This window comes from Amborella trichopoda, chromosome 6 (genome assembly GCF_054954075.1).
Source record: "Amborella trichopoda isolate Santa Cruz 75 chromosome 6, AtrichopodaSantaCruz75HAP2 v2.0, whole genome shotgun sequence".
Lineage (NCBI taxonomy): Eukaryota > Viridiplantae > Streptophyta > Magnoliopsida > Amborellales > Amborellaceae > Amborella > Amborella trichopoda.
The window spans coordinates 29377188-29521366 of record NC_142341.1 but is presented as its reverse complement, the minus strand read 5'-3'; the positions used below and the strand labels follow the sequence as shown (position 1 = coordinate 29521366).

Genomic DNA, 144179 nt, shown 5'->3' with positions numbered 1-144179 from the left:
AACAAAAATTATGTACATACACTATTTACACCCCTTTATTACTGTGGGTCCCTCATACACAAACGGAATATAGTAAAGTAATCATTGGGTTGAGTTTGGTGAGGTAGAAGTGTATCAAATATCATTTAGCAATGATTTCATACAACCGTAATATGATGCAACAACCCTAAAAAACCATCTTATGGCTATTTGTTTGATCCAAAATTGAAATATACACTCTTTTCATTGTAATGAACAATCACAAAAAAAAAAAAAATTGAAAACACAACCTAGAAATTATTTTTTTAGCCCAATTAACATAGGCCGTTCATTTTGGTGAGATGCTTAGATCTATGTCTTAGAAGCATTTTTTATTTTCAATTTTTTTGGATGACTTTATTATCGGTAGATGAACAATGTTAAAAATGAAAAAAATGATTTTGAGTTCATAAAGGCCAAGATCTTGAAATTCACAAAATGAATGGTCTAGATTCGTTTTTGGAGGGGAATCATTTTAACCATATCTAGGGTTCAAATTGAGCTTTTTTTTTTTTTTGGGAGGATTGATTATTGAGATGAAGAGAGTGTGTGTGCAAACTTTGAGGTCATACAAATACCACAAACATGGTTTTCTAGAAGTGCCCTTTCATTATACTATGATACAACCGTTGCATTGGATCATTGCTCAATATCATTTCATGTATATTTGTACTTAACCAAAAAAAATTGGACACAATTAGGATGTGGTCGAGCCCGCCATGTAAAAATGCGGGCTTGGCAATAAATATATTTTTAAATATACAATATGATCTTAATTTTTAGAGAATATATAATCTTTAACATCGAGATCATGAACATGGAGAATGACCTAGGCCTTGGCAGTAGTATTGCCGACTCCCATGGTGAGGTCTCTGACTCTACTTTCACCAACAGGTAGGGGGCCAAATCCTCACTTACTTTACCATTTTGAGAATGGCCCGAGACCTTGTCGGTAGTGTTATATTTTTGACTGACTTGGCCCCCGACAAAAATAAGGAAGGAGCCAGTAAGATAAAGTCGTTTATTTAAAAAGAATTAGCAGAATGACCTCAAAATTTGTAGGATGATGGCTTGGGGTACATTAAGGATCATCATCAAATTTCTGCCCGATCCGACAAGTTTAAGACATGTCTGATCAAGATCCGATTCGAAAATTCAATTGCTATCGCCCTGAAAAATACCTCATAACTAGAGCCCTAATTTTTACATCTTAAATGAATAATAGACTACTACTACTATTATATTCAAAAGGTCTAAAAACCCATGTATACCAATTTTCAGTCCATTCGGACACTTCTAGACCCCTATGCCCAACTTACCCAAAAAAGGTAGGTATTACACTATTCGGGTGATGCTGCAGGGAACCTGATTTCCATTTATGGAAACTGCTACTTTTGAGCTTAGGATTGATTTTTTAATGATCATATCTCTTTCATCCTGGACCTTAAGGGCACAGTTCATCTATGCGACACACATTTTGATATAAAACTTGCCTTGAGATGATGAGCGGATGAAGAGAATTCATAGAGATAAATTTAGCTCGAAATTGAATGGTTTGAAAAGAGAAAATAGTATTTGATCAAGTTGGCATATTTTGAGGTCCTGAGATTGGATTGTCATGAAAATATGTGTTGTGATTGTGGAATGAAGGCAAACAATATGAGGTAAAATTCAAGCAAGATGAATCGTCAAATTGAGTACAATTTAAAGATGGAAATGACATGTTTTTTGGTCACGGGAATCCCATTTTCCTGCGACTTTCCAAATTGGGAACAAGTTCAAATGACCATCAATTTTGATGATTTTTTACACAAAATTACCGTGATACGATACTATCCAAGTTGTGATGACAAAATTTGCCGGAAACATGACGAGTCTAAACGAAGAATCAAAAGTTTCCATGTTCTTGAAAGTGGCCGGAATTTTTACTTCCTTCAAAAAGTACGATTTCGTTATCGAAATAGATATCAAAACGACCATAATAACTTGAGTGTCATTTCTACTGCAATGGATCATTCGAGTGTCCATGGCTTAAGGGGACCAATTGGTCATTTCTTGCATTGTGGAAGGGGTATTTTGGTCTTTTTTACTAATACAAAATTACATTTTAATTAAAAAAAGGTAATTTTAATAAATTTAGTCCACTTTTGAGCATCCACCCATGTTTTGGTGGACCATACCTAGATTCTTTTACTCCGAGTACGCATGAAGCGTCGAGAGTTCACGTGTTGAGAAAGGAATTTTTCAAAGAGGTGTGTGGATTACCTCCTAGTCAAGATTTTATAGGTTAGCCTCATGTTTAGCTGCAATCGGCAAGGGCTTAGATAATCCAAACGAGAAAAATAGAACCTGACTACTTATTGAGCATTCGCTCTGCATAGAATGGTCAAGACTTATGGGACATAAGTCCGTATGCCGACATGAGACCATTACATGACATGTGCATTTTCATTTCATATGGGAAGCCACTCTTCCAAATGCATTATCCGAGTTTGGAAGAGCCAGTGCACATGTGCTTTGAGAGGACCCCTATAATTGAGTTAGCTCATGTCCCACAGGGGTACACCTGTAATCCATTGAGAACCGGATGATCGAAAGTTCTAGCTCAGTGGCTTTGATATGGCCAATTATGTGTCATTACTTTAGACTGTGAAACATAGGTCTATTGGGTCGATTTGAGACTTGGCAGAACATCATTCGGGACTAGCCTAATGGAGTACTCTGATACCTACAGTTATTAGCTTGAAATCTCACTATACCTTTTTTCTGATTTTATAATGATAAGAAAAACTTAATAATTTTTCGAAAATACTTAAAATATTTATTGTGAATTTTAGAGAATTTTTAAAAAAATTTGATTTGCTAAAAAAATGAGGTTTTTCAAATTATTTGACTCAAATTCCACTTTAGTCCAGACCTGGTAGTGCCATGTGGTGTCCGAGTGGCCATAGGGCTGCCACATGGCACCCCATGCCTCAATCTAGGATCACCGCCTAGTTGGGCACTGATCCCTAGGTGGTGGGGACCATATTATCATTTGGTTGCTTGTTTTATAAGGGGTTGTATTATGGTGTCTTTTATATATTATTATATAGTGTTATAACTTAAGGCCCCCTTTTTATCACATGTATTAATTAACTCACACATGGGCTATACATGGCATGTGCGAAGTTTAATTAATTAATTTATTTGATATTAAAGAGAAAATGGATTTTTAAATTTTAGTTGAAAAATATTTTCAGACACGTGTGTGAAGGGGACATTATCTTTAAATTGATTGGTTTGAAATTTTAGATCTACAAAGTGATTGCCTTTGATAAAGTGGAATATCTTTACATGTGTGAGCTTTATCAACTACTTTTTTGCCTTTTACTCTTGGTGGTTATTTACTTTAATACATTATTAAAAAATAATGGTGTTTTTGTAAGGGCATATTGGATACAATTGGAATAAATACATGGGTCAATTACAAAATGGTAAAGTATCATAACTTAGGATTATAATGAGTGATAATAGTATAAAATCGCATTCCTTCATCTTAGTGGTTGGATGGGGATGGGTGGCTATGTACATTAGCCTCTCATGTGCCTTTGGATTAGTGCATCAAGGGTGTTGATTGAGTCCAAGATTACACCCATGTTATAAAAGCACATTATGAGATCTCAAATCCTAACTATCTCAACTCTTGAACCATTCCCCCCCCCGCCCCCCCCCCCTCCTTTTCTAGAGCTTTGTGAGAGAAAATTAAAGAGATAGAGACCCCACATTTTTTTTACAAAAGAGTTCCATTGGTGGTGATCCTTATGGTGGTCCTCCTTCTTATGCTTAAGTCCATAGTGTGCATTTATCATGGTAAACTCCATTTAATATATTTTTTTTCATAAGTTCATATTCTTAACATCTATAATTGATGGAGTTTTGAATTTATAGAAGTTTCATTGATTTTAAAATCCTCATTTGATCATCTTTTCATCTTGCTTATGCATAGTGTGGTCCTTCATGAGTTATAGCCTATATGCATGAGAATCCATGATCATGTATAGCATTCATTGATTACTTTGCTTCAAATCTAAAAAATACTTTAGTCACAATGTGGAACTAAATTTCAAGAAGTTTTCATCACATTTTTAGCTATGGGGGTTCATAATCTTTTCATACAAGACTGTTTTGGTAGTCCCAGGGACCACATTGGCTAGTTTGGCTATAACTATCTTGTTCTTTATCCGATTCGATTCAAACTTTTTGCATTGTATTGTGGATGATAATGCCAGTGTGTTGAGATCTTAAGAAGTGATTTTAAGTTGTGTAATTTCTTCCTATTTAGATTATACACTCTTATGAGATTGAACCACTTTTGTACAATCCAAATGGATAAAATTAAGTCCTTATAGGGCCCGATTGCGTGGCTCCGACACAAGGGGTTTGAAACATGGCTTTTCGATTTTAATTTGGCATTCTAATTCAATATTTTGTTGATTTTATTCCTTAGAATTTTGTTTAAATTAGTTGTATGTTGTATTTAAACTTTGAGACATAGTTTATGTAATTTGTGGTATGAAAGTGTATTTCATAAGCTAGTCTTGCTTTATATGTAATTGACCGATAAGGGGTTAGTATTTGTTTTTATTTACAGTTTTACAAGGCTAGAAACAGTTGTAACTATTATTTAAATGATTGTAACTTATTCACTTAGTTTGGTTTTAAGCAAGTGGCTTTGTTGAAAGTGTCCATTTTTTCTTGTTTTTTAGCTTGAAAATTTGCTCTAGTCTTTGTATCCACTATCAATTGGTATCATAGCTAGGCTCATTTACAACCTCTTTTAGGGTCTTTAGATGGATTATAGAGTGTCAAATAGGAACCTATGGCAGCCCATTCGATACTCACCGAATTGCTTAAGGAGGAAAAGTTCAATGGAACTAACTTCTCCGAATGAAGAAGGAAAATTGGTTATGTGTTTCATGACGACGGTCTATTGCCATTATTGACTTTTAGAGCTCCTAATCCACCCGCAATCAATGTTCCTCAAGTTGTTAAGGATGCATATGAGCTATGGCATAACAAAAACCAAAGTGCCATGAACATTATTTTTGCAACCATAAGTGATTCTTTTGTTAAGGAGTATGAGAATTTCATGTGTGTCAAAGATATTATAGAGAGCATGAAAAAGAATATGACACATCGAATGAAACTCAAAGGATCATTAAAATGAAGAATCTCATGTGTTGTAAAATGGATGATCACACCAAAGTGGGTGATCATCTAAGAGAGTTCAAGATGAGAGAGTTGGTCACTCATATGATGAGGTGACACAAAAGATCATGCTTGTGTTTTTGATCTCACCCTCATGGGAGACCTTTATGGCTAATTTGATGGCCAAAGACACGCCTACAACAGTGGAGGAGATTGCACTTTTCATGGAAGAGGAAGAGCAAAGAATGATGGCAATAGATGGACCATCTTCCATGGTCCATATGGTAAAATCTCACCAAACTTCCTCGCCTTCTACTTCCTTACTTATTACTCCTATTTTTTCTTTTCTTCCTAGCTCTTCTATAGTGAATACATATAATGTGGGAGTGCGTGAGAGTGATAATGCTAAGAATAAGAAAAGAAAGGCAAAAGGCAAATGAAAAGGGAAGGGGAAGCAAAAGGGAAAATCCTACTCCTCTTATCCATTTAGCTAGGTACATTAACCTCTCATGTGCCTTTGGATTAGTTCATCAAAGATGTTGATTGAGTCCAAGATTACACCCATGTTATAAAAATACATCATGAGATCCCAAACCCTAGCTATCTCAACTCTTGAACCATTTTGGAAATTTTGTCCCCCCCCCTTCTTTCTAGATCTTTGTGAGAGAAGATTGCAGAGAGTGGCCCCACATTTTTTTCAGAAAAGGCTTTCAGAGTTTCATTGATGGTGATCGTGATGGTGGTCCTCATTTTTTATGCTTAAGTCCATAGTGTGCATTTATCAAGGTAAACTCCACTGAAATTTTTTTTCTCATAAGTTCATATTATTGGCATTTATAGTTGCTGGAGTTATTAATTTACAAAAGCTTCATTGATCTTAAAATCCCCATTTGATCATCTTTGTCATTATGCTAATTCATAGTATGGTCCTTCATGAGTTATAGCTTATATGCATGAGAATCCATAATCATGCATAATATCTATTGATTACTTTGCTCCAAATCTATCAAATACATTAGTCTCAGTGTGTTACTGAATTTTCAGAAGTTTTTCATCACATTTTTACCTATGGGGATTCATAATATTTTCATACAAGATTGCTTTGGTGGTACGAGGGTCCACCTTGTGTAGTTTGGCCATAACTCTCTTTGTTCTTTATCTGATTCGATTCAAATCTTTTGCATTATGTTGTTTATAATAATGTTAGTGTGTTGAGATTTTAAGAAGTTAGTTTAAGGTGTGTCTCAACACACTAACATTATTATAAATGGAAAAAAATGGAATTTAATAGGGCCCAATTGTTAGTTTAAGGTGTGTAATTTAATAGGGCCCAATTGTGTGGCCCTTGCACAAGAGTTCGAAACATGACTTTTCGATTTTAATTTGGCATTCTAATTCCATGTTTAGTTGATTTTATTCATTAGAATTTTGTTTAGATTAGTTGTATGTTGTATTTAAGTTTTGGCACGTAGTTTATGTAATTTGTATTATGAAAGTGTAATTCATAAGCTAGTCTTGCTTTATATGTAATTGCCTCATAAGGGGTTTCTATTTGAGTTTATTTACAGTGGTTTTACAAGGCTAGAAACGGCTATAATTGTTATTTAAAGGATTATAACTTATTCACTTATCTTGGTTTAAGCAAGTAGCTTGTTGAAGGTGTCTATTTTGCCTTATTTGTAGGCTTGAAAATTTTCTCTACTCTTTGTATCGACTATCATTACTCTCTCTCTCGATCATCTCACTTTCCCTCTCTCTCATGAATGTTCTCTCTTACTCTCTTACTCACTCTCACGGACCCGCAGTCTAGGCTGCGGGCCCAACTACTTTCCACTTCTTCTTCTCTCTCTTACCCACTCTCTCACCCTCATGAGCCAGTGGTCTAGGCTACGGAACCAGCCACTTCTCCCCCTGTTCTTATCTCTCTTACTCTCTCTCTCACCCTCTCGGGCCTACAATCTAGGATGCGAGCCCAGCCACTTCTCTCCTTCTTCCTGTCTCGTTCTTACCCTCTTTCTCACCTCATGGATCCGCAGGTTAGGCTACGGGCCTAACTACTTTTCCCCTCTTCTTCTCTCTCTCTTACTCTCTCTCGATCATCTCACTTTCCCTCTCTCTCACGAATGTTCTCTCTTACTCTCTTTCACCCTCATGGGCCCATAGTCTAGGCTGCAGGCCCAACCACTTCTCCCCTTCTTCTTCTCTCTTTTACCCACTCTCTCACCCTCATGAGCCTGCGGTCTAGGCGGCGGGCCCAGCCACTTCTCCTCCTCTTCTTCTCTCTTGCTTACTCTCTCTCACCCTCGTAGGCCTGTAATCTAGGCTGCGGGCGCAGCCACGTCTCCTCTTCTTCTTCTCTCTTTCTTACCCTATCTCTCACCCTCATGGGCCCGCAGGCCAGGTTGTGGGCTCAACCACTTTTCTCCTCTCTTCTCTCTCGCTTACTCTCTCTCTCTCTCTCCCTCACGGGACCGCAGTCTAGGCTGCGAACCCAGCCACTTCTCTCTTTCTTCTTCTCTGTATTATCCACTCTCTCACCCTCACGAGCCGGCAGTCTAGGCTGTGGACCCAACCACTTCTCCCCCTCTTCTTCTCTCTCTTACTCTCTCTCTCACCCTCACAAGCCCGCGGTCTAGGCTGCGGGCCCAACCACTTATCCCCTCTTCTTCTCTCTCGTACTCTCTCTTGGTCAACTTTATATCTCTCTCCTCATGCAACCCATCTCTCTCTAATTCTTTCTCTCTCTCTACCTCTCTCTCTCACGAAAACTCACCCTCTCTCGTATCTATCTCTCTTCCTCTCCCTCATAAATCTCTACAACTCTCTCTCGATCATTTCTCTCTCTCTCTCTCTCTCTTTGACACAACTCTCTCTATCACTCTCTTTCTCTCTCTCCCTTCTACTTCTTTTTTCTCTTAACCTCACGATCTCGCAGCCGAGGCTACGGGCCCAACTCCCTCTCCCTCTCTTTCTCTCTCTCTCTCTCTCTCTCTCTCATTATCTCTTAATCTCATGAGCCCGCAGCATAGGCTGCGGTCCCAACTCCCCATCCCCTTGCTCCTCTCTTCTCTATTTCTCAGTCTCTCTTAATCTCACGAGCCCACAACCTCGGCTGTGGGCCCAACTCTTTCTGCCCTTATTCTTTACTCTGTTTTTTTTAACTCTCTCTTACCCTCACGGATCCGCGGTCTAGGCTGCAGGCCTAACCACTTCTCTCCCTCTTCTTTTCTCTCTCTTACTCTCTCTCTCACCCTCACCCTCATGGGTCCACACCTAACCACATCTCCCTTTCTTCTTCTCTCTTTCTTATTCTCTCTCACACCCTAATGGGCCCGCAGGCTAGGCTGCAGGCTGAGCAACTTATCCCTCTCACTCTCTCTCTTCTCCCATAAAACTCTCTTTCTCTCTCTCTCTTTCATGTATCTCACTGTCTCCCTCATTTCTCTCTCTCTCTCTCATGAATTTCACTCACTCTTACGAAAGCTCTTAAACTCTAGCTCTCTCTTTTATAAAATCTCTCTCTCTCTCTCTCTCTCTCTCTCTTCTTAAGTCTCACTCTCTCATCTCTCCCCATAGAACCTGCAATCTAGACTGCAGGCCCGACTCTCATTCTCTCTTACTCTTTCTTCCTTTCATGTCTTTATTTCCTTACCTCTCTCAACCTTCCTCTTCTCTTAAACTCTCTTTCTCTCCCACATACGATTCTCACTCTCTCTTTTCTTAAGTCTCTCTCTCGTGTCTCTATCGGGCCCACAGTCTAGACTGTAGATCCTGCTCTAATTCTCTTTATCTCTCTCCTAATTGACTTTTTTTACACTCTTATTTCTCCTTTCCTGTTCTTTTAACCCGCTCTCTCTTTTTTGTCTTTTTCTTTCTTCTCTTACTTGTTTCTTCACTCAGTCTTCTTCTTTCTTTAAGAAATTTAATTCTTCTTCATCTCTTTTAGAATAGTTCTTTACTCTAAAAGTTTACATTCTCTCATGTTCTACTTAGAATTCTTACATTATATTTCTATCGCATGATTTCATTCATTTTACTTTGATTTCTAGCATCTTTAAGGATCATGCTTATCTTCAAAAAATGCACGTTACTTATCACCATCTTTGTGTATAGCCTTCTTAGAATTCATAATTCATTATTGTTATCATGCATATAGCATGAGGGGGCACTTCAAAAATGATTTGCGATGGGTTTAACCCACGAACTCCGTTCTCTTGAATCCTCCAGGGTACGTCGATTCACAAGTCGAGTACCTTTCTCTGTTCACCGGCAATGCCTCTTGGGAGAGGTGACGCTGGAAGGCTATCTGTTTTCCATTACATTTCTAAGACCGATTCATTTATTTTGCATTCCTTTAATTTATTTTCTTTTTATTGACGTAATCCCATCAAGCCCAATTAAGAAGACACCTGAAGCAAGCGGAGCAAGGAAAGAAGAGGGAGTTGAAATCAAACCAAGCTACAGAAGCTTGGGAGGCTTTCTCCAAAGATCTAAGAGGGTAGCTTTTACCTAAAACACGTACCACGAATCCAAGCGGTATGGTAAACATCTTACACTTCACTTAGTACGTTAAAATTTCATCATCGTTGGTACCTACCCGCACGTATCATGTGTGGTTGTTTTGAGGGGGGATCTTTCCTGTCGAACTCGGGTCACCGACCTGAGACTCATTTAGACCTGCGAAAAACCCAGGTCCTCTAGGCAGTATTGCCAAGCTCCGTGGTGAGGTCTTAGATTCCATTCTCACCAAGGGGTAGGGGCCCAAATCCCCACTGACTTACCACTTCGAAAAAGAACCCGGGCTTAATTGGTTAGCGCTTGACGATTTGCAATGCTACATCCTAAGCTCAATTCCTACCAAGGTAGGTGCCCTCTCCCTATTGACTCATCCAAAAAAAAAGATCATGAACATGAAAAAATAAATAAATTTTGAAAACTAAAATAATACTTATATTTAGAAAACATTTGGACCGTTAGTTACAATTGTTTTTAGATGGACCACCTATTTGCATCCATATTTAAGTTGAATGCTTTATACCTCTCAACCTCATATTGTAGAAATGCAGTCTAGTATGCATGAAATAATTGTTTAAAAAAATTACTAACCTAAAGAATAAAAAATAAAAAATTCACATATTGCTATTGGACCGAGGAAGATGCAAAAGTGCCTCCTCATCTTTTCTTTAACTCGCATTTGCTTCTTGGACAAAACTGGTACTGCATAATAAGTAACACCTACATGTTACACTTGCATCTTCGTTTTTTTTTTTGTGAAAGTTATGTACGGACCCAATAAGAAATGCAGAATTATCCGATGGACCATGTTTTACCAAAATTTATTCTTAGGGCAACTTTATTAATAATATTTTAAAATGAAAAAGGCTACAACTCATTTCTTTACAATCCTGGAACATGGCACCTGTGACAAATCATGAAGTAGTAAGGGAAATAAAGTCCAGTGGATGAGAATGCCAAACAATGGCTTGTAAACGATATGTGGCACTAACGAGCAGGGCTAAATCGCTCTCAATCTAAAGAGGAAAACACTTTAACAGAACATTAAGAGTTAGACCTTCTTCAAGAGCAAAGAATTCTGCATAATTATTAAAAGAAATTCCAAAAGGCACCGTCACTGTCTCTAATAACACCACCCCTACTTGCTCAACCTGGGTTATGCAAAGAAGCCCTATCATTGTTTAGCTTGAAGTGATTAGGGCTAGGAAATGACCATACCACGGACTATTGCTTCGACAGATCATCTCTCATGTGGTATAGTCTAGGAATAGCTCATAAAATCCAAATAGTTGTGAAAAATAAATACGTCCAAATATTGAAAAAAACATTTGATTTGAATCTAAAAGATAAACAACTTCTCAACATAATAGGAATAGAAGAGCAATAACTAATCGTTTCCTGCAACGCCATGCAAGAGATCTCCGTATAGCTTGCGAAAAATCATAGAGGAATAGCAGATGGCAGGGCTTGTCATCACTATTTTTGCAAAAAGGACATACAGGAGGGGTCACGGCTATTCCATGCTGCTGTAGGAGAGAAATAGTAGATAAACGATAGTAACCAAAAGAACCATTTTGCTCGAGGATGACATTTCGATGACCACAAGGTTCTAAAAATCGACAAAGAGGTACCCTTATGCTAAATAAACTCCCAAGCCTCTTTGGTTGAGAATAATCTACTTGCACAATAAATCCAAACTAAAAAATCCCTATGTGGTTGTAATGGGATAGTAAATCTCTCAACCTCCTACCATATCTGAATAAAAGAACTTGATGTAGGCGGGGGTGAAATCCAAGACTGTGGAGCACCACCAATATAATTGGAGACCTTTGGCATAGCAACCTCAAGGTCAAAAGGTAAGTCAATGGGGATTTGAGACCCTACCCTTTGTTGAGAATAGAGTTATAGACTTTATCATAAGGCTAATTGGTACTACTGCCAAGGGCCCAACCTATTCTCGAACAATGTGGATTCTTAACATGTTTAAAAAGCACTATTATATATGTTTGGTAATGTCCTTCGTATTTAAATATATGGAAAGTATATAAAGAGACCATCTAGGGAAATTCACTATGTTTCCTCTCTTATCCTGTTGTCCAATTTAAGTGGACGACAGAGGTTATTTGTTTCAAAATGTTATAGATTTGTCATCTAAGAGTATTCTATTTTTAACTTTTTATAAAGGGTGCAGTTTGTGTAGAGTCGAAGCTCTAAACAATCAGAGTAAAGCACACTTTCAAATAGTGTCAAAAAATGTGGTTTCAATATTAGAAATCTTTGTGATAGCCTTAAAATCTATTTTTATCTTTAATTATAAAATTTAAAGCTTAAAAAATCTTGAAAATTGACGGTCCAAAAATATGTTATATGATGCACTATTTTTAAAACTTGAAATCCATTTTTTTTTCATGTCCATGCATCTTGATATCGAGATGATCAATTTGAGGATATTTGGGTATCAAATCAACCTCTTCTATTGAAATTTTTGAGGTGGGCTCTAATTTGATTGTTTAGAACCTCGACTCTATATAAAATTTTTCCTTTTATAAATCATATAAATATGAAAATTACCCGTCGTCATCTCAATGGGATGCATCTAAAGAAAATATTAAAAATATTTTTGAAATAATAAAATGAAAAAAGTGCCACTAAAACTTTTAGGGGTATTTTGGTATTTTATTTATCAAGAATATTTTTTTTATATTTTTTGCAGGTGCGAGTTTAAGATAGTGGACGCCCCAAATTTGATGTCAAAATATTGTCTAGAAAACATTAAAAATAAACCAATATATAGGCATGACACTGTGATTGTCATCTCAGCCATCCATTCAAATTGGATAACTAGGAGATGAGGGAAATAATAAGATGCATATGAAGGGGAAGTATAGAAAGTTTTTCTACAAATATATCTTACTCCCAAAATTCTTTTGGGAGTATCTATTTAGAGAAACAAATTAATCCATATCTCATCCCGTTCAAGCTGCAATTGGAAAAGAAAAACGGTTCTTAGACTAACTAATTGTGGGAGGAAAGGAGGGTATACGGGCACGCATTTCGCGGGAGAGGAAAAAGAAATTAGTAAACCATGTCTCCGTAATTATAAAACCATGCACATCATAGATGGGCTACGACAGAAAAATGAAATACACCAATAAAGAAAATGAATAAATCAAATAGCATACATTGCAAAGTTGTCTATTAATTTTATTTTATTTTTTTTGACATAAACCGTCCATTTTATATAAGTTTAAGTTTATATAAGGTTGCAACTTTTAAAATGTTGAATTAAGGTGCACCTCAAAAATCAGTTACAAAACGTGTTTTTGATGTTGAAAAACCCTCTAGTTGATCATCTCAACATCGAAACGTATGAATATGAAAAGAAAAACTATTTCGAGTCCCAACAATAGTATATCTTACAACACATTATTTGGACCGTCTATTTTCAAGATTTTCATGTGTTTATAGATATATTGGATTTTGACCATTTTTAAAGTTTAAAAAATTTTATAATTAGAGATTAAAATAGATTCTCGATCTATGCTAAGACATTTGGACACCAAAATTATATTTGTGATAAAATTTGGAGGAAGATACATGATTTTAAAAGTTCCTTCATTGAACATATATCAACCCATAGTAATGTATTCTAATGAAAGGTTAAAACAGGTTAATTTCCAGTTTCCCAGGTTTAATCAAACAAGAGATACGCAAATCTTAGATTACCAAACAAGGTTTCTGACATCAGGTATCCAAGTTCCAGATTTCATATTCGTAGGATCCCAATATTTCTAGATTGATACTTACTGAACATGTCAAAAAGTTGAAATGCACAGAAAGAAATAGAGCAAAGCTTAGTTTGAGCTTTCAACCAAGGAAAACGTTTACATATGGGTGAGGCCCTGAACAATCAAATTAAGGCAGATATCAAAAATTCACGGGAAGAAATTTTTTTAATGCTAAAAACCCTCAATTCGATCATCTTGACCTCAAGATGTCTAGACATGAGAAAAAAATAGATTTCAAGTTTTGAAAATAGTGCATCTTGTAATGTGTAAATTTTCAGCTACCAAAAATATTTATGATGCTAAAACAAATGTTTCGATACTATTTGAAGATGTTCCCTTGATTGTTTAGGGCCTCAGCCTCAATACAAACACCTTTTTAAAGGGAGTCTTTTTGTAGGTGTTCATTTTTAAAGGGTGTGTTTTTTAGGCCCTAAACAATCAAAGAAACACCTTCAAATAGTATCAAAACATGTTTCAGTATCATAATTCTTTGTGATAGCCGAAAATTTGTTTTTGTCTCTAATTATTAAATTTCAGAATTAAAATATTGCATAGTTCAAGCAGATCCACAAACACTTGAAAATCTTGAAAATTGATGATTAAGAAAATGCATTAGGAGATGCACTATTTCCGAGACTTGAAATCTATTATTTTTCATGTTTATAGATCTTGAGATCGAGATTGATCGATTTGAGGATTTTTGGGCATTGAAACACGTCATTTTCTAATGAATTTTCGAGGTGCACCTGAATTTGATTGTTTAGGGACTCACCCTTATATAAATTTTTTCCTTTAACCAAAGCAATCGTGGAAAGAAAGGAGACCAAAAACACCAAAGATTAGGTTTGGATGAGTAAGGCTTGTCATTAAGTCCCAATTCTATGATTTTCAAGCTACAAGTTCATAAAATATGCAAAATCTTATGTTACGATATTGAAATGGCCTTATTACCTAATGGAATGTTAGTTAATTAACAGTTACTGCAGGACCAAGGTTTGTTAGCACTAAATCTTTATAACTCACTTCTAAATAATTTTTATTCAAACTGAATACAATACTGAGATTCTAGGAAGCAAAAATAAGACGAAAACAACATCAACTAAATTTAAATAAATAAAAGAAGACTTATTGGCTTTTGCTTAGGGTTACCCCTCTAGAACTTAGCACACCCCACATCCGATCACCTGACCAATGGCGTACTGGATCATAGAGTCTGCTGAAACCATCAATCTGAACTGAGAAACGCTTTTAAGATTCCCTCTTTGATTTTAATGGGGCAAGAGAGCTAAGGCCACAATAACCATTTTTAAACCTGAGTATGCCACAAAGGCACCTCCCATGGCCTAGGGTTGGGCGTTCCCTCTTCTTGGCCTCTCTTTTTGAGATGTGCACAACATCAACACTTCTCTTTTTGAGATGTGCGCAACATCAACACTTGGGTGGCGTGCCACCTTTTGGGAGAGAAAGGAGAGAGGAGCTAGAGAGAGATGAAAGAGATCAACACTTATGGGTGGCGTGCCACCTTTTGGGAGAGAAAGGAGTGAGGAACTAGAGAGAGATGAAAGAGAGTTCAACTGATCTAGGATTATTAAAAAATTTACGAGGTGAGAGAATATTAAATCTGAGCCATCCATCTTTGAGATTAGTCATCATGATTCATAGTGGTTATTTAATAAACTTATTCCCTGAGATTTGACCCATATGCACTTCTAATCAATTTAGAACTTTGACTAGTTAAACCTTATTTTAGAACAATCCAAGATAAATTAGGATTCCTATTCTCCCATAAAGAGATAATTAGGACCTCTATTTAAATTATGATTTGGACAAATATTTTAGTTATTAAAAAAATCAGTACGATAATCTTTAAAAAAAATTAACCGAAATGTTTCCCACTAAGGAATTTAAAGCTTAACATTTTTTCTTTTAAAAAAACATTTGGCACATAAAAGTGGGCATCACACTTAATGGGACATGTGGGACTTCATGGGCTCGACGTGATGCCCCTACGTGGGCCCCACATGTGTTGGGGATGGGCCCTAACCCCCCCAAATGGTCCCACTAATAGTTGAATTCCCAAAAATTCTCTAATATTTTAAAAACTACAGAAATACCCATTTGGGTTTTTACACATTTAAACTTTGTTTTTAGATTTCTAAAAATACCCCAAAATCACAAGAACATATTTTTAATTGAAAACAGTGCTTCTGGATTTCTATAAAAAACCTAAAACTAAGAGAAATACAATCTAAAAGTGGATAGGTGCCTTATAGGTCAAATAACAAGTGAATATCAAAGGCACTCCACTCATGCCGTGGCCTATGATACCCTACTTTCTTCTTAAACTAACCAACTAAATCCATGACCCACAATCAAAAGCAGGGGTTCATGATTGATCTGTCAAAGTTAGCCAATAAACAATGGAACCAATATCCCAATTTGTGGATTACAAGTTCCCCACCAAGAGCAAGTCAAATGCAATCATAACTATTCTACAAGGAAACACTCTCTCTATGCATATGTATATGTATCTTTCTATATAAGGTTGCTTCTCAAAATACGGTTGTCATATGTATATGTTATGAGGAAGTTATGTTGAGTATTTGGCTCTTACTTTCACAAATCCTTCCTCTGCAAATAGGAGACCATACACCTCTTTTGGCCAATAAACATTATCCATGGGCAGCTCTCCGACCTCAACAAGGGATAACCCACAACAGCCGCTCAATGGTAGTACCACATGCCCAGGGGTAAGGATTTTGGATATGACCCGAGCCCTATACCACCCAATCCTAGGTCAGTCAACCGCAGTACAATTACATTGAAATGTACAAAACAATCTAAATTATTTCATTTTCGAGCTCTCTAAGCCTTTAAAATCCACAAACCCCAACATCTCTAATTTGTCCTTTGAAGGCCGTACAATCACTTCAAACCCATCTCATGTACATGCTTGGAAAACACATTTTTCACTAATCCTTTCATCAAAGGATCTGTTAACATAGCTTCTATTGGGAGATAAGCAACCTCGATCTCTTGTGCTCGAATCTCATTGCAACGTAGTAGTAGTCCGGCTTTATATGCCATGATTTCTTGTAAAATCATTGCCCTTTAGACACTAAAATCACTATCTTGTTATCATAAAAGATCTTTATGCATGGACATCTAACTAAATCGAATCTGAGCTGATTCAAAAACTTCAACCAAACTACTTCTTTCATTGCGAGACCATAAGCCACATACTTTGACTCCATAGTCAAGATTGCAACCATGTCATGTTTCTTTCAGCACCAAGAAACATCTCCACTGGCAAGTGTCAAGGCATACCTACATGTGGACTTCTTCTCATTTGGATCACCCCAATAGTCTACATCTGAATATCTCTATACCTAAATATCAGAGCTTCCTCCATATGTGAGTGCAAGATTAATAGTCCTCTTTAATTATCGCAAGACTCGTTTTATCTCTTTCCAGTTCTCCATGCCTAGATTACTTTAGAACCTGCTAATCAAACTCATAACAAAAGATAAGTCAATCCGGTCTCGTCCCAAGCATAGCATACATTAGCAACCCAACTGCACGTCTGTAATGTATTTATCTACATGGCTCTTTTCCTTTTGAACTTGTGGGACACATGGCTGAGTTTAACTAGTCTTTTTATTAATAGGGGTCAATATGGGATTACAATTATCCATCCCAAATCTTTCCAATATTTTCTTGCAATATGTCTCCTATGACAGCTGAATGGTTCTCTCTATTCTATTTTTAGTTATCTTGATATCGAGTACATACAAAACCTCTCCAAGATCCTTTAGATTCAAGTGCCGAGATATGAAAGCTTTTGTTTTCCAAAACAAGAGTCATTGAACTACTAGCAATTAGCATGTCATCAACATATAGGGAGATGAACACTACGTCACTCCCACTGACCTTGACATAGATGTAATAATCCTCCTGGTTAGTCACAAAACCAGCTTTTGACAAGATCTCTTGAAACTTTATGTACAATTGCCTAGATGCTTGTTTTAGGCCATAAAGGAATTTCTTAAGTTTGCATACTAAGCTTTCTTTACCCTTTTCTATGAAAACCTTTGGCTGGTAAATTTCTTGTTCTACCTCTCCATTTAAAAATGCCATCTTTACATCCATCTGGTGGAGCTTGCAGTGGGCTTCTTTGACTATCAGGATCCTAATAAGTGGGAACTTAGCTACTGCAAAGAAGATCTCTTCATAGTCAATCCCTTCTTTTTGAGTAAACTTCTTCGCAACTAATCTGGCTCTATACTTTTTCAACTTCCCTTCCGCATTTAGCCTTTTCCTATAAATACATAGGATTTCATTCATGAGGTAGGGTGACTAGATCCCAAACATGGTTATATTTAATGAAGTTTAGTTCATCTACCTTGGCTTCTTCCTACTGGTTCTTTTCTAGATCGAATATGCCCTCTTGGTAGGAACAGGGTTCATGCAAGGATCCCTCTTCAATCTGCTCATAGAACTCTCCTAAGAAGCTAAAGAGTTCGGGTCTCCTTCTAATTCGGTTACTTCTCCTAGGCTGGTGGCTCGGGATCCTGGGCCACACTCATGTCACTCATTATTTCATAAAAGTCAATTGGATTGCAAGTGGCACATGTGCATTACCGAGAATCTATGCACTTTAGGAAACCCAAATTTGTGTTTAATTTGTGATAAATTTGTATATATATATATATATATATATATATATATTACGTATATGTTGACCTATATCGTTAACTCCCATAGGTATACATGTGTATATATACAACATATTCATCATCATCATTTTAAGTTTTTTAAAATTAATTGGGGTCGACTACATGAATCACGGCTCTCCATTCTGCTCTATTAAATGTCATATATATGGCACTTGCCTGAAAGAATTTCACTCAATTGTGGGCTTGGATATTTTTGTCCCTCTTATCCCTCAACCTTAACATGGTATCAGAGCTGAGCTTAAAATCTTAGGATATTTTTCTTTCTTCTGGGTCTTGAAGCTGTGGTACATCAACAAGCACACATTTCCAGCACGTTTTCCCCCATTGAAAATGAGAAGCTCACGAGGAAAGGGTTATGTCGATAGAGTCTGTTCAGCCACATAAACTTGTTGAAATTCTTTAGGCTTAACCTTAGGGCACACCACAAATGCATCTTTGAGAATAGAAATAGATTCAATGGTCGAACCAATTTCCCTTATTGATTCTCCATTGAGGCCTCTATCTTTTTCTTCGTCAAATATTGGTTTAATCACGTAATCTTGATCATCATTACAGATTAGATCTCTTACAAGATCTTGATCTTCATCTAAGTATATATCGAAAATTGGCAGCAGATTCCAATCTCCATCTTGCTGATTTTCGATTCAATCAATGTAAAAATCACTCTCGTTCCCTTTCAAATATGTAGATCAACTAAATCCCATGATTAATTCTCTCGAACATGGGGCAACCGACGTGGAGAGTGCACATAGAACAGGTTCTCGAAGACAGTGTTCGACACACTACCACTATCATAGTGTGCTGCTACTGTGTTTTGCGCCAAACGCTGCGTCAATTCCTCAACTTGCCTTCTCAAGTCTTCTATCTTAGTATCTCCGAGGTCTCACTCTCATTGGATGGGCTCATTCTTGGTACTTGGCCATAGACCATGTCACGAGCCATGATGCCTATTGACGAACACCACGATCCACAAGAATCAACTAACGCTCTAATACCACCTAACACATTTGAAAATTACCGACTGCCAATAACCGGCAAATCAACCACGTTTTAGAGAGAAATAACAATCGAAAAAGATATTACAAGAGGAAGAAATAAACGTGGGGATCCGAGATCTCCGACATGCACCATCAACAAGAGAAGAAGAAAAGAAACAAGAGCCAAACGTCCCTCTAAATAATAACTATATTATCCACTCACTAAAAAAACCATCCGTTTACAATAGACTCCACCTTTATACCGATACTATTTCTCTTTCTTTGGGATAACCACGTCACCAGAAGATTAACTTATTCCTAATGAAAGCAAACTACCAAACTAACACCCCAAAAAAAAGAAAAAGTACTTATCTTATGGACCCCACCTACTCACCCAAATTTAAACAAGTTATCCTATATCATTCCAACGGACCTCACCATAAAAAAAATAATTCATATTTTAAATAAATGGACTCACTTGAAAAAATACATGGACTCTAACAAAAAAATAAATGAAAAAAGAAAATTATTATTAAAATCATCTTTTATTTCTTCTTCTTCCAATCACAATCCTAATGATAGAAAGAAAAATTTTAATAAAATCATATTTTATTTCTTCTTCCCGTCACGATCAGATCGGTCGAAAAAAATCCAGCTTGATAATCTCGTTCTAATAAAATCCAACTCGATAGTCTTGCTCTAAAAAAATCCAGCTCGATAATCTCAACTGTATTAGTAAGTTTAACCCAATCTTTTCCTTTCAAGCAAAAATCCCCTACCTTAGTAACTTTGTTTTCTTTACCCACACAAAAAACACATCAATATATTTCATATTCAAAGTAGGAAAATATATTCCATGCCTCTCTTGCCCAAACAAAGCAAAAAAAAGGGGTTTTTTGCAAGCTTTAAAATTAAGGAATTAGTATATGGCAAAAGACAAAGGGTTTTGAGTAATAGAGAGAATAGAAATGATAGAAATCAAACACGATATTTCCTTGAGTGCTTGATCATCTAGGACTGATGATCAAAACATTTAAGTTATTTGGGACAAACTATATGGAACAGTCACAATCTACCAAAATGTTCATTAGAAGTCAGAGAAAATATGGTTTAGATGATATGATGAAGGAAAAGTGAGAATCCAAACTTAATTACATGGCTTCTTTATTCAATGCAGCAAAATAACAGCAAGGGAATGCTATTTCTTAGAATTGTGTAGGATACACGATAGGTGCTAGCCAAGACATACTTGCAACGAGATGATATGGCTAGAAGTTACCAATTGCATCGTAAAATACTGAATTTGCAGCAAGGGGAAATGATTGTGGAAGAGTACTTTGGGATATTAAGGCAAAAGTGGGAAGAATTAGACTACTATTAGCATATTAATCCCAACATTGATGATAAAAACAAAAAAAACAGGTCAATCCACGGACAATATTTGATTTTTTAGCAGGCCTACATCCTAACTTTGAATTTGAGAGAGTCCACGTCCAAGGGAGGATAAATTGCCCTCCCATGAAGCAGTTTATAATTATGTGCAGGGTGCTGGGGACAACGCTCAAGCATCTACCCTGAACGATCAACCTTTGTAGTAAGTTGCAAGCAAGGAAAAGTGGGTGTGAAATGACCAAACCATGCCTCACTTTCTCTTGTCGAAAAGGAGAAACTCAAGTGCTCCCATTCAGGGAGGAGGAGACATACCCAAAGGATTGTTGGGACTTGCATCTACACTTGATACCAGCCAAGGAATGAAAGTGCCAATATAATACCAAGTGAGAGGGAGGACATTCAGCCACACACAATGTATCCGTTGCAAGAGATCACGCCATCAAAAATCTATAACACCAATTGACTACTCTCAATGCATCACTCAGCTCTAAGACACTAATAAAGCAACTAGCTACATATGCATATGGAAACCATGTGTATCCCATATCTAGATCTAGGGGCCACTGATCATATGGCTAGCAAATAAGTTGGTCTTTTGTCATTTTCTCTAGTTACTAGTGAAGTTAAACTTATTGTTAAATCCACGACCAACTACCTTTAGGAGCCTCATCCTTACTCTATGTAATATATGTGCCTTCTTTTCATTCCAATCTTCTCTCTGTTAGCAACCTAACAAAATAATTGAATTGCAGTGTAACATTGTATTATTATATTATGTTTCTTAGGATCTGAAACGAGAAAGATGATTAATGGTGGTCGTGAAGAAAATAAGATGTACCTCTTCAACATGGGATGTGCTTCTACTTCTCTCAATTCTGACTCTAGAATATATGAGCATGTACTCTTGCGACACACCCGCTTACGCCATATATCTCTAAAATCTTCAAAATTATGGTTTCCAAATAAGTTTGATGATTTGAATGTTTCTCAGTTACAATGGCAAACCTGTCAATTGTCCAAACCTATTGTAGAACCTATTTTTCTTCTAGTGAAAATACACGGTCTAAACCATTCCATTTTGTTCATTACAATGTTTGGGGGCTTCCTCCAGTTATTTTTGTATTTAGATATCAGTATTTTATCTCATTCTTCAATTAAAACTCTCATTATACTTAGTTCTATCTTATGAAAAGTAGAGACAAGGTAACCTCAATAGCTAAAATATTTCATAAAATGGTTCAGACCAAGTTCGAGACCCAAATCAAATTCTCATATTCTAATAATGCACGAGAGTATCTATACAATGGATTAAAGAATTATTTTCTTGAACAAGGTCTAGAAACTTAGACAACATGTTTCTACACACCAAAACAAACTGGTGTGACATAACTAAAAATTAGGCACTTGTTGGAAGTTGTAAGAGCCATCTTAATAAGAATAAAGGTCCATAACAAATATTGGGATGAAGTAGTTCTTAATGCTGCCTATATGATCCTAGGAACCTACATCTATTCTTGATGGAGCTTACCTTTCCAAAAATCTACACTCTTTTGTTTCTCTTCCACCAAAAGTTTTGATTGTCTGCTTTGTTCATTACCCTGGGCAAGGCTAGGAATGTATTAGCACCCCAATCTACTAGATATGTGTTCCTAGGATACTCGAATTCTCATAAGGGACATGTTGTCTCTAGTGACTAAAAAGAAAATTGCCTCAAAAGATGCTATCTTCTTTGAGAATATACTCTACCTCTGTTCCCAGAGAGATTCGATGTCACCCAAAAAGCTTATTCCTCTTATAGTGATCACAGATAGTTCTAGTAATCCAACCAAGGAAAAGTAGGAAGCTACTAAGAAACAGTTGAAAGTGTACATTCGAAAAAAGAACAAGGAAAAGTCTGATGTAAACGATCAGCCCCAACTTGTTGACTTATCATGTACTTCTTCCATTTCTACCTTTAGACCTTCTCAACTCGATTTACCTATTGCCGCAAGAAAAGAAAGAAAGGCTTGTATTTCTTATCCAATCGATAAATTTGTTTCCTCTGCTTTAATTTCACCTCCTATCATCCATATCTTTGCTCTACTTCCTTTCTTCTTGTTCCCACTAAAGTTGCAGATGTGTTGACCTATCCACAATGGAAAGTAGAAATAATCGCCTTAGAGAAGCAGCCAACTTGGTACATAATTGATCGGCCGTGAACTTGGGATGTCATTGATCAACTACAAGGAAAACATGTAGTAGGACGCAGGTGGTATACATCCTGAAATGCAAACCCAATGGTTTGATTGAGAAATACATAGCTCGCCTGGTTGTTAAGGGTTTTATGTAGATTTGATGAATGCCTTTCTTCATGGAGATCTGCAAGAGGATGCATATATGGCATTACCATTTTATTCTCAAGGGAGAAAGGAAGGGTCTGCAAGTTGAGGAACGTTATATACAGCTGAAACAATCACCTTAGGTTCGGGTCAGAAAATTAGTAGTAAAAAGTTACCCGAATCTCTCTCTGATTCAGCGATTCCAGACAAGGGAATCATCATGGAACCACTTTCCTTGAAGTCTAGAATCTCGATTCCAACACTTACTGTATCTCATTTTTAATATTGTTGATTCTCGATTCTGTAATTGGTGAATCTCGATTTTACACTTGTTAAAACCGGTTTCCACATTTATCAGAATTCCACCACTTCCCACTTTTTTTTTCCCTTTTTTTTTTCGTTTTTGTGTGAAATAATGTTTAGAAATTTTCAAGGCATCAAACTACTCGAGCAACACACCTAATCTCAAGCTATAAGGTGTAGTCATCTTTTTTATATGAAATGACCAATAGAAACCGAAGTGGTGTTCTACGTTCTCTACTCAATTATTTAAGTATGCATTGTATTGAATCAATGGAGAGATTGTAATTAAAGTGGTGTTCCTTGAAGCCTAGAATCTCGTTTCCAATATTTACTGATTCTTGATTCCGTAATTGGTGAATCTCGATTCTACACTTGTTGAAACCCCACCACCACCCTATTTCTTTTTTGCCTTTTTTGTATTTTTTGAGAAGTGATGTTTAGAAGTTTTCAAAGCATCAAAAAGCAAGACACCCCATCTCAAGCTACATGGTATAGTCATCTTTTTTGGCATGAAATGGCCAATAGAAATCAAAATCGTGTTCCACATTCTCTACTTAATTCTTTACGTGTGCATTGTATCGATCCAATGGAGCGATTGCAACTCCAAGATGTTAGAAATAACGTAATACAAATAATTTAAACATGCATGTATGACATGTCGGTCAATGAATAGCAGTCAGAGTGTATTGTTTCCCTCTCAGTTCCTTCTCAATCCCAAATATGTCAGAATTTCAATTTCATAAATGAAAGAATCTCAGTTCCATGATGGTCGATTCTAAATAAGTTAGAATCTCGATTACATAGAGCTAGGAATCTCGACTCCATCTATGTAGGGATCTAGATTGCATTTTCGGTCAAATCTCGACTCTTAAAAAAAGGAATCTCGTCTCCCACAATTCTTCTTGTACTATGAGTACTTACAACTAATATCCTAATATAGCGGAACATAAAATTAGTGGGAGCATGGTCTTTAATGGACCATATTAGGCAAATACTATTTGCCAATACTCATATTTGGCTTGACGTGCTAGGCCAGTCAAGTTGGAAAACCCATGATACCTGGACATGGAACTAAATCGATGACAGTTTTGTGGGCTATCCCTTGATGAGATCGAAGTTGCCCGGATGAGTGAGCCGAGAGACTGTGTGACCTTTATGTGTGATGATTGACCTTTTAGAGACGGGGGCCAAAACTCCATCACTTAACCACCACACAACATTTACATATGATAGCCATATCGAGAAAGCGAACCACCTTTCAGGGTGAAGCGTATATATGTGCGAGAGATTACCCCTATGCATTATAGAGTTGTGGTTGCATCAGGTCTAAATGACCTTAGTTCGTCTCTAGGGGAGAATCAGCAGTCTATAGACTGGAATTGATTCCTCTTGCCTATTGGACGACTTTGGTGGCCCAATGATGAACCCCTATGGTGGTTTGTCGGTCATGAAAACCACTGGGTCAGTTTGATAAAGCAATTATACATTATAGTTCACACTAGAAAGTAGAGTGCTCTAGCGATTTTATAATTCCTAGACCTTGTCGGATTTGATTCCCATCAAAATTATTCCGTTTCAATTATTTTGATGATATATGATTTTTAGATTGATTATTTGACTTTTTGTGAATCTCTGGATATTTTATTTTTACAAATTGGATTTATAAATCCAGAAATAATCAATTTCCAGTATTTAAATATTTAAAAAAATAAAGTTTACTTCCACATTCTAAAAATCAAAATATGAATTTTATAATTAACTAATCGCATGGGTACCCACCATGGAACATAGGCCCACTATTAATTAAACCACATGGGGAATTTGAGTAGGGCCCACACGTGGCCACCTAAAGGTGGTGCACCCTACATGAAGACCACTAAGGGTGGCACGCCCCACTCAACCACTAAGGGTGGCACGCCCCACTCAAGGAAACCTTCACTTACTAAAAGTTGGCCAAGCCAACATGGCTTCCAAATCAAGATGAAATATTTTTGTATGATTTGAAATTTAAGGAAGATTGGTTTCAATCAAAATATTGTGTAAGAAGGTTATGAAAAAATAAAGTCAGATTGAAAATATTTTTTACGCTACAATATTTGATGGGATTAGGTTTAGGAAGTTGGAGGATAAGGTTCTAAGCCCAATTGAGGTGATCTCCGGCTTCTTCCTTATATGCTTTCTTGTGATCTTTTATGCTCATGAGTATTACGTGCCTCATGATCCCAAGATCAAGTTTATGCAGTTTATTTGCGTGATAAAAGAATTGTTAAAGTGGCAGTAAGTGAAAGCCCTTGGGATTCTTTATGTTTTTACTATTTCTCATTATGTATTTGGACTTTTGTACGTAATCCGGGTGGTGAAAATAAAGAAAAGATAGAAAATTTTTAATCAATATACACTTGCTCGAGTTACATAGTTCAACTTTCATGGGCATCAAAGCTAGATCACTTGCTGCCATATCTCTTTTATTTCACGGTTTTTGTGAGTTGTGAATCGGATATTCGAAAGCCAATGGCTTTGTGGTCATATGGCAAACCTCGGGAAAGCTTATTCGCATGAGTCCTACACCTAAAAGGCACTCTATAGAATAGGGTATTCTTTGTTGTTTTGGAGCACTGATATGAACAAAAGAATGAGGTATTTCCCTAATGAATACTTTAGTGATATTTTGTGTTTTTGAGAGTAGGCTCTTCCAACAAATTTCAATGGAAGATCTTGGGGGAATTGAGAGTTATGAATTCATCACTGAGTGGTGCCAAATATGACCTTGCAAAATTCAAGAACTGTACACTGAGTTCCATGAATTTTTCCACCAAGTGTACAGTTCATGAAGAAAACCCTTATGGTTTGAATGATATGGTCATTTAATTCAAAGGTACACAACTGTTGTTTTCTGCAACAAATATTGTTTTTGTGACATGATTTGCAAGATTTTATTTTCATTATTAACAGAATGATTTGAGGGCCACATTGAGTTTCAACTTGCCATTTTGAGTCTAGTTTCTAACAAAAATTATTTGAAAGAGAAAAATCCATGGGAAATAACAAAAAAAAATAAAATTATTGGAGATGGGTCATCCTGAATTTTATGCAGTTAGATGTGTTTTATTGAGATGTGAATATCTATATTTGTCAAGCCTACTTAATAGAGTGATATGAGGCCTGCAGAAAGATGTTTGATGCCATTTCGTGTCCACTTTACAACAAAAAATTTTTTTAAAAGAAAGCTCCATGTGGGTAGAGAGAAAATGCAATTTTACTGGATAGTGTTCATCCTGGAATTATGAAATATAGTATATTTTGTATGTGAATGTCAATTATTTATTTCTCTAAAAGAAAGTATTTAGGATTCACACCATGATGTTATGCTTTGGTTTTGAGTCTAGTTTTCAACAGAAAATATTTCACGAAGAAATTCTTTGAGGATTGAAAGAAATAATTATTTGATTGAGAGGTGCGCAACATTTTTTTCAGCTGTGAAAACTGTATTGTGATGTGTATGTCACTAATTGATAAACTCACTAAATGGTGAAATTTGGGGATGGCACTAAATATTAATTTTGAAATTTTGAGTTTATTTTTATACTCAAAAGTTTCAAAGATAAACTCTTTGTGAGTTGAAAAGATATCATAATTTTATCATGGGATGCTAATCTTCTATTCTATAGTAAAGCAAAAAATGAGACATAGTAAGGCACATCTTTGTACTCCTTATAATGGAAGCCTTTTTAAGGCTCATTCAAAGTTTTATAGTGTGCCATGAGTATGGTTTATAACAATTAAACTTCAGAGAGAGATAATACAATGTTGGGGAGATATAACACTCTAGGTGAAGGGTTAAATCTGGGAACTGCATAAAAGAGAAGAAACACAATTTATGTAAAAGCATCTTGGTTTCTCTTCGTAATGAAGGGATATGTAAAAGGGAATTTGGGGCAGCATAGAAATTCTAAAAGATCAATGGAAGAATCAAAATTGTGTTTTTTGGAATGATAGGACGAAGAAGAGCATTTCTTCATGGTATAAGAAAGGGAGAATCCATGAGTTGAAGAGATGGACATTTCGTTGACATGTAAAACCGATGACCAAGAGATTTTCCATCAATCATATGCTCTTCTAAGATAATAAAATGTTCATCAGCAAACAAAAGCAAGGATCAAGAAAGTTCAAGTACCACAGTACATAGTTTTAAGGTATAAAATCTATCAAATTTTTTTGGATGCTCAGGTCATATAGGGAAAGATGATTCAATATTTTTTATCTCCTTTATACATCTTATGATTATATCTTGGCTATTTGTTTATAAATATGTATAGAGTATATAGACATTAGTTGATAGGTGCTAACAAATTTGAAAGAGCCAATTTTTAATACCATGTGCTTTTGTGCCTCCTTGTGCTTGTGTTTGAACTACTTGAGGTAATAAAACATATGGAGATGAGGGTTGATCAAGGTCTATAGACCTAAATATCAAACAAGAAAGATGGATATAGCTCATTCAAATATGTAGCACGAAGGGAGTGTTCCAATGGAACCCAGTCTTGGTGACCATCCTCTCGATAATGTCCGATGATAATGGTATGTTGCATCTGATGAGGATCTCATGTTAAAGACTCCAAATATTTGCCAAGAAAATATGTACATTTTGGATATTTGTCAGTTTTGATAAACACCTTTTTATTCGAGTTTCATTTTAGCTAAAGCTCATAGATGGATTTTATAATTTGTTTTGTGGTTATAACATGACTTGGTAAGTAATTAACAGTGTATGTGGTAAAAAAAATTTAAAGGAAATGTATGTTCTTTTAGAAATCGGATTGAACCTTTAATGTTGAAAAACCAAGGTCCATGGATATGACTTTGAGAAAACCCCACAGTCTTGCTAGGTCCACTAGATATTTATGAAAAATTATTTTAAACCACCATGTTTTTTTATCTAACTATTGCTTGTGAAAATATTCCAAGTCAAGGAAAAACATTGGGTCTAGAAAGTATTTTATGTCCATGTGAGAAAGTGTCATTTATCTATGAACATTTTTTAAATACCCATATGTCTTGACTTATGTGTCATAATACCAATTATGTGACCTATTTTTGAGTTCTTTAAAATCCTTGATTAACTAAGACTGTGAACCATGGGTTATGTTATAGGATGGCCATCTTACTAGGCTTCCTTGACACATGTTGGGTTGATAAGATAACTTGGTTTATATGGATTTACAACCAAGAGACTACTGTGGTTGAATCGTTGTAGTTCGAAAAAATGGTTTTTACATTTTGTTAAACCAAACAGAAATTGAGTTATTATTTGCTATGAGACTTGTTATACTACCTCATAGCACATGCATGAGAATGTTGAGATAATTTTTTTTTTTTACGTGTTATGTTTGAGAGGGAGCTGTTAACAATCCCACAATTATTTTTAGATGTTTGGATATTCAGAAATGCAGGTATCCTATTATGAGAGATCCATATAGTTTAACATTCCAATGGGAATACCTGGTTGTGTTTGGCAGAATAACTGAAAAATATTATTCACCCATAAAACCTAGATATGTGGTCCTAGTTGTATGGCTACAGAAGAGAGCAGCTTGATTGAAGAACTCCCTTGATCTGCTGAGATACAACCCCATGCAACAAGGGAACATAATGATCTTCAGCGACAACTAGTCATGGATTCGTAATGCAACATGAAAAGATGGACTACGATCACGTTCGAGATGTGATCCGAGCAGCAAAGAGAAACATGTTTCATGATTCCCTCAGAAGCTGCATCCATAAATCCTTTGTGAAAGGATTTATGGCAAAAGAGTCCATCAAGGTTAATGTAATGAGAGAGAAGAAGTGAGAAATGCTTGAGATAGAGATTGCAATTGGGGGACAAAAATGTGACGAAGAGAGATTGTAAGGCCTTCAAAGGCCAAGTGAGAGATGTTGGGTTTCTGTGTCCATTAAAGGCCTTATGAGAGCTTGTAAGTAATATCCCGATATAGTGGAACATAAACTCAGTACAGGTATGATCCTTAGTGAACCATACTAGGCAAATGCTATTTGCCGATACTCAGACTTGGCTCGACGTGTTAGGCCAGTCGAGTTGGAAAACCCATGGTACCTAGGCATAAAACTAAATCGAAGAGGGTTTTGTGGGTCATCCCTTGATGAGGTCGGAGTTGTCTGGATGAGTGAGCCGAGGGACTGTGTTACCCTTGTATGTGATGATTGGCCTTAAGAGACAACAACTATAGCCTCATCACTGAACTATCACACGACATTGTACATATGATAGCCATATCGGGAAAGCGAACCACCGTTCAGGGTGAAGTGTGTACAAGTATGAGATATTACCCCTATGCACCATAGAGATGTGGTTGCATCAAATCTATGTGACCTTGGTTTGTTTGTCTTTCGGGGAAAACCTCTAGTCCATAGATTGGGATTGTGTCCTCTTGCCTATTGGCTGACTTTGATGGTCCAATCATGAAACCCTGCAGTGGTTTGTGGGTCATGGGAACCGCTGGGTTAGTTTGAGAAAGCAAGTGTGGATTAGTCCATAGTAGAAGGTGAAGTGCTCCAATGATTTTATAATTCCTAGACCTTGTCGGATTTGATTCCCATCAAAATTATTTAGTTTTAATTATTTTGATGATATATGATTTTTAGATTGATTATTTGAATTTTTGTGAATCTCTGAATATTTTATTTTTACAAATTGGATTTATAAATCTAGAGATAATCATTTTTCAGTATTTAAATATTCAAAAGAAAAGAAAGTCTATTTTCACATTTCTAAAAATCAAAATATGAATTTTATAATTCACTAATCATATGGGGGCCCACCATTAATTAAATCACATGGCAGGTTGAGTGGGGCCCCTATGTGGCCACCTAAGGGTGGTTCGCCCTACTCAATAAGAAACACTCCTCTTACAATAAAAATTGCATATGACTTGAATGAAGTGGGGACCACATGAAAACCACCAAGGGTGGCACGCCCCACACCAGGCAACTCGTACTTACTAAAAGTTCGCCAAGCTAACATGGATTACAATTCAAGATGAAATATTTTGGTATGATTTGAAATTTAAGGAAGATTGATTTCAATCAAAATATTGTGCAAGAAGGTTATGAAAAAATATAGTCAAATTGAGAATACTTTCTATATTACAATATTTGATGGGATTAGGCTTAGGAAGCTAGAGGATAAGGTTCTAGCACCCTCATTTTAATCATGATGGTTGATCTAAAGAATGGATGGCTCATATCTCTCACCCCACAGATCTCCTATGATCAATCGCCTGGATCAAATCTCACTAAGGATGGCTAACCCTAGGAAACCCTAGCCCATGAAAAATTTATAAAAGGGTATCCTCTCCCATAATTTTCTACATCACAAATCTCATCTCTCTCTACTCTCTCTAGAAGGGTGGCATGCCACCATTAGGTTTTCATCTCTCTCCTCTCTCATCTCAAGATCTCTAAAGGGGGTTAGAAGGGGGTCACGCCCCACTTAGGCATTAAGAGGGGCATACCCCACTTAGGCATTAAGAGGGGCATGCCCCATTTATTTAGTGAAGGCATTAAGCCTTATGCAATTAATTGTTCCACAATCTCATAATTAAGGGTTGAGCCTTAAGCTCTCCCATAGTTGGTAGATCCAAGAGAGACTATTGATCTCCTGCAGCCCGGTTGAGGTAATCTCCAGCGTCTTCCTTCTATGCTTTCTTGTGATCTTTTATTCCTATAAGTATTATGTGCTTTATGATCCCAAGATCATGTTTATGCAATTTTATTTGTGTAATAAAAGTATTATGTGCTTCATGATTCTTTGTATTTTTGTTGTTTCTCATTATGTATCTGGACATCTACAAGTAAATCGGGTGGTAAAAATAAAGAAAAGACATAAAACGTTTAATCGGTATACGCTTACCCGGGGTTACATAGTCCAACTTTCAAATGTCGATTACAAAAACAGGAATCTTCTATCTAGAAGCAATTGCACAATTCAGATTCAGAATCATTTCCAACGACTATGATTTAGTACATTAATATGCCTATTCAGATTTCAAAGAAGTGTTTTTTATCACCTTGGATGTTAAAAGTGATTCTTGTTCTACCATAATACTAGTAGTACACATGGTTAATCACAAACTGTATGACACAGGAATGCTCGGAGCTAAACCAGCAAATGTCCCATAGAGGTTCATCACAAACTGTATGAGAAGCAATCAGAGCATCTAAATAACCTTGCTGTACATTAGAGATTAGGCAGGCTTATCTATTTGACTGTCCAACAGGCAGATGTTGTATACGCTATAAGAGTGGTGAGACAGTTTATGCAATCACCATGCTTCCATCACTTGGAGGTTGTTTATCGAATGTTACAATATTTAAAATCAGGGAGAGGACTGCTCTATGTCAGTCATTTCACCTTGATATACAAGGTTTTTGTGATATAGACTGGGCTGGGTGCTCTCTTGATCAACGATCTACCAGTGGCTACTTAAAGATAGTGGTGGTAATTTAGTCATCTAGAAGAGTAAGAAGAGGAGTTTTATAGATCATCTTTAGCATAAGCTGAATATCGAGCAATTGAAAGGTACATGCAAAATTATTTGGCTTTGTTTTCTTCTTCAAGAGATGGGTGTCGATGCATCAGCACCTATTCCTTTACAATGCAATAATCAAGCAGCAATTTCTATTGCCTCAAGCCTGCATTTCACTAAAGAACCAAGCATATTGAGATATACTATCACTTCGTAAGAGAAAAGGTTGCTTCAAAGAAGATAAGTATTCCATTATTTCACTTCAAGAATCAATTAGCAGACATACTTACCAAACTGTCCAATCAAGTTCAACAAAAAAAAACTTTGGGCAAGCTGGGCATCTACGATATATATGCTCCAGCTTCAAGGGAGTGTAGCAAATATTATGGGCCTCACACCCATTCGGGAAACTTGCAGCACTAACTATTGCCTCATGCCCATTAGGAAAATCCCCTATGGTGAGAAGGCACACTGACCAAGAACCCCTGAACTTTTGAAAACCCTAATCTGTACTAAATATCTAGATGATTTTCCTGCTGTAACCTATATATATGATAGTTGTAACTTACATGATAGTTGGCCTATATTAAAACTCTTATAAGGATGCATGTGTATATTTAGGGCACATTGCCCATGATTGAAATAGGATGAAAGATATCTAAATTTTACCCAATTGTGGGCTCAGATACTTTTTTCTCTCTTATCTCTTCAATCTTTACAGCATTCATTTGTACTGTTTCATCCTTGTGTTATGTCCAGCATACTTGAGGACATTAGTGTAAACTGTACATTGTAAAATGTCCTTGGGCAGATTTGTAATTTGTACAACATTTGTATCTCCTAAAAATCTGCCCTTACATCCTTAAATGTGCTGAGCATAAACATAACAAAAAAAATACAAGAGAACACATATGCAGGACAGATGTGCTCACAAGTGTAACGTAGGTCTACACTCCCATTTATTGCCCAAATTTCACTTGGAATCCTCACCATCCCCTATGTAAGCATTCAACATTGTGATCTATGTTGTAAGCTAGTTTAATTGAAGGGATTTATTTTCCCTTTCACACTGTATATAACAGATCCTTAGTAGGACTCTCAACCTGCGAGCTTAGGGTTCTGGAAATGTAGATTTTAATCTTTTCCAAAATAAAGGAAACACTTCTTTTAGACTGCAGCTCTTGAATTTGTCAGCATTTTAGTCATGTGTAAATGTCACATATAGAGGCACATGAATGGCGAGCTCGTGAGTAGGAAGTATCCAAGATCACTGAGCTATGATTCTTTATGATGTTCCCCGAACATCTTTCAAGTTCATGCTTGTGCTTTGCAATGCTAAGGGCAAAGAGGATGCTCTTAATATTTGCTCACATCTAGTAGATTGGTTGAGCACATTTGTACCCGCACCATATAAAAGAACGCAGGAAACTAAAATGGGGAGTGCTCAAACAAAAGCTACACTAGTTTCAGCCTCTCAGGCCACACCTATCAAAGCCACATTTCTAAACGAACACAAGTGTGAACTACACAATAGAAGAGAAAACATAAAATTAAATCAAGGAATGCCTAACTAAGATGACCATCATCAGTAGCTTTCATACCATAAACTAGCTGTCTGTGCTTATCTACGCATTGAGAAAGTTTCACCAACAAACAATAGACTCAGATAAATGATTTTAATACTTTAGCGAATAGGAGCTTCAGAAATTTCACCAATGAAAATTATTCACAAATAGATTTATCATAACAATAAGGTCATCATGCTATGTTACAACAGTCTGATGAAGTAACAGAAACTTACTCCCAAATTCTGTGTATGTAGTATGGAATTGCAGCAGCACCATTTTTTAGTGTAAACCATTTTGAATAGAATTCCTCCTTGTATTACCTGAAGTAGTTTGATTATTATGATTTTGATTTTCCTGCTTGTGTTGTGTAGAAGGACGAAAGCATTGTAATGAAAGATTCTCAGTTTGCTACTTTACTTGATTTCTCCCCCCCTCCTCTGCTCTGTTCTTCTCCGCATGTAGTATGATTATGAATAGTGTAAACCATTTTGAATAGAATTCCTCCTTGTATTGCATGAAGTAGTTTGATTATTATGATTTTGATTTTCCTGCTTGTGTTGTGTAGAAGGAAGAAAGCATTGTAATGAAAGCCTCTTCAGTTTGCTACTTTACTTGATTTCTCTCTCCCTCCTCTTCTCTGTTCTTCTCTGCATGTAGTATGATTATGAATAGTGTAAACCATTTGTTAGCAGCACCATTTTTTTGTGTAAACCATTTTGAATAGAATTCCTCTTTGCATTGGATGAAGTAGTTTGATTCTTATGATTTTGATTTTCCTCCTTGTGTTGTGTAGAAGCAAGAAAGCAATGTAATGAAAAACTCTTCAGTTTGCTACTTTACTTGATTTCTCTCCCTCCTCTACTCTCTTCTTCCTGCATGTAGTATGAATATGAATCGGAGCAATTTTTATGTGCAACACAATTTTATCAGCAGAAGCAGCAACTGAATTGAATAGTTCCTTCTTTTTTAACGAAGATACACCATTCCAATGCAAACACTGCGATGCAAGGCCTTTAAGTCTCCTATACTCTCCCTCTCTCTCTCTCTCTCTCTCTCTCTAGAGCCATTACATTAGGGCAGGGTCAATTTACGTAAATTTTCTCTGGGTCAAAAAGTTGAGGATTTCTCCAGTGAGGTCTTACCCCCCCGGAATTTTTATATTTTGTTTCTAACTCTGTTCCCGGAAAATTGAATTTTTGGTAGTTTCATTTTTTATTTTTTGATTTTTATAGGGCAGAAAGATATAAAAAAAAATCAAAGTATCCCATTTGTAGAGCTATCAGATATTCGAAACTATAGAGTACCCAATATTTCCATTCCATTGATGTCTATGAGCGATCTAGTGTATAAAATATTGGACCACTCTATACTTAAACATATTTTGTTATTTCACTAGTCTTATGCCATCAGCTGCGGGTCCGTTCAATAAAGCGTCATGAACTAGTAAGTCTGTGACAGTGGCGAAACATTGTAGCATTTCGCCTATAGCCGTTTTTTACGTTTTTCCATATATATATATATATATATATATATATATATATATATATATATATATGAGATTAGCCCAAGCCCACTAGCTCATATGAACATATGTGTTTATATGAGCCCAACGACCCAGAATGAATCTGGGCCGATCTGACAATCACGACCTCATTTCGTATTTTAATTTTAATTTTTTTTCTATAAATCCAAATAATTTGAAATTTTAACCGTGTATTATTCAAAAATATTAAAATTAAAATATGAAATGAGGTCGTGACCGTCAAATCTGTCTAGATTCAATCTGGGTTATTAGGCTCCTATATTCATATGAGCTAATGGGCTAAACTCAGCATCTTCTTATAATAAATTCCTTACTACAATTTATTATATTTTTTGATCTTTTGATATTGTGAATATTCATTTTATTGCTTTATTTTAGATGTAAGTTTTTCATTTATGCCACTCAATTTATGGGTGGAGCTAGTACCCCAAGCAATATATTTTTTTATTGGGCCTCGATGATTGAATGCTTTTGTGTCAACATTTATTATTTTGAGGCAATTGAAACATGCTGACATACAAGCTCTCTTTTATGTGAGCTTCCACTCCAGTTGCCCATTGAAATATTTGAAGCTCACTCTTTTTGTTTATGCCGGAGTTATTACAAGTTTGTTTATAGGTTTCTCACTTCAGGGAAATCTTGGAAGCTTTTGCTTTGATATTTTATATGTTTATTATCCTTATGATTTAGGGTTAATTTATAAGTATTTTAAGCATCAAAGATAAATACTAGCTGTTAAGATGAGTTCTTTAGGCATTTTTTATGGTATCATCATTTTGTATGTCATCATATTCTTAGGCTTTTAAGATATGTATGGTCATTATTTTTTCATGTATGTCTTTAACTTTGGGAAATTTATCAAACTATGTCTACGAGATAAATGGTTTAGTATTGATTGTTTCAAAATAACTTCCTCTAATCAACTATTTGAATGTTGAATGACTAGAAAAAATTTGAGCCTCTGGGTTAAGACAGTCAGTTTCCAACTTTCCCAACACTAAAGAGGTAAAATGTCAACGTCACAATTTATCAAATAGGATTCTTAGCTTTCATGCTACCACTTTTCACTTTCAAATTAGATTTCAGAGTCACAATTTATCAAATAGGATTCTTAGCTTTCATGCTACCACTTTTCACTTTCAAACTAGATTTCATGAAAGTATGCTGCTGGGATTTTCCCAAGGAAACTGTAGAGAAAGTTTTCACACACAACATTAAGGAGTCTGCATTTCTAGGGAGCTCAAAGAGAGGAAGATGAGAGAGAGGGAGGGAGAGCAGTTGGTGGAGAGAGAGAGCAGTTGATGGAAAGAGAGAGAGAGAGAACCCGTGCTTGGAAAGATATGACATGCAAAAGAAAACGAGCGAAAGGTGATGGGAGAAAAATGGCAAGAGAGCGCCGGTTGAATTGCGGTATCGAAGCACTAATTTAGCCCCTTGCGTTTAAAAAATCGAACCACATGATACTAAGAGAAAGACTATTTGAGTGTGTTCTGTTGTTTAATGCGTTAAACATCGGACTGCTCACTCTTCTGAAACTTACTCATAACATAGGACAGTCCGATGTTTTGAACATCATACCAGTGAAAAAAAAAAAAATTACCTCCAGGCATATAGCAATATGATGTTTGAAATATTGGACCTAAGAACGAGCAAATTATGCTAAATATAGAGTGGCCGGAAGTTTTATACATCACACCACACTATACACAGTAGCGGGAATAGAAGTGTTGGGTTTCGAACATCGAACTACCCTAAAAATGAGGTTGTTCCATTTTTTTTTTTTTATGTTGGACTACCCTATGAAAGTGAAAAATATAAAAAATAAAATTAACAAGTTGTGTGCAAAATTGCTCCTATTCATGATCATACTACATGCAGAGCAGAACAGAGCAGAGGAGGGAGAGAAATCAAGTAAAGTAGCAAGCCGAAGATCTTTCATTACATTGCTTTCTTGCTTCTACACAACACAATGAGGAAAATCAAAATAATCGAACTACTTCATGCAATGCAAGGAGGAATTCTATTCAAAATGGTTCATGGTGCTGCTGCTGCTGCAATGGTGCTGCTGCAATTCCATACTACATACACAAAAGACAGAGAGCGGAGGAGAGGGTTGTTGCTTCTTCATACAAGGCAAATGGATTATAGAAAAAAATGTCCATATTTCGTACTACTGACACAGGAGGGTGGTCTCTATGAATTGAAGGATATGGATTTCAGAATCAAAAGAATTCCTTATTCATATCAAACAAAGAGTCACAGTGGAATTGTCTTGCACATAGTAGAAAAAGCTAGGGGCAAAATGGGGAATCGAAATAGGGTTCTTGAGGCTCAGGGTTGGCACCTTCCACGTCTGGTTGGTCATTTCGCCTTGCCCCTGTTGCTTCCTCCAATTGACGCGTGAGGATCTCCAGCTCGCTGGTAAGCAGTTTGACTCCAATCGCAGGTTCCTGAGCAAATCCGAGAGCTCAACATCTCTCCTTCCTTCCTGGACCATATCCACCAATCTGACCAAACACCAACGTTGAGCTTCTGAGTGCTCGAAAATCCTCTCTAACTCAGGAATCATCGCCCCGCCTTCTTGACTCGTCTCTCCCTCTCTCATCTCCTGATCCCCACTTTCTCTCTCTTGGTTCTCGTCCCCTGTTGTGATTGCGTGGTTCTTGGCCTCCTCTCTCTCTTCTTCAGCTTCAATTTCTTGATTCTTGGCCTCCTCTTGCTCTTTTTGTGCCCTTATTTCATCAATTTCTTGATTCTTGGCCTGATTTTGCTCTTTCTATGCCCATGTTTCATGAATTTCTTGATTCTTTGCCTGATCTTGCTCTTCTTGAGAGGGATAGACGAAGGCAAACTCGAAACAATCCTCATGAAAATTCCACCCATTGATCATCCTCTTCTGCAACGCATTAGCTCCATCCTCCTCCTCGTCAACCTTCCGCTTCTTGACTCGTCTCTCCCTCTCTCATCTCCTTATCCCCACTTTCTCTCTCTTGATTCTCGTCCACTGCTACGATTGTTTGGTTCTTGGCATCCCCTCTCCTTCAATTTCTTGATTCTTAGCCTCCTCTTGCTCTTTCTATGCCCTTATTTATTCTTGGACTGATCTTACTCTTTTTGCCCTCCTGTTTGATTCTCATCCCCTGCTGCGATTGTATGAGACTACTTCCAATGAGATCACAAATCACTTTTTCTCATTAGATGAAAAATCCAATAAATGAAAGTGGAACATTCAAAAAAATATTTTAAACTTTGTGCCCAAACAATAACATATCCTCAACCACCAAATTTCAAATCCAACGGTCATGATAATTATAACCTCCTTCTATCAAAAAAGTAAATAGTCCCATTGTATATATTTCCTATATGTGAACACTACATTTTTCAAACAATAACCGTACACTAAACTATCCATATCTTGGTAGAATGTTTGTCTCAATGTTTTATTCTTCATTCTTTGTAAGATAAGATTAATGTGAAATTTGGAGCATCCTTACCTTTATAATACAACATACACGATAAAAATATTATAAAAAATTGCTTCTAATAATTTAGAAAAGGCAAATACCCCTAAACTTTCATGGGTACTTTGGTTATTTTAAACCATATAATTTTTAAATGCATTTACTGGTGCGCACTATTTCAGAGTGTAGATGCCCCGAGTTTCAGCTTTAAAAATAAACGCTGGATACATTCTCTTCCGATAGCTGAGAAATGAATAGGACCACAATATTTTATAACTAGGTGTGATTTGATAAACTATGAAATGTTTAATAGCCAATAGTTTAGGTGTGGTTCACAAATTCTCTCTTTTTTTCCTTTCTTTTTGCTCAAGCATTTAGAAAAACTTCGAGGACTTGTTATCAGTACATGGGATATGAGGCCACTAGAGCCCTGTTATTTACAAGCACTTGATCCACTTTTAATGCATAAATTGGAGACGGCAGACGGCCACTATTTCTTTCCTTTCCGAGCAAGAAATCTCTCTTTAGCAGCCTGGATTTTCTTTTCGTGGTCATCAGAAACCTTTGATGCAATGCCATTGTCATTTTTGACTGAGGCTTGCACCTTCAAGGGGTCTGTGCCCTGAGGACTCTGTTGCTCAGAAACATTGCATCCCCCACTGCAAAATTGGGAAAAAAAATGAACTTATTCAAAGATTTGGAAGGAAATGATACCAAAGATTTACAAGAATAGAACTCTGATGCTGTGAAAAGGCCATTGTCTGATTCTTGGGTGAGAATCATGGTATTAGGGCAAATGTTCATCCCAAATAAAGAAGCATAAAACATATGCATATGCCAGTTCAGTTTCCCTGCATGTTGATTTCTTAAATTGAATGCATAACAAATATGTACAAGGGAGAATAAAATACACTACTTAGTAGTCTAAAAAATCCTTCTTTGAACCTGAATCAAATCAAAGATCCTTCAATTGCTGAATTCAATGCTAATTCTAAATTAGAATTCTAAGGAATCAAAATCTTAGTTTCATAGAATATCTTAATTGTAGTCTGGGTTCACATGAGAAATGGGTATATGAATGTCATGTCTACAAAAAGGGGTACCAGTATCATTTTCAAAAAGAATTGGAAGATGAATGTACGCCAGGCATGCTTGAGAGCGAGGTGAGAATTAATATACAACGCAGTGTAGAAATTCAAAAGAAGCAGGGTGTTTCATTTGAAATAATGGGTATAAATGTCACATCTGTTGTCATCAGTTTTTAAAAGAACCCTAAGATGAGAAAACCAGTTTGTTACCTGAGCTTCTTGACATCCAAGTTTCCTAACTTGCCAAAGATGGGAGTAACCCACGGCATTTCAACTGCACATACATTCCTAAGTAACAGACGAGGAGTTGCCAAAAGTTCATTGTAAACCACATAATCCGGTAACAATCCACTATCCTCTGATTTCAGAACACATGATGGATGGACCTAAAATAAAAAAAAATGTAAATCAGTTTAGGAACAATTGGAAGCTAGCTGTCCCAAAAAAAAAAGAAAAGCATAAATAGAATCGAAATAGAAATTCGATGTACATCACAGCAAAATAGAGAAATCCATCTATCAATTGAACATCGAATCACCTTATTTAAAGAACCAAGTATAAGTAATGGCATTCAGCAGAGTTTGCAAGATAGAAAGGATTTCTATATGTGCTTGTATTTCATAATTTCCTGACCTTTCCAAAATTAGTAACTAATGTGAAATGTCCTAGAATTTCTGAAACTATTTGTATTGTACTTGCACTATCCACAGTTAAAAGACTAAACATCTGGCTATGTATAAAACAGAAAAGGTGTTGCAGTGAAGTAAGTGTTGGATTTGTACAAAAATCTTATGGTAGCAAAAATATGTCCTTAGGAGGACGGTCTCAAAATGCAAAGGTCTGATCATGTGTTCCTTCGCTAATGAATCCACGCAAGCCTTCCTCTCTCCAAGAGTTCCTAAAGGTAACTCCCAAGGAAAGTCAAATTTGAGCTATCTTAGTGAAAGTACGCTCCAATCTACAAGGGAGAAGCGATGAGTCGTAGGACCAGTTTATGACATTTTCGAGTCCCCTCAGATAAGAATTGTTGATGCCCAATCTCTTGCCAACACTTTTTGAGGCCAATAGTTAAGCTTGAGCTTCTTTTGAATGGTGCAACCTCTACTCCAATAGGCCCCGAACATAATAAATTTTTCTCCAAGTGATTTCTGTAAAAAGCTTCCAATGCCTGCCACTCCCAGGCCACCAAGAGAATTACTATCAAAATTGAGTTTGTTAGTTCCTGGTGGAATCCAATGTGAGGATCGTGAAATTATGTAAAGGGTAAACTAAATGAGTTCCTTCCAATGTTGGACGAGGTCTGTCGAAGAGTAGGAGGTGAATACTTTGCGGTTTTGCCCCCAAAAGATAGTTGAAGCTTTGATAAGGCCCCTACGAGAGCCAATGTGTCTTTCACTCTTTCTTTGCTCTCAAAGATACATCTCTTTATTCCAAACCGGATTCCCCCAAAAGAGGCCACATAGCATTAGGAAAGCACTTGGGAAAGGTGGAGACGAGTAGAATTGGAATAACTGGTTGGTTGAAGGTGTGCACCAGGGACAATCAAATCAAATAGAAAAGGAAGAAAGACCAGATATGAGAAGTTGATTTACAATGGATAACCAGGTGATAAATGGTCTCTTCTCATCACTGCATTTGGGGCATCAGTTTTGTATACGGATACCTCATCTCTGAATATCGTTCATGGTTAGTGCTTTGTTCGATAAAACACCAACCAATTAAGGTCTACACCTTAGGTGGAGTGGAGGTGAACCAGACTTCAGAGGCTATAGTCTGTCTGGGGCAGTGATTGAGAGCCTCGTAAAATGAGGACACCGAAATGCTACTTGTGGGGGATGCGGCCCATATCATTTTGCATCCGCCGGAGCGATTATGAAGAGGTGTAAGACTTTGTATCCCACTCAAAATGTTTTTGTATCTTGGGCAGTGGGCAACCAGACTTTTTGGCCACCCAGCAATTCGTAGTAGTCTGCAATGTGGTATCCTAGTCTAAGACAAAGAGAAACAAAATAGGGAAAGAAAGCTTGAGGGTATGTGTTCCTCCTATCCATGTATTCTTCTGAAATCTCATTCAGTTCCCGACATCCCACTTTTAACTATGACTCTGATTCTACTTGAAAGTCCAGGAAGGTGGACATGGTACTAGTGTACGAAAATTCGAACCGGCCTCGAAAACCAGCCAAGAGCCAATAATGAGTAACCGGTAAACCAGCCCGTTCAATCGGCCTAACCAAGCAAGTCCCAGCCTGTCAAAAAATGTTTAAAAAAATAAAAAAATACAAAACAAATCCAAAAAACTATGAAAAGAGTATTTAAAGCAATGATTAAACAAAGAACATCAAAATGAAATTTAAAATTAGTGAAAAAAATGGATTTTAAAAAATCGATTTGTGCCCAGGGATATTTTTGAAATTTTTCAAAAAAGATGGTTTATTAATAGCCAAAACATTTTCCAATTTTTTTGCAAAATGATGAAAAACATTAAAAAATACATTACAAACAAATCCCTTATTTTTTGGGATTTTATATCAATTTTGTTTTTTTCAAGTATCCGCCCCATTTTGCAAACAATACGTGGTATCCATCCAAGCTCCTGAATCCCTAGTGTTGGCAACAAGTTTTGCAGCCACCGTATTAGTAATAATGTTTTATCACCTGCCGGCACAGGTGATCTTCTTTGCTGCCATATGGCCCGTACCATTTACCTAAGAGGGTTGTGTTGTAGTCTCCCAACTTCTTGATGCCAGGTCACCAATGGATCTTTGGCATGCAGACGTTCTCGTATAATAAGATGATATTCCTGACCAATGAGAGGCCCACCCTGTTAGATGTCCCCCATATCCCTTTCAAGCTTTTTTCCAATGAGGGTTGGGCATTCCAAAAACCAACATAGGAAAGACAGAGATGTTGGACAGGGTAACCTTATGGGCACCGAAGGATAGCAATCAACACGTCCAATCAACTAACATGCTCTTTTAGGTTTGCTTGGGTAGAATTGGAATTTACTGGTTAGTACGTTTGAGCCACAACGCAAACAACTAGCATAGGTCTGGACAGTGGGAAGTGCCAGGCTATTTCCACGAGCTTGGTTTTTGCCATGCTGAATCTTAAATGAGTGCAAAGAAACACAAAATGGAGAAGCAAAGATTATCGACTTGGTAATGGTTGGTACCATAGAAGACAAGGGTTTTGTCTGCATGCTGAAGGTGGGATATGAATGGCCCGCAGTAGGAACCTAAAATTCGGTTGTTTTCTTACTTGACTCAAAGGAATCTTCTCCGGGATTCCAGGGGGACCTCCTCCACAACCTAGACGCTTATGCAGGAACTGCACAACCATCATAGCAGTAAAGTACTCTTCACAAATACCTCCAAATTTTCTAGAATTTTCACCTAGGAAATCAATGCCTTTTTCTTTCCCAGACCCATTCCATGTAGCAGGGAATTGGAGATGCTTTCCATTGGACCTGAGTTTTCATCAATCAAAGCTACTGTTGGAAAGTTCAACCTAAAGACCCTAAGCACCACGGGCAACGAGACCTCCCGTATAGGACTGGCAGTGCGGGACACGATGGACCACATCAGGCCTAAATATGGCCACATGAAGCTACCATGTGCCCACATGTGGCTTCACAAGCCAAACATGTGGCCAACAATGCAGCTTCAACCTTTATAGTCACATTTGACCTATAAATACCCCAATTTTTTCAGGCAGTCTTGAGGGGCAGATTCAGGCAGCTTTTCATGGGCAGTTTGTTAGAGAATTTTCTGCCACCATTTTCCTGAATACTCCGAGATTCTCATAAATTTTTGTTCACAAGATATCTCGGACCACATAACTTTTTACCATAGTTTTTCACTTTTGTTCAACCTAGGTCGAGTAGATCTGATTGTATAAAGTCAAACATGATCAGATGACCCTTCCTAGCCTAGATCCAATATTCTTTTAACATCAAAATCCTAAATCTACCATTCCTCAAACCAGATCTACTGAGTTTAACCCTAAATCTGTTCCATCCAAGCCAAGATCTGTCCACGCCATTCAATTTATCTCCTTTTTAAGAGATTAAAGATCTGTCTGATTCATCAATAAATCACTACTTTTGTGAGTGGGGTTGACAAAGCTGGTTGATCAAGTGTCAGAAGCACTAAAGAGAGGAATATAAGTGAAGAAAGGTCTTAAAATGAATCAAAGAACCAAATGAAATCGATTGTGATGCGACCTCTAGTATTTCTCAAAGGACCATCCAGTGTTGTTGAAGTCGCCACCAATGCATGGGTAGGGCTGAGACATTGGGAGTGGTCAAGCTCTACACAATAGCTTTCTTTGAGCTCTGATCTATTTGGACCATAGCTGACTGTAAACCGCGATTGAAATTCGTCTGAGGTTTGGAAGAGGACACGTGATACCAAAAATTGATCAATGATGAAGGATTTTGCCCAAGGAGATGGAACCGCAAACGACGTAGATTCTTCTAGGAGCCAATGGTAGGTAGAGGCTCCTAAGCACAAGGTCTCCAACCCCAGATTGACCTAAAGGTTCGGGATTCCAGCTTGGTTTAAAAAATGGTTGGGATGTTGAAAAAGTATTCTAGGGTCTAGTTTTAGACTCTTTATTTTTTCATTTTTTTTGAGGTGGCCTAACCCCTTGCAACCCAGGCAAGGAATTTAATTTTGATGGGATAGCGGGCTTGTTGGCTCCTAGAGGGTTTTTTTTTAGGGCGAATTGTTCGGGTTTGTGGCCTTTCAAGGCCATGAGAGATTGTAAACATCATTCATTAAGGATTATACACTTCAATAGGAGAGTGTGTTGACTAAGGGTTAGGCGGTCAATGGTCTTGGTCATATCCAAAGCCCTTATCCCTAGGCATGTGGCACTATCAAAAAGGGTTTAGAGAGGGTCATCCCTTGTTGAAGTAGGAGAGATGCCCAAGGATAATTGGTAGGATAGGATAGCTATGTGGACTCCTGTGTGTGGATGTAGGCATGTGAGAGCAAGAACTAAATGCTTAACAAACTTCCGCATGTAATATGACAATTGCACTATCGGAAAGCAACCCTATAGAGAAATACGTGTACATGTGCTTAGAGAGATTCTCCCTTGCATTATAGTGATATGTGCTTGGCATGCTCTTGGGGGAGGGGGGAACTATAACCACATTCTAGGACTATGTTGTGGCCTTTAAAGGCCTAGAGAGCTTGTAAAAATCATGTATAATAGAATATAGATTTCAGTGGGAGTGTGTGTGTTGACTGAACAAAGGTTCGACGGTTTATTGCCCTAGTCATGTCCAAAATTCTTAGCCTTGGGTATATCGCATAACCAAGTAAGGTTTAGAGTGGGTCATCCCGTGTTGAGGTCGGAGCAATGCCTATGGATCATGTTTGTAGTCTAGGAGAGCTGTGTGCTCTCCTATGTGCAGTTGTAAGCCTGTGAGAGCAAGGGCTAAATCCTCAACAAACTTCCGCACGACATGCACACATAACACCCACATAGAATGTAGCCTTTTACAAGGACACATGTACATGTGCATTGAGAGAGCCCCTTTTACAATGTAGTGACAAGTGCTAGACTTGCTCTTAAAAGGGGAACTGAAATCCACATTCCAGGATCATGGTCTCATTGTTTTATTATCCAACTTTGACAAGCCAATCATGAGCCTTGCAAAGAGACTGCAGGTCATGGGAATTTGTTGGGTTAGATAAGAGAACAATTGTGGATCATGGTTTTTGGGGCGAGTAGAATGCCCTTATTGTCGCTTATTTTAACCTATTGATACCAATCCATTCTTAGCATATCTTATTTTGGTATTATAAATGTTCCTTTGATTTTTAAATATTTTTCAGAATTTTAAAATATTATTTTTAGCATTAAATTTTCATAAAAAAGGTATTTCTGAAAATTTCAAAACTTTAAATAACACATGTGGGACTAAGAATCTAGCTCTACATGTTGGACCACGTGCACCCTAGGGATCACACCTTATTTTTATAAAACATAATAGTGGCATGCCATTACTTGTTGAACAAGGGGAGGCACGCCTTCGGATGATATTGGAGTTATGGATGATTCTCCTATCAAAGATGTTTATGCATCTTTGCTTCAGCCTATGATAATAGTCTCCACGAATAAACCTCTGCCCACAGAAGTGTCAAAGGCCAAATCGCATCATGAGCAACAAGATGAGAAGATTAGTAGTTCACAGATTAGATCAGATACCTAATGAGGGACTTATTCTAGCTCGAACTAGAGCAAAAAAAAAAGCCTCACTATCAGCGATGGGTGATAAGAAGGGGATTTCTCACAAGGTACAACGTATCGAGGTGGCTGCAGAAGGTAAGACTACTCTTACAAAGCACCTGAATCCTTAACATTTTTAATGTCTGTTGTTGCTTGGAATGTCAGGGGCCTTCAGGGCTGGGGTAGAATTTCGGATATTGGGGCTTTAAAAGGTCAACATAATCTAGGTCTTCTTTTCTTACTGGAAACCAAACTTCCCGTGGAGTTGAATCATAGGTGGTCTAAAAAGCTGAGTTTCTATAATAAATTTATTGGAAGTGAAACTGATGGTAGATCCAGAATTCTAATATTTGGAATCCTTTAATTTATTCAATTAGAGTGATTGATATTAATGACCAGATGATAACAGTTGATGCCACTTGGAAATGTAATGGGAAAATTTCAGTTATTTCAGCAGTCTATGCATAAATTCTGTCTCAAAGGGCTCAACTTTGGGATCACATGAGGGCTATCGGAGCAACTATTCATCTTCCCTGGCTGGTATTAGGGGATTTCAATACCCTATTGGATTCTTTAAAAAGAATGGGGGGTAGTAGATCTTTACCTCCAGATTCAGGTGACTTTGCTCAAGTGATGTCGGATTGTGCTCTTGTTGACCTTGGAGTAGTCAGGGGTTAGTTTTCTTGGTCCAACAGCCAGTTGAGTAGAAGATGCATCAGAAGGAGGTTGGATCGTGCATTGGCAACAATCGACTGGGTTCTGTCTTTTCCTGAGTACAGAGTCTAGCTACTCCCTAAACGTAGTTCAGATCACTATCCTTTACTAGTTTCTATTTCTGATTAGTGTCCGGTTGGTCCAAAACCTTTTAAATATTTCTCTATGTGAAAGCAGCATCTTGATTTTTTGAATATCATCTCTAATTCAAGGCAAGGCAAAGTGGGGGGGACACCCATGTATCGTTTTGTTGCTAAATTAAAGAGGTTAAAGGGGTGACCTTTGCTGATGAAACAAGGAAGTGTTCGGTTATGTGGGAGAATCGATTGCATCTGTTCGACATCAGTACGTCATCTTTGCATGCTAGCTTACACATGGATCCTTCCAATGAGGCACTTCTATCTGAGGAAAAAGAGTGTACACAAAAATTACAGATTCTGTTGGGTCATGAGGAAAGTCTCTAGTGGCAAAGATTACATCAGAGATGGTTAAAAGATGGGGACTCCAATACCAAGTATTTCCATTTATCTACTGTGGTTAGGAGGAGGAATGACAGAATTATCTCCTTGAAAGATCAGAATGGGAATTCTTTTTCTCCTGAAGAGGACATTGAAAATCATAGGATTAGTTATTTCAAAGATTTACTAGCCCAGGAGAGTAATACCAATATACATGTGGTTGATCAGCTCTTGCCACCATCTCTTCTTAGTTCTTCTCAAAAGGACAAATTGGTGGACGCAGTAAACATGGAGGAAATAAAAGAGCTCATCTAGGATATGAAAAATGACAGTGCCCCGAATTCTATAAGTTCAGATGGAAAGTCATTACAAACGATCTTTGTTTGGCCCGTAAGTCTCGCAAGCAAGTCAACTTCATTTTCCTAAAGTTAATGCTCCCAATGTGATGAAAAATTTCTAACCTATTGGGTTGTGTAATGTCCTATACAAAATTATCAGAAAAATAATTTCTAATCATTTACGAGTGGTTCTTATTGATATTATTGATTCTAGGCAAGTGACATTCTTGAAAGGTAGACTTATCACTGATAACATCCTCATGGAAAATGAACTCATGTCCATAAGAACTCAGTTCAGCTTAAAATGTGTCTGCAAATCGATTTGAGTAGGCCTATGATAAGGTTTCCTGAGATTTTATTGTGGGTAGAATGCATGCTTTGGGTTTTCCTGATCTATTTGTCTCATGGGTTCGCTTGTGTATTTCTACTACTTCCTTTTCTATTCTGAGGAAGGGTTATTTTAAAGGGAAGAGAGGTTTGAGGCAAGGGGATCCTCTATCTCCATACTTATTCTTATTGGTTATGGATTTCTTTAGTAGACAGCTTGATTGTGCTATGTTACAAATCACGGTTCCCAGGGCTTTTCGGTGCTATGTTACAAAGCACGGTTCCTAGGGCTTTTCCTTCAGAGTGCAACTACGGGGTCTCTCATCTGTTTTATGCTGATGATGTGCTTATTTTCTGTGAGGCATCCATCTCCTCTGCCAAGGCTATGCAAGAACTTATTTCTGAGTTTGAAACGACTACTGGTCAGATTTTGAATTCTTTTAAAAGCAAGGCATTCCTCTTTGGTGCACCACCAGTTCATTATTTGGGCCTACCTTTATTTTGTGGACATTTGAGGCACAACTACTGTCATGGTCTGGTGGGCAAGGTGCTAGGTAAAATTGGTTCATGGCAGCCTTTATGTCTATCATATGCAGGTAGACTTCAGTAGCTTAAGTCGGTTCTTGAAGCATCAGCGGTTTTATGGCTGTTATCTATTATTCTCCTGAAGAAAACATGTAAAATGATAGAGAGATTACAAAGGAACTTCTTATGGGCCAGTGAAGCAAAAAAGAAAGGTATTCATCTTGTCAAATGGAGGACAGTATGTCTCATTCAAGCTGAAGGGGGCCTTGGGGTACGAGAAATGGAGGACTTCAATATCGCAGGAATGAAGTTAGCATGGTGGATTTTAGAAAGCCCATCCTCGTTGTTGACTCGGTTCTTCAAACATCGCTAATTTAGGAATTCTTCTATATGGGAAGCCAAAGCAAAAAGAGGATGTTCTCATGCCTGGAAGGGAATTTTACTTGGCTTGTCGCAATTGAAAGACAATATACAGTGGAATATTAGTAATGGTTAGATGGTGGATTTCTGGGTGGATCCATGGTTAGCAAGTCAGTCATTATTAGAGTTGCATGAGGATATCAATCAGGAGGATTTCGCTGTTGCTAGGAGAAGCGTTTCAGACTTTATAAGAGGAGCACTTCAGTCTTGGGTTTTGCCACCTCCCGCATCTAATGCTTTGAGAGATATATGGAGGGAGGTTGAGAATTACATTCTTCCTCTATAGCCCAAGAAGGATTCACTAGTTTGGATTGACACGATCGATGGTCTTTTCTTTATTAAAGGGGCATGGAATTTTATTAGGCATTAATGTTCATCACAGCCTATTTTCCGTACACTTTGATCTTCTAAATGTCACCCACGGGCAAAATGGTTCTCATGGCTAGCCTTGCATAATCGTTTACCCACTTCTTTTTTATTGCAGTAGCAGGGCATGCAACTGGATTCCTTATATCCCCTTTTGTAGCAACCATGATGACAACCTCTTTCATCTATCATTTGAATGTGATTTTGCTCATGGAGTATGGAGATCATTAGCTTGGAGATGTGAAAAATGGTTCACACTTGGTACTTTTGTCCCTGAGTTACTTAGGTGGTGGTTGCTTTTCAGGTTTAAATCTCATGGCCTCTATAATATCTGGTCTTCCATTTTTTTTACTACTATTTGGTTTCTATGGGAGGAGCGCACCAAGAGGATCTTTGAATTAAGGCCCACTAGGAGAGAACACCTTGTGAAGCAAATTATCGTACATGTTTAGGCACTAGCAGAAATTAAAAAGTGGCCATTCCATTTATCAGAAAAAGCTATTATAAGTAATCTTCAGATAAATTGGCGTCAACAGAAGCCAGAATCTCATATTCTGGTGGCATGGTCATTTTCTGAGGTTCAGAATTACAAGCTCAATGTTGATGGTGCTTCCTTGAGGAATCCAGGTCTAGCAGGTGGAGGTGGAGTCACCAGGAACAACGAGGGTGGTTTTGTTGCAGCTTTTGCAGAGCATTTTGGATTTGCCTCTAATAACCATGCAGAGTTCTTGACCCTTGAAGAAGGCGTTTAGTTGGTTCATCAAAGGAATTGCTTTCCAATTTAGATTGAAAGTGATTCAGCCCTACTTGTGAATGTCAATCAGAATCGATGTCGTGCTCCATGGGGGCTACAAAAAATTGCACATAACTGTTATACCAGACTTTCTATGCAGCAATGGTCCATTGCACATATTTTTCGAGAGGCAAATATGATTGTTGTTGCGCTCGCTAAGAGAGCATATGTTGGCCCTGGTGCTAATGTGTGGTGCCACACAGACCATCAAAGTTTCTTTCTCCTTTTTTTCTACATGATTTGGCGCAAAAGCCCTATTACAGGGTTGTACGTTAATTGTTCTTCTTTTTACATCTTTTAATGAAAAACTCGGGCAGGAGGCCTTCTCCCCCACTGACTTACCCAAAATAAAAGGGGGCACCCCCTCTTTTAAATATTTTATATCGTTTTAAAATATTGTTTAAAATAGACGGCCTGCCACCTTTTCTTTACACAAAAGGGGCCACGCCACTATTTCTCTACTATTTAAGAGAAATAGTGGCTAGTGGCCGCACCACTTTTTAAGGAAAATAAGGAGACACCCCATATTATTAAAAATGTTTTTTTTTGAAAAAAAAGGAAAAGGAGTCGCACAAGTTTTTGTGGAATAGGCATGGCCCCTTATTTTAAATTGATTTGTTTCAAATTTAAACTTGTTATATCTAAAAAAGGGAAATCTAATGATATATTGTTTCCCAATGTTGTGGGAAATCTAGATAATATTTATTTAGAAAATATTTCAGTTTGATTTCAGATTTAATAGGACAAAGTTTAAATTTAATTGGATTTATTTCAAATAAGAGTGGATTGGGTCAAAGTGTAAAGGGATAAAGTTCCTAATCTTTCCACCCAAAATCTTGATGGCCAATTTTTGGGATGGATGATAGCTCTAATTAATTTCTCACCACACAGATTTCATATTTATAGGTGTAGCTGGAAATTAGAGAAGGTAAATTCTATTCAAACTAGGAGATAGGCTATTTCTTTTTATTTAAAGACCAAGTTTGAACCTTTTTTAGATCCATCACAAGATCTTCTTTTTCTCCCAAAGATCATCCCTCACACCACCTTCTCTCTGCCCTTTCCTCCACGCACTAAGTAAAGAGAGACCTCGCTTTTATCTCGTCTCTCTCTCTCTCCTATTTTTTTGGGGATTATGCCACCCTCTCTATTGCCTAGAGAGTCACATACTCTCTCTTCTTCTCTCTCTTGTTTTATTTTGAGCAATTTATTTTTTAAGGAGAAGAAGAAGAGGAATTAAAAATAGCTTTGCTGTATTTTTTTGAAGAAAGAGAGAAGCCTAGCCTAGAGAGATCAACTTCCAAGATCAGCCTGTTTTGTTTCCATAGGGTTTCTATAAACTCTATATTACTCTTGAGCTGTCAAAAACCCTAGAGGATACCCTAGAGGAAGAAGGATTGCCTACAAAGCTTCTCTATCTATGAATTTCCAATAACACCTTATGGAGCAAATGTGTGCCATTGGTCAAAGAATCGGGTGTGGGGTGTACCTAGTCCTGGTTGCGTAACTTCAGACATCGTCCTGTAAGTCTTCCCATTAGTTTTTATTTATTTTCAATTTTATTTTTTATTTTTTTGTAAATTTTCAGTAAAAATAAAAATCTTAGGTTGTATTTAGGGCATTGTTTTAATTTTTCAGCAATATATTGTGGCACATGTAAGTGGAATTCAAGTATTTGGAATAAAAGTAAAAGAATTTTTTTTTTTGAATTTAATACCTTTAGTTCCACATAGCAACACCTTTCACTATGGTTCTATTGTTTATTAGCTAGCTTTTGACAAGCCAATCATAAGCCCATGAATGAGACTATGGGTCATGAGTTTCACTGGGTCGGTTTGAGAAGACAATTGTGGATCACAATCACTTGGTAGAAGGGAGTGCCCTTATAGTTATTTTATTTTGACTCATTGGTACCAATCCATTTCTAGATATTTTATTTTGGTATTAGAAATGTTTTAGTTTAGAATTTCACAGAATTTTCAAATTTATTTAAGCAATATTTTTTTCTTCAAAAAGGGTATTTTTGAAATTTTCTGAGTTAGGAAGGGCACATGTGGGTGTGGGGCCCTTAAATCCAGCCCCACAAGTGTGCAACACCTCATGGGCAAGGCGTGGGGCCTATGGGGCCCACACGTCTCAACATGGGGTGGAACGCCCCCCTTTTCTCTTATGTTTTGGTATATTTTAATTAAAGATGCTTTTAAGTTAGTTAAAGATAATCATTTTAAAAGAAAAAATTGTGTCCTAATTTTGTGGGAGTTGGTTTTGACCAAATTATATTATCTTTGACTTCCAACAATTTTTGAAAGAGATATTAGGAAGTTCTAGAAGGTTTTTAAATTAGTCCAATCCTTTTTGGACTAGAAGTGGATGTTGGTAAAATATCAAGGGGATAATGTTCCTAATATTCGTCCCTAAATTATGATTGCTGATTTATAGGATAGATGACTCATATGGTATTCTCTCTCACCTCAGAGATTTCTTACATTCCTATTGGTCAAGGTGAGTCATTAGATAGACATACCTAAAGGGGGTCTTAAGGGACTATATAAGGAGGTGAACCCCCTTCTCATTCTCTACAATTCTCTAGCCTCTCTTTATCTCCTATTTCTCTCTGTCCTCCATGCCCCAAAGTCTTCATTCTCCTCTTCTCTCTCTCTATAGAGGCATGACATGCCATATAAAAAATAAATAAAACCCTAGTTAGGGTTTGAAGAGAGAAAGAGAGAGAGAGACATGCCCAGCCCTAGAAAACAGGAGGTGCCTTTAAGGCAATGCCCTAGATGTTCTAAAAGGGTTATTACAAACCCTAATTGTGTTTTGATGCTCTCTAAAGCCCTAGATTATGAGGTATTGCCTAGACAAGCTTCCTAAGTGTAACATTTCAGCAAGACCAAGAGGATCAAAAGTGCACCATTGGTGAAGGAAGTGGGTGTGGGGTGTACCAAGCCTTATGTGGGTAACCTTAGGGTGTTTATTTTATTTTTCAGTCATATTATCATATTTACTGTGATTTTTCAGGAAAATTATTTGTACTTAAATCGTTAGTGGAAGATTGGTTTTTATTCTTGGATTGTGTCTATTTATTTTGGCAGTAAAAGGAAAGTTATATTTAGGGTTGTAGTTTTCATTTACAGCAGTGTTTTGTGGCACTTGTACATGGAGTTCAGTTTCATTAATAAAAAAGTGAAGATATTTTTTGTTTTATAGTCATAAATTCTACACAGCCACACCTTTCACCCTCAAGCAACTCCACTGGGGTAATATCTTCCCCTTGAGGTTTGATCCATAAATTTCTAAGGTTGTTGAATTAAATTTGGTTTTTGAGTTGCCATTTTAGGTCAACATGGCCTAAACATCATGATCAGCGAGGTGCTGCCGCCCTTAATGGACCGCCACCAGTTCTATCAATCAGGGCACTGGCACTATCATGCTCAAGTGGACTGACATTGTCCCATATACCCTATCCAGAACCGGTAGCCTTGTGTCCACCAAACTGGTGACACCTTTGCTCCCCTGCTATAACAACTTCCCTAGCCTTTCGCCAACCCCAATCTCTCTCTGGCAAGCCTGTTCCTACCCCCGGATCTTTCCAAACATTGGTCCTCACTCTTCCCCATATCACACTAGCTTCGGGCAGCCTTTGGCCTTTTACAAACAAGGCCTCCTAAAATTCCAGCTTCCGATACCCCTTCAATCTCTACACTGGCCATAGGCCCTATGAAAATGGGGCCAGTCAAGTAGCAAAGGCAACATTTGGAAGAGGCCCTTATAAAGAAACATCCATCCTACTAGCCCCATTTCGGCCTCATCATGTTGTAGGCCATGCAAGAGGCAGAATGCTGCCAAATCTCATGATGGGACATATGAACAAGGGCCGATGATGCATAAAAGGCGTCAAAGAACACCTACATTAAATTTTTCAGAAATTGGGAAAAAATGTCTCAGAATTTGGCATACCAGCCCCAAGCATAAGACATTGGGAGTGTCAGTGCACTGGTAATCGACGTTGTCTACAGCGCCAGTCCCTAGGTCACCAGCATTGTCTACAAGACTGATGCATTGGCCACCGGTATTGTCCACATCACCGGTGCCTAGGGTGCGAGCAATCACAAACCACATGAAGCCCTGTTTGACCCATAGATGACCCAGCTCCTCTTGATTTGACTCCTAGGCCTCAATATCCACCCTGAAAACCTTGGACCTCAAAAATTTGGGTCCCAAGAAAGAAATTTGAAACAAGATGGAATGAACGAAGAAACGAAGGCGAGTGTAAAAGAACATAAATAGGAAACAATAGAATAGAACAACAAGAATGGGCTAGAAAATCAAGAACTCACTAGATAACTGACTACTTCAATGGGGCTGGCTGTTTATAAGATAAATGTGTAAATTTCTTCTCTACTTCTTCCATTACCTGATACCTCTTTTTATAGCCATCAATCAAGACAGAAAAGAAAATATACGAATTGGATTGCAACCTACAATCAATTCTACCAACTATTATTATTATTCTCCTAAAATCAATTAGCATGCATGTCATTGTAATTACACCGTTTGATTGAATATCTTTTCGTTTTAATTGATTTGTAATGCTGCACTCCCCTAATTACATGATTTGACATGCACCTTTCCTTATTTAAACTGTAGCATAAAACTTCAACTCATCAATGAATAATGTGGACTTCGGAATTGTATTGCTCATTGTGACATGGATGCACATCTTTACTGCATTGATCAATTCTCCATGCATGATCTGCCAATCCATGAAAACAAAGTCCACACACATTTCCTACCTCATGACGTATTTCAAAGGTCCATCCCAGTAGGGGGATGCCTCTTAACCTGACCCGCACCATCCTCGAATCTCAGGAGAGCCTGATACTCCAATACCCATTTGTTTAGAGTCAATGTAGACACAAGGAACCTCTATGTACCATAATGCAACAATCCGTTAGCTTCTCCTACTGTTTGGAAATAGAAACACATCCCGACCTCACCATTTGCACTCCAATATGGTCTGTGGTCTTTCATGTTTGCCTAGCCCATCTCCCAATCTTTCCTATATCAGATATAGCGGGGTAGAATCTTCCTATCAGGCAGGTATCCAACATCACCAGCCTTTCTTCTATTGCATTTTTGCTTGCACCCACAAGTTCTCTACCTTGGCAAGTTTGTTTGCAACAGTTCCTCTCGGGGCTCCCTGTTGCTATCACTAGTCAATCTACTTCTCGCAATAGACTCCAAGGAACAGCCATTCGCCACTTCTTTAAATGCGCAAGCTCTAGCAACTTCATCTCTATGTGCCATCCCTCCCTTGAAGCCTCTTGTAATTCCTTCTTCAGCAGCCACATGTCCCTCTTACTTCTTCCAGAGTTTCTGGGCCAGTTTCTGCCTTTAGCCAAGGTGGCATTGGTAGCTCTTCCTAACCCTTAAGAGGCCTCTTCATATTTGTTAACAGTACTGAAACTGAGACTGAAGCAGTAACAACTAGAGAGAGGGAAAAAAAGAGGAAAAGGAAGAGACGAGAGGAAAGATGAAGGAGACAAGAGAGAGGTGTGTAGACTAATTTCCTAGCCCACATGCACCTCTTAAATTTTATTTATAATAACTGGATGGTAATATTACAGAAATCTCCTTTAAGTACTTTAGTAAAACCTAATGTTCTAAAGTTTATAAAAAGGACAAAGACACTCCATACTACATTCAACACTCATAACCACATAATGATTTAATCTTTACACTCCCCCTCAAGCTGGAGCATAGATACACCCATGCCCCGCTTGAAACAAATCTACTGAGTTTGGTTATGACTAAGACCCTCGGTAAATATATCAGCCAATTGATCCTTCGACTTAATATATGGAGTTGTTATTTTCTTACTTGTCACTTTCTCCCAAATAAAATGGCCATCAACCACGATATGTTCCATTCTCTCATGAAAAACTGGGCTGCTTGTAATTTGTATGGCTGCCTTATTGTTATAGAACATCTTCATCAGCTCAGTAATCAAGAATCCCATTTCCTTCATCAAGGTTTTCAACCACATTAGCTCACATGTAGTGTGAGCCATTGCTCTATACTCAATCTTTGCACTAGACCTTGCTACCACACTTTGTTTCTTGCTTTTCCAGGTCACCAAATTCCCTCCAATAAGATTACAGTAGCCTGTAGTAGATCTTCTGTCTGACTAAGATCCTGCCCAATCAGCATCAAAATAGCAGTCAATACTAAAATGGCCATTCCTCCTGTGGATAAGTCCTCGACTTGTAACCCCCTTCAAATATCTCAAAATGGGGGAATGCATAAACTGACTCACTACACTCACAGCAAAGGCTATGTCTAGCCGAGTGATTATCAGGTAGACAAGTTTTCCTACGAGCCTTCTATATCTGCTAGGGTCTTCTAATAAATATCCATGATCCTTTGACAATTTAATACTTGGATCTATATGTGTATCAACTGGCTTAGAACCCAACATCCATGTTTTTGTCAACAAATTTGTTACCTATTTCCTTTGAGATAAACCAACACCATATTGAGACCGGGCTTCCTCAATTCCAAGAAAATACCTAAGCTGTCCCAAATCTTTTGTCTAAACATACTGTAGCAAATAACCCTTCAATTTATTCATTCCTTCTTGATCACTCCTGTAATAATGATAGCATCAACGCAAACCACCAAGATAACAATTCCAGTGGATTGTTTCCAAACAAATACTGAATGATCCACATGGCTCCTTCCAAACCCATATGCCACAATAATTTTGCTAAACGTCGCAAACCATGCCCAGGGGGACTCCTTCAATCCATAAAGTGCTTTTGTGAACTTACATACATTGTCTAACTTCCCCAGAGCAACAATCCCTAGTGGTTGCTCCATATACACCCCTTCTTGTAGATCGCCATGAACAAAGACATTCTTAACATCATTGCCACAGTTGCCACCTCTTATTTGCTGCTATAAATGGAAGCACTCGGACCGAATTAAGCTTGGCTATTGGTGCAATGTCTCAAAATAGTCAATACCAAAGGTTTGTATATAACCCTTGGCCACTAGCCTAGCTTTTAACCTCTCCATAGATCCATCTGGCTGATATTTAACTGTTGACAGCCAACGGCATCCAACTGGTCTCTTTCCTGCCGGCAGATTAGTAAACTCCCACGTGCAATTTGATTGAAGTGCATCCATTTCCTCATCCATTGCTTTCTTCCATCCAGTATGTGAAAGAGTTTCCTGATAGGACTTGGGTACAGAGATGGAGGAAAGAGCTAAGGCAAAACTCCTATAGGAAGAAGACAATTTTTACAATGTAACAAAATCAGCAATTGGATGCACTGAGCTTTACAAAGTGCTATCGGAAGATCAGTATTATCATGCTCAGGATTGGGTTTTGGAATAAAGATAGGATCCGTAAACAAAGATGAAGATTGATTGGTTCGCTGAGCTGGTGATGATGACATTACCTTCACTTTCTTTGTCATATACACTTTGTAGGGCTGCCTTTTTTTTTTTTTGTTGAGAGAAGATAACTTGTTACTTTGTAGGGCTGCTCCCATGGAACTAGAAAGAGTAGAAGATTCAGGTTCTTCATGACGAGACACTTGAGGTGACGCAAGAGCGTCATCAAAAGAAATAGGAACCTGGATAGGAATGGGAATAGAAGAGGAAGAAGGAATGAACTTTCCATCATGCAAATTCTCTACTTGAATGAGGTCCATTGAGTCGAATTCAATCAATTTCCTTTCATTAGAAAAATATGGAGTATTCTAAAAAAAGGTAATGTCAACACAGACAAACTTTTTTTTCAAAGCAGGATGATAGCATCAATAACCTTTTTATGTATGAGAATATCCTAAAAATTCACAATTAACATATCGATGATCTAATTTGTCAGTGATAGTACCCAGAACATGAACAAAACATACACACCCAATAATTTGAGAAATTGTAAACAAAGGTCTATCAGGAAAGAGTAAAAAGCGGTGATTTTCCCTCTAAAACAGAGGAAGGCATGCAATTTATCAAATACAAGTAGTCAATACAATATCTCCGCAATAAATTTTTAGCACATGCATATTTAACAACAAAGCACAAGTTACTTCTATTATATGATGAATTTTTTTCTCTACAACCCCATTCTGTTGAGGGGCATGTACACACGATGTTTGATGCAAAATACCATGTGTGGTTCAATATTTCTGAAATCTTGGGATAAGTATTCACTAGCATTATCTGATAGCATAATACAAACGTTCTTTCCAAACCGAGTCTGAGTTTCTTTATAAAACAATTAAAAAATAGACAATGCCCCAGATCTATCTTTTATTAAATAGATCCATGTCATTCAAAAGAAATCATCCACAAAAATTAAAAAAAAAACTATAACCAGACTCTGAACTCTAACAGGACCCCAAATATTTGAATGAACCATTGTAAAAGGACAAACATTCTTTTATTGACTCTTCGGTGTAACGAAATCGTATGATGCTTGCTTAACTCATAAGCCTCACACTCTAGGGCTGACAAAGGCTCTAATGAAGGAACTAACAACTTCATATTATTGATAGATGGATGACCAAGCCAGAATGTCATTGAAGGGGAGAAACACTAGAATGAAGAGCAACACCAGCAAGACAACGATCAAGATAGTGGAGTCCTCCAGACTCACGACCACCACCAATCATCTTCTTCGTCTTTAGATCCTAAAAACACAATCTGAAGGATAGAAAGTCATTGAACACTTAAGAGATTTAAAATTTTCTGACTGACAACAAACTAAATGGAAACTTTGGAACATAGAGAACAAATGACAATGAAAGTGAAGGAGTAGGAAAAACAATTCCTTTGCCAGACACACTAGATAAAGAACCATCAGCCAATGAAAGAGAAGTAGAAGCAGTGGAATCTAATTGATTGAGAGAAGAAAACACAAAAGATTCACCAGTTATATGATCAAAGGCTCTTGAATCAATGACCAAGGGAGATGGCCTCTGAGACACAAGAAATGCAAAAGTACGCGTATTTGCCAAAGTGGCAGTGGAAGAGGATGGATGAGTCGGTGGCTGTTGACTATTTCTAATTACCTCAATCTTTACGCGAGAGAAAATCTGAATCACTAGCAGAATTAAGAGCTTGACTCTGATTACTGGAGCCAAATGTATGTATTTCATCACTCTCAGACACAGGCTGCTTGACTAACCCAAGCGAGCTTACCAAACTTATCCCAACATTTTTAACCGTATAATTGGTCCATCCTCAGTGGGTGCACTTCAGGTTTCCTCGGCCTCTACCATGAGCTCCCCTTGAATTAAGGCCATGTCCTCTATTACCACCACCATAGCCCATACCATCACCTCTGTCCATTGTGGAGGTCAAGGCAAATTCATTACTCATATTGGCAGTAGATATAGTAACCCGTTGAAGACATGAGTACACATGGTTGAGAGAAGGAAGTTCACTGCTAGCCAAGATCTAGGCACGAACAGAACAATATTCAGAACTAAGGCCAAACAAGAACTTTGCAACTCTAAATGCTTCCCTTTGCTTCTGTAGAAGCTCCATGTCATTTGATAAAGGTTGATACATGTTTAACTATTGCCACATACCTCAAAGAGGACTATAATAATCACTAAGACTGTTGTCGCCTTGATGTAAAAGGAACATGCAGTCATAGAGTTGATAGATTCGAGAAATATTTTCATCAGAAAAGTACATCTCATGTACTGCCTCCCACACTTGGCAGTATCAAAATACATGACATTAGCCCTCACATGGGGTTCCATACTACTCCATAGCCAGGTCATAATTTGATAGTTTCCTTAAGTCACTCCTCATACCCATTATCTGACCCTTTTGGCCTATCTTTTAGTCAGAAACTTCATCTTTCCCCATGCGCTTAGAAATACTGTTACAGACTTGGGCCATAAGAGGTAACTAGACCGATTTAATTTCTCAGTAGTTGCTGGAATTCGTATCATGTCATTAATGGTAGAAATTCCAGGCTTACTTTTTTCAGCCACAAGGGAAAGATGATAACAGACAAAAAAGGTATGCAAGAATATATCAGGCTGAGCACAATCAGAAGCCCTAAAACACTAAATTGAACTTTATAAATTCACTTAATCAAAAAAACAGTAGTTTGCAAGACAAAGGACTGCACATATAACAATTTCCAATCACTTATGAAGGAAAAAATTATCATTCAGGCATCAATGATCCCCAACAGGACTCCTATTGCTTCAGCCCCACACTTTGAGACATTTCAGCAACCGTTCCTTTCATTTTTCACATCCAAGAGAGGAAACTAAGCAACATAAACATTCACAGCACGCGCAGGCCATCAATATGGCCCTGCACACAAAAACAAATTGGATACAGCTTGACGAGATCAGCAACGAACGAGATTAGGGTTTCCCTTCTTCACTTCTTCTCTCTCTTTTTTCTTCTCTAAAAGTTGAAGGAAAGGAGAAGATCAATTTAGATCTGCTCTGATACCATGTTAACAGTAATGTGAACAGTAAAAACTAGAGAGAGAGGGAAAAGAAGAGGAAAAGAAAGAGGAGAGAAAAGATGAAAGGGAAGAGAGAGAGAGGTGTGTAAACTAATTTCCTAGCCCACATATACCTCTTAAGCTTTAACTAGGATAACTAGATGATATTATCGCAGAAATACCCTTTAAGTACATTAGTAAAACCTAATGTCCTAAAATTTATAAAAAAGACAAAAGCCCATACTACATGCAACACTCATAACCACATAATGATTTAATCTTTAAGGCTTTTAACAATATTAAATGAATTGATTAAGTTTGGCAAAACAGACATAAAACTAGTGTATAGAAATTCGTTAAGTCTGATTAACACTTACCCAGACTCGAATGATCTGAGTCTACTCGAATATGGACAAAAACTTTGATAAGTTGACCATATGGAAAGAGCATAAAAAAGGACTTTGTTTTCGAATAATTAGCATTAATACATAGGTGCTGTGACAATCTTATTATTCATCATCATCATCAAAGTTTTTTCCCAACTAATTGGGGTTGGCTACGCGAATCCTGATCCACCAGTTTGCTCTATCAAGCGTCATACCCTCAGTGAGGCCATAAGTCCTATTATTATATGGCCCATGCATAATCATGAAGACTTAGCACTACCCTATGTGAGTGTTGAGTTTAACGTAAAGAAAGTGAGTACAAACCTCTAAATAATTTATTAAAAACTGGTCGCACATTATGATGAATGACCTGAATGCCTTCAGGTTCTTTATAGTAAGTGAGATATCCTATATGAAGAAGGTACTGTCAGAGGAACACAAATCTGCTTTGGTTACAGCATTCCTCAAATTTTCAGACCAACACTTGGAGCGTGCTAATGACTTGAGTGATCGTGACAGGAATTTCTTTCACGGCATGTAGCTTTACCCCATGCATCTTACAAGCATCAGCAGGCTGATTTTTTCACCAAGAACTCTGAATGGCTTCAACATCAATTCTTAATGAGTGGATGATGCCCTTCGAATCTGTCAAATCTGTTTGAGAGGCACTACTGAATTTGTTACGTAGCATAGAGATTTTTGTCAAACAAGTAATACGCTGTGTTTATTTTTTCTGGCTCAAAAATCAGCAGCACATCACAAAGCATCATATATGCCACCCCAAAATTTGACCCACTTTGGCATCGTTCAGGTTTGGCTTTGATATTTGATAAAATCAAACTGATTCAGTGGAAAATAAAGAAAACTATGCTATATGTTTTCTATGACAGTAATACTGTGGATTTTTTATAATTGCTATATCCTTCATCAATTATTTAGATATAACATAAACAAATCACAACCCCCTCTACATATATATGAGACACATACATAGCTCAGAAGACATTCATGCACAAGCGTGCATTTTTTTGCATGTACACATGAACAGAGGTACAAGTAAACATACAAAAGTGAACGCACAAAAGCACACAAATAGAAAGGCACACACTTGATCTCCATATGTGAGTTCATATATTATCTTCCAAGGAAGTATAATAGTGTGTACATGTTATTCTAACACAGATTTAACAAGCATTGGATACAAAAAACAAGAAGGTCATAAGCAATGTGCATTGAGAGCTGTGTGCATTGATAGCACAGAAATGTGCATTGAGACCTGTCTGGTGGCATTGAGAACTTGAAGGTCTGTGTGCATTGAGATCTATGATATATTTCATATGCTATCCTTGAGATCTATGATATCTATGATATATGTCACAGATATATATCATAGATCTGTGTGCATTGAACTCGTAGGTGTGTCTTGTATTGATAAGGAAATTGATGCAAAACAAACACATTAATAGGCATGGTAAGTCCTCCAACAACTAAATTTTACTAGAAGATCACAAGAGGACGATGTTGTCTTGAGAGCTTTCAAAGTTTACAGATGAACACAGGCTATTGAAGAGAGTTACGAAAGTCTGCTGTGGAAGTTCTATCAGATATTTCAGGGTGTGAGTTTGATTATTTTCGAGGCTTGTTCAGAAGCCATCATTTTTCTCTCAAACGTGCATTGTTGTCTTTATACCTAGTAGAAGATTTAGAGCATGGCATTTAGTAGGGTTTAGAAGTTGTTTAGTAGGGTTTAGAAGTTGAAATTGAATAACATTGATCCAAGTACAACCGAGATCTTTGGGCCTTGTTTGCACACCCAGAGAAGCTCCAAATGGAATAGTTAGAGATGGCATTTTTCCAGGACAGAGGTAAACCTTCTTGCCTCATCCAGGATAGACCCACTTTATGGCCTAAGCCCATCAAAACCTTCAAGTTGTTTAGATTAAACTACAAGAAAACTAATACGTAAGGCATGAAAGAGTATAAGAGAGATTGAGATCTAGAACGAGAGAGAAAGTTAGAGAGAGGTGAGAGAGTAAGAGAGTCATGTGAAGAAGAAGAAGAGGAGGTGAGAAGGGTCGCGGTCCACTCCTACTGACCCCCATGCCCCACTTATGTCAGTTTATACTAGTAATAAAAGGTCTAAAGTACAAAACCACCCTTAAGAAAGGCAAAAGACAAATAAGTCCCTAGGGTCTTAACAAAAGGATATAAATATAAACATAGGTGCTCACATCAATCCCCCTCAAGCGGGAGCATAGATATGTCACGCCTAGCTTTCTTAAGATCATTTGTAGTTGAGATCTAACAATAGCCTTGGTAAGAATGTCTGCTAGCCGGTCTTCTATTTTGACCATATGGAAGACAACTTTCCTTGTAGCAACCTTCTCTAATAAACTGTCGATGTACTTCTATATTATTGCATGATGAACGGGATTATGAGCTCTACTAATTGTTGCCTTGTTATCACAGTATAAAGACATTGAATCTTTTACAGAAAAACCAAGTTCTCGTGAAAGGTTTTTTAGTCAAAAAGTAATTCACATACAGAATGAGCCATGGATCTATACTCAACTTTTGCATTTGACCTTGTTACAACTGATAGCTTTTTACTACCCCAAATTACAAAGTTCCCACCAACAAAAGTACAATACCCTACTTTGCTCCACAATAAAACTAGTTCATTCTACATCTGCATAGGCCTCAGCTTGAAAATGCTCACAATCAGCAAACAACAGTCCTCTTCCCGGTGATAATTTTAGGGTACCTGAAAACTCTAACATCTGCCTGAAGGTGGATAGTTCGTGGAGAATGCATATATTTACTAATCACAATCACAGTATAAGCAATGTCTAGGCAAAGGTATATATTAGTGGGGACATTAATCTTTGAAAAATACTCACCTCCTTGAATGCCTCAACCCTTTTTGGCCATCAAGCTTGTTATTTTGTTCTACAAGTGCATCAGCTGGTTTCGCCCGAAGCTTTCCTATTTCCTTAAGGAGATCCTGTATAGACTTCCTTTGAGAGATGAAGATACCTCTTTTTAAACCCAGCCACTTTTACTCCAAAAAAAGAACTTCAATGGACATAGACCTTTGATTTTAAACTCTCTGAGCAGAAAATTTTAAGTTGTAGAATCTCCCTAGGACAATTACTAGTTACAACAATGTCATTCATATTTACAATTGCAATAGTGGTGTTGGTCTTGGTATATTTGAAAATAACCTATGTTAACATGATTTCCAATATACTTCATTCTTTGAACATCACCACCAAACTTCTCAAACCAAGCTCAAGGAGACTACTTCAGCCCATAGATGGTCTTTCTCAGTATACAAATTTCTCCTTCACATCCAAGAGCGTGAAATCCAGATGGAGGTACCATTTACACTTCATCCTATAATTCCCCCACGAAGGGATGTATTCTTGACATCCAATTCATGCAAGGGCCACTCAAAGTTAGCTGCCAAAGACATAATTACCCTAATGGAATTCATCTTAGCCCAGAGGCAAACCTTTCCTGGTAGTTTACTCCACTGGTCTACATAAACCCCTTGACAATTAATCTCACCTTGTATCTGTTAATGGTACGATCAGCCTTATGCTTCATAGTGTAGACCCATTAGCAACTAACCAACTTCTTCCCTTTGGAAGGGCCTACTACTTCCTAAATACCACTCTTAAGTAATGTCGTTGTTTCCTTGCGCATGCTAAACCCTAGAAAATTATGGATTGCATGGAGATTGTAGAACATCAAGAAGCCAATAAAAAAAAAATGAAAAAAGAAAAACCTAGGATGAACATGTGTGCATGCAAGTGAGAGTCAAAGAAGTATCACGGTTAGGTTATGATCCCTTTTTTCTTAATAGCGTGGAGCTACCACGACTAAGACTTGCCTCTGACAAACAGAGTGGCACCACATAAGAGTTGTGGGTCCTATCTGACTAAGGGACGTGCCTAACTGAGTTTCCTATCATGGTTAAGACCGTAAACCCATTGCGCATCAGGATTAGGTAAGTCACGTAGCTCAACCTTGTTGTTGAACAGATTGCACATTCCACCAACGTGACTGTAACTGCATTGTAATCATACATTATACAATCGATTGTTTTGGGTACATATGTTTGTGTTGCACCAGGTTACAAAATGATTGGTTGTTTGCTATTTTTCCTCTTATGTTACTAGACTTTATTGTAATATGCATGCAAATATGAATGACTTAAGGCATATGTGGTCAAGTTCAGGGTGCCACAACATGACATCTTGAGTTTCATCCCTACCATGGGTAGGAAACCCCTTTCTTACTAATCTACCCAAAAAAAAAAGAGGGCATGCAAGTTTCTATCTAAAGCTATGTGCAAATTGAATCTTCATACCTTTGATGCATGCCAATTGTTTGATCAAAGAATTCTGCACATTCAAATGCAATACCATGATGTGTAGTGAAACACTGACAAATCGTCTTTTCTCCAATGTTATGTCGATACTTTGACATGTGTTAACACCTCCAAACAAGGGCATGAGTACAAACTATCAAAATGTCAACCTAGATTCAACTCAGGACCTCTTAAAGAGGGACAACATATTCTATCACTCCACCTGTCATGCCCATCATGTTTGGAAATTTCACTACTATGTCACAAGTATTATTTAATAAACTACAATAAATTGTACGGAGGCGTCTTCTGGTATCGGATTTTTTTGAGTAAGTAATAGGCATTATAAACACTTGTTATACATTGACACTAGTGTCAGGGTCCATATAACATAGGTGATACAGGTATGGTTATTTATGCAAATACAAATGCTTTTTATTGCTCCATGCTTGTCTTTCATTTCACATAGACTGGAATAAGTTGCTTGGACAAGGAACACATGATTCTATAGCATACATATGATTGTGAAAGAAGTTATTTAAAACGCAATAGTCTTGGAATGCCATCTTTAGGCTCTAAATAAAGCCTTGAATAGAGAGTATAATTCTGATAGTTGGATGATGCACGGAAACTTCTAAGTTAAAATAGTATATAAAATATTCGAACAGTAAAAATAAATGGGTCTTTGGCAAAAATAAATGGGTCTTTGGCCTTATGCCCATTATGGAAACTTGCATGTGGTGATAATGTGTATAATATCCTACCATATTTAGGAGATTTTCCGGCTGAACAATTACTATATTCGGGTGATTTCCTATTGTAACAGTTATATAACAGTCATGCATAATGGTTGTAACATCCATGCATGTTGAGCAACTTGTATTGCAACTCCCACAAGGATCCATGTATATATAAGGCACATTACTACATGATTTGAATAGAATAAAAAATATCTATATTTTCCTTATCTTGTGCTTGAATATTATTTCCTCTCCTCTCTCTCAATCTCAGGGCTTGAACCCTAGGATATCCATTGCTTCCAATGACCCTAGAATCATGTTTTTTCTTCCTTTTTGGGCGGGCATGAAACTGTGGTTTCTTAGCAACTTCGTATTTCCAACAATATCATCTTGCTTCCCTTTACTGATAAAAATGTTTTTATCCCAAACTCCTTTAATTTTCAGTAACCTCATAACAACATCATATTTCCAGCAACCTCACATTTGAAACTAAGGGTGAACAATATTTCCTTAGGAAGCACTTAATCTGACCACCCAAGATTGATGATCACTACCATTAAGCTAGATGTGACAAACTACTTAGAATAATCCTAGTCTCCCAAAATGTTCATCAGAAGCCAGAGAAAATTAGGTTATTTCACACGAAAAATGAAAGAACCTCTGACAAATGATCCTTCCCATAATGAATCGGAAAGAGAGAACTTAACAGTAATGACATGGCTCCTTCATTCCATGCAGCTAAGTATCAGTAGGGGGTTGTTGTTTCCTAAGACTACAAAAGATATATGGCAGGTACTAGCCAAGACATACTAGCAATGAGATGATATGGCTAGGATTTACCAATTGCATCGTAAAATAGCGAATTTGCAGCAAGGAGAAATGACTGTGAAAGAGTACATTGGGATACTAAGGCATAAGTGGGAAGAATAGAGCACTATTAAACTATTAATACCATTGTTGATGACACTAAAAAACAGGCTGAGCAAGGAAGGATCTTTGAATTCTTACAGGCTTACATCATCACTTTGAACTTCAAAGAGTACAAGTTCCAAGAAAAGATAATTTCCCTCCCTTGAATCAGTCTATAATGATGTCAGACTTGAAACCGATACCAAGGAAAGCATGTGGCCATAGTGTATCGAGTGTGGGGGAGGAAATCTCAGCCACATAATCCAAGGTATCCAATACAAGAGATTAGGCCATCAAAGATTCACAACATCAGTTGATTGCTCCCAAGGCTTAACCCAACTCTAAGACACCAGTAGAGTAGCCAAGTACATATGCAACTGCAAACCAAGCGTCCAACTCCACCTCTTCTACAACGAGAATCACTAATTCTAGGGCTAGTAATCAATTGGTAAGAAAGTTGGTTTCTTGTTTTTTTATCTTGCTTCTAGTGAAGTTAAACTTGCTTATAAATCCATGACTAGCGCCTTTGGCAGTGGAACATGTAAACTTTCATCATCCTTGTCCTTACCCTCTATAACACATGTGCCTTCCTTTCCTTCCAATCGTTTTTTCTGTTAATAGCCTGACAAAACAAGGAAAGTGTAGTGTCACATTCTTGAAAGGACTTTATGTGATCTAGCCAGAGTATATATTCTTTTTTTTTCTTCTTTTTCTTTTTCTTCACAGCTTAGATCACTAACAAGTAGTCCTTCTACAATAAATCAACTTCAAAAGAAATAAAAGAAATACATTTAGGATCTTAAAACTTGATGCCACTCAAAACCTTTCTTTTAATAATAAAAAAAAGACACAAACTATGCTTGGGAATAATAAAAGACATAAGAATTAAATATGGCAAGAAACAATAAAGAGAGTGTTAGAGATTGTCTCAACCGGGCTTCTTACACCCCACACCCAGTCACCACCTTCCGATGGTGCGGATCAATGGTCAATCTTCAATCTCAAGCAATGGAAAAGCAATTTAGGCCAAAACCTCCAATGGAACAAGAACTCCTTTCAGTCAAAATCTCAAACTTAGGTAGAACCCCTTGATAACCTAGTTGAGAGAGATAACATCTCCCTACTACACCCTTAACCCTTAGGCCAGATCACAATAAGATGGGAGAGAGAGTTCCAAACAATCATGAGTTGAGCGTGCCCCTTTTGCTTACCATAAGAGAGAGAGAGAGAGAAGAGATATGGTGTAGAGAATGTGGGTAGGGGCCACCCCCTTTTATAGTGCTTCGAGGGGTTCTAGGGTTTCTTATGGTTTTCCATGGCTTACCTCTTCATGTGCGATTGAATATGTACCATTGATCTTGGGCGACTTGTGGGGTGAGAGATATGAGCCCTCCATTCCATAGATAGGCCATCAAGATCATATGGAAGGTGCTACAACTTTTATCCCCCATTTCCTAAACCATTTTCCCATCAACTAAAATAAGGAAATATCAATTATAATATTGTGCTTTCCAAACTCATGCACAAGCCTCTTCACACATTCCTTATTATGTTTCAAAACTTTCTTAAAAATCCAATCTTTCCAAAACACTTAATATCTTGGGCTTCAAGCCAAATAACTTGATCACAATAAAATGGAAAGATCCAAAAGGTAGGGCGTGCCACCCATGATGGCATCTCATGGGCCCCACCAACTTGCCATGGCGGGCCCATGTGCACAAATGGGCCCCCATACAATTTCAAATAATTTTAAATTCAAATAAATATTTTTAAAATTTATTAAATCCATTTAAATGTTCAAATCAATGTAAAATCATTATCTTTGTTTTTATAAATCCAAATTTTATAAATAAAATACCCAAAGATCTAGAAAAATTCAAATAACAATTCTAAAAATAATATAGCATCAAAACAAACATAATTAAATACTTTTGATGGGAAAAGGATCCATAAGGTCTAGGAATAAATAAATAAATAAATACTAGGGCAGTCCACCTTCTATTGTAGACTACGGTCCACACTTGCTTTCTCAAATCGACCCAATGTTTCTCATGACCCACAGTCCATGCTGGGGCTCATTAGTGGGTCACCAAAGTCTAGCCAATGGGCAAGGAGTCATAATCTCAGTCTATGGATTTCAGGTTCTCTCCTAGAGACGTACCAAGATCACCTAGACCTAATGCAGTCCACAGCTCTATGGTGCATAGGGGTAATCTCTCACACATGCACAAGCTTCAGCTTGAAAGGTGGTTCACTTTCCCGAAACGGCAATCATATGTACATGCCGTGTGATGGTATGCAGATAAGGCTTTGGCCCCCATCTCTGAAGGCCACCATCACACACAAGGGCCACATAGTCCCTCGGCTCACATATCTGAGCATACTCCGACCTTATCAAGGGATGACCCATTATAACCCTTATCAGTTTAATCTTTATGCCTAAATAACATGGGTTTTTTCCAACCGATTGGCCTAACACATCAAGCTCAGACTGGTATTAGTAAACATCGTTTTCTTAGTATGGTCCACACATGACCACATTCCCACTGAGTTCATGTTCTATTATATCAAAAATTCAATGACAATCACTCATAAGGCCTTTAATGGCCACACACACCCAACAATTCTATCCCTCACATTGTGCTTTTTAGGAACTGAAAACGAGGAAGACGATTGGTTGTGGTCATGAAGAAAATGGGTTGTACCTGTTCAACATGGGATGCACTTCTACTGCCCTTAGCTCTATGTCTAAAAGTCATAAAGAATTTCTCTTGTGGCACACCCGCTAAGGCCACATCTCTAAAGTCTTTAAAAAAAAATTTTCCAAATAAGTTTTTTTCTTTGAATGTTCCTTAGTTACAATGTGAGACCTGTCAATCGTTTAAACATTGTAGAACCTTTTTTTCTTCCAATGAAAGTAAAGTTCTAAGTCATTCCATCTTGTTCATTATGATATTTGGGGGCCAGCTCTAGTAATTTATGTATTTGGATATCGATATTTTATCTCATTCATCGATGACTACTCTCGTTATACTGGCATCTATCTTATGAAAAGTTCAGATGAAGTACCTTCAGTAGTTAAAATATTTCATAAAATAGTTCAATCCCAATTTGAGACCCAAATATAAAACTTCCATTCTGATAATGCATGAATATCTATAAAATGAATAAAAAATTATTTTCTTAATCTTGGTATAGAAACTCAAATGTCGTATTCCTATACACCACAACATAATGGTGTGGCGGAATGAAAAAATAAACATTGATTAGAAGTGTGAGAAGCATCTTAATAGGAATGAAGGTTCCCAAGACATATTAGCATGAAGCAAGTCTTACTGTTGTCTATATAATCAATAAAATGCCTACGCTTATCCTGATGGTATTTATCCTTCCAAATTTCTCCACCATGCACTTCCTCTGCTTTCTCTTCCACCCAGAACCTTTGGCTGTCTGCTTTGTGCATATTGAGTGTCATCCCCCATCTCCTCTGAATATGCTTCTTCTTGTTCATCCTCTTCTCATGATCTCATTACCCTCTTCCTTTTCTTCGCCATTGCCTTCCCTTGCTTGGCCCTCTCCTTCCCCTTCCTTTGGCTTTGAGATTGAGCCCGAGTAGTACGCACAAGGGGCATTGCCATCCCAACAGCCTCACAAACCTGGCCTCAAGTCAAGCCTTCTCCAGGGAATACCTCATCATCACCGGTATAAACTAGCCACTCACGTGTCATCAATATCAACAGCTTCAATAGCATCCCTTTCATTGTGCTCTTGCTATCAATGGCGCTCTTGCAACTTCTGATCATACTGAACAAAGACTAGGTCGTTCAATCATTTATGCTCTAGTCTGTTCCTCTTCGTTGTATGCACCAAATAAAGAAAAAGCTCACTTAGTTACTAACTTACCATGTAACTATGTCAATAACTATTAACTAAGTACATACTAAATTAACTATTAACTATTAACTATTAAATAAATAAGTAATATTATCATTTTAAAGGTGCTGAAGTTCCGCTCACATCCAGACGAGCTGCAAGTCAAATTAAGTATTTTCATGGCCATCTACCGCAAATGAGGGGTGCTTCCCCCATGGCCCATCCACCATGCACTTATTTCATAGAAATGTGAATGTAGTAATTTAGTAAATTAGGTATCTAGGAAATTGAAATTAAATACTCAAATCACATAATAAAATTGAGGAAGTTTTAAACTTACCAAGAAGGATCTTAGACCACTGCCTGACTGCCACATCCTTAACAAACCCAGCAGCGAGCCTATACAAATCTGCCTCTATCATTACCTTATCCTTCACTTCAGGATCAAGGTTGGGCTTTAAATTGCATAGGTTGAATGCATCCATGAACTCAGGCCTGCTATGTAACTCAAGATATGTGTAAAAGTGAGGAAGGTTAATGCAGTATCCTGCTAACTCTAGGGGCCTCTCAAGCTGGTAGTGCCATTTATCTTCAAATAATCTTCAAACAATCCTCATACTTCTTTTCATCATGCCCAAAAATTCTGTTGATTTCTTCCTTTGCATCCTACATCGCTTTATAGATATACCCCATAGCTGGTTTGTACTCAGTATCAACCATCTTGAGAACCTTTAGCAAAGGGCGAAAGCCATAAAAGTCATATTGGACCTTGTTCCAATATCTGGAGTCCATAATAATATCCATAACAACTTTTCCATCAACGTTCCTAGACCACTTGGACTTGGTCCAATCCTCAGATACAAACATGGACCTCAACTTTTCCTTTTGCTCCTATAAAGATTACAAGGGCAAGTAGGTGGCGGCAAATCTAGTCACCCCAAGCCTCACCAAGTCCCTGTCATCGGTAAATTTCTTCATCATGGCTAAGACCTGACCAACACAAAATTTCCCAAGTAAATTACCCTCAACGACTCAATGCATTAAAAAGACTCAAAATACATAACAAAGAACTAAAGAAGCATAATAACATAAACATAGTACTGTATACTATAAATTTGGTTCTCACCTGATTGTGACTGTATAAATAAACTGTGACTTTCCTCGCCTTTTGGATGGTTGTCTCGAATGTTTTCTTCTTACCAATGGCCTCAAGCATGAGGTCTATGCAGTGTGCTATACAAGAGGACAAAAAAATAAGCGACCTATCAATAACCTAACGGCCGCCAAAATTAGCTAGGAACATATCGATCACTACTTGGACCACTTTTCGCCCCCTATCTCCTTTAAGCATCGGTCCACCAAATTAAAAATGAATTTTGTATCAAGGAACTTTTCAGAAGCATCAATAGACCTCAAGAACATTGTCCTTAATGGACAATTCACCATCAAATTTATGATGCTTATGCTCCTCTTATCACTCCAACTATCAATTATGACTGTGCAACCATATACACCTCACACATCTCTGTGGATCTTCAAATAGTTATTGGTTAGCTCCACTTTGTTCTGAAGTAATGACCCTTTAAGCTCATAAGCATATGGAGCCTTAAAACCTAGCCCAAACTGACCAACTGCTTCCAACATAATCTGGAAGCTACTCAAGTTAAAGGCATTAAAAGAAATGCCAGCTTGGAAGAACCACCTGGCCACATATTGGGCCACCTTATCTCTATCTTCTTTTTCAAAATAGGTCTTTAAATTTGTTTGACCCTTTTCTCGTGGTAGAATCTCAAGTTCAGGGCGAAGGAAGAACGCATACATATGCCCTCTTCTTTTTGGTCAACTAGAAGATCCAACCTCAATATAAACGCCATCTTCCTCCCCTCGAACGCCAAAAATGTCTACACTCTTTAGAACTTAATGTCTTTTTCTACCTCCTCTCTCTTGCTTTTCACCGCCTCCAAGTGCTCTATCATCTCTCTCCTAGAATCAGTTGGCACTAGAGTGCATAGGGCCACATCCCCTCTAATGCTAGCCAAATGTTTTTCAATTTGATGATGCCGGCAGTAGATGATTTTTTACAAAATTTGCACTCTACCCTATTCTTATCAAGAGGATGTGGATAAGATCCATACTTCCAACCAGGATCACTTGACCTACTTAATCCACTCGAAGTCATTGTCACATAAACACAATAATTTATTGAGTATCAATGTGAATTTTTTTTCTTTTTGACAAAGTTAGATAGGAATGGAACTCGAGACATAGTGCCCTGGAAACCCAGCTACTACCATCTTGACCCAAGCCCGAATCCTTCAATGTGAACTAAAATCACCTAATCACGAACAAACCTGTAAAATGCACAAGATTAAAGTATTAACTATTAAGAAAAAACATAAGAAAAATATTTTAGTTTCCCTTCAGGAATTTTCAAATTTGTACAAAGTCTACTCACAACTTATAATAACATGAAGGTCTATATATATACAATTTTGATAAAACAAAAGTTACAAAGGCGAATTTAGCCGTGACTACAAGCTTCTCCAAAGCTACTCTTGTTGCACATTCAAACAATAAGGCTGCAATTATTCTGAAAAGAATTCACAATAATTTGATGAGTTTGGCTACTCAATAAGTGACCATCATAATCCTTAAAAATCCTAATTGAAAAAATGTAGCTATTTTCTAAGGAATGCATATTGACACAATATGAGGAAAAGCATATATGGAGAACTATTCAAATTCTTTAATAGAAATACACAGTTTAACATAATCCAAAAGATTTCACAAATAGCGTACCGGTATCCCAAGTAGGTCACCTATATATCCCATCAACGTCCTTGATGGGTCCACATAATCCCTACCAGCGTACCAGGTAGGTCCACTCATATCTCACCGACGTCTGGATGAGTCTATATCTCTTTGTTCTCTTTCTCTCTCATAATGATTCCTTCTCTCTCATTACTCTTTCATCATAGTGATGATATTTCTTTTCTCTCATAATACTTTCTTCTCTCTTATAATATTTCTCTCTTATAATGAATTCTCATAACATCCACTCTCTCTCTTCATGCTCCCTCACTCCATATACAAAACTCATTTGTTCAATTTCTTCATACAAAAGCTCTAGTTGAACACCATTGACCCTGGTCTCACTCTTACAACGGTAGCAACGCATCTATCTCAAAGTGAAGTGTTGGGTCTATAAGTTTTACGAGTAAGTGATATTATTTTCCTGTAACATGATAATTTGAAAACTTGCATTTCTGCAATTAATAAAATTGTAGTATTTCTGTCTATCGTTAAGGATTTTAGATAGCTGAAAATTTAGTATTTAACTCTTGATTTCAATACAATTCTTTTATTGCCAATAGACCACTTACCATGTTGGATTTCAATTTTTAAGAATGCCTCTCATGACTGTTACCTTTATGAAACTATTGAGCCAAAAGTATTTGACTGGTTATTTATAAAAATATCAATGAAAGTGTTTGCTAAAAATTGCTTCATGCGAATTCATGCTAATGATTTCAATATACGATATTGTTGTTTCCTCATGATTAGTGATAAAGAGTTTAAGAAACACTTTAAGTATACAAGTGGACCTACCCGATACGCCAGTGGGATTACATAGAGTCATCCAGTACGCCAGTGAGATATGATGGACCTACTTGGTACGCCGATTGAGATTATATAAACTCATCCAGTACGCCAGTGAGTTATAAGTGAACCTACCCGGTACGCCGATAGGGACCATATAGACTCATCCGAAATGCTGATGAAATATGAGTAGACCTTCCTAGTGTGTTGGTAGGGAATATGTGGATTCATCCGGTATGTCGGTGAGATACGAGTGGACCTACCTGGTACGTTGGTAAGGATTATGTGGACCCATCCAAGACGCTGATGGGAAATAGGTGACCTACTTGGGATGCTGGAAGGGTATTTGTGAAATCTTTTGGATTATGTTAAACTGTGTATTTCTATTAAAGACTATACACAGTTCTCCATATATGCTCTTTCTCATATTGTTCCAATATGCATTCCTTAGAAAATATCTACATTTTTCCAACCATGATTTCTAAGGATTATGATGGTCACTTACTGAGCAGCCAAACTCATCAAACTATTGTGAATTCTTTTCAAAATAATTGCAGCCTTATTGTTCGAATGTACAACAAGAGTAGCTTTAAAGAAGTTTGTAGTCACAGTTAAATTCGCCTTTATAGCTTTTGTTTTATCAAAATTGTGAGTAGACTTTCATGTTATTATAAGTTGTGAGTAGACCTTGTACAAGTTTGAAAATTCCTGACTCGAAAATCAGTTATGTGCAATATATAATAGAAATTCCGAGTATGTTCTATTTATACATTAAGAATAGACTATCACACTTCCGGAATAATAGTATTATAATACTTGGGGTGTGACATAAGTCCCCTTTATAATTTTTTAATAGCCTATCTTTCTTTAAACTCTTCATTCTCTTATGGTTTTTATGGCCTAATCTCATATGCCATAAGTAAGCATCATTCTCACATTCATAGGATGAGACATAAGCAATTTGATACTTTATTTCAATTTCAAATAGACTATTCTTTAGCAAGTCAATCATAACAACTTCCCCACGAGTCTTAACTGTCACCTTATCAACAGCAAAAATGGTGACATAGCCGGCCCTAGCCAAATTTGGAAACGAAACCAAACACTTCCTCATCTTAAGAGCATAAAGCATTTGCTTTAAGACCATTACTCCATTTTTCAAATTTATAACATAATCCCCAAAGCCTAACATCTCAGTCTTTTAATTTCCTCCCATGTACATGAATTGTTCACCAGAAGTCTACGAGTTGGAATATGCGTTATCCTTCCTTGGAGTTTGACACATGGGTTGTAGCACCAGAGTCAAAATACCAAGTAGCACCCTTGGGATCAGCTAGCATAGGTTCAAACACCACACGGGTATGCTCTCTATTCCCCCTGGCAATATTCTTTTTCTCTCCACAAAATCTAACTATGTGACCCACCTTACCGCATTTATAGCACTCTTTTATTTCTAGGCTCTCTATTTTCCATCTCCCACTCTCCCCTTTTATTATTTTTATCTTTCTTATTGGTGTGACTGAAATTTCTTTTGCACATACCCTTCTTCTTAATACTATGCGCATTAGGCTTAAAGTTAGCCACAAGAAATGCATCATGGAGTGTGGGTGCATCACCCGTACTTTTACTCTCTTCCTTGGCCTTAAGGAGGATCATAAGCTCTTCTAACTTGGGAGCAGTCTCTCGAGCAGAGAGAGATGATACAAACACCTCCCAAAAAGTTGGGAAAGTGTTACTAGGACAGTGTTCAAAAGATGGCAAACTTGCATTGGTTCGGGAGGCTTCATGTTGATGGCTTCAAGCTCACGTATTAGAGCTCGAAACATGTGTATGTGCTCGGCAATCATAGCTCCTTCCACCATTATCAGATCATGATACTTCTTCAATACAAGGGTTTGCTTGACTAGAAAAGAATCAACAAATTCCTTCCCTAGCATTTCATGTATTGCTTTCGCAATCTTTAAGTTCTTGTATTCCGATGCATAGGAATCATGCATCAAAACAAGTAATATATGTTTGGCAAGCATATTCTTTCACTCCCATAGTGCATATTCATCTCTTACGTGCTGCCTTTTATAAGCATCTCCTCTTGGAAATGTAGAGGGTCTTTGGTAAATATATCGTGGAGTTTTTCCTTGTAAAGGATATATCCCACTTTATGCTTCCAAGACGTGTAGTTCATCAAATCGAATCTTTCTAATTTCAAGAGCTTGGCCATAAAACTCCTTGCAGCCATGACTATTGAATCAAATTACAGCAAGATAAATAAAATAAAAATAAAAATGACAACTAGCAGTCCTAGCTCTGATATCAATGAAAGATGGACTATGTGATCGGTAAATCAAAACCAATTAAAATTTTTCTATCATTTCTTATGTATTGCCACCCAAATCATTCACAATTGTCCAAGTACAATATATAAATCAAATAAAATGTCAAAGACTCCCATTTGCTTGCCGTTAAAACAAAATTACATTCATGATATAAATCTGAAAATTACATAAAAGATGCAATTGAATCAAAAGAGCATAAATCAAAAAATTACCGCATACCTTGCCTCAAGTTACCCCCAAGAACTTAGCACAACCCATTCCAGGTCTCCTCCGATGGCGCACGGGATCTAGGTCAACTTGAGCAACCTAAGCAAAACTAGCGCAGAGCAAGACATGGGATAAACTAGACTAAGGCTCAACACATGAGCACGTGGCAAAACTAGAAGGCTAGGGTATTGTGGCTTGGGCGTGCCACCTCTTAGGATTTCTTGTTCTTCCTAAACATTAATTTACAGAGAGAGATTAGATAGGGGCATGCCACCCCTTAGGCTCAGAGCAACAGAGATTGAGATATCAAGTGTGTAGAGAATGAGCCCCCATAACTAGTTTATATAGAATAAAGGTTAGGGTCCTAGGGTTACAGTTTTTCCATCATTAAAAGACTTAATCTTGACCTTTGATCTTGAAGACCTGTGGGTGAAGAGATCTTATCCATTCATTCCTTAGATCAGCCATCATTATACCTCAGTTTCCATAACTCTACTCCCATCAAATATTGTGAAGAGTATAATACTAAATCAATATCAAGTAATTCTTATACTTTCCTTCTTTCAAATCAATGAATATCTCCACACCACACTTGCCTAAACTTCTCAAGCCAACATGTGACTTAATTACAAGAGGAGGTGGGGTGCCCACCCCATGGGTGGCCATGTAGGCCCCACATCCCACTAATTGGTGGGCCTAAAAAATTCCAATGGGCCCCCAAAATATTAAAAGTAATTTTCAGATAATAAAATAAATTTTATGATATCATTAAATAATTTATTTTTCTCTCTGATCAAATTAAATAAAGATATTGATTTTTTTGTGTTTAAAAATCATATTTCAATAATATAAAATGCTCAGAGAGGTCCATGAATTTATTTTAATTGTCTAAAAAATATTTAAAACATATTAAAACATAGGCAAGAAAGATTTGATGGGAATTGGATCCATAGAGTTTGGATTACAACAAAAATACTGAGGACTCCATCATTTCTAGAGACTGCATCTTACTGCACCTTCTCAAACTGATCCAATAGTTCCAATGACCCACAACCCTTGCAGGAATTCATGATTGGTCAATCAATAAATGTAAGAGACACGATCCTAGTTCAGTTTTACAAGGAGCCATCTCTTCTGCTCATGTACACGTCATATGCCCTTCTCCAAAAGGGCCACTTCTTGGATAGCTATCTAGTATACATGACGTACGATGGTGATGATGAGGATTTAGGCTCTTATCCTCTCCTGCCATCCATCCCATATAGGGGTCTCATTGAGTCCCCTGATCAAACTATTCTGGGCACAACTCCGACCTCATCAAGAGATAACCCTACATCGAACCCCTTATCGGTTGTGCTCACACAATGCCAATGACTACGATTTTAAACATCACCGTTAAGTCATAGCCAATCAAAGCTCAGAAGAACCTTGGCACTAGTCGTTCCTCATAGTCCAAAGTAAACCATACTCCTACTAGAGCCAACATTTCATGTTTTTAGTACATGCTCCCATAAAGCCTTTAAATGGCCATAAAATCCAACCCTGTAATCCATGGACTATGATCGTCTCCTTATTTATTGGTTGACTTTGATAGTCCACTCATGAACAGCTACAAAGGGCTGTGGGTCATGGGAACTATTAGGCCAGTTTGAGAAGGTAATTTGAGATACGATCTTTAGAAAGGATGGAGTCCTCAATATATACATTGTAATCCAAACTCTATGGATCCAATTCCCATCAAATCTTTTTGGATATGTTGAAATATGTTTTAATTATTTTTCAGATAATTAAAATGAAAGTTTAGAGCTCTCTGGGTATTTTATTTTATTGAAAAATGACTTTTAAATAAGAAAATCAATTTTCTGATTTTATTTTAATCAGAGAGAAAAATAAAATATTTGATGACATCATAAAATTTATTCTCTTATCTGTAAATTATATTTTATATATTGGGGGGCCATTGGGATTTATTGGCCCCACCAATTAATGGGGCGTAAGGCCCACATAGCCACCCAAAGGGTGTCGCGCCCCAACTCCTAATTTTCTCACATTCATATTTTGTGCCTTGTGTCATAAAGCATGCAATTGAATGGAACCTTATAGGCTAGAGTTGTACAAATTTTGATTGATTTCAAAAAAGGAAAGTGTAAGAGATTTGATTTACCATTTTCTCTACATAATATTTGGTAGGAACAGAGTTAAACATACTGAGGGATAACGGTTCCACTTTATTCCTTTTAAGCATGATGTTTGAGCTAAGGAATGAACGGATGAGATCTTTTCACTCCATAGGTCTCCATAATCAAAGGTCAAGATTAAGTCTCATAATGATGGCAAAACCCTAACCCTAAAAACCCTAGCCTTTGCGTTATATATACTAGCTATTGGGGGGGGGAGAAGGGGGGGGGGCGGCTTTTCTCTAAACTTCTTACCTCTGACTTTCTCCCTCTCTAAGCCAAAGGGGTGGCATAACCCTCTCTGATCTCTCCCTTTCTTCCCTCTTTAAAATTAGGGTTTAAGAAAGAAAAATAAACCCTAAGGGGTGGCACGCCGAAGCCACGAAGCCTAGCCATAGGTCTTGACCTTGTGCTCATGTGTTGAGCCTTGGTCTAGATTATCTCATGTTATGCTATCTGCTAGTTTTGTCTAGGCTTCCTAAATTATAAGACAAGTTTGGACCTAAATCCCATGTGCCTTTGGAGGAGACAAGGCATGGTTTGTGCTAAGTCCTTGGCGGTAACCTGAGGTAAAGTATGCAATAATTTCTGGCTGATCCCAAAGGTGTTACTTGGTGTTTTGACTCGGGTGCTACAGCCCATGTGTCAAACTCCAAGGAAGGATACCGCAATTTCCAACCCTTGGACCCTTGTAAGAAATTCATATACATGGGTATCAAAAAACTAATATTTTGGAATTTGGGGACTATGTTATGAATCTGAAAAATCGAGGTGTAATGGTCCAAAAGCAAAAACTATATGCTCCAGAGATGAGGAAGTGTTTGGTTTCGGTTCCAAAATTAGCTAAGGCCGGTTATGTCACCATTTTTGTTGCTGAAAAGGTGACGGTTAAAACTCATGGGGAAGTCATTATGATCGGCATGCTAAAGGATGGTCTATTTGAAATTGCAACAAAGAATCAAGTTGCTTGTCTCGTCCTCTGAAAATGAAAATGATACTTACTTGTGGCACATGAGATTTGGCACATAAAGCATAAAAGAATGGAGAGATTAAATAGAGATGATTTACTTGAAAATTATAAGGGCGACTTATCCAAAGTATGCGAATCACGTGTGCAAGGAAAATTGATAAAGAAACCCTTTATAAAAGCTCAAAGAGCCACTGACATTTTAGAACTCAACCACAGTGTTATTTACGGTCCCATAAATGTGGTAACCAAAAGCCACAAGAAATATTTCACCCCTTTCATAGATGACTACTCACGATATGGCTACATTTATTTGCTACATTTCAAATCCGAAGCCCTAAACTGTTTTAAGGAATATAAAGCCAAGGTAGAAAACCAAATCAACAAGAAAAGTTCTAAGAACCGATAGAGGCGGTGCGTATTCTTCACAACTCTTTAGAGAAATGTGCATAGAGCATGGAATAATTCATCAATTTACAATGCCTTTTACACCATAACAAAATGGTGTAGCTAAGAGACGGAATAGGACCTTGGTAGAGATAATGCGGAGTATGATGGGACATGCAAAGCTCTTCCTAGAATTTTGGGGAGAAAGAGTATTTACAATGATATATATCATCAACTGCTCTCCCACTAAGGCAGCCCGACTTACTCCACACAAAATATTCACTGGTAGATCTCCATCCCTTGACCATTTAAGGGAGGGGATGCTCAGTCTATGTTCTCATCCCATACCAAAACCGAACACCGTAAAGTGCATAATTATAAGATACCCAGAACATGGTAAGGGCTATCATTTCTTCAACTTAGAAAATGGGGCAGTCCTAGAGAGTAAGGATGCCCATTTCTTTGCTTTTTTTTAAGATTGTTAACTATAGGATGCCCATTTCTACGAGGATGAGTTTCTCAAAGCAAAGTGCAATACGAGAAAGTCGATTCTTTTGAGACGCCTAGTGACTGGGTTCAGACTCGAGAACCTGAACCACAAACCCTTGAAGAAGCAACCGAATTAAAACACCACCTGAATTTTTCACTTACCAGGAGGAACACTATGAGAGAATTGGGGATGAATCTGATAATGCGCCTAAAACCTATAAAGAAGCCTTCTCTAGTCTCGAGAAAAACCAATGGGAAAATGCCAAGAAATACAAAGCTAGACTTGTAGCCAAAAGGTTCACCCAAAAAGAAGTGGTAGACTACAATGAAACATTTTCTCCAGTTGCTAAATTTCCATCCATTAAGTTCTTGATTGCCATAGCAGCCCATTTTGACTTTGGCCTCCACCAAATGGATGTAAAGACAGCCTTTCTAAATAGGGAGCTTGAAGAGGAAATTTATATGAAACAACCTGAGGACTTCATAGCAAAAAGAAAAGAGGACTTGGTTTGTAGACTTAGAAAATCCCTTTACGGCCTTAAGCAAGCTTCGCGACAGTGGAACATAAAATTCCAAAAGACCTTTATCTCTAGTCAAGAGGATTACTGCATTTATGTCAAGGCAAGTCGGAGTGATGTGGTGTTTCTCATTGTATGTGGATGATATGTTGACTGTTAGTAACTCGATGGCTCTAGTAAAGGAAACTAAAGATTTGCTTTCGCAACACTTTGATATGAAAGACTTAGAGGAAGCATCATATGTGTTGGGCATAAAGATAATAAGAACCAAGCAAAATAGGACCATTCAACTTTCCCAAGCAACGTATTGCAAAAGGGTGTTTGAAAATTTTGAAATAGACGAATGTAAGCCCATATCTACCCCTATAGACAAGAAGACCAAGTTAAGCCTGCAAATGTGCCCGAGTGATAAGGATGAGGTTGAGAGGAGAGACATGGAGAGAATGCTTTATTGCAACACAGCGGGGTCACTCATGTATGCCATGTCAGGTACAATGTCGGACCTGTCATTTCCCATGAGAGTGATTAGCCATTTTCAATGCTAACTTGGATTGGAACATTGGAAAACGGTTAAGAGAGTACTCAGATATTGGAGAGGGACCACAGATTATGCGCTCACATGTGGAGGAGGGTCAAACATAGTCATACAGGGGTACTCAGATGCTGATTATCAAGGAAACCCTGATAACATGAAATTGACATATGCTTATATCTTCATGCTAAGTGGTGGGGCAGTGTCTTGGAAGTCCAAGAGGCAGGTCGTGATAGCCTATCCACCATTGAATCCAAATATGTGGTGTGTAGTATCGCAACTAAGGAGGTTGTATGGAAAAAAAGGTTTTGCAATCAACTCATGTTCAACCTTTGAGTTGTTCGTGTGTGAATATCTTCTGCGACAACCAGTCTGGAGACCATGTGATGAAGGAGCAAAGATTTCACAAGAAATCCAAGCACATTATCACCACATCCGGAACGACTCCAACTCGGCGAGATAGAGGTCATGCATCCTACCACAGAAGCCATGCTTGCAAACCCTTTGACCAAGGGGTTGGTGGCGAATACGTTCGCCAAACATGTACATGGGAAGGGGCTGAGAAAGTGTCCGGAAGAGAGATTGCAAGGCCTTCAAAAGAAGTGGGAGATGTTGGGGTTATATGGCCATATAAAGGCCTTATGAGAGCATGTGCTAAAAGCATTATAGTGAAATGTTAGATCTAGTGGGAATGTGATCCACTTTGGACTATGAGGTACTGTTAGTGCTAAGACTCATCTGAGCTTTGACTAGCTGTGGCTCAAAGAGGACTCCCTGCAATACTGGACTGTGTTGGAAAGACCCATGGATCATAGTATTGGAATGGGGCTTGGACTTGACCTAAGGGAGTGAAATGTAAACCATGAACTAGGACCATGTCTCCTTCTATTGGTTGACTTTGATAGTCCAATCATGAACCCCTGCGAAGGGTTGTGGGTCAAGGAAACAATTGAACCCGTTTGAGAAGGTTCAGTGAGATACGGCCTCCAAAAAGGATCAAGTCCGCAATATATTTGTTGTAATCCTAACTCCATGGATCAATTCCCATTAGACCTCTCTAGAATTTTATTTTACTAAGAAATAACTTTTAAATAAAAAATTAATTTTTTAGTTTTATTTTAATCAAAGAAAAATAAAATGTTTGATGCATCATAAAATTTATTTTAATACTTGTAAATTATACTTTATATATTGGGAGCCAATTGGGACTTATTGGGCCCACCAATTAGTGGGGAGTGGGGCCCACATGGCCACCCATAAGGTGGGGCGCCCCACCTTATTTTCTCACCTTCCTATTTGTGCCTTGTGTCATTAAGCATGCAATTGAATGGAACCTTATAAGATAGAGTTGGTGTAGAGATTTTGATCGATTTCAAAAGGGAAAGTGTAAGAAATATATTAAATTTGATTTAATATTTTCTCTACATAATATTTGATACGAAAAGAGTTATGAAAACTGAGGGATAATGGTTCCATCTCATTCATTTTAATCATAATGGCTTATCTAAGGAATGAATGGATGAGATCTCTTCACCCCACAAGTTTCCATTATCAAAGGTCAAGATTAAATCTCATAATGATGGAAAAACCCTAGCCTTTGTGTTATATATACCAGCTATCGGGGGCCTCTTTTCTGTATACTTCTTACCTCTGACTTTCTCTCTTTGAGCCAATGGGATAGCACAACCCTCTCTGATCTATCCCTTTTTTCTCTAAGATTAGGGTTCAAGAAAGAAAAATACACCCTAAGGGTGCCACGTCCTATTGGGTTTTGTGGCCTTTAAAGGCCCAGAGAGCCTGTAAAAAAGATGAATAGTGGAATATGCACTTCAGTAGGAATGTGTGTGTTGACTGACCAAAGGTTGAGCAGTTTTAGCCCTAGTCATGTCTAAAACCCTTGGCCTTCCTTGAGCATGTGGTACAACCGAGAAGGGTTTGCAATGGGTCATCCCTTGTTGAAGTCGAAGAGATGCCCAAGGATCATGTTTGTAGGCCAAGAGAACAGTGTGGTCTCCTGTGAGCAGTTGTAAGCCTGTGAGAGCAACGGCCAAAGCCTCAACATACTTTCGCACGATATGTACATGACAACCGCATGGGAAGCAGCCCTTTCTAGAGGGACATGTGTACATGTGCATTGAGAGAGCTCCCTTTGTACTGTAATGACAAGTGCTAGATTTTCTCTTAAAGGGAGAATTGAAATCCATATTCTAGGATCATGGTTTTACTGTTTAATATCCAACTTTGACAAGCCAATCATGAGCCCCTACAAAAAGACTGTGGGTCATGGGACTTTATTAGGACACTCCCCCTCTTATTTTAAACTTTATTAGTTTGAAATTTAAACTTCCTAAATCTAAAGATGGAAATCTAGTGAGATATGGTTTCTCAATATTGTGGGAATTCTATATAATTTTTATCAAGAAAATTTAAGTTTGATTTCAAATTCAAAAAGATAAAAGTTTAAATTTGATTGGATTTATTCAAAATAGGAGTGGATTGGGTCAAAGTCTAAAGAGATAAGGTTTCTAATCTTTCCACCCAAAATCATGATGGCTGATTTTTTGGATGGATGGATGGCTCTGATTAATCTCTTACCCCACATATTTATTATTTTTCCTAAAAAGTTTAGTCTGAAATTAGATAAGGAAAATCCTATTCAAACTAGGAGATAAGTTTTTCTAGATTTTCTTCTATTTAAAAACCTAGTTTGAACCTTTTTGAGATCCAATCAGATCTTTTTTCTCTCTCCCAAAGAACATTCTCTCTCTCTCCCTCACACACCAAAAAGTGGAGATCTCTCTCTCTTTCACACACCAAATTGGATCTCTCTCTCCCCCTCACGCACCAAAAAGTGGGGATCTCTCTCTCTGCGTCAATCCCTCTCTCTCCCCTTCACGCACCAAAAGGTGGGAGATCCCTCTCACGCCACCTTCTCTCTCCCCTTTCCTCCATGCACAAAGTAAAGAGAGACCTCTCTCTCACACATCTCTCTATCTTAATTTTTGAGCATCATGCCACCCTCTCTTCAGCCTAGAGAGTCACGCACTCTCCCCTCTCTCTTGTTTTATTTTGAGTAATTCATTTTTGAAGAAGAAGAAGCAGAGGTATTAAAACGAGGTTTGTTGTTTTGAAGAAAGAAGAGAAAAGCCTCGCCTAGAAAGATCAACTTCAAGATCATAGAGTTCCATAAACCCTATATTATTCTTGAGCTCTCTAAAACCCTAGAAGAAGAAGGATTGCCTATAAAGCTTCCTTATCTTAAAATTTCCAGCAACATCTTAAGGAGCAAAAGTGCGTCATTGGTCAGGTAATCAGGTGTGGGTGTACCAAGTCCTGGTTGGATAACTTCAGGCATCTTCCAGTAAGTCTTTTCATTAGTTTTTATTTATTTATCAGTTTTATTTTTTATTTTTTTGTAAATATCCAAGAACTTATTTTGTATTAAGAATTGCAAAAAAAGTTAGTTTAAAGTTTCTGGATAATTTCTGTCTCTTGATAGTGAAAATAAAGATCCTAAGTTGTATTTAAGGCATTGTTTTAATTTTTCAGCAATATATTTTGGCACATATAAGTAGAATTCAAGTAGTTCGAATAAAAATAATATAATTTTTTAATTTAATACCTTGAGTTCCACATAGCCACACCTTTCACGCCCAAGACACAAAGCCTAGCCATAGGTCTTGGCCTTGTGCTCATGTGTTGAGTCTTGGTTTAGATTATCCCATGTTGTGGTCTCTTCTAGTTTTGCCTAGGCTTCCAAAGTTATGAGACAAGTTTGGACCTAGATCCTGTGTGCCATTCAAGGAGGACACCCGGGATGGTATATGCTAAGTCCTTGGGATAACCTAAGGTAAGGTATGCAGTAATTTCCTATTTTATGCTCTCTTGATTTAATTGCATCTTTATATAATTTTCAGATCTATGTTATGAATGTAATTTTGTTTTAATGGCAAGTAAGTGAGAGTCCTTGGCATTTTATTTGGTTCATATATTGTATTCGGACACCTGTGAGTAATTCGGATGGCAATACATAAGAAAAGCTAGAAAAATTTTAATCGGTGTAGACTTGCCAAGTCAAATAGTCCACCTTTCAATGCGGCCAACCTTTCGAGCATTGCCTATTGGTCATGATGAGTCGTCATTTGGATAGGTATACCTAGGACCCTTAAGGTCAATATAAGGAGAGAAACCGCCTCATTCTCTACAGCACATTCTAGCCTCTCTATCTTACTTCACTCTCCTTCATGCCTCAATCTCTCTATCTCTTTCTCTCTCTCTCCTCTCTAATCACTAAAAGGTGGCAGGCACCACCCTAGGCTACTAAGGGTGGCACACCACCCAAAGATAATAGAGAGGGGGACGCCTATCCCACAGTAAGACCCAGGGAGGTGCCTTTCAAGGCATGCCCTAGAGAGGTCTAAAAAGGGGTCTAGAAACCGTAACCTTGTTTATGCCCCCAAAACCCTAGATCTGAAAGATATCGCCTGAGGAAGCTTTCAGTCCCAAAAAATTCATCAAGACCAATAGGATCAGAGTGCGTCATCGGTCAGGTAATTGAGTGTGGGATGTACTAAGTCCCACAGGGGTGACCCTAGGCAAATTTAAGTAAGTCTTCCTAGCTATTTAGTTTAATTTTTCAATCATACTTTGCTAGTTATTTGTATGTCCAAGAACATTATTTGTACTAAAGTTCATAGTCAAAGCTTATTTTTTAATACTAGATTGTGTCTATTCTATTTGGCAGTGAAAGCAAAGATCCTAGGTTGTATTTAAGGTTTATATCTTATTTATAGCAGTGTTATGTAGCACCTTTAAGTGGAATTCAAATACATTAATAAAAGAAGGGTGAGCTTTCTATGCTTCCCCTACTGTATAAAATATATATACTTCCCCCTATCCAACCGTCCATTTTGAATGGATGGCTGAGATGGCCCCAATCACAATATCACGTCTCTATACTATTTTATTTTTAATTTTTTCTACAAAATATTTTGACATCAAATTTTGGGCGTCCATTCCTCTCTTAAACTCACATTAGTAAAAAATATTCTCAATAAAAGAAATGATCAAAATACCCCTGAAAGTTTCAAGGGGTATTTTGGTCATTATATTTTATCAAAAAATTATTTTTAATATTTTTTTTAGATGCGCCACATTGAGAAGATGACACGTAGCAAATTTCATATTCATACAATTATTAGAAAAAAACTAAAAATAAAATACTCTAAGACGTCGGATCTCGATCAAACAGTTAGCGGCTCACTTGAGCTAAATTGGATGGCTGGATAGAGCAGGAAGTATATATTTTCTATGTTGTAGGGGAAGTTTAGAAGCCTTTCCCATAAAAGAAAAGATATTTTATTCCATTGAATTCCGCAGAGCCACTTCTTTCAAATAAAAACCATATGAATGCAGTATGAGCATGCCTTGCATAATAAAGTAAAGACATGAAAGCAAATAAATGAAAACAATTCTAAATTGAAACATACCAGCCACAATGGTACAGTCTATAAATACAAAACCGCTTAAAATTTTGCTAGCTCACATGACTTAATCAAAATAAAAACAAATAACAATCAAGTTCTCTAAATTAGCAACTAATACCATTCAAATTGGTTACAAATTCAGAAGTGCAATAAAAAATATACAAGAGAAGAAAATAGTTCATTGAATCTCGGAAGATCCAAAACTAAAATCCCTTCACCTGCTAATTTTAACAATGTCAAGAGAATACATGCCCTTAGAAGGGTTATAATTCCGTTCCTTCACATATCCTGAGTCAATAACGTACCTGCCAAATAAGGGTAATTAGCATTGAGATAATCGAAGGCTTGAATCAACATAAACAACAAAATTTAACCCAAAAAAAAAGAAATAATCATTTGTAATTCCAATATTCCAAGTTTACATGGAAAGATGTGTAAAAAATCAAATTAACACGTAAACCCAGCACGCCAACATTTACATGTATAAAAGAACAAATTATACGTAAATCTGGCATGCCAATATTTTTCTGGGATTGTTAAATGCATTCTCGAATTACTCGAATTACAGTATTCAACGGTTATCTAATACAACAACAAAGAGCATAGGCGATGATCACAAAAATCCCACAGGTTCCCTCCAAAGGCATGACGAACATAGTTGTGGGGCAAGATCACTAGAGAAATGGCTGCCCAAGCCTTGATAGCCCAAAGTAGACCCCACAAGGTAACTTCCTGGGCCATGCATTTACACCAACCTGGTCTCACTAGTTTGACAAAAACCTAGCAACCTAACCCAATCAACTAAAATTCAGTTGATTTGCAGGGATTAAACTGTGTCAAATGAGTTCCCTCTAGATCCATAGGTCATTCTCAAAAGAATTGCAGTTCAATAAACATATAATATAGCTCAACAAGTCATTTTAGAAATGAACTAGTTAGGCCTGGATTCTTCATATATTTACTCCGCTTTGTGGCTGTTAGTTCTAAACCCATGGCTCACAGAACTGTTCTACTGGTTTTCCCAGTTTTTCACATGCAAACATCTTCATAAGGAACCTATTATTAGAATAAATAAAAACCTAGGAATCGATGCAAGACATCCTTAGGGGCAACATTCCCTATGTGCATGATGTGTTTTGGGCTATAATTAGAAGTTTATCTGGATAATAGATTCAAAAAATAAAAATTACAATTAAAGTGGTAAGCGAATAAAAATTTGATTATGAATTTCCACTTTTCCTCTCTATTTTTTTTACCTTTTTATGAAACTTCCCTTGTTTCCCAATTTTCTTTTAAAATTCTGTCTCAGCCAATGCAACTGATCCAACTAAAAGAGGTGTCCACAAGAATATCAAATTGAGAAACCTGTCGGTTTTAATTAATGTTCAGTTCATTTCCAAGATTATTGAAAACAAAAGACATACTAAAAAGAATGCTGAACCATCACAAAGCCAGAAGGAATCCCAAACCATAAAGTGGTGTTAGAACAGTGTTTAAGTACAGAGGAAGCAGATTAGAGGAAAATTTATGATGAGCAATCTCAACAGAAAGGCAACGGTCAGCAACAATTATGGTCCCACCAACTGAAGTAAATATCTTCTTACACAACTCCATCCACAGTCAAAGATGTTTCAGCAATATTTGTGGCAACAATGAATCTCCGGCAATTTTGGGGTGCTGGTTGAAATACTCTTACCTGCAGAAAAGCAAAAACAAAACCATCGATAGAAAAGTACACTCTTACAAAGAAAAGGATACCTCTCAATATGACGAAAGCAAACCCATAATCAGATGCGATTGCTCGTGAAATGAAAGACTAGGCCAAATTTCTTGTTCGTAACTCCAAACATGAAGATGAAATTTGATTTGGTCCAATCAGGAGAAGCATTACAAAGAGGTTAAGGGTGGCTTTGAAAACTGACCACATTTCAGGCCTGCCATATATTCATGAACACACAAAAACGTGCAATTTGGAAGTGGAATAAAAATGGAAAAACCAGTTTTATCCCATCCACAAAGGAGCAGCATTCTAAATGTCTCCAATACCAGACCACAACTGGAAAGGGAATCCAAAGCACCACCCTCAACCAATGGTGCAGCAAAGTCTAAAACACCCCCAAGACATGGTTGAGAGGACCATCCAAATGAGGAATAAATAATAATAACTGTAATCACAATGCTGGATGTGAAATATTAAGCAAGGATGTATGATATTTATATTCGATCACAAAGGTTTATTTAAGGACATTAAAATGCATTTTTGAAAGAAAATATATTATAAAGCCTCACCTGCATCTCCGGAGGCAAGGAGCCATGAAGCGGAAGGCTTATGGCACCCATGCAAGAGCCTTCCTCCAAACTCCGGATTCTCTCCTCCGACTTTGAAACTGTATTTTCTATATCTTCCTACACATGCATGGATAAAAAGTCATTCACAAGAAGACAGGATTGAAGGGTTAAATTAACAAAGAAACTGACTAACAAGTGGATTCATTTTGAATGCTAAACCACATTACGCACTTGTCCTGTCATGAATAGTAAGACATCCCCCAGCAGTTCCTTGACATGTATATCTATAATTAAAGTTACAAAGATCAGAGCCAAATAAAACTTTTGCAATATGACTCTAACAAACTAAGCATTGAAAACAACAAAGCAGCCCAATGTACCTTCTGTGTAAGAGTCACTGTTCTACAGCTAGGGGTAAAACATTTATAAAAGACCTATACATGGACAATGTAGCAGATGCATGACAATGGGGAATGAAGACTGGTCATCCCAATAAAACAAAGTTATTGTACCCCATGCATCCAAACATTTGTCAATGTTGGTGATGTATACTTCAGCCGAACATCAAGTGGAAACCAAATAACTTGAAATAACAAATCCCAAAACATATTTTTTGGGTAAGTGAATCCCAAAGTATTAAGCGCGTAAATAAAACAAATGTTAAGGACACAAAAACAAAAATTCCACAAAAAGATTCAAAACATGAAATTTAATAATGGCATCAACCCTTGAATATGAAGTATTATCATAGGCCAAACATCCCAATTCTTCGGGTTAGGAATAAAACTTCCTTAAAAGTTACCCAAGAATAAGTAGCATGCCTGCTTGGCACTCCACTATTCACAGATGCCTTTTAAGGAATAACACCCCACAGGCAGCAAAAGGAAAGAAAACCTCTTTCGGCACAACCACAGGGAAAAAAACAAACATCTCAAGGCGTCGTTTATATGGAATGATGAACGGCGTACTTCCACAGACGCCCTTAGTGGTAGTCGAAAATAAGGCCAAATGAGGCTCTCAAGATATCCAAAGGGACTTTAAGGAACAAGGTAAATGTAGATATTTCATATCACCATGACAAATGCGTCCTGTGTTTCAAAAAACGCCCGGCAGCCAGCCTGGTGCTCTCTGATGAAAAGTTGCATATATATCTTGTTAATTTTGTATTTTTTGCATTTATATGTATTCTAACTAACATTTTCCATGCAAATATATATACATGAACGTTGAAACGCATTTAAAACTTCAAACCATTGAAAGTTTAGTGGGAAAAAAGTCAAAAACATAAACAAGTCCATGGTGTGACAATCTCCAACTATCTGATCCACACTAAGTTTGGCGTAATCCATACTGACACATGAACACTATCACAACTAGACATGATGAAATACAAAAGAGAAGTATAAGCTTATGGATGAAATTCCAACAATGAAGAGAAAGCTTATGGATGTTTCTTGAAATCTCGGATTTTTATTTTTTATTTTTTTATTCACATATCTCAAAATCAATAGATTTGGGGGCCTAGGTTCCAATTTTTTCACTTTGAGGGTTTAGACTACCACCAATAGCCTTTTATGAAAAAATTGTGGGCCAAAAAGACCAGGCACTTTACTCTCGAAAAAAGGGCCAAGTATCTAGGCGGCCCACCCAAGATAGGGTTGGGCGCCTGCCTGAGACACTTTACGTACTTTTCTAAACAACTTCTAAAAATCCTAAAAATATAAAAAGCTCTTAGAATCCCTAAAAAAACATCTTCATCATCATAGCATTTTCCCAATTAATTGGAGTCGACTACACTAATCCTGATCTACTATTTTGCTCTATTAAATATCACACCCTCAGTCAGGCCATAAACCATATCTTTTCAGACTACTTCCAACCACGTCCTTTTGGACCTACCCCTTGCCCTTTTCAGTCATTTTACTTGACCTAACTCACACGTCCTAACAGGTGTTGTACTTAGTCAGGCACATAACCAACCCCTCTAAGTCTCTTCTCTCTCATCTTGACGCCTATTAGTGCCACACCTAAATTCTCCCTGAATGGATTCATTTCGAATTCTATCCCTTCTTGTCTTGTCACTCATCCATCTCAACATCCTCATCTCCGTTACACTCATTCTATGAGTATATTGTTTTTTGTCTACCCAACAATCCACCCAAGAAAGCAAAGCTGGTCTCACAACTGTCCTGTAGAACTAGCCCTTCTGTTTCATTGGTATGCGGCGATCACATAAAATTCCAGTTGCACATCTCCACTTCACCCACCCAACTGTATTCTGTGTGCGACATCTTCCTCAATCGCTCTATCTTCCTAGATTATTGACCCAAGATATTGATATTGTAGTCTTTTTTGTACTTTCTAGCCGTTAATCTTAACTACTTCCTCTTCTCTACTCATATTATTACTAAATTTGCATTCCATATAATCTGTCTTAGTCCCGCTAATTTTAAAACCTTTGGATTCTAGAGCATCCCTCCAAAGTTCCTAACTTTGTGTTGGGGTCATTTTGAGTCTCATCAATCAAAACTATGTCATCTGCGAACAACATGCGCCATGGTACCTCATTCTGTAGGTGCCTAGCTAAGTCGTCCATAACTAAGAGGCACAGGCTCAATACCCTAAATAAACCCTTGTTTATATGCGAAATATAGGACGAAACAGATTACTTAAAGTCTATTCTACGCTGATGAGTGCTTAAACTTTTTAATTTAAATCTATGGAGAGATGGGTTCCGTCAAATTCCAATATATGAGAAATAGATATCACAAGAGACTTCTATCTCGCAAATAGTCAGCCAGTGACCCGCTCAGACTTGTGTAAAACCAAAGAGGCTTCAAGAAATAATAGAAGAAAACAACAGAGCAAGTCATTGAAGGTGTTTAAAAATAAGAACAAATGAAGAAAGGAAATAATAAAACATTAAAAAGAACTTAAATACATCTAGGTCTGGCCCTCAAGCGTTGCACCGAGTTGAGGGCCTTGAATATGACATATCGCAAGTTGAGAAAAAACTTGCTCAAAATTACAAAATTCAAACCATAAAAAATTAGAAAATTTAAAAGTCTAACAAGCTATGTATTAGTATTAGTCTCCAACTCTCCATATTTCATAATAACAGAAAAGGTTGGGAAGCTTCTTCAAACCACAAAAAATACTTTTGATTATCAGAAATAGGTATAGCTAAGAGATTGAGGGCTTAAAAAAGTGTTCTTTTAACTTTGGGGGGTCGAAAATAAAATCCCACAACTTATTTAAACCTTTTTGCGGATCAAAATTACCCCCTTTGCCCTTTTGGGCATCATTAAAAATAAAAAAAAGCCCACGTCCCTAAGCGCCTGCCCAAGTACAGCAGCCCAAAATGGGGTGCCCAGGTCTAGGCATGCGGACAGAGGTGTAATGGGCACCTAGCTGCTGAGTGCACCGTTCTTTAAACCTTGATTGATATATTCATAAAAAAATTTGAGAAACTGTCGAGCAAAGGGTCATTGTATGTCGATAGTGTCTGTTCAGCCACATAACTTGTTCAAATTGCATCGATTCAACCCTATAACATTATTGAACCAACAACTACACCTATTGATTCTCCTTCCATTCCTTCTTGTTTATCATCATAGACCGTATCTCCCACAAGATCTTATTCTTCATCTAAGCACATATTAAAGATTGGTTATAATCTCAATCTCCAACATGCTAATTTTGATATTAACCTGCGCTAAAATTAAGAATGTCCTCCTTCAAATAAAAAACCAAGGCAATTTCAGCAGGGTGATATGGTTGAACCAATCCAATTTTAGCTTGTTTATGCGACTGAACCAAGTGTACATATCATAATTTTTCTATCGACATATAATGACTTTTTCCTCAAGGGATTCTCAAAAGAGTTTATGAACATATCAGATGATTTCAAAGCCCCAATCATAATGCATAAGTATTGTATTTTGATTAGGCCAATAACCCACAGTTCCAAGGATTCAAAGCACAATTTTCTGGTTGAGGAGGTTGTGGAATAAACACAAAATTCATTTTAGCCTACTTCAAAACTCAAGGACAAGTTTTCTACAACTAGGGTAGATTGGTGTAGGAAAATATTATTCTTAGTTTTAATTTTTGTTTAATCTTAAGTGATGCACATTTTAATTTTAATTTTAGGGTTTTAAAATTTGTTGGGATTATAGGGTTTTTATATTTTTAAGATTATTTAGCAGTTTAGAAAAGTACTTAGAGTAAAATGTCAGGGGTAAGATAGTACGAATTTTGTGTTTAAGTTAGGATTTTGGAGCTCATTTTGATCATTGTATAAATATTTAATGTCCTTGAACACTAAATACTATTATTTAAGAGGTATGGGGGGTTAAAGGGGTCATTCCACATGATTTTACAGCAAAGAGAGAGAGAGAGAGAGAGAGAGAGTGGTCTCTAACTTGAAATCCTCGTTTGGGTTAAGGAAGAATCCCTAGGTTTCTCATGATTGTTGTCTGTGTTCAGCTTGATGTCTTGCTGATTCTTCTATTCACTTTCAATTTCCCTCTATCAAAAACAGGGCCACTTGCAGGAGTATAGGGACGAGGAAGAGGACATATAACATGACAAGGCAACTCACAGGAGTATAGGGATTCTTTCATCCTCAATATTTGTAACAACTAGGTACAGCTGCATGACTCACAAGTTCCAAAAAATCATAACTATAGCAACTTGATATCGATTGGTAATCAACTAAGGCTACTTCATCCCACTCGCTTCTTCAAGATTTTGGAAAGCATTTGGCTTTAGTAAGTGACTCTTATTGCTTGACAGTATTAATGTCTCGCAAGGGCTCAATTTATACGACGCGCACTTCATTTAATTAAGAGAACAATGTTAACCAAGCTTGTGTTCTAATACGAAGGGGTATTTCATAATCAAAGAAAGGTGTACTAATAATCATATTGACTTAACATGATAAGGAACCATAGTTAGCAAGTCCCCGTTTAAAACACGATTTTTTGAAATCCGTTTAGAAATCCAAGTTTTTCAAAAGATCTTCAAAAAATCGTGTTTTTTTCACGGAACCGATGTAAACCCGTATTTTATCTTTTTTCAAAAAAACGTTCAAAAAAACTTCTTCCCTATAACTTTATTTTTTCATCAACTTAGTATTATTGAAATTTTATTTAAAGCTAAGCAAATTAAGAGTAGGAATAAATTAAGAATCTTGATTTAAAGTAAAATTCCATAGAACGTTTCACCAATAATTTCCCTTAAAAAATGATTACAAACAATATATTCCCCAAAAAATAAGATATCAAAACAATTGTATATCTCAAAATAATAGGCAGAGTTAGAAGACTAACCCAATGGAAATATTTTTTTTTTTTCTTTAAATCCAGTGCATCCTTATAAAGAGACTTTTGTGAGAGATTCGAAAGTGCTTAAAGATTTTGTATACTAAAGATTTAATCAGCTAGGAATTCAGTGTGAGATTCAAATTTGTTTAAACGTTTTGTTGCTTTCTTTCCATAAAGAGAAGTTTGTTTATTTTTATTTTTTATTTTTTCATTTTATTGGTGTTTACAACATAGCATTTTTTGGATGGACTGCTATTTTACGTATTTGGGTCTGTCTTTTCTTTTAGTTAATTGCAATCCTATACTGAGGGTTTGTTGGTGTTTTTTTATTTTTTCTTCAAACAATAATCCTATATCTTAGTTTACCATTGTCGTTATCTACTAACGTAGTTCTTGTGTTCAGTATTATTTATAATTTCATTTTATGCTCTAAATAAATATGTGATATGTTTCGTGTTGTGACAACAGAGTAAGCACTATTGTTGGACTTATTGAAAATTTAGACAATAAATTGTCGAGTATCACTCTAACAACACTAGGAAAGGTCAAAAATTATTGTTCAATGGCTTTAATGTATCTTTACAATAACTGCAAATCATACTCTTATATTATGTCATCTTTACATATCCGATTTTTTTACTCCATTTTTTTGAGACAAATCCGAATTATTCACGACTTTATAACTTACCTCATTTTTTGGCGATCTGTATTGTTTACCCGATTTTTTCCACCGACTTTTTCAAACAAAACCGATTCATTGCCAATGTTTTGGCTTGCCGATATATTATTATTCCCCCGACTTGCTAACTATGTACGGAACATAATCAAGAGAACCAAATAATGCAAACCATCAAAGTTTGAAAGTTTATTCTGTACAACTATACTATGTAAACAAAATTTATAGCTGCATGCTTACCAAGAGCCCTTTGCAAGGAAGATTCAATATAGGTTTTTGGGGGTTCACTGCTGTAAAATATTTCCACAGGGAACAACTTCCCCGGCACCCCAAGAATTGGACAATCAGAGAAAAAAATTGATACTTTTGCCCCATCCAAAGTTGCTGATGTGATTATAACCCTCAAATCTAGATGCCGTACCCGAACCAAGCATTTCATCAAGCCAAGCAATATGTCACTACAATCAAGAATATGAGTAACTAAAATTAGAAACCCATGGGCAAATAATGGAAAGGAAGAAGGAAGACCCTTGGCCTGGATGGTCAGGGTAGTGGCACCACAAGTTGATGTCAAGGGTTCCATACCTACCCGTTAAAATGTCTACAAAGAAAAAGGAATGAAGGAAGGAAACTATATCATACAAAGATGTTAACTTAAATCAAATTAAACAGGACTTCTCTTTATGTGGTTAAAAAGGAGCCAATGAATACTAGGAAGGCATATACGAGACCACTGTGAGATAAATGACATTTACACTAAGCTGGAACTAATAAAAGAAATATGGCAAGTGTGAAATAATCAACAAGAAAGGGGATGCATAAATGTCAAAAGGAATAGTTAAAAAAAAAAAATGTCACAAGGTGTAAAAAGTGAATAAGAGGAATTAAGAATCACAAACATAATGGAAAGTTCTATCTATTAGAAACAACCAATCTCCCATTTAAATTTATGCTTTCAATGATAAATGGTCGCAAGAAACTAGTAAATAAACTGATTCAAAGTAAATGTTCCACTGACAACTAATGAAGAGGAAGATTAAGACTACTACTCATATTTTTTTGAGAGAAAGATGACTATATTAAGTGTAGGTATTGTTACAAAAACCCCACAAGTTGTGGATATAGGCATCCCACAAAGCAGGTGCTCAGACTGTACAAACAAAATGAAGTAACCATACAACCAAAAATTCACAACAGAACTTAAGGGTCGAATTCAGAGATCGTGGCTACCTATTTGTTGCAACTAGATACAAATTTCCATAAACAGAGCAAACCAGTCTCAAAATATATATAAAGCTAGATGCTATCTTTTGCGCTCACCAGCAAAGTATTCGATGTTCTAAAATGTCAATCAACACTCATAAACATATTGCAAAACATTAAGCGTACGTGTTTAAACTCCTCTCATGAGCTTCATCCAATATGATGACAGAATATTGCTTTAGCTCTGGATCAGAAAGGTTTTCACGAAGGAGACAACCATCAGTCAGGTATCTGAAAGTTCAAAGAATTTTTGTCAGAACAACTGTACCTCAAGATAATTCAAATCAAATTTCACTGAAAAAGTGGGTTAGTCAAAAAGAAAGATATATAGAAAGGAATATAGAAAATACTTTATGCGAGTTTTATCTGAAGTTCGGTCCTCAAAACGGATGGCATACCCCACTTCCTCTCCAAGTTGAACACCTAACTCATGCGCAACTCTCCTATGAGCAAAACAGTTGAACTTCTTTACATAACTCAAAAACTGTTAAACCAAAGAAAAGACTGGTACATCCACAAATTAGACCAATAAAAAACAGCTAAACATGATATTGGTAATCTTTACAAGTATAAACATCATTCTATTATTCAAAATTTCAAGCAAAAACAAATTGTCAACTATCCCCTTAAACTACAACTGCATACATGCATATGTTTGTGTAAAGAATAAAGCATTATTAACACATACACCTAGAGAAATCTCACAAATCATACAATATGTGAAATTATCTAAAAAGAGGAAAATTCTAAAATTATCTACTACCAAATCAGTCAATCCAACTAGAACAATGCTACTTTGAGTAGGATAACTGACTAACAGGACATCTACAAGACTAAGAAAGCTGATAAAGAATCTCAGTAATAAAGCTAAAAGATTAGGAAAGACATGAAATAAGGTAAATTCACATTCACACTCAGAAGCACTGCTCTTTCAGTCAGCAAGTGATGGCCTGCATGCACATATTCTAGGAACAACTGCATCAAAAAGTACATGGGATGCTGTTGCTAACTTTCATATGATATTGTTTTTTTAATTAACTTTCATTTAATTAATGTAGAGATTTTACAGCGAGTTGTATTAAACTTTCACATGATGATTAATGGCATCTATTGTGTATGGATCCTCCAATACAATGTTTTTTAACTTGCCTCAGGGCCCAAACTCAGTCCTGGCCTGAGCGAATAACTTGGTGGAGTCCAAGCAGACCTGATCATGTAGTTTATAGGGCCAAAAGACCTTAAAAAATAAAAATCATTTTTTTAAAATAAAATAAAATTTGTAAAAGTGAAGAAAAACTAAAGGCAACATAAAAAGTCCAAAAAAGCTAAAAAATACATAAAATATAGATTTAGAAAAAATGATTTATGGTTCGAGATATTTTAGAAGATACCAAAAAAAGAGGAAAATATGAAAATAGGCTATATAACAAAAAACTCACAAATCATTATTAAAAAATCCAAAATAAATACAAATATTTGTAGATTGGTCTCATATTTTATATTTTTTTAAGATTTAAAAAAAACATTAAGGGACCCGAATTGGATGTCAAACCCACTTACTCGGCTCGGAGAGGAGCCAAGTCCGAGTGGACTCGGTGGAGTTTTCAGTCATTGCTCCAACCACTATTTCAAAAAGCCATTAAGGGGCCCGAATTGGATGTCAAACCCACTTACTCGATTGGGCAAGGAGCCAAGTCCGAGTGGATTCAGTGGAATTTTCAGTCATTATTCTAACCACTGTTTCAAAAAGCGGACCGCCCAACGCCTGGGCGGCCGCCTAGGCGGATATCCCTGGGCGCCCGCCTAAACCCCCCTAGGCGGCCGCTCGGGGCTTGCGCCCTACCCAAGGGCAGAAATGCGGTTCCTTGAGGGTATTTTTGGGTCTTTTTTTAATACTAAATGGGTAAAATTGTGGGTTTTAGGTTCATTTGAAACCTGAAACCCATTAGAGGCTATTTTAGAGAGAGAAAACCCAAAAAAAAAAAAATTTCTACTGGGCGGCCTAGACCCCCCCGACCGCCTAGGTTCCGCCTGGTGCTTTTTGAAACACTGGCTTTAAATTGTAAAACTACTTCCATATTACACTTAAAATCATAGTTATATTCTAAATATTTTTATTTCTCCTCAAATGTACAAACACGTCCTTGTCACAATATGTTCACTCTCACAAAACTCGACTGTGAACCATCACAAGGGCCATAGCACTAGAAACTATAAATTGGGTAATCTGTACCTGATAACCTAATACATGTTGTCAGCTACACAACATTGAGTAGAGTTCAAAGATGAGATAACTTCAATATTTTTTGGCTAAGCGATACAAACGTCCAATTGAAGAATCTTTATAGAAAATTTGACTAAAGCCCTAGAGGATTTTCGAACTGAAGTACGTGAGATAAATCAAGAGATGAATCAGAGGATGCAACGGTTGGATTAGAGGTTGGAGAACAATCTTTCACGTGAAGAAGGCACTCACAACCACATTAATCTTGCATCAATCACTCCACGACAAACCCAGGGTACTGATTTTGAGCATAACGAAGATTATAGGCCAGATATGTATTCTATAGAGTGACAACGAAATTTTGGTATTAAAATCAATCTCCCAAAACCTCATGATCAAAAGTGCTCAACGATTACATATGATCCTTATTTGGAGCTGGACCCATTCCTAGTTAGGAATAATCATAATCAACCCGAGCTCGTATTCAACAATTACTCTTGGAACACAGCTGCAGGCAAAGAGTCTTACATTAATGTTGAATACATTAAAGAAGAAGTTAGCCTTGAAGAAATTGAAGAAAATGCATCGAGACGCGAGGTAGGATTGCATTACCAATTAGCCGATGGTGATTGGCTTGAAGCTTGAGGTCGAGCTTCTCCCAACCCTGGAGAATGATGCAGCGAAAAAACATTTCAAACAAAATTCAAACCAATTGATGCAGGGAGAAAATAAAACCAGAAAAATAACAATAAAAAAAAAAAGATTGAGAGAATATACCCTCCCTCAAAGGTATGAGGCAAAAACATTATGACCAAATTCTATTCAACTCGTTCACTGATTTAACGAAGGAGATCTCCCTTTAAATATGCTAAAAAGAAGATAAACAACAACTAAACAAAAAAACCTCTCTTTACATTGACTTTTCCTACTTTATCTCTTCTCCCTATTTTCTCTTTTAATCTATTGTTTCTCATACCTATTTTCTCTCTCTTAACTTCACATACCTATTTCTCTCTCTTAACTTCATGTGCCAAAGATTTTATTATAAATAGATAGAGCACTTTTTTTCTCTCTTAACCTATTTTCTCTAATATCTATTTTCTCTCTCTTAACTTCACGTGCCAAAGATTTTATTATAAATAGATAGAACACGTTTTACCTAAAAGCCTCCCACTCCCAAAGTTGGTTATTGTTGAAAAAATAAACCCCTAGATTTAACCTCATCTTATTTATATTCTTCTTTTTTTTAGAAACTAACCAACCCAATTAATCAATATCAATTCAAGCACAACATAAACTCATGCCCACCTAATTATCCCTGTGCACCTCCTAACTCAAAAACAAATTAATAATAATAAAATTATAATTTGAATTTTGAAATTTTTTTCTGCATCATCACTTGCAAAAAGAGAAAACTGAGTTTAAAGAAGATGAGAAACAGGACATGCCACAAGATCCCCTCAAAGAAACAAGTCCTGTTCCCTAATTCATCGGACACCGTGTACAAAAGAATGCATCGATACACAGCAGAATCGAGAGAGACCTGGAGACAGAGACAGCGGCCACGCGTCGTGGTTGAGTGACGGCAATTGCGCCACGATCGGTGTAGCCGTGCCTGTCAAGGATCTGTGAGAGCTGAGTGCTCTTGCCAGAGCCAATTTCTCCTATTATCACCACCACTGGGTTCTCCCTCACAACCTTCACGATCTCTTCTTCGAACTTGCATATGGGAAGCTTCTCTCTCATCTCTCCACCTCTCTCTCTCTCTCACACACATCAATAAAACTAATAACAGGATGAAATGAAGAGGTAATTCAAAAGAGCAGAGCGAGTGAGAATGTTCTCCTGGTTCCCTCCTTTTGTAGATGCATCTGACGCTAAATACTCGTCCCTCTCTTTTACATACACAGGTGGTGGATGGTATATGCCACATGGACAGGGGAGATTGTCTTTTTAATTTTATGGAAACAAGGGGACCCATTCCCTCGACACTTATATGAGGAGATGACAATTATTTATAGGAAAAAGTTTATACAAGGTTGCTATTGAAGTAAAGTCCACCTCAAAAATCCTATAACGGGGAGTGTTTCTTTTATCATCTCGACCTCCTATTGTCGAAATTTATAGGAAAAAGTTTATACAAGGTTGCTATTGTCCACCTCAAAAATCCTATATCGGAGAGTGTTTTTTTTATCATCTCGACCTCCTATTGCTATTTCGGCATAAGAGAATCCTTTAATTGATCATCTCGACCTCGAGATTAATGAACATGAAGTAAAAGGAAATTTCAAGTCTAAAAAATAGTGCATTTTGTAACTTATTTGGAGCTTCTATTTTCAATTGTTTTTTTATCCGCTCGATCTGTAATGTTTAAAATTTTCAAGTGTTTCTTGATATGCTCAATCTGTACCATTTTTAAATTTTAGAAATTAGGATTTTAAAATTTTAAAATTTTATAAATGAGGATAAAAAGATATTGTGAAGCTATCATAAAGTTTTCAACCCCAAATAACATCTAAAGTTTATAGGTGCATCTTACTTGTACAACACAAGGAGGCAACCTTATACCAACCTCACCCTTATTTATAACCATACGTACCATATGCGGTCACAACTATTTATAGGAAAAATATTTCCATACCCTCTATTTTTAAGTTTTATATCTCAATAGACTCAAGGTTTCAAAACATATCTTGAGTTATAGAAATTATAAGTTTTATATCTTCTAACTTCTTAAGCTAACTTTATCCTTTTTATTTTTTGTCCAAACAAATATAAGAAAGATATATCCTTTTTAAACCTCATCTTTTCTCTCTCTTCATGTGATTTTCCCCCATTATTTGAAAAACCACCCCATCTAACCGTAACAGTCCTGTTAGATCGGAATCGCCCCTTGTTGGTTCCGGTTTCATACGATTTTGGTGATCAATCAGTATTTTAAAAATAAAAATTCAAAAAAATATTTATAAAATCTCAAAAATAAGAAATTTGATTTGAAATATATTTTTTACATTATGGTAAATATTAAAAATTGTTTTGGTCATTAATACTCACTTTTAAAATCTATTTTTCATTAATTTTCAACTTCGTTTGAATGTGTTTTGTATTAATAATTCTTTATATGCAATTCATATTTTAGTAGATTTTTTTCTCATCTTTTTTACTTTTTTCAACAATTTTTGGCCATCAGAGACTTGCCAAGTTAGAACGGTTGATACGGCCAGTTTACCAGTTTGGTTCGTTAAACCGCTTTTGGCCCCATGTTTGGTTAACCGTTCTGGTTCGATTTTGCAAACGCTATTTTCTCCTAAATCTCTCTCTCTAAAACTTTCCCCAAACCCTCTCTTATGTTCCTATTTTCCCACTCTTTCTCTCCCCCCATGTCTCTTACTCTCTTGTCTCCCCATGTTTCCCCAAATCCCTCTCTCTCCGTGTTTCCCAACCTCTCTCTCTCTCTCCCCCCCCCCCCCCCCCCCCATTACTGAATATCTTGGTGATGGGCTTAATCTATGGCAGACATTTTGATGACATTCCTGCAACATTAAATAATATGCGTTAACAATTGGTAGAGAGAGGGGATGGGACAATCACGGGAGAGAGAGAGTGGCGTTGGGAAACACACAAAGAGAGGTTGGTTGGGGAAACATAAGGAGAGAGAGGGGATGGAAAACACAGAGAGAGATAGAGAGAGTTGGTTAGAAAACACAGGGATAGGTAGAGAGGGGTTGAGGCGAGAGACCTAGAGAGAGAAAGTGGGAAAAATACAAAGAGAGAGAGAAGTGGTTTAAGAGAATCTCAAAGAAGAGAGAGAAAGAGAGAAATTTGGAGAGAATATATCACCTAAAGAGGTGAAGGGTTTATAATGAACGTGTCTTTTTAATATTTGTCAAGGCGAAAGAAATAATTAAAAGTGAATAGAGTTAGGCGGAGGTTAGGAGATATATTTTGAATCCTTGGGTCTGTTGCGATATGAAATCCAAAAATAGGGGGTATCGGGGATATTTCTCCTTATTTATAACCATGCGATGTGAAATATGATAGCTCGGGTGTCTTACAAAGTTCGAGAAAGTTTCGTTTGAACTTTGAGCGTGATTAATGGAAAAATGCAGCCACCTAATTTCGTATTTAATGGTCAAGATTGATTGTGACCACCTTATACCAAAAGTAAATGGCCTCATTCTATAGCTTTTCAAAAAAGCAAAGTGAAGATCGAGATTATCTACAAATAAACCGTTTATCTTTTTACATGGAAGTCACAATCCTTAAATTCCAAAATGAGTGATTATAAGAGTGTCATTGAATAGACACAAATTTCTCAAAAAAAGAAATTTTCATACTTCGTGATTCACTCCAAGCCATCTCATTTGACATCAAATGAGTGGGAATGATTGTGACATCCATGTGCAAATGATAAATAGTGTCTTTGTGATGATCCTCCACAAATTTACAAAATCATTGATGGGCCAAATGCCACATTTAAAAGTTTATTTCTACCTAACTGTAGGATTAGCAACCTTAACAAGTTAGGTGTATTCCATAATCTTATTCATCTCAAACAAGCAGTGTACTCCTCTTATTTGATTTGGGGCTCTAAAAATATTAAAATGCCCTTAATCATTTATCATTTCCAACCATGATTGAATATTTTTTTAGGAGGTAGTGAAATAAAGTTTTAAAACAAACCTTCTAATTTTAAGAAAAAAAATACAAAGAGACCATTTACTTTTTATACAAGGAGATCACAATCACTTTTGTCCCTTGGATTTCAAATTTGGTGGTTCTAAGAGTGTCATTAAAAGGATTCAAAGTTCAAAAAAAAAGTTTCGAACTTCATGACTAGCCCAAGCCATCCAATTTGATATCTAATGAGTACGAGTGATTATGACCTCCTTGTAACAATGATAAATAGTCTCATTGTATGTAATCATTAATTTTTTAGCAATGATCCAATGCAACGGTTCTATCATATTATAATGCAACAACACTTCTAGAAAACCATGTTTGTGTTATTTGTATGACCTCAAATTATGCACACACGCTCTCTTCATCTCAATAATCAATCCCCCCAAAACAAAAGTTCAATTTAAATCCTAGATATGGTCAAAATGAGTCCCCTCTAATAATGAATCTAGACCATTCATTTTGTGAATTTCAAGATCTTAGCCTTTATAAACTCAAACTCATTTTTTTCTTTTTTAACATTGTTCATCTAATGATAATAAATTCAAGCATCTCACCAAAATGAACGTCCTATGTTAATTGGGCTAAACAAATACTTTCTAGGTTATGTTTTCAATTTTTTATTTTTTTGTGATTGTTCATTAGAATGAAAAGAGTGTATATTTCAAAATTTGGATCAAACAAATGTCCATAAGATAGTTTTTTAAGGTTGTTGGATCATATTACTATACAACGGTTGCATGAAATCATTGCTCTTAATTTTAATTAGGATGTTTTGGCCCTCTTGATAATCTTGTAATGGGTTATAACCAATAGTTTTTTTTTTTTCCTTATTCTTTTGTTTAATAGCTAACTAGATTTTTTTTTCTTCCTTTTTTTTTTTTTATTGTTATCAATGTCTGCTATGATCTTTGTATGAAAATATTCAAAAAGGGCATTTAAGAAAAAAATTATATATTTTTTGTTATAAAAATATTAAAAAAGGGGTTGAAACCAATGATGGCTATGATCTTTGTATGAAAATATTCACAAAGGGGATTTAAGAAAAATCTTATATATGTTTTGTTATGAAAATATTAAAGTTGAAACCCCTTACAATATCATTAAAAGGGTCAAAAGATTGTAAATTACAGTTGAAGCATACTTTTAAATTTTTATATCAATTAGGTACATCCTCAAACTTGTTGAAAATTTCCAAATCATCCCTATCCAGTGTTAGGAAGCTGGAGTTAGGGATACTTCGATACTTTTACTACGAAAGAGGGGTACTTATGACCTCTTTTGAGAGTAAAATTATCAAAGTACCTTCGATAATTTTACTATGAAAGAGGGATACTTAATACCTCTTTTGAGAGTAAAATTATCAATGCCTCAATTGTAGTTTGTAAGGGCAATTTAGATATTATTTAACATTTTTTTTGAGGATATATCTGATTGATTTAAAAATTTAAAAGCACACCTCAATTGTAGTGTGTAATCTTTTAACACCTTTAGTGATATTGTTAGGGGTTTCAACCTATTTTTTGATATTTTCCCTTTTTTGTTATTTAAAATTGATCCAGAATATTTTTTGTTTTACACTTAAGTCTCATTTTTTAGGAATTTTTCTCAAATTACCTGCAATCAAGACATCCCATGTCCAAACTAGGGTCTTTTCCAATATAAAAACTAGTCTTCAACTCAAAAAAAAAAAAAAAAAATCCATTTTAAATATTAGATGTGCGAAGTGGTTAGAAATAAAGATATTACTAAAAGATGAAGTCAAATGTAAAATGGAATAGACATAAAACTATTTTTTAATTCCTGAAAAGCAATAGGATTCTCTTAAGAATGTCCTTTTATAGTATTTGGTTTCGACTAGTGGTTTAAAAAATGGATCGGTGCCCCAGATCGGGCACCCCAAAAACCCATCCGGATCGGTGAATCGGCAATCTAGATCGGAAATCGGTTGAATCGGCCAGATGAAGATTTAAAAAAATCTAAAAAAAATATTAAAATTCATTATAAATGTTGTTTTTTAACATTCCAATAAGAAATCGGGATACTACATTATTATTTTTCATTTTTGTTCATCAATATGTGAATATTGAGTTTTTCTTTCTCTGTATGAACTTATTTTAACAAAAATACTTCTTGTATTTTTGAAAAAAATAAGAAATGAGTTTTTTTTTACAAAAATATGAACTTATTTTAACAAAAATACGAAATAAGATTTTTTTACAAAAATACTTGTCGTATTTTTTTTTTATAAGAACTTTTTATTTTTTATTTTTTTGACAAAAACCTCTTATTTTTTTGACAAGAAAAAGAATTGGTGAGAACTTTTCATTTTTTTTTATACGAAACTTTTTAATTTGTAGATAAGAAAAAAAAATTTGACAAAAAGTGAAATTGATAAAAACCTTTTATTTTTATTTTTTTTACAAAAATCCTTTAATTTTTTGGATAAGAAAAAATTTTGACAAAAAAATTCATTTTTTTTCTATGAAAATTTTTATTTTATTGATAAGAAAAAAAATTGACAAAAAGCGAAATTGAACCCGCATCCATCCACACAATGTGTACATGCAATAATCGGTATAGCACTTGCAACTTATAGTTAATTAAACCGTTAACAAAATATTTAATATATGAACGTTTTTAAGGTATTACATTTTCACATAGTCTCACATCGAAGAGAGAAGCAAATTTATGTCAATAAATAGTTATTTGTACCCAACGATCATAGCGCGTGTGAAACAACGAGATCCCACGAAGTGTGTGGATCGTGAGCATGCGCTTATGAAGGAACAAGGGCCCCGTGAAGCGTGCGCGTCTTGATGTCATGATGCCGAAGAACCAAGCGATTTACTATGCAGAATCACCGGTTCTCTCTAGAACTGGGAGATTCTCGGCTTTATAGAAGAACCGATACGAGATGGCCGATTCCCGATTCTAATCGGCCGATTCCATTCTGACTCGGCGAGTTTTAAAGCACTGGTTTTGACCTATTGGTACCAATTCACTTTTAAACATTTTATTTTTTTATTAGTTTTATTTCTGTGAACTTTATAACTTTTTGAAAAAATTTTAAATTTATTTATGTTGTAATTTCCTTGAAAAAACATATTTTAAAATTATATGAGAAAAGAAGGGCCCATATGAGGCCCTTGAATCCAGCCATATATGTGCAACCTCCCATGAGTGGGGTGTGGGGCCCATAGGAGCCACATATCACCCATAGGGGTGGCATGCCCCCTTCTTTATTCTGTTAGTTATTGTTTTGACTAAAATTGTTTTAAGTATGGTTAGCTCATCTATTTAAAATAAAAAATAAAAGTTGTGCGTGCTTATGTTTATGGGAGTTAGTTTTGACAAGAAATATTATTTTGACTTCCTACAATAAGTTATAAATTAGGAAACTCTAGATGGTTTTTAATTGGTCTAATCTTAATTATAGTAGAAGTAGATATGTGCCAAACATTAAGGGGATAATGTTCCTAATATGGCTCCCGAAATCAATACGGTTTGATTTGTGGGATGGATATATTAGATTTGTTTCTCACCTCATGGATTTCCTAAGTTCCTATTAGTCAAGGTGAGTTATTAGATAGACATACATAGAAAAGGTCTTAAGGCCTTTATGAGGATGTAAACATGTTTTGCATTCTCTACAATTCTCTACCCTCTCCTTCTCTCTTATGTCCCTCTCTACTCCATGCCCCAAAGTTCCTCTACAATTCTCTACCCTCTCTTTCTCTTTATTTCCCTCTCTACTTCATGCCCCAAAGTTCTCTCTCTCATCTCTATTGTGCCCACCTCCCCCCGTCTCCCAGTATTGTGCCATGCCACCCACAAATGAATTAAAGAGGATGGTAAGCCTAACCCTAATTAGGGTTTTGTATAAAGATGAGTAGTCTAACCCTAAAAAAAGTGAGGTAACTATTTTAGGCATGCCATAATTGTGTTTTGATGCTCTCCACCCTGGATTAAGAGGTATTGCCTAAGGAAGCTTCAAACTCTAAAAATTCAACAAGATCAATAGGTTTGAAGTGTGTCACTGGTTAGGAAATTGGGTATATAGAGTGTACTAAGTCCTTTAGGGGTGACCCTACGCATAATCGAGTAGTTCTTCCCATCAATATATTTTGTTGGATTTGGTGCTATCCAAAATCACCCACATAAGGAAATCTCATGTTATATGGGATTAAGATTGATATTGATAAGTTTCAAAGTAAATAGAAATCCAAAAATATTAGGACTCTTGGGTATATCTCTTGGTTTTGAGATATTTGTAATATCTATAGAAAGTTTCCTATTTAGTATGCACTCTTAATCTTATATATGTGGAATGAAAGTGTAGAGAATTTGTGTACCATATTTGGGTCACCATATGGAAAAGGTGGTTTCCTCTGGAGAGAGAAGGGGACAGGGCCTCCTGTGAATAAGATACAAGGTCTCTTCTTAGAGAAAAAAAAAGCTTCCTATATTGGGAAACTTTACAATGGTGCGTCTTGTAGACTCTGAATATTGAGATGCTTGTTTCTTGTAGAGAGGTGGTTCCCATGGGAATTTTAGGTGGTTTTTCCTTTTAGTTAGAGAGAAAATCAGTTTCTCGTTGCTCTCGCATCTCTATCTAGTATTGTCGGTAATAGTCTCTAAAAGTAAAGAGAATGAAGGGAGTGTGATTTAAAAGGGTTTACTTTGATCGAAGTTAGAGAAGTAACTCTATGTCCCAAAATCTTTGATGTAACTTTCATTGCTATAGTGGAATTTTGTTTGCCATGCCCGTAGATGTAGCCCTTATGGGGTGAACCACGTAAATCTATGTATTCTTGTAATATGTGTTTCATGTTTTATTTCTCACACTTTATTTGCCAAAAATCAACCCATCGAGTTTTGGGCTTCCACGTACAAATAGTTTTGTTTTCAATCATATTTCCATATTTACTATAATTTTTTAAAAAATATTATTTGTACTTAAATTGATAATAAATGCATGGTTTTTTATTCATGGATTATATCTATTTATTTTGGTTGTAAAGCAAAGGTCATAGGTTGTATTGAGAGTTTTAAATTTCATTTACAACAACGTATGATAACGCTTATAAGTGGAATTTACATTCAATAATAAATAAATAGAAAGCAATTTTGATTTTATTGCCTTGAATTCCATATAGCCACATCTTTCAATTTTTTAAAAATCAAATTAATCAAAATACCCAAACTACATTTAAAACTTTCTGGTCAATTTATTTATTGCAAATTATTTTTGTATACCTAGTTGAGGGTTGTAGATGGCAAAAAGTTCAAATTAATCAAAATTGTAAAAACCTTTAAATTAAAAGATTATAAAAAATGATCAAAATCCTAATTGTCTGTTTTATTTTATTTAAATGTAAAACATTGGGAGTTTAGTTGTGCATATTCAAAAGGGTGCCTTTCCGTCCGTCTACCGTCCACCATAGGTGCAATATCCGAAAAAAAATTCACTTGTGCTGTCAAATGTTAAATACTTTGAAATTGCTACACACTCCCCCCATTTCTTACAATAAGGTCTTTCAAAAAAAATTGATGTTAAATGTCAATGCCCTTTTAGTAGATTAAGATACTAGATGACATGGTTTGACGGTATAATTAAAATGAGGAGAAAGTTTACATAAAGTAGCAACCTTATAAATACACGTAGGGTGCACCTCAAAAGTCCACTAGAAAAGAGTGCTATTAATTTAGAAAAAACTTCAAAAAAGTCCAATAGAAAAGAGTGCTCCTAAGTTTGAAAAAACTTGGGAAATTATTGTTAATATACCTTAATTTTAAGAAAATCGCAAAAAAAACCTCAACTTCCCAAAACCTCGCCCACACCCTTTTTCCCAATTTTTGGTATTTTCTGGATAAAAACGCCCTTTATGGTAGTCTTTCTACCGTAATGCATTGCGACCATTACGGTAATAAAAATACCGTTGTAAATAGAGATATAATTACAGTACTTCTAGTACCGTAATAACATAAACATCTATTACAATACTTTAATTACCGTAATAACATAGAGTATTACGGTAATTAAAATACCGTAGTACTTTAAAGTAGTGTTACGGTAATTTAAGTACAGTAATATTGCCCAACTCAACACGAAAGATTTTTTACTCCCTCGAGTCTATTATTTTTTTACTCCTTTGACAAAAATCCACACTAGCTGTAATTTTTCAAATCTCACATTTTTTGGATATAATCTCTACTTAATTTTTATATGATTCTCAAAATTTTAGAATGAAAACACGCTTAAATAGGCTTTTTTGAGTGAGGGAGTAGATCCACATCGTGCTCCCATGGGAACATAGATTTTTTGAAAAGGGTAGCCTTGATATTAACTCTGGACGATCTATTTGCAAGGTTTTCAAGTGTTTGCGGATCTACTTGATCTACATCATTTTTAAAATTTTAAAATTTATAATTAAGATTGAACATAGATGTTTTAAGCTATCGTAACTTTTCCAACACCGAAACTAAATGTTCCAGAAAAATTTCTAATGGACCTTACTTATAAAATATAAAGTGTGTACCTTATACGAAACTCACCCTTAAAATTATAGTAGATTTTGTTTATCTTGAAATATTGGCATATTAGGGTGCTATTAAAGATGCCCTTGGTCATTTTGGACCTCTCCAATCCTCTCTACTACTCTCTCTTTCTTGGTAAATCCATAAATCTTGCCCATTTTTTCTTATACACAATCGTAGGAGCCTACATCTATCTCTCTAAACACAAAAAACCTGTTTCCTTTTCAAAAAACGAACCCAAACCTAGAACCTCTTTCTCTCTCTCTCCCCCGGCCCCCGCCCCCGTCCCAAAACTAACAACAATAGATTCTCCTGGCCAAAAATTCAAAAATCGAAAGCGCTCAATCGTCCCTTAACAATATGTTTGGTTTACGTGAAAATATTTTTTTAAAAACATTTTCACATGAAAAAAATTCTCTCATGTGGTCAAGTGCGGGAATATTTTTACATCAATTAATTGCCAACGGGTTTGAAAAGATGTATTAAGATTAATTGGTATGAATATATTCCCACACTTGATGAGATAAGAGAATTTTTTCCTTTTGTCCATCTTCATTGTCCTCTCTTCATTACTACCTACGATATGACCCATAGCAAGGGTACATAGAGCTTTATGGCTTTCGGAATTGGGTGAGCAACGAATGGTTATTTGTTAATTCTTGCTTGTAGAATTAAGAAGTGCAAATGTTGGGAGATTAATGCAAAAATAAAAATTATAATCATAAAACGAGCGTAAGAAACAATGAAAAAACAAAAACATACTATAATAATACATAGTTCACCCTTAAGGGACTACATGACTACATCTATGTCCCAAGTCAAAATCCACTATCAGTGAACTCTAGAAACATTAGTTACAATAAACATGTCTCACTCTAAATAGTCAAAACCATTGTAATTTTTCCTTTACATCTCCATCACTACTGAAAAGAAAACCTTAAGAGCAACTGATAAACTCTCTTATAGAAGTGGAAAGTGAACTAAAAGCAAAACCCTATAGAAAAACTTGCCCCACCTCTCACGGCTACTAATAAGAGAATCTTGAGAATTTTATCTATAAATGGGAAACTTAACCAACTCAAAACCCTTCTCTATAAGTGGCAAGTCATCTAATACAAAGCCCCATGAGAGAATTTGGAATGGAAGGAACCCTTTTGGTCTTTGTCCCAAAGAGCATGATATGTCAATCGATTATAATACTCCAATCTTTGAGGAAGACATACTCCCTAAAAAAAACTGCTTTGTCCCATAGACCATGATACCTATAATGACTTTAGATATCGCTAAACCTACCTCTATCTTGATAGCAAAATCATTGTATTTTCCTTTCCAACCTTCGTTGTGTAATTTTTGTGAACACTTTTTACTTCCATGTTTCACGACCTCAAGATTTGTACCAATTGAACTTTGTGATGCATTTTTTTACTTAAAATACAAATTCTTATGCTCATATGTCAATTTAAGAGTTACCCTAGGAACCTAACTTGCAAAAATAAGAAATCTGAATACCTAGATCCTCCCTAGATCTCGTGTACATACTAAGTTAAACGTGGAGAAGACAAACACAACTACAAGTTGGAGAAATAAAGGGAAAATGACAACACCCCACAATAACACGAGATTTACACAAAACCTTCCTAGATTGTGTACCAATTACTCTCATTTACTAAAAGTGTGAGTAAACTGACCCAAATCTCCTAAGAAAATACTCTCCCACTGACAATCCATGACCTATCTCTGTCTTTTAGATCATCTTTTCCAAAACTCTAATAGGTGACCCTTAAGACAATGAGTATTATACATATTCTTCATTATTTTATAGATGTCATCAAGGCTTCTTTCATGCTTCCAAAGAAATTTAAATGTATTCGTACCAGTATGATGTAACCTAGGATCAACCACTCACTAATATTTGATTACAATACCCTAAATAATATCTTGAAAACACTTTTAAATTCAAATAAAGTTAAATATCTACAATTCAAGCGGTAAATACAAAGCGTTGTATAAATCAACATGCCATTTTAGGGTAGTGTTTTAATGCCTAGAAAATGGAATTTTGAATCCATAATGGAGAGAATTATATTCATAAACAACAATAAGCTAAATAAAAATTGATCCTAAACTAACCTATAGCCCGGAGAGAAGAAGAAAGTATAAAACAACTATAAATAAAGTTCAAATGGTCACCATGACTAGTTCTAGAATTTCAAAATTAATGCAATGTAAAAATTAGAAATGTTACTTAGAATAGATAATTAATTTAAAATTTAAAGGGATTTTTAATTTTAAGTGAATCATAATTTTTTTTCTTAAGGATTTGATAAATTCTTTGAATGGGTATGTTTGCTATTTGGAGGATTACAACAAATTAAAAAAAAAAAAAAATAAGGGAGAAAGAGAAACTTTGACGAAGGAGAAAGATACTGAAGAATTTAACATCAAAAAAAGATTAAGAAAAAGATATGAGAGAACAAAAGAATATTAGGCTAGAAAAGGGATGAAAGGAATAGAAGAGAATAGACCTGAAAGAAGAGAAGAAGAAATTGAAGAATAGCTTGAAAGGGTGAGACCTTAGGAGGTCCTACCAAGCTTTCTTTGTAGCCTTTAATTAAAATTTCAAGATAGCTTTTCTAGGTTTTTTTTTTTTTGTTTTTCCCCCCCCAAAGTTTCTTCAAAAAAAAAAAAGCATCCTAAGAAGCTATACCCTCCTTTCTCCCTTTTTATATAAAACTACTTACGCACTACCTAAAATAACCATAACTAACATAAATAATAAAATGAACAAATATGGCCCCTAAATTCTCTACAACACCTAATACTCATAAATACTTTAATATAACCGAAACAAATTAAATGACCAAGTAAACTTAGTTTCACTCTCCAGAAAATACGAATAAAAAAACTTAACACCCTTGTTATAAAATAAAATTAAACCAGCTGTATAGTAAGCCACAATGTCCTTGCCAATGGTGGGGAAGAACTCCAGCTCATCAAGTAAGCCTTCAAAAATATTGATAAAGATCATTTTTCCTCGTCCATAACTACACTTGTCAATCCACAAAAAATCAATGAAGGAACAATCTTTCCAAACCAACTACCGCGACAATGCACCATATCCTCTCTCTTCCTCAATAGCTCTTTGTAGCTTTGTGGTCTCTAGCAAACCAACATCAAAGTGTACAGGTAGATCACCTAGAAACTCATTAAGATAGACAACATTAAGGATATGCGAGGTGTGAAGGTATTCAGGAACAATTTCACATGTCACGAAGTGTCCATCTCTTCGGCACTTGGACTCTTCCTTGTATCATACTATGAAGAAAAAGTCTTCTTCATCCCATCATTTCAAATATCATAAATTTGATTCTTCCACTGATCTTTAGCTTTTCTTTGCTACCTTCAACCCTCTTTATGTATCCCTTCATTTTGAAGAAACCAAGATGTTTTTATAGGTGTTGTGTTTCTTCTTCTTTCTGCTATTCTCAGATCGAACATTTTTCATATAAAGTGTCATACCATGCAAACTCTGTATTACTTCTCTTTAAAGTTTCATTATAATACAGTGTTTTAAAATGCAGGATACGGTGAAAAGTGGTGGTGGGGGGGGGGGGGGGGCGATGCGGCTCAGATGTGGGTGCATCGCGACGATGCGATCAATAAATGTAAAAAAAATCTAAAAATATAGGTTAATATAAAGAAAAAAATATGGAGATGATATATGTGATAGTAGGTATTTTAGTTTAATGATTAACTTCAAAATTATTAACTGTTGAAAATTCTGTATCCAATTATCCACTATCCCCTGATAGAAACTAAAAACTTGAAACTAGCGTCATAAAATATTCAACAATCAACAAACATAAGCACACATCTACACCATAAGCACAACCATAAGCACAAAAGTACAACCATAAGCACAAAATAATGATATTACAAACCAAAAGTTAAGCTCAAGAAGAGTTAATAGTAACTTAATACAATCATCTATTTTGAGACTTAATTTTGAAAATTGAAGTCAAATTTTGCCCTCGATTTCTTATCACAAATTCACCATAACATCTCTAAATTAACAATCAAAAGCATCAAATCAACATTCAAGTATCAAACAACCGCCAAAGCGAATATTTGAATGAAAAATAAATTTTTGCCAATTTTTTTTTGCCTCGATTTGATGCAAAAAAGCCACAAAAGTGGCTGGAAATCATCTTTTAAGGGGTTTAATCCCCAAACAGTTTTCCCCATTTTTGGATGGTCAAAAAGGCCATTTTGCCCCTCTCCGAGGGGCAAAATCGGAAAAAATTTCAACAGGAAGGGGATGCGGTGTGATGCGGGATGTCGCTACGATTCGACCTGATGCGGTCGCATAGGTCAAAAGCGCATATGCGGTCAGTTCTGATGGGGAGTCCATCGCATACCGCATGATGCGGCTAGATATACGGTGATGCGGCCGCATTTTAAAACATTGTTATAATAAACCATATGCATGAAACACTATAAAAACCCCTTTTAAATGAGCCTTAAAAAGGTATCTATTACTGGGAATCTAAAGATATGCATTAACAAGCCACATCTTTTGATTTACTGCATAATAGAATATGAGCATCCCATGATAAAAATATGATATCTTTCAACTTATAAAGAGTGTTTTTCCAAATCTTTTTGAGTATTGAAATAGACTAAAAACTATAGTAATGCTCAGTTCCATCCCTAAATCACACAATTTAGTGAGTCTACCTTTTAGTGATTTTTTACATCACAATGCAATTTTTCTGCAGAAAATCTGACTAAGCATCTCTCAATAAAAAAATTGTTTCTCTCAAACCTCAAAGAATTTCTTCATGAAATCTCTTGTGTTAAAAACTAGACTCAAAACCAAAGTATAACATCATGGTGTGAATCCCAAATTATATCTTCCTTCAGAGAAATAAATAAGTTGATATACACATCACAAAATAACTCATACTGCAGAATTCCAGGATGAATATTATCTAGTAAAGTTATATTTTCTCTCTACTCTTGTGGAGCTTTTCTTTCAAAATAACTTGGTTTAAAAGTAGACACATAATGGTAGCATATATATTTCTACAAGCCTCATATCACTCTGTTAAGTATGCTTGATAATTATAGCAATTTAAGTCTCGATGAAGAACATACTATAACTGCAGAAAATTCAGGATGACCTCTCTTCAATCCAAAATTTTTATTCCTCTCTTCCCATAGATATTTCGCTCTCAAATAAACTTCATTAGAAACCAGACTCAAAATGGAAGTTTAAAAACTTAGTATGAGCCATACAATACTATGTTAAGAATAAAAATAAAATCTTAACTTCCAAGTCATGAAAATAATTTTCGTTGTAGAAAATAGCACTTGTACACCCTTTAATAAATCGATCATATCTTTGAAACCATAAAGAATTTCTTGATGCAACATTTTTTGTTTGAAGTAGACTCAATTTTATGAGTCACAATAAAATGTTAGCATGAAATAAGATTATATCATTAGTAAGAAAATCACTGAACTCAATGGACAGTTCCTTGATTTTGCAAGGTCAAAACTAACACTTTTCAATCATGAGTCCATAACTCTCAATTCCCTTATGATCTCGCACTGAAACTTTGTAAGTAGATTCTAATCTCAAATACACACAAAATCACTGAAGTATGTAATAGAGAAATAGATCATTATCTTCTTCATATAACTGCTCTAAAATAACACATAATACTCATTCTGCAGAGTGTCTTTCTCGGGGTGTTGAATATTTCAATAATTATTAACCGGGGTGTATTACTTGACCACAAAGATTATTAGCTTTCTCATATGTCATTCCCAAGCTTGATCTTGACTCAATAAAGAGAAAACACATTTAATGGTATCAAATATCAACTTTGCTCTGATATCAATAAAAGTTCGACTAGTGTAATCTTTATCAGGGATTTTTTTTTTTCTCACCATTTTTATTTCCTTTTCTTTAGCAAAGATCACTTGCAAGTAGTCTTATTACAATAACTCTTGCTTCAAATAAAATAAAAATTTACTAATCCAGGATATTAATAACTTTGATGCCATTGAACCAATTTTCTTTAACCAAAGAAAATAACCACAAATCTTGTGCTTGACTATATAAAGACTATAGAATTAAATATGCAAGAATCAAAAGAGAATGTCGGAGATTACCTCAACCGGGCTTATTACACCCCACATTGAGTCATCACCATCCGATGGTGCGGGATCGACAGTCCTCCTTCAATCTCAATCGAGAAAGCTAGTTTCGGCCAAGCTTTTCAATGGAAGCACATGCTATATTCTTGGGATCCATCCCCCAAAATACTGAGCCAAAAATTCTCCTTTCTTTATTTTTCTTGAGTCCTAGAACTTTTCTTGAGCCCTAGAACTTTAAATAAAATTGGGAGAGATGAAAATTTTCTATATGTAAAAGAGAGACATACTCCCCTTTTAAGAAGAGAGAATTCAGAAGCCAAAGAAGAGAGAGAATAGAGAGAATAGATGGGGCATGCCCCTTTAAAGATATTCTTGAGGTAGAGAGAGAAGAGGGGCATGAGAGAGAGGAGAGAGAGAGGTGCGTGGATTATTTTGGAATGAAGGGGGATGACCCCTATTTATAGAGAATGGTCTAGGGTTTCCATTGCTTGCCTCACGAGACTGAATATTAACCATTGATTAAGAGTGCCTTGTGGGGTAAGAGATATGAGCTATTCATTCCATAAATGGGTCATCAACACTAGGAAATGTGCTGAAGCATTATCCTCTTTTTCTTTGACCATTATCCCATCAGTTAAAAATTAATTAAAATATATCTATAAGCCTTATCAGGCGTTATAGAAGAGTTACTCAAATCTCTTAAAGATAAAACCCTTTATCAACTCAAACCAATTTCAGATAAAATATATCAACAAATCCCATTAAGAGGGGGAGGTGCCACCCATGGGATAAGTTTTTTCTTAAAAGGTGGCATGCCACTGAATATAGGGACTTATGGGCCCCACATTCTAGAATATGGTGGGTCCACGTGCACAATGGGCCCTCATAAAATTTTATATATATTAAAAATAATAAAATAAATTTTATAATATTATTTAAATATTTAAATCATTAAAAATAAATATCTTTAATTTTATAAACCCAAATATTAAAAAACAAATATCCAGAGGTTTATAAAAATTCAAATAATAATTCTAAAATAATATCTATCATAAAAGAAACATAATTAAATTAATTTGATGGGAAAATGATCCATATGGTGAATGAATTAAATTAATAATGGGGCACTCCACCTTCAACTGTGGATTACAGATCACGCTTGATTTATCAAGCCGACCCAGTGTTGCACATGACCCACAGTCCAAGCAGGGACTCATTAGTGGGTCACCAAAGTCTGGCCGATGAGCCAAGGGATCGCAATCCCGATCTTTGGATTTCAGGTTCTCCCTTAGAGACGAGTCAATGTCACCTAGACCTGATGCGACCACAGCTCTATGGCATATAGGGGTATCTCTCGTACATACATACGCTTCACCCTAAAAGGTGGCTTGCTCGCTTTCCCGAATGGTCTATCAATATGTATGCCGTGTGATGGTACATGGATGAGGCTTTGGCCCCCGTCTCCATAGGCCACACAGCCCATCGGCTCTCTCATCCGGGCATACTCAGACCTCCTCAAGGGATAACCACTAGAACCCTCCTTGGTTATTTTCTATGTCCAGGCAATATGAGTTTTTCTCAACCGACTGGTCTAGACGGTCAAGCACAATCCGGTATCTGCAGCCCTCGTTTGTATGGTATGGTCTATGAGGGACTACATTCTCACTGAGTCCAGATCCAATGTATCAAATGTCTCCTCACAATCACTCATAAGACCTTTAAAGGCCACATAAACGCAACAATTTTAATGTTAAAAAAACCCTCTAATTGATCGTCTCGACAACAAGATGTAATTGCAACACATTATCTAAATTGTTCAATTTTAAGATTTTCATTTGTTTGTAGATCTACTTGATTTTGACTATTTTTGGAGTGTGGAATTATATAAGTAGATATAAAAATAGATCTTGAGATAATCCTAATAATTTGTTACATCAAATTACATATTATGATAAAATTTGGATGTGCACTGGATTTGTTTAAGGTTGCAACCTTATAGAAACCACACCCTTTAAAAAATATAGTGAGAGTATCATACAATTTATCAAATTGCATTGTCATTCCCACATTTCCTCTGATCGACTGGAGAAAGCAGACTTCCTCCTTTGCCACTGTCTAATGATCATAATATTATAAAACATATCCTTGGGATTGTCCTGGATTCAAGAAACAGATCTTTATTGAAAAAATGAATGGGACAATTCAAAGGAAAAAATTTATACAAGGTTGACTTCTTCATATGTAAAATTAAGATGCATCTCTAAAATCCTTTGAAAAATATTTGTTTTGAGGTCTGAAAATATCTAATTGATCATCTCGATATCAAGATGCATAGATATAGGGAAAAAAGAGATTTTAGGTTGTAAAAATAGTACATCTTGCAACACATTATCTTGACTGTGCATTTTAAAAATTTTCATACGTTTATCAATCTTCGTCAGTTGAACCATTTTTTTTGTTTAACATTTTATAACTAAAGATAAAAGTAAATTCTCATAACGTCCTAAAAATTTTAGACGCTAAATTGTATTTCATGACAAAGTTTGGAGGTACCACCTTACTTTGATTGTTTAAGGTTGCAACCTTATGCAAACCACACCTATTATTAATTCATCACAATACTTCTAGCAAAGCAATATCATCCTGCTGCTATTTCCTCCTCTTTCTTCTTTTTCCCTTTTTTCTTTTTTTTGAATTGTTAACTTAGTTGATCCAAAAATATATCTCCCTTGTACTATCCTAGGTCAGTTTGTATGTAGTAACACCAAGGTTGAAAAAATGGGCCACCAGGCCACTTGGGTGGCCTGGTAGCCAATCTGCCTAGGCAGGCATGTAAAACGCAGGCACATAAGTCGGTTTGGGCACTCCCTAGTGCCTACCAGCTCCCTTAACAAAAAACAAAAAAAAGAGTTAAGCCCTATCTAAGGACTCTCTAATGGGCTCTCTTGCTCTCATGGGCCCATGTACTCTCTCTACATATGAGAAGAAGACGGCCTCCAAGTGTTCAACATTAGGCCTCACACACGTGAAAATACAAAACAAAACAAATATGTGAATCTGAAAACATTCAAAATCATGCCCATTCCATATGAACTAATACGAGGGTGACACCACGTAAGTTACATTTACATCCAGAACAACTTCAAGACATTTATAAACAAAAAACATTGGCATGTTATGAACTGCATCCATTATAATTTACATCCTATATCCAAGCCGAAAATTTGGAGAATTTTGGAATTTAGGGAAGTTTCTTACAGCTTGGTAAGTATGGATCCTGAAGTCTCATCCATGTTATGGCCATGGCCGAAAGCTGCATATCTCAGAACTCAAAGAGAACTCCCCAAGATGCACCAACACTGGTATCGGTTCTTTTGAAGATAGGTCATTTCATTTGCTGATCTCTTCTCATGCCTACAAGTGAGCGACCTCCATGTTTGTTGACATCCAGTCATGTGACACCCGGTTTGTGTGAGTACTGCGACAATCTCTGCTTATCACCAATCCTATTGTATCTACAATTTCTTATCTAGGATCATTTTTCCACAATGAAACCTTTCATTTATTCAGGGCAGTGACCTTTGTGGTGCTTTGGCTTAAGAAAGAAGGATCACATTTTGCCTGATATGAACTTAAATGACCATTTTGTTCCACAAATAAATAATTTACTCTTATCTAAACACGGATGTTAGGCAAACTATCAAATTAACACTCGGCCAAATTTTTGGGGAAGGTAGTTCTTTCCCCCTGAAAAATGCATGTCCTTATTCTTTTTCATTCTGTCCATCACAGTTTCAAACAAAGCTCAAGTTGATGGGGTTGGATGACATCCCAGACATTCCTTGGGTCCGCAACACTGCATTACAATCCAAATAAATATAAAAAATCCAAAAGCAATTAAGGGTCACCTGTGCTTATAATTTGAGATCCTTTATCTCTGATTCGACTCGCAAAGCATCAAAATCAGTCAGGGTAGGAGGAAGAACTCCTTCGGTCATCTTCTTCGCCTTCTTCTCGAGAACTTTTTCAAACTCAGCATCAGAAGTAGACAGCACCTGATTCAGCAGCACCTCCACACCAAGCTCCCTCACTCGCTCGAACCTTGGCTTTATCCTCTCTTCTAAACTGTACCCAAAGTACTGGGACCTTGGATAATCTATACTTTGAAAGAATTCCCACTTGGGTATCAGGTTATCTGCCAGGCTAAATGTATACAAAGCCCCATACCTCGAAATCATGGTCTCAACCTCCTCAATATTGAAACCCCTATCAAGAAAAAACTGAGTTACAGGCTTCAAGTTGGCCTCGATACTCAACCCAAAAGTCTGAGGAGACCGATGCAGCAACAATGCAACATCAACACCCAACGATCTGAAGTACGCAGCAGTGGGTTTAAGTTTATCCTCCACACTGTAGCTAATAATATGAGGCCACCTCGTCAACACCTTTCCGATACTCTCAGCAGAAAGGCCCAGTTCAGAGAAGAAATCTACAGCACTTTCTGTCTATTATACGTGAGCCCAGCCGGGAATCTGTATATCACCTTTGCCCATTTTTCCTTATCAACGCCCAAGCTCTCAAGGTATGTCATGCCTGGAATTTCAGACCGAGGAATTCCAAGGTCAAGGAAGAGTTCAACCACAGGTTTGATCTTGCCATCTAAGCTGTAGTAAGCAAAAGCTGGAAACTTGCGAGCCCTTTTTTTGATCTGGTCCATATCCAAGCCTAGCTCAATAAGGTAGAGTATGTGTGCAGGTAGCTGTCCATCAGAGCCCAATTCGCTTACTCTTGCAATGGCTTTTTACTTTCTTGGAGCTCAGGCTCGAAGTCGTAGGAGGAGTGGAGATTGTGGGTCTCTCTCTTCCAGGTGGGTTTGGGAAGTTCTCTACGACATCCACGAGGACATCACCATGTTCATCCAAGAGGGATTCAAGGTATGGAACCAGGGCATCTCTGATCTAAATTGTGGTTAGTTCTCTTCCTGTGATACCATGCAGTATTAAGTTAACTAGGGTCATTGAAAAAGGAAGGTATTTGGTGTGCAGGTGCAGTCAAAAAGTTAAAACTCCGAACCTACTAGATATTGAGATTTATGAACAGAGTGAAGCCTTGAGATCAGGTGTTCAATAAAGTACTCAGATTTCTTTATGGTCCTTGCAGCGACTGCACTACTCAAGCCAAGTTTCCTCAGGAACAAGGACAACACAGCTTTAGCCTCCTCCTTTTCAGCTGTGAGCAGACTCAACGGGACTGCTGTAAAGTATGAAGACCCAATCAAACTCCGGTTCAGCTGTACTTGCCAGACAAATTTAACATAATCATCATTACCAAGTTGAAAGGGAAACAGCCAAATTGATTCAAACAAATGCATGCAAGAGAAATCAATGTCTTCAAGTAAACAACTATCGAAGAAAGGTCATCCCACAATAAAAACAATCACACAAGACAACACACAAATATCTTTACCTGATTTTGCACGGAAAAAATGGAGCTGTCCAAGACAACTCAATTGGGTCCTGACAAACAAAAATAGAGCAAATTTAGATTCCTTAGTGTCCATCAGAAACGTCAAAAAGCATAGCACAAACCAGAAGAACAGGATACATAAACAGCCCTTCAAGTCAACATACGAAATTTTTAGTTTGAACTTGAAGCAGTAGTTGTTCTCATCAATAAAAGGTTTACAACACCACATGATTCCTAGTTCATATAAATGTTTCTATTCAAATTAAGGCTAGACTCCTTCAAAAGTGACTTATGAAATGAGTAGAGCAGTGGTTTAAAAAAAGGATCGGTGGCCCGAATAGGGCATCTCAAAAACCGATCCGGATCGACGAATCGGCGTTCCAGATCAAGAATCGGGCCGAATCGCTCTGATTAAGCCATAAAAAATTCAAAAAAATTATTAAAATTCATTATAAATGCTGTTTTTTATGAATCCAATAAGAAATGAGGGTATTACATTATTAACTTTCATTGTTTTCATCGATTTATGAATATTGAGATGTTCTTTCCCTGTATGAACTTATGTTGACCATTAAATTTACATCACACAAAAAAAATCATAGAATTATCGAGAATTAAGTATATAATCATATATGGACTACAATAAATAGTTGACTAAATCGATAAAAATTTGGCCACTAAAATCTCGAATTGGCGGAAAACCCAAATCCGTTAAAAAAACCCAAATTATTACAACCTAACTAACTATAATATTATATACCAATAATATTTTATAATTATTTTATTATATAAATGATACCAAATGCAAACTATTTTATAATATCATCTAATTTAAAATGTATTATTGACAACTGTAAGAAAAATAGTACACTTCATGATTTATAATACAAAAAATAATAAATAAAATAAAAGATTTGGTTATCAATGTAGAAATTATTAGAATGCGTACCAATTTTTTTTAATTTTTTAGGTCTCTAGAATAAATTAGTGGAAGAGATTGTTAGTAGCAAGAGAGAGATTTTAAATGGCCTCATTGTATGAATCCTATTTTTAAATTAATATTACTAAATTTATGTTAAAGACCATATATTCCTAGGTTGTATGAAGAAATACCATTTATTTTTTTGGCAAGAAATACTTATTATGTTATATTTTATTTTTTTTTACAAGAAAAATACGATATTGTTGATTATCTTTGTTTTTTTTTTTTTTGACAAAAGAAGAAGATGTTGTACTACATTTTTTTTTGCTTGTTGTATTACCTTTTATTATTTTTTATAAGAAAAATACAAAATGATGCTGCCAAAGTGCATTTTATTTTTTTAAGCCTTTTTCTTTATTTTTTTTGCAAGAAATATTTGTTATATTACCTCGTATTTTTTTTACAAGAAAAATAAAAAAGTGTTGTATCATCTTTTTTATTTTTATCTTGAAAAGCCTTTTATTTTATGTTTTTTCTATTTTTTTTACAACAGAATTTTCTGCATTTGTTTATTTTTTTGACAACAATTGTATTTTTTTTACAAGAAAAATAAAAAAAATTTGTATTATCTTTTTTATCTTTATCTTGAAAAGCTTTTTATTTTATATTTTTTCTATTTTTTTACAACAGCATTTTCTGCCTTTGTTTATTTTTTTTGACAACAAAATATTTTTTGTATTTTTTTGTTGTGCGCTAAGGGGTTCAAACTCAAAAAAAAAAAGATTTTGTTTTGCGCTAAGGGGTTCAAACTCAAAATATTTTGTGGTGTTCGCTATAGGTTTTGTTGAGCGCTAAGGGGTTCGAACTCAAAATGTTTTTTGGTGTTCGCTATGGGATTCGAACTCAAGACATACACCAAAAAATCGGTGTTGTCAACCAACACGGCCATGTCGCCACATGTGATTTTACTAGCTTCTATAATAATATATATTCGATCATCTTGCTTTAATGATTTTTTGTGGGAATTATCCCACATCGAAGGATTAGTGTTGCTTGGTTCTCTATAAAGTCATGTGTAATAGACACTCCATTGCGCGTGTAGAAATGCGAGGGAGGCAAACGTGAGGTGAGTTACCACGTGTGGCCACATGTTACTCTCGTGAGGTGGCCACGTGTCACTACCGTGAGTCTGCCACGTGTAAATCCAAAAAATACAGGTTTTTTCGTTGAGACTCGCGATTCACTATTCGGAATCGCCCAGTTCTCTCTGGACGTGGGCGATTCTTGGTTTTTTTGTGGAACCGGCTTGGTAGCTGACGATTTTCGAGTTGAACCGGATGAGTCCGGTTCGACTCGGCGAGTTTTCAAACACTGGAGTAGACAATTACCATTCAGCCACAGAAAGCATCCTTCCCCATATTCTCAAGAAATATAATAAATGTTGCAGGCTATTGTTTTGTTTTCTATTTCTAAATCCTCCCAAGATTCCAATATTAGAAGGGAACTAAGGAATTTATATTTTATGGATCAGAAGCAAATAATTTTCAGAAAAAGTGATGAGATTAAAAATCAACTAGATGTCCTGCTATATCTAAGCGTGTTGCATCTCAAATGCCGCAGATTGTTTCCATAAAAACCTTTGGCTCTCATTCGATATATCACGCAAGAGCCCTCAAGAATAAAAGTGCATTGCTGTAAGAAGTGCTCTTGTAACTACTTTCTGGTGGCACCGATGTGGTGAAGTACTAGTTCAGCAAACCAACAAAATGAAAAGTTACACCTTACAAGCCAGGATTTTCGACTAGAGAGATTTCGTTTTCCTTGATATGTTAAACCTTGGTGACACGTTATGGCTTCAAGAACAAACTCTAAATCTTGATTAATGAATCATCAATTTCATTCCGTGTGCATTTTAATATGAAAAATTTATCAAAATACCCATAAGGGATGAAGTACTTAACATTTTGCCCATTTGTAACTATTCTGACTCACGAGTTTTATGGTTTTAAAGTAAATCAAAAGATATGGGTGAAGTGTTAAATTATTCATCGCTTATGGAAACTTGATAAATTTTCCTTTTAACATACATAAATACGGGTGGGCTAGCTGGGTTCTTTAGGGGTAGGCTTCGAGAGTCAAACCCTTGACATTCCTCATGCAAACTGAGTGCCTAATACCAAGCCACCAAGCCAGACCTAAAGGATGTTCTAGATATATCAATATATCTAAATAATGATGAGCTTGTCTTTAAAAAATGATGAATGGGTAAATGAAATAATTATGAAAGGGGATTCAAATCTTCCAGAGGAAGGGCCAAAAAAATTTATGGACCATGAAAACAAGACCTGAAACTAAGCACAATACAATTAGTGAGGTCAAAGGAATCATGGTGACACAACCAATTATGCTATGTCTAAGGAGTGTTCGGAGGGTCCCATCAAGGAGAATTTTCTGTAATTCTCCTGAGCAATGGGGAGTTATTCAAGAATAATTCAATCATAAAGTGATGATCCAAGAGAACCGATTGTTGTCAAGCTCTACCCTCCTAATTTTCAACAGCTGGTGTAGGAAAATCCAAGTGGCATTTTAGAGACACCAAGGACTGCATCATTATGGGTTTTCTTCCTGGCCACCGAATATAAAGACCTCTGACACATTAAACATGTCACCAGTCCATTGCGATGAGAGACGAAGAAAGAACTTGTAAAATAAGTAGAGGAAAAATAGAATCTAAGATTTTATGGTAGTTTATCTTAGAGGAAAGTAGAGGGTCTAGAGTCACATAGTAGTTCAATTGGCATTTTTGAGATCAATATCTTCTCAAAAATTAAGATTAAGAAAACAAGTCATGTAAACTATGATTTAATGGCCAAAATTAGCTTTGCCCATCTCAAGAGCCCATTAGATTTTTATGTTCATTGAGCCTTAGATTGGTTTGATTTCCTTTACATTATTTTAGAGACCTTCTATGTCATGGAAAAGGCCAACTACAAGCTCATACCCAAGGCCTAAGGTTAACCTTTTTCTAGGTGGCCTAGATCTCATTTTCCAAAGTTCGTGATGTGTCAGCATTTGAAACTTTGGACTTAAAATCATTATGATCAATAGGGTTCAATATCAATGCTGCCCAAAATTAAAATTGTTCTCTTGCAGTGAATACAAGAAGTTTACAAATTCCACCTCGAGGTCTACGATAATTAAAGAAATTGTATATGCCAAGGCCGCATATACCAACAGGACCATTTATCCAATACAAACGGGTGGTACATATGCTATAACACCACGTCAGTGTCAGCAAATCTTGCACCTTGCAAAATAGTTTATAAGGAGGCACCAAGGCTGGACTGGGATGATTCTCTACTTGTAATCTCTAAACCATATTCACCAAGTATAAAATTGTTCACACGGATTCAGAATACTGAACTAGCAACTCATTGAGGTAAAAAATGAATTCTAGAAACCTTGCTCCTGCACCAGCATTTCATCTTATTATTTGACTAGTGATCGAATACAAACATGGCATTCTAAACCAGACTCCACGTACTTGTGAGTTAAAGATGGTCCAATAAGCCACTGCATCAAGATTATGCGTTATTGCCTATCTGAAATGTAGGCGTTCCAAATTCAATAAATTTGGCATCAATTAAGGACAAATCCCTACTTTGAGTAAATAATAGAAATTCATAGCCAAATGGTACACATCATGACAAGGGAGTCACTTCTTTTTCTCTCTCTTTTTTATCAAATTGGGGAATATATAATATTGGTGAAAGTAAACTCCCTCCCTCCCTTCCTCTATGTGTGGAAGTTCTGGATCTCTATGTTGCAGATGGAACAATTTAAATTTAAGCTCATCCACAAGTATAGAAACCGATTATCCATGAATGTACCATCTATACTGCAAAACTCCACATAATATGGACCTGTGATTTCTAAAAGATGCCAAAGAATACTAGCATTATATATGCATAATAAAAAAACATGTAGTATAGAAAAAAAGATGCCAAAGAATGTAACAATATATTATTATTATTATAATTATTATATATTAAGCGTGAGGGCTAACCCGCTTATTCTTTCGCCACGATGTCCCATGATATTAATAACTCTCTCTTCCCCACATCTCTCTCATGCCCATACATATCATCTCATGTACTCTCTCTCCATACATCTTTCTCATGCCTATACATGTCGTCTCATGCTCATCCCTCTTCTCTCACATCCCATTCTTTTCCTTCCGTTAATCATCCCTCTTCTTTTTCTATTTCCTAATAACTCCAAGCCCCCCATGTTTCTCTCTCTTCTCTCCTCCCCCATAACAATCTCTCTCTTCTCTCCTCCCCCATATTAATCTCTCTCTCCTTTCACCTCTCCTCATATTAACTATCTCTTTTAATTTACTCATTTCCCCATCTCCCTCTCACATTTACTCTCTCTCTTTCTCCTACATGCATAACAAGTAAAAAATATAGGTAACTCTTTTTTTCAGTGTAATGTTTTTATGTAACTTTCTTCCTCCTACATGCATAAAAAGACATAAAAATAAGTAACTCTTTCATTAGTTTTATGTAACTCATTTTTTAATATGATCTCTCTATCTCTCTCTTTCTATTTAATTTACTCTACCTCCTACTTTTCTCTCCCCTCCCACACTTCTCTCTCCTACTATATAACAAGCCATTCATGTCTCTCTACCTCCCACGTTTCTCTCTCCCACTATGTTACAGATAATTAACATCTCTCTAAGTTATAACTCCTTCATTAGATATCTCCTATAACCTCTGTCATTTGTCACTCATATCTCCCTCTTTAAATCTCTCCATCAATATCTTCCTCCCTATCTCTCTTTAGGACAAACTTTCTCTCTCCCGTAATTTCTCTTCTCTCTTATCCATCTCTCCCTCTTTAAAAATCTGTCTCTCAATCTCTCCCTTCCTAAACCTCTCTTTAGGAACAACCTCTCCTATAATATCTCACTTAAATAAAGATCTCTTTGGGAACAACCTCTTCTATCCTATCTCATTTAAAAGGCTAAAACCCTCACGTCCCAACCTAAAAGCCTGTCATACCCAAACATATGAGTAAACTCTCTCTCTCTGGACTATCTTAGCACTCTCTCTAGCAGTTTTTTTGTTAAAAATATTTTTCTAAATGAAAGATAGAAGGTATGTTATCTGTCTCTATCTATATATATAGTATATTTATCAAGTTATAATGGAGTTTTTTAATTACAGAAAATAAGTGGTTTGTGCTCACTCACCCTTTATATATCTCTCTAATATTATAATAATAATGACAATAATAATGGTAATAATAATAATAACAACAACTAGAACTATAATTGTTGTTATTACCATTATTATTATTATTATTCTTTATTTTATTGAATTATTTTATTTTATTTATTTTAATTGTATATAACTTATTTAATTATATTACTCTTTCTTCTAGCTTTCTCTTGCTATTTTTCAAATGGATTATGTTTCTTTTGGTCTCTCTATTAGGGAAGCAGAAAATTAGATGGTTTTTCTTTTTGATTCTTATGTTAAATGATGTATCGATTTATTTTCATTTCAATTTTTTCCTTTATATGTATTTTAAATTTTTTATAACTATTTGAATATTAAATTGCTTTTGTAACTACAATATTTTATTTCTAGCAAAAAAAAAAAAAAATGTGATGAAGTATATATAAATTTAATTCTTTTTATGGGAGATACTTGAGTAATTTTTATTTTCAAAATATGAATTCTGATCACATCTCCTCTAGCTTTCTCTCACTATTTTTCATTTGCACTATTTCAATTTTTATTCCTCTATTTAAAATAGCATTTAAAATTTTTTTGTCTCCCAGGTGGGTGGGCGCCCAGAACTTGGGCGGCCCAGTTGAATCCAAATAAGGATTTTGGCATTCTGAAGTTCTACAGTTATGGCATTATGATATAATTCAAATTATACTGCATGTTATTTAGCATGTAGCACACACTCCATAAGCATAACTATAATTCATAAGTCGGTTCATACTTCATATCCAATTAAAACTTAAAATTTTCCAACCAACCAAATTATCAAAGTAAGTTATCAAATAGTATCACACCAGTACTGCAGTACACCATCTGACCACCATGAGGAAGAAAACAAAATTGAATTATGAAAATGAAACTATCAAACTATGAAAGTAATACTTGAAGACTCAAAAGAATCTTCAATAGTTTAATAATCAATACACAATAATTAGTCAACAGTCAACAATCATCAATCATCATTCATTCATCATCAGAAAGTCTTGGGTCAGTTGCATTAGCATCATATTCATCAGAGTCGACAACGTCGTCACTCTCCTCGACATATTGGTCATCCTGTTCTCCTCCGTCTTTTCTGAATCGGCCTCTTCTTCCTCCATCCTTGTTCTCTATGCAGAAGATCCAGAAGCCCTAGGAGGGTCAGTTGATGTCCCTGAAGCATCCATGATCAAGTCCCATGTCAATCCTTCATGCCCCTCGATCTCATCATCATCAACTAACCATTCCATAGCATGGTCTATATTTTTTGATTTGATGGGGTCTATCTTATCTCTCTTAGCAAACTTGTTCTTCAAGAATCGATTGTATTTGACATAGACTAGGTCATTGAGCCTCTTTGATTCAAGCCTGTTCCTTTTCTTTGTATGAATCTAACAAAATCAAATGAAACTAATTAAAATCTAATTTCTATGGTTCATGTATTATTTATAAAATTATACAAATTACCCTTACGACTTTATCCCTTCAAAAGTACTCCAATTGCGCTCACAACCGGATAAGAAGTGGTTAGGTTTAAGATTCGAATGACCAACTTTTGTAAATTTGGAGAACTACACCCATGTTGGCTTCACCAATGAGTTACAAAGATATAGAAAAATATCATAAATAAATAATAGAACTACTTGATTACTTGAACTTGATAAAGACGAATTTAAGAATATTATTAATACCTGGTCCAGTTTTGGTCCATTGCCTCATCGCCATTGGAGTCCTAAAAGACTTTAATGAACACTTGTAATTTATCAACTCATCAGCGCATATAATATCCTGCATTTCAAGATCAGGGACTAGCATCTCTACACACTCATTAAATCTATTCATAATTGTGTCATTTGTTTGTATATCATTGTCAAAATAAAACAAAGCTGGGTTCAAAATATAACCAGCTGCATGCAATGGCCGATGTAACTGCCTATCCCACTTCTCATCAATAATATCCCAAACAAGCTTGTAGCGGGTTTCTTCATTATTGAAATTTTGGGCTATCTCTCTTTTACATTTCTCTATAGCATCATATATGTAGCCCATAGAAGGCTTGTCACTATCAACCATGTGAAGGACTTTAACAAGAGGAAAAAATACCTTAAAAGTACCTTTCAACCCTCGTCAAAAAGCCTTAGGAAAGATAACATCTCACCTTCGTCCCAACTTGATCCTTAGACCATTTGCATTCTCTCCACTCATCTGAGATAAACATTTGCCTCAACTGTACTCTCCTCGAATGTATGTTATCAAGGCATAAGTACGAGGTCGCAAATCTCGTGACCCTAGGCCACACATTCTCTTTCTTCTTTGTGAAGGTACGCATCATGCTGAGGGTGAGATGGTGGCTATAAATGAAATGCGTAACATATTTAGCCTTCTTCACTGCACCTGATATCTCGGTTAAACTGACAAGAGCCTCAAGTATGAGGTCTATACAATGTGCTATACATGGTGTCCAAAAGATTCTAGGATAAGCTATGTGCAACAAATTAAATGCAGCAACATTAGGAGCAGCATTGTCTGTGACAACCTATATAGCAACATGCTCCCAACCTCCTTGATTCCCTTCTCTATCACTTAAAAATTGTAATGGGCATCATGGATATGATCAGAGGCATCAATAGACCTAAAAAAAATAGTCATTGCAGGACATTTCACAAGCAAATTTATTTGACTTCTTCTCTTCCTATCACTTCAAGCATCAGTCATAATAGAAACCCCATACTGAGCCATGCATCCTTCTTAAGTTCTACAACTTCATTCGTGGCACTCATTGCCTTTTTTAAAAAAGGCTCTGAAAGCTTATATGGGGTTGGGGGTTTCATCCCAAATTGGCCAACTGCCTCTATCGCAGCATAGAAGCTGCCCAAGCGAGTGGTATTGAAAGGAATACCCGTATCATAAAACCATGTAGCCAAATAATAGGTAGGTTTATCTCTCTCTTCCTTCTTGATTATATTTTCAATAGTGGTTTGCTTTTTTGTTTTCTCTCTTGCAACCTCAGGGTCTGGCCGACGTAAAAAACTATTCATAGGGCCTCTAACCGAGGCTTTTTAGTCCTAGAACCAAAAGCAACTATATCTCCCTTCCCCTTTCTCCTAATAATGATTTGCTCAACCTCTTGACATCCCTCCCCAATCATTTCCTCATCACTATCATCATCATCATAATTGACCAACCTCAGACCTAATATCTGCTATCGTGGCAATTCTCTTATATTTTTTCATTTTCTCCATGTCCAAAAATTTCTTTATTTCCTCTTTAAAAGCATCATGAGTCTTTTTACATGGGGCAACATCCCCGCGATATCGGTAAGAAGTTTCTTGAACCGGTTTACACCCCCTTTTGTATAATTTTCACAAAACTTGCATCTTGTGCATTTTTTATCATTAAGATCTGGGTTATAGCCGTATTTCCAACGGGGATCGCCACTCCTATTAGATCCCAAAAAAGATATCTAAAAAATAATGCAAATTACTAAAGCAATAAAAAAATCACTTACTTTGAGTTTGATTGCGCAATCTTCAAACTTCCACCTCAAAGATGCTTCTAAATACTCAAAATCTTTTAAAACACCCACTAATAACTTTGTAAAAAGTCAAAAAGTAAATACAATACCAATGGGTGATGTTTTGATCCATTTTGGTTAACTTTGAGTAACCCTTCGATATTAAAAAATTCACCACAATCTAATTTTTTGGCAGTTTTCTCTCTTTAAATTTGGCTTAAACAAGGTTTAAGTTTCAAATGAACCTAAAACCCAAATTTTTGGGGCTTAAAAACAAAAGCAAAAGACTTAAAAGCACCCTCACAGTTTTTTTTTTCGGCCCTTGGGTGGGGTATAGGCCCTAGGGGCCGCCCAAGGCTAAGTGCTGGGTGCCCTCCTTTTGTTTCGTACCGCGTAGTTGGCCACCCAGGGACAAACCACTCAGTTTGGCCATCTAGGCCTGGCGCCCAGGCCTTCTGAACCGCCTAGGTGTTGGGCGGCCCACTTTTTGAATTGATGATTATAACCCCAACTTGAGTATTCAATTCAAAGAGAAAGAGAGGCCCCTTGACAAAAATGTGGCTACCCATGAGACTATTTTCTTCTTTGAGTTTTCATTTTAAACCCTTCCATGGAGTAGTCCCTCATTTATGTCATCAAGCCCATACTATTGTTTCATTAAGGTATTGATATTTCTTTGTATGTTGTTAATTCCTACCTCATTTCCATTATCAATGCTTGTTGTAATTCTTAATTTATAGTAGATTTTTTCATTTTTGATCATGAAAACTTGATATTTGAAGAGTCCCAAAGCAATAGTGTAGTCCATACACATAGTATGTGTAGACTAACTTACTCCATGATCTTGAGTAGTTTTAACACTATTTTCTTGATCTTACTTTTCTGGAATTTTTCTTGAGTAGTTTTAACACTATTTTCTTGATCTTATTTTTCTGGAATTTTTACTGAGAGTATACAATTGATGAGAGGTTTATTGCATCACATTTGAGCATATAAATAGTCCCTTGAGTTCTTTTTCTTTAATGTTGAAAAGTTCGTGTGGTCCCTTGTGGTGGTGTAGTTTCACCATAACTTAATTTGTGCAGTATCTCTCTCTAACTTTGAAGGACTATTTTGATACATGTATCTCTCATGATTTGATCCCCATTAAGTGAAATAAAAGTGATCATTTGCTTCTCATTGGATTGATCTCCTTGAGTTATTATTATCATATGTGCCGTAGACAATGGAACAAAATTAAGTCATCAAAATGCCCTTTTGTGGCCCGGGCACAAGGGATTCGAACCATTCCCTATATATGTTTACATGTTAATTTGATGTATTTACAGTTATTAAATGGATTCATGATTGGTTAAATTGAGTATGTTGTATGCATATTGAGATTGTTCTTTAATCTTACGGTATGAACTTTAATGCTATACATTATTGTTTATGCGAATTGAAATCTTATCAAAATATTATGATCTAACGTATGATGTATATGCGACATTATATATATGATGAGGATGAAGAAAGAAGATGAAATTATCACATAATTTTGATATAATGGGGAATTGCGAGTGTAACTCATGCAATATGTTGTAGAGATGTATATTGTGAATTTTTTAACTGTATTGAGCTAATTGTATTTTTGAGTAAGGAATTTGTAAGGGACCTATTAGGGTTGAATTTTATTATTCAAATATGTATAAACCATGTTTATAGGCTGGAATATATGTATTATGGTTTTGTATTAAGATACTCATTCATTTAAACCCTTTAGTTCTTATACAAAGGAAAATTTTAAAAAGATTGCATTTCTAGCCCATTGATCTTATACCAACAACAAAATTCAAATGCTGATAATATATCTTGTCATCTTGCAAAGATTTGTTTTGAAACCAGGTTTTTGACATATTTTTCTGAGATTTCTTTTACAGATTTATAATCAGTCCTTATAAATTTTTTTTTATTAAGTAGATCACTTTGAAATTGACTGACACATTGGACAATAACTAAAACCTCCTTTTTTTACTATGGAATATTTATGCTGGGTAGGATTCCAGACTTTAGAAGTAAATCTAACAAGTTGTTCTTTATCATGGATTCTTTGTTTAAGAATCTCTCCTAATCCTTGTTCAGATGCATCTGTTTCTAGTATTTTAAAAGCCTCAGGATTGGATAAAACTAAGCATGGTAATTCTTTAGCTTTTAATTTTATTTTTCTGACTGCTTTTGTATGATCTTCCGTCCATTTAGGAGGATTCTTTTTAAGTCTTTGAAATATAGGTTTCACATCAAAAGCACGATTTTTATAAAAGTCTGAGATGTAATTTAAACATCCTAAAAACCTTTGCAATTCTTTTTTATCTTTTAAAATATCAAGAAATTTGTCAGCAAATGGTATAGCTCTTTCAATTGGGACAATGCTCCCTTGGTGGATATTATGACCAAGGAACCTGATCCTGGTTTGAAAAAGAGTAATTTACCTTGCAGAGACTACTAGGCATGCGTTTTTTACTGCTTTCACAAATATATTTAGACGCTTCCAATGTTGTTCTAAGGAGTTAGAAAAAATTAATACATCGTCAATGTAAACAGTCATGAATTTTGTATAGGGACTAAAAATATCATTCGTGATATTCTGAAATTCAGAAGGAATATTTTTTAAACCAAATGACATTACATTCCATTCATAATGTCCAAAAAGAACATTAAAAGCAGTTTTATATTTATCTTAACATGGCTTCACTACCAACATTACCTCTCAAGCTAGACAAGAAAATCATTAGAGGTATCGGAAAGAAAGAATTTTCACCACGTGTAAGAGATGGGTTGCTTCGTGGCCCTCTCAGGAGTCATAGTACAGGAAATTCACCAAAATGTGTGTGTATGTAAAGAAGTGGGAAACAATATATAACTAAATAAGCAAGCAACCTACACAAAGATTCATATGGTTTGCCCTTATAAGCTACGTCCAAAGGCGAAAGGCAAAAAAATCCATTAAAATTAAAATGGTTTGATAGAAGAGTTCACCTTCTTCCAAGAGGATATTGATCTGTCTTGGGTGTTTTCTTCAAGAGGCTTTCTTTCTTACTTGGATCACAAGTCTCTCTTCTCTCTCTCTCTCTCTCTCTCTCTCTCTCTCTCTTTCAAGGATCTCTTATCTCCAAGGTTTCTTCTCTCTTGTTGAGCTCTCTCTCTAAATATCGCTCTCTCTCTCTCTCTCTCTCTCTTTCTAAGAGGCTTTTCTTCTCTATTAGGTTTTCTCCCCCAACAACTAGAGCTCTTTCTCTCTCTCTCTCTCATGTTAAAGTTAAACATGCCTCTCAAGGGCTTGGCCTCCAAGTAACTCCGCCTTGGCCTCCCCCCAACCAGTCATGCTGGTCCCAAGCCGGTTTAAGAAGGAGGTAGGTAGGCAGCCAGCGCAAAACTTTGTCGCAACTTTCCATGAATCCTAATGAATAACTTAGCGTCTAAGTCATTGAGAGCTCTTCCTACAAATCTCTCACTCCTTTATGAAATGATGTTGGGGCCACTCCTCATGGGATGGGAACCCTAACAATTTCTCCCTTTTGTCTCATGACGAGCGTTCAGCCTTGCATATCATCAACTTAGTTCTTAAATGGAAGCCCTTGTAGCCATGTTTTTTGCATAGCTCCTGCTTCTCCTTAGCTAAGATCTTGGTCAGCATATCCAATGCATTCTTGTCGATATGGATCTTCCCTAGCTACGACAACATTTCATAAGGGCATCACAAATCTAGTGATAGCGCACATTAATGTGCTTTGATCTCGAATGGAAACTTGCATCCTTGCTCAATTGGATTGTACTTTGACTGCATAGGGAATGATAACCTATCCTCTTTCAAGCCTAACTAAGGAATCGTTTCATCCATAAAGTGATTGGAGTGCACTTGGCCTTTGTAGTTAACATGGTCACACATTTTGCAATTTGCAGTGCCATGATACAGCTCCCTTGCAAAAGCGAATAGGATCCTGAGGTTGACTTTCTTGAGTCAATATTTTCTGCCATTTCGGCATTTACGTATCAATTTAGCATGGGTTTTCCTTCTCAAAAGCTTAAGAAAACTTTGGATGACGCCTTGAGATATCTCAGTATCCACCTGAATATTGCCCAATGCTCCTTGCCAAGATTGGCCATGTATCTAGTCATCATGCCAAGTGCATGTGTCACATCTAGCATCGTGAACACCACGGCATTCATCAATTTCTGATGGTCGATGCATAACTTTATTCATTTTTTCCTTTTTCTATCGCACTTGAAATAATCTACTCAGCATTTAGCTTCAAGTGACCACCAAGTGGAGAACCGAAAGGTTTTGTCTAGTTCATGTTGAAACTTCCGAGCTCTTTCTCAATGTACCTTTCTTATGACACCAGCCTTTCTGCCACGAGAAAGCTTCATGCCAAAGAGTTGTTGAGTTGGTCCTAAGTCCTTCATGGAAAAGTACTTCCTTAGCTCTAGCTTCAATCTGTCAATTTTGTCGATGTCTTTGTCAACAACCAGCATATCATCAAATATAAAGAAAAAGGATAATAAATTCAACATCAATAATTTCTTAATGAACACACAATGGTCTAAGGTTGTTATCTTACACTCACATTTCTACAAGAAGGAGTTGAACTTCCTGTACCACTGACTTGGGGCCTCTTTCAAACCATGGAGACTCTTCTTCAGCTTATAAGCCTTGTATTATTTACCTTATACCTAGAATCCTTTTTTTTTTTTTTTTTGAAGTTGTATACCTTGAATCCTTTTTAGCTGTTTGATATATATCTCTTCCTCAAAATCACAGTGCAAAATGCAGTGTTGCATCTAGGTGCCTAACTTCTACATTCAAGCATGCGGTCATACTAATACCACACAAACTAATAACACTTTCGTCACAGGAAAAAAGATTCATCAAATTGATGCCATGTTCTTCTCAACCACTCTTCCTTAGTAGCTTGGTTCCCGACTCTTCTCTTCAGTCTTTAGTTTGAATACCCACTTGTTCTTAAGTTCTTTTTTTGCTTTTGGCAACTATATTATTTCACAGATGTGGTTGTTATGCAAGGAATCAATCTCACAGATCTTTTAGCAAACCTACTATGTGTTCATCAAGGTGCTCTTTCTTGTAGCTTTCTGGTTCACCGCTGATAAGTTAGAAGGATGCATTGTAATGCAGAGTACCTATTTGATGGTTTTTGTCATTTTCATGTCCTTCTCAATTCATCTCAACAGGTTGCTTCCCTTGCTCCATATCACCCAAAGCTGGCATGTCACTCTCATGGGATTCATCCTCTTCTTGCACTTCTCCCTTGTGTCGATCATATACTAAGGTAGGAGGAATTGACTCAATCTTGTAAAACATCATTGAAAATTTTTGGATTTCTGGATTCTTCACATCTTCAATGGTTAGGTCTTGCTGAAAAACCACCTCTACTCTTGATCACATTCTTGTTCTCAAGGTCCCATTGTTTTTAGCAGAGCTCTTCATTAAGTACCCCAAGAAGATGTATATGAGTCATTTTTCATCCAACTTGGATATATGTTCCTTGGGCATGTACACAAATGGCTTGCACTTGAAAAACTTCAAGTGTAAATAAGAGATGTCTTTTCCAGTGTAAACTCTCTCAAATATATCATCATCCATAGGTAATAATAGGGATCTACTTATAAGATAGCTTGTTGTGAGGTCTATTTCACCCCGGTATGGTTTTGATAACTTGATGGTGTATAACATGCTTTGGACTCCACAATGGAGTGATTCATTCTCTTTACTACATCCTCATCCTAGGGTAATATGGCATTGTGATCTTGTGTTTCATTTCATGCTCGATACACTTGATTTTTTTATTTCATTAGGTACACCCACACTTTCCATGAAGCATCATCTATAAAGGTGACATAATATGAAGTGCCACCAAGAGACTTCACGTCCATGGGACCACACATATCTAAATACACCATATGAAGGATTTCTATATCAACTATGGAGCTCTTATTAGTGAAAAAGTCATTGTGTTACTTACAAAACAAGCAATGGTGGGTTAGAGATAAATTCTAGATGTCGGGAAGGATCTACTTCGTTTCTAAGATCTTTGTTCTTTTTCCACTCATGTGGCCCATATGCATATGCCATAGGTCTAATGAGGATTCTTCCATAGCAGCATCGACCACACCATTGGAGATATGCACTGATTGTTCTATAGAGTGAAATTAACAGGTCTTGCCTTGAGCCATCGCAAGATATCCCTTTGTCAGCTTATAATGTCTTTTATTGAATACTGAGTGGAACCTTTCATCGTCGAAGCATCTTCCTAAGATGTAGCTCAAAAGAAACTTAGTACACCCCTAACATATTTTAGTACTAGGAACATCCTAATATTATTATATTAGTCTTGACGTATACATCTACTCCTCCCACAACCTTCGAGGAACCATTGTTCCCCATCTTTACAATACCAAAATCTCCTGCCTTATAGGAAGTATGACAATATTTGTGTGGGATAACATGAAACAATGCTTCAATATCTGTAACCCAATCAATGTAGAAAGTCTATGAAACACTGATGCACAAATCACCATGGTTTCCAACTACCCCTACATCACTTTAATGGTCACTGTAGCAGTTTCCTTGCACCATTCTTGGTATTGTTCTCTTTCTACACTCTTATGAGCTTCATATGCTCTTTCTTGATGTGCCCATTTGTATTATTGTAAATCCATGCGATCCCCTTTCTGGACTTCAATCTAGTTTTGGGTTTAGATCAGTTACTTTGGTCCCTACGCCTAGACCTTCCTCAATTTGTGACAAGAGCTTGTAAAGTGGATGTGTTGGAGGATCTTTTGCCTATCTCCTCCCTTGGCATACTACTAGTGACCTCTGAACTGATTCATGGCCATGTTTTCTTTTGGTGCTAAGTTGCTCAGGGAGATCACCAATGTCTCCCAACTGTCCAACAATGAACTGAGTAACAACAGATCATGCAACGTATCATCTAAATTCATTTTCATTATTGCAAGATGGTTGGTGATTTTATGCATCTTATTCAAGTGCTCTACAATGGAAACTCCATCTTAGAACTTCTAGATCAAGAAGCCTTATTCCTAATAGTCTTCTCTCGTATAGATCTTGTAGCTTGTTCCATAGTGACTTGGGGGATGTCTCACTCAACACATGATGGAAAATAACATTTGCCAACAATTGTTAAATTTCGCAAATTGCTTTTCAGGCTAGTTGGTACTCGTCATCAGACGTGCCTTCAAGCTTTTTTCTACCCCCTCAAAAGGCATATACAACTCCTTACAATATAGAAGATCTTCCATCTTTGATTTCTTTATGATCCAACTGCTCTTGTTAAGCAAAATCATCTTGCTCTCGATACTGGAGTCCATCAACAAATGGTATTATCTGAATTCTTCAGCAGTCTAGTTCACTGACACTGATGGTCCACTCACTTGTCTTTATTGTCAATTTAAAGATACATTGACCGTCTTTCTTCTCAGCAGTGGTATACATTCTCTTCATCGACAGTTGCACACCAACAATCTCACGTGGTGGTACATGTCTCACTCGGTGGTACACATCTTCCATTGACGGTCTACCAAATATTCACTGGAAGCATTCTTCCACAGTTCCACTGACAATCCGCCTACACCAATAGTCTACAACTACTAGCAGTTCCTTTCTCAGTGGTAGTCCACACATGACTTCAATGGCAATTCACACTAATGCACTCGAGGTCCAATAATGACTCACAAGTGTTGGTACGTGTGTGTGGCCATGGGGCCTGTAAACGTGCAATATTTCTCTCTTTTATAATTTAATGCTTATCACTAAAAAAGGAAGGCTTCTTAGAGAGATAAAGTGTCGTCATCTGACGGCTAGAAAGTAACCACCCACTTCTCAGGATTACAGGGCCATGTTTTCTCAGAGATTTTAGGAGGAAGCTGAACTTTGGAGAATGACCTCCTCCATCCCTCTTTAAGAGCGACACAAAAATTTACAGAGTTCTCATAATTCTGATAAAAGCCTGACCTTTGCAATCGATAGTCTCACGACACTGCCCTTAATCATGGGAGTGGGTTCATCTCTTCCCTCAAATTTCAACATTAGTATCATAGTAGGTTGTGGAAGCGTGGTAGGCTCATAACCTATAGATCCCATGTTCTATTTTTCGTTTTCATTGGTGTTTTATCCTGATTTTAATTTATAGTAATTTTGATATTGTGCTTTGTCATTCACATATATCTTGCTGTAAATTTTTTGTTCTCAATTTTGGCTCTCTACTGTTGTCGCTTGAGCTATGAATCACAATTGCATGAGTTGTAATTTTTTCTATTGTTAACGATTTTTTGGTGCACAATACTTTACTACCCCTATCTTGATGCTCATACATATTCGATGACAACGTTATTGATAATTTAACAACCTTGATGCCCTTATTGATAAAGTTATTGATAAAATTATTGACTCATTGATTATTCATATAGATCTTCTTTATTATTCATATATATCTTCTTTCCTTTTTTTTTTTCATAATCTTCTACTCTTAATTCACCTTCTTGCCTACGTGATTCATATATATCTTGTTGACTCATTGTTATTGATTCACATATATCTTATTGATAAGGTTATTGACTCTATATGAATCATTGTTCATGTATGTAGCAAGTCGGTGGCTGATAGGTAGGAGATCTCGTACATATCTGGATAGATACTGTCACACCCCAAGAATTTACAATACTGTTATTCTTGAGATGTGACGGACAAAACATATATACATCTATTGATAGGACAAATTTACAGTGGCGAGGTCTTACAAAGTAAATAAAGAAAGCTAGTACAACAACAGTATCTTCCAAGGTTGATCTTGACTAACACTCAAAATGAATCCCCAGTTATCCTGAAAAAAATGTTTACCATAGTTTGATGAATTTGGCTACTCAGTAAGTGATCATCATAATCCTAAAAATAATCATGATTGGAAGATATTAATATTTTCCAAAATGAGATCTATTAACAGAAATGCATCAACAGTTTCACTTTCAATAAATGCATAACTAAGTATAATCCGAGTAATTGAAATGCTTATAACACTTTTAACGGCAGTACATAATTCAAAGGATTTCACAAAATACCCTACTGGCGTCCCAAGTAGGTCACCTATATACCCCATCAGCGTCCTGATGGGTCCACTTAATCCCTATCGGCGTCCCAGATAGGTCCACTTAATCCCTGCAGGTCCACTTATACCTCACCGGCGTACCGGATGAGTCCACTTAATCCCTACCGGCGTCCCAGATAGGTCCACTTATACCTCACCGGCGAACCGGATGAGTCCACTTGCATACTTAAATTATTTCTAAATCTCTTTAAACATTCGAAAGCAGCAATATCATGTACTCAACATATCACTGAAATCATTAATATGAATTTCACTTAAACCATTAATAACAGTCACTCTCTATAACATTTCAAAAATAACCAATCAAATATTTTGGGCTCAAATTTAGAAAGGTAGCAGTTTGTAAAGGCATTCTAGCATAATTGCCAATTCACAAATAGTCATTTCATAGGCAATACTACGATCAATTGCAGAAATATCAGTTTTTTAAATAATGAGGAAGTCATTTGCACATGAATTTTTCAATGTCTAAATATTCAAAATAGTAGAAAGAAATATCACAATTTTACTAAAAGCAGAAATATCACATTTATTTCTAACAATAGACAAGAAAAATAAATAAATTTATTTTTCTAATTTACAGCATTCAAAATTTCTAACATAGATAAAATATCACAATTTTTATTAAAAAGATTATTTTTCAAGATAATGAGGTCACGTGCGCATAAAATTTATCGCGCGTAAAATTCATGATAATAAGCAGAAATAATTATTTCATTTCATTTTTAAAAAGAATGGATTATTTTTCTAGACAATGGGGTCACTTACACACAAAACTTATAAAATAAAGATCCTGGACGGAAATATCACTATTTATTAAAAACAGACTATTTTTCTGGAAGACGATGTCACTTACCCACAAATATTTGAGAGGGAACTTCGATAAAATTCAGCTAGAGAGAGAGAGAGATCTCAAAATTTTCTAGGGTAGGAGTGCTCACCTCCCCTATTTAAATTCTTAGAATGTTTTATTATAATATTTTATTACGCTCTACCTCATACTTGAGGTGTCGCGTTAAGCGTCTGCTTTTAACATACAAAAACCACGTCCGTTAAAGGACGTGGCGAGCAGCAGGCAGCAAGAAGCAAAAGCAACAGGCAAAGGCAAAAGCAAAAGTTAAACCAAGTAAAACTTTTTGAAAATAGTGATGGTCCCTAAGGACCATCATACTCAAACAGACCATCACCTATTTAAAAGCATCCTTTCTCTTCTTTTTTTTTTTTTTTTTTGAAATTTTAGGATTGTTACATTCTTCCCCCCTTAAAGAAATTTAGTCCTCTAAATTTGTGTACCTGATTACTGAAAAAGATAGGGGTATTTTTCTCTGATTTCATCTTCTCGTTCCCAAGTCGACTCTTCTCTTGAATGGTACTGCCATAATACACGGACCAAAGGAATCTCCTTGTTACGCAACACTTGCACCCTTCTATCCAGTATCAAAATTGGCTACTCAATGAAGGATAGGTCTTTCCTGATCGGTAAAGATATTTTCAATGAAGGATAGGTCCTTCCTGAACATATGTTAAGATATGGGATGGGTCGGGCTGATATTTTCGTAGTGAAGATACATGAAAGACATTATGGACATTTGCCAATTCGGGTGGTAAGGCAAGTCTATAAGCGACACCTCCGATTCTTTCCAGGATTTCAAATGGTCCGATGTAACGTGGGCTCAACTTTCCTTTCTTGCCGAATCTCATAATGCCCTTTATTGGTGAGATTTTTAGGAAAACTCGATCACTTTCCTCAAATTCAAGATCTCTCATTCGGTTATCGGCATAACTCTTTTATCGACACTGAGCTGTCCTGAGCCTTTCACGAATTAATGCTATTTTATCTGTGGTTATCTGGACAATTTCTGGCCCCAAAAGCTTTCTTTCACCAACCTCGTCCCAACATATGGGTGACCTGCATTTCCTTCCATACAGGGCTTCATATGGTGCCATCTGAATACTGGCTTGGAAGTTATTATTATAAGCAAACTCAATCAGGGGTAAATGGTCATCCCAGCTTCTTGTAAGGTCAATAACACAGGCCCTCAGCATATCTTCAAAGGTTTGGATGGTCCTCTCCGATTGTCCATCAGTTTGGGGGTGAAAGGCAGTATTAAAGGTGAGTCTCGTCCCCATGGCTGACTGTAGTCTAGCCCAAAATTTTGAAGTCAACCGAGTATCCCTGTCCGATACAATACTGACAGGAACTCCATGCAACCGCACTATTTCCTTAATGTACAACTGAGCCAGTCGATCCAAAGTGTACGTCGTGTGAATCGGTAGAAAGTGGGCAGCTTTGGTCAACCGGTCCACAATGACCCAAATGCTATCATGTCCTGAATTTGTTCTAGGAAAGCCAGAGACAAAATCCATAGAGATGTGCTCCCACTTCCATTCTGGCACGGGTAAAGGCTGCAACAACCTAGCGAGCCTTCGATGTTCAGCTTTTATTTGCTGGCATGTTAAGCATTTAAATACAAATAGTGCTACCTCTTTTTTCATATTATTCCACCAAAAGGTTTTCTCCAGGTCCTGATACATTTTAATACTTCCGGGATGTATCGTATAACGAGAATGATGTGCTTCTTCTAAGATAGCTTTCTTTACACTCTCATCATTGGGGACACAAACCCGACTTTTGAATCTTAGCAAATCCTCACTACATATAGAGAATTCATCTCTCTTTCCTTGCTTCACCTCTTCTATAATTGTTATAAGCTGAGGGTCTTTCTTTTGTGCCAATCGAATCTGTTGGATTAATTGGGGTTCCGCCTTAATATTGGCAATCATACTTACCACACCATTAATGGACGGAGTTGGATGCCAATCCACTATTTCCTCTAATAATCGCATTTCTTGGATCATTAGATGAGCTAAGACTCCCGTAGATTTTCTACTTAGAGCGTCGGCCACAATGTTAGCTTTTCCTGAATGATAATGGATTGTACAATCATAATCTTTTAAGAAATCCATCCATCTTATCTGCCGCATATTTAAATCCTTCTGAGAGAAAAGGTATTTCAAACTCTTATGATCCGTGTATATTACGAATTGCTCACCATATAGATAATGCCTCCATATTTTCAAAGCGAATACTATTGCAGCTAGCTCCAAATCATGAATTGGATATTTTTTCTCATATTCTTTCAACTGTCTGGATGCATATGCCACTACTTTCCCATATTGCATTAATACGCAGCCCAAACCTTTATGTGAAGCATCACTATAAATCACAAATGCCCCACTCCCCTCAAGAATAGTTAAAATAGGTGTTGAAGTTAACCGAACTTTTAGTTCTTGAAAACTCTCCTCACATTCACTTGTCCATTCAAATTTGATATTTTTCTGTGTCAATCGAGTCAATGGGGTTGCGATTCGAGAAAATCCTTCTACAAATTTTCTGTAATATCCTGTCAATCCCAAAAAGCTTCGAACTTCAGTCACATTACTTGGTTGTTTCCAATTAACAACGGCTTCAACCTTTGAAGGATCAACTGATAGACCTTCCTTTGATATGACATGTCCTAAAAATGTTACTTGTTCAAGCCAAAATTCACATTTACTAAGTT

General features: G+C 36.5%; 1 protein-coding gene and 1 pseudogene across 50 annotated transcripts; both read right to left on the bottom strand.

The window, feature by feature from the left end:
- Window positions 1-36803: 36803 nt before the first annotated feature.
- LOC18440039 (putative pre-mRNA-splicing factor ATP-dependent RNA helicase DEAH4) lies at window positions 36804-100853 on the bottom strand. 50 transcript variants are annotated; one of them, XM_088870783.1, is made up of 12 exons: window positions 100415-100725; window positions 99484-99535; window positions 99260-99379; window positions 96998-97090; window positions 96774-96878; window positions 95625-95842; window positions 89613-89665; window positions 89382-89498; window positions 88697-88788; window positions 87311-87397; window positions 39651-39826; window positions 36804-38034 (listed from the first exon to the last, which is right to left on the bottom strand). In XM_088870783.1, exons 3-11 carry the CDS (start codon window positions 99262-99264, stop codon window positions 39805-39807), a joined length of 792 nt encoding a protein of 263 aa, XP_088726909.1. In that variant the 5' UTR covers window positions 99265-99379; window positions 99484-99535; window positions 100415-100725; the 3' UTR covers window positions 36804-38034; window positions 39651-39804. The 50 variants fall into 50 exon arrangements, with proteins under 50 accessions (XP_088726909.1, XP_088726906.1, XP_088726907.1 ...); XM_088870797.1 differs by lacking the exon at window positions 99260-99379 and adding an exon at window positions 38759-39011 and having other exon boundaries at window positions 37008-38034; window positions 100415-100835; XM_088870794.1 differs by lacking the exons at window positions 36804-38034; window positions 99260-99379 and adding exons at window positions 38621-39011; window positions 60824-61153 and having other exon boundaries at window positions 100415-100835.
- Window positions 100854-119977: 19124 nt separating this feature from the next.
- On the bottom strand, window positions 119978-121214 carry LOC18440041 (transcription termination factor MTERF5, chloroplastic pseudogene; annotated as a pseudogene).
- Window positions 121215-144179: the final 22965 nt, after the last annotated feature.

Coding starts and splice junctions, on each gene's coding strand:
- LOC18440039 (XM_088870755.1), bottom strand. CDS start 100,617: ATGAGAGAGAAGCTTCCCATATGCAAGTTCGAAGAAGAGATCGTGAAG. Junction 96,879..96,997: donor TCAGATAAAACTCGCATAAA/GTATTTTCTATA, acceptor TTGAACTTTCAG/ATACCTGACTGATGGTTGTC. Junction 39,012..39,650: donor TTGGATGTCAAGAAGCTCAG/GTAACAAACTGG, acceptor CCAATTTTGCAG/TGGGGGATGCAATGTTTCTG.